The following is a 144,179-nucleotide window of genomic DNA, read 5'->3' as shown; positions in this document are numbered from 1 at the left end:
CTCCAAAATCCGAACCTAATGTTCCTTCACAGTTCAATTTGGGACAGCAGACTTCAATGAGCATGATTTTCTTATGAAGTCCTTGAAAAGCCTTTTTTTTTTAAAAAAAAATTCCACTTTACACTTAGTTCATCCATTACATGAGTTCTAGTTCAAGAATAATAGTTAAGCTTAACCTTATCTACATTAAGTAAATCATTTACATCAAGTCGGACATTTTCATTTTGCATAGAATTGTCACTTGGATCTAGTTTAGTTTAAAATTAGTGTTTCCAAATATCATTTCATTGGCATCGTATTTCACACATACATCATCATGAAAATCAAAACCAAGCATCATGTACCTACTTTGAAAGAACATTTTATTTTCATGAAATACAACACGTTCATGACATCAAATTTAGTCTAGGAATATCACATCACTTCATCAAGGCTTAGAAAGAAACAAACAGATAATTTTCATCACCAATTGATAAAAGTATTTTCACAACTTTCACACATAATTGTATACAATGACACTACATCGAATTACAGTAAAAAATAGGGCAGAATCTCCTCTTAAAATTGAGTATTCCCATCCACGCTGGCACCAGTTCAAAGAAAACAATTTTCATTAGCAATCAATTACAGTATTTTCACAACTCTCATACATAACTGTACATATTCACACTACATTGAATTACCGCAAAAATTTCAGCAGAGTATCCTCTAAAAATCGAGTATACCCATCCATGCTTGCACCTATTCAAAGAAAAAAATTTTCATCCGCAATCGATAACAATATTTTAACAACTTTCATATACAACTGTCCACATTCACACTACATCGAATTACAACAAAAATTTTGGCTGAGTCTCCCGTTAAAATTGAGTATACCCATCCATGCTTGTACCTGTTCAAAGAAAAAAATTTTCATCGACAATCGATAACGGTATTTTCAAACCTTTCATACACAACTGTCTACATTCACAGTACATTGAATTACTCTAAAAATTTGGACAGTACCCTCTAAAAATCGAGTATACCCCTCTATGCTTGCACCTGTTCAAAGAAAAATATTTTCATCAGCAATCAATAACAATATTTCAAAAACAATATTTTCGCAACTTTCATGCGCAACAGTATACATTGAGACTATGCAAGGAGTATTTTACAATTACATATACAAATTAGAGAAAAACAACTAAACATTCCCAATTATACAAAAATAATGCAATGATATCATACACATGAAAACATAATCAAACAAATGCAAGGAGCTCATACTAGGCCACCTCCTTTGTTGTTTGATCCATGAAACTCATACTACTTACAATTTTCGTTCAATCCTCAAACGTTAGCATATACATGCGTTGCATCAAGTAGGCATTCATTTTGCAAATTAGAGCCCCAAATGTCAAGAAAATAAAAGAAATCATTCAATTCCAAAATCAGAGGCTAATGTGCCTTCACAGTTCAATTTGGGAAAGCATACTTCAATGAGCATCATTTTCTCATGAAGTCCTTGAAAAACCTTTTTTTTTTTTAAATAAAATTGAAATTGCACTTCCACTTTACACTTAGTTCATCCATTACATAAGGTCTAGTTCAACAATAACAGTTAAGCCTAACCTTATTTGCATTAAGCAAATCATTTACATCAAGTCTGACATTTTCATTTGCATACAATTGTCACTTGCATCTAGTTTAGTTTAAGATTTGTGTTTCCATATATCATTTCATTGGCATCGTATTTCACACATACATCATCATGAAAATCAAAACCAAGCATCATGTACCTACTTTGAAAGAACATTTTATTTCCATGAAATACAACACATTCTAGACATCAGATTTAGTCTAGGAATATCACATCACTTCATCAACGCTGAGAAGGAAACAAAAAGATAATTTTCATCTGAAATCGATAAAAGTATTTTCATAGCTTTCAAACATAATTGTATACATTCACATTAAACCATATTACTATACAAATTTAGGCATAATCTCCTCTTAAAATCGAGTATACCCATGCATGCTGGCACCTGTTCAAAGAAAACAATATTCATTGGCAATCGATTGCAGTATTTTCATAACTCTCATACATAACTGTACACATTCACACTACATTGAATTACTGTAAAAATTTCGACAAAGTATCCTCTAAAAATCAAGTATACCCATCCATGCTTGCACCTATTGAAAGAAAACAATTTTCATCCGCATTCGGTAACAATATTTTGACAACTTTCATACACATCTATCCACATTCACACTACATCAAATTACAGCAAAAATGTTGCCTAAGTCTCCTCTTAAAAACAAGTATGCCCATCAATGTTTGAACCTATTCAAAGAAAAAAATTCTCATCGGCAATCAATAACAGTATTTTAAAAACTTTCAAACACAACTGTCTACACTAACACTACATCGAATTACTGTAAAAATTTTTATGTATCCTCTTAAAATCGAGTATACCCATCTATGCTTTCACCTATTCAAGGAAAACAATTTTTATTAGCAATCAATAACAATATTTTCGCGAGACTATGCAAGTAGTATTTTATACTAACATCTACATATTAGGAAAAAACAACTAAACATTCCCAATTATACAGAAATAATGCAACGATATCATACACTTGAAAACATAATCGAACTAATGCAATGAGCTCATACTAGGCTACCTCCTTTGTCATTTGATCCATGAAACTCGTACTACTTGCAATTTTCGTTCAATCCTCAAACGTTAGCGTATACATGCATTGCATCAAGTAGGCATTAATTTTGCAAATCAGAGCCCCAAATGTCAAGAAAATAAAAGAAATCATCCAACTCCAAAATCTGAGGCTAATGTTCCTTCATAGTTCAATTTGGGACAGCAGACTTCAATGAGCATGATTTTCTTATGAAATCCTTCAAAAGCCTCTTGTTTTGAAAAAAATAAAATTAGATTGAAATTGTATTTCCACTTTACACTTAGTTCATCCATTACATGAGGTCTAGTTCAAGAATAACAGTTAAGCTTAACCTTATCTACATTACGTAAATCATTTACATCAACTCCGACATTTTCATTTGCATAGGATTGTCACTTGCATCTAGTTTAGTTTAAAATTATTGTTTCCATATATCATTTCATTGGGATCATATTTCAAACATACATCATCATGAAAATCAAAACCAAGCATCATGCACCTACTTCGAAAAAACATTTTATTTTCATGAAATACAACACCTTCATGACCTCAATTTTAGTCTAGGAATATCACATCACTTCATCAAGGCTTAGAAAGAAAATAAAAGATAATTTTTATCAACAATCGATAAAAGTATTTTCACAACTTTCATACAAAATTGTATACATTCACACTACATCGAATTACAATAAAAACTTAGGCATAATCTCCTCTTAAAATCGAGTATACCCTTCCATGCTCGCACCTGTTAGAATAAAACAATTTTCATTGACAATTGATAACAGTATTTTCACAACTCTCACACATAATCATACACATTCACACTACATTGAATTATGGTAAAAATTTCGGCATAGTATCCTCTAAAAATCGAGTATACCCATCCATGCTTGCACCTATTCAAAGAAAATAATTTTCATCCGCAAACAATAATAATATTTTAACAACTTTCATACACAACTATGCACATTTATACTACATCGAATTACAACAAAAATTTTGCCCGAGTCTCCTCTTAAAATCGAGTATACCCATCCACGCTTGCACCTGTTCAAAGAAAAAAATTTTCATCGGCAATCGATAACAGTATTTTCACAACTTTCATACACAGTTGTCTACATTCACACTACATCGAATTACAGTAAAAATTTCGGCAGTATCCTGTTAAAATCGAGTATACCCATCTATTCTTGCACCTGTTTAAAGAAAACAATTTTCATGTGCAATCAATAACAATATTTTCAAAACATTCAAGCGCAACAGTATACATTGAGATTATGCAAGTGGTATTTTACAATTACACATACATATTAGGCAAAAATAACTAAACATTCCCAATTATATAGAAATAATGCCATGATTACACTTGAAAACATAATCAACATAATGCAATGAGCTCATACTAGGCCATCTCCATTGTCGTTTGATCCAGGAAACTCATACTACTTACAATTTGGGATAGCAGATTTCAGCAGATTCCAGCGAGCATGATTTTCTTATGAAGTCCTTCAAAGGCCCTTTTTTTAAAAAATAAAATAAAATAAAATTGAAACTGCATTTCCACTTTACACTTAGTTCATCCATTACATGAGGTCTAGTTCAAGAATAACAGTTAAGCTTAACCTTGTCTGCATTAAGTAAATCATTTACATCAAGTCTGACATTTTCATTTGCATAGAATTGTCACTTGTATCAAGTTTAGTTTAAGATTAGTGTTTCCATATATCATTTCATTGGCATCGTATTTCACACATACATCATCATGAAAATCAAATCCAAACATCATCTACCTAGTTTGCAAAAACATTTTATTTTCATGAAACACAACTCATGACATCAAATTTAGTCTAGGAATATCACATCACTTCATCAAGGCCTAGAAGGAAACAAAAAGATAATTTTCATTAGCAATCGAAAAAAGCATTTTCACAACTTTCATACAGAATTGTATGCATTCACACTACATTGAATTACAGTAAAAATTTAGGCAGAATCCCCCACTTAAAATTGAGTATACCAATCCATGCTGGAACTTGTTCAAAGAAAACCATTTTTCATTGGGAATCGATAATAGTATTTTCACAACTCTCATGCATAACTGTATACATTCACACTATATTGAATTACTGTAAAAATTTCGGCAGAGTATCCTCTAAAAATCGAGTATACCAATCCATGCTTGCACCTATTCAAAGAAAACAAATTTCTTCGGCAATCGATAAAAATATTTTAACAACTTTCATACACATCTATCAACATTCACACTACATCAGAAATTTTGCCCAAGTCTCTTCTTAAAATTGAGTATACTCATCCATGCTTGCACCTGTTCAAAGAAAAAAAATTCATCAACAATCGATAGCAGTATTTTCACAACTTTCATGCACAACTGTCCACATTCACACTACATCGAATTACTGTAAAAATTTTGGCAGTATCATCTTAAAATCGAGTATACCCATCTATGCTTTCACCTGTTCAAGGTAAACATTTTTTATTAGCAATCAATAACAATATTTTCACAAATTTCATGCGCAACAGTATACGTTGAGACTATGCAAGCAGTATTTTACAATTACAAATACGTATTAGGGAAAAACAACTAAACATTCCCAATTATACAGAAATAATGCAATGATATCATACACATGAAAACGTAATCAAACTACTACAATGCGCTCATACTAGGCCACCTCCTCTGTCGTTTGATCAAGGGAACTCATACTACTTACAATTTTCATTCAATCCTCAAATGTTAGCATATACATGCTTTGCATCAAGTAGGCATACATTTTGCAAATCAGAGCCCCAAATGTCAAGAGAATAAAAGAAATCATCCAATTCCAAAATCCAAGGCTAATGTGCCTTCACAGTTCAATTTGGGACAGCAGACTTCAATGAGCATGACTTTCTTATGAAGTCCTTGAAAAGCCTCTTTATAAAAGTAAAATAAAATTGAAATTGCATTTCCACTTTACATTTAGTTCATTCATTACATGAGATCTAGTTCAACAATAACAGTTAAGCTTAACCTTATCTTCATTAAGTAAATCATTTACATCAAGTCTAACATTTTCATTTGCATAGAATTGTCACTTGCATCTAGTTTAGTTTAAAATTAGTGTTTCCATATATCATTTCATTGGCATCGTATTTCACACATACATCATCATGAAAACCAAAACAAAGCATCATGTACCTACTTTTAAAGAACATTTTATTTTCATGAAATACAACACGTTCATGACATCAAATTTAGTCTAGGAATATCATATCACTTCATCAAGGCTAAGAAGGAAACAAAAACATTATTTTCATCAGCAATCGATAAAAGTATTTTCACAACTTTCGTACAGAATTGTATACATTCACACTACACCGAATTACGGTAAAAATTTAGGTAGAATCTCGTTTTAAAATAAAGTATACCCATCCATGCTGGCACCTGTTCAAAGAAAAAATTTTGACAGGCAATCGATTACAGTATTTTCACAACTCTCATACATAACTGTATACATTCACACTACATTGAATTACTGTAAAAATTTCAGCGAAGTATCGTCCTAAAATCGAGTATACCCATCCATGCTTGCACCTATTCAAAGAATACAATTTTCATCGGCAATCAATAACAATATTTTAATAACTTTCATACACATCTATCCACATTCACACTACATCAAATTACAACAAAAATTTTGCCCGAGTCTCCTCCTAAAATCAAGTATACCCATCCATGCTTGCATCTGTTCAAACAAAAAAAAAATATCATCAGCAATCAATAAAAGTATTTTCACAACTTTCAAACACAACTGTCTACAATCATACAACATCGAATTACTATAAAAATTTTGGCAGTATCCTCTTAAAATCAAGTATACCCATCTACACTTTCACCAATTCAAGGAAAACAATTTTTATTAGCAGTCAATAACAATATTTTCATAAAGTTCATGCGCAAAAGTATACGTTAAGACTATACAAGCAGTATTTTACAATTACATATACATATTAGGGAAAAACAACTAAACATTCCCAAATATACAGAAATAATGCAATGATATCATACACGTGAAAACATAATCGAACTAATGCAATGAGCTCATACTAGGCTACCTCCTTTGTCGTTTCATCCAGGAAAATCACACTACTTACAATTTTCGTTCAATCCTCAAACGTTAGCATATACATGCATTGCATCAAGTAGGCATTCATTTTGAAAATCAGAGCCTCAAATGTCAAGAAAATAAAAGAAATCATCCAATTCAAAAATCTGAGGCTAACGTGCCTTCACAGTTCAATTTGGGACAGCAGACTTCAATGAGCATGATTTTCTTATGAGGTACTTTAAAAGCCTCTTTATAAAAAAAAAAAATAAAAAAAAAAATTGAAATTGCATTTCCACTTTACACTTAGTTCATCCATTACATGAAGTCTAGTTCAAGAATAACAGTTAAGCTTAACCTTATCTTCATTAAGTAAATCATTTACATCAAGTCTGACATTTTCATTTGCATAGAATTGTCACTTGAATGTAGTTTAATTTAAGATTAGTGTTTCCATATATCATTTCATTGGCATCGTTTTTCACACATACATCATCATGAAAATCAAAACCAAGCATCATGCACCTACTTTGAAAGAAAATTTTATTTTCATGAAATACAACACGTTCATGACATCAAATTTAGTCTAAGAATATCACATCACTTAATCAAGGCTTAGAAGGAAACAAAAAGATAATTTTCATCAGCAATTGATAAAAGTATTTTCACAACTTTCATACAGAATTGTATACATTCACATTACATCGAACTACGGAAAAAATTTAGGCAGAATCTCCTCCTAAAATCGAGTATACCCCTGCATGCCGGCACATGTTCAAAGAAAACAATTTTCATTGGCAATCGATAACAATATTTTCACAACTCCCATACATAACCATACAAATTCACACTATATTGAATTACTGTAAAAATTTCGACAGAGTATCTTCTAAAAATCGAGTATACCCATTCATGTTTGCACCTCTTCAAAGAAAATAATTTTCATTTGCAATCGATAACTATATTTTAAATACTTTCACACACAACTGTCCACATTCACACTACATCGAATTACAACAAAAATTTTGCCCAAGTCACCTCTTAAAATCGAGTATACTCATCCACGCTTGCACTTGTTCACAGAAAAAAAAAATTTCATCAGCAATCGATAACAGTTTTTTCACAACTTTGATACACAATTGTCTACAATCACACTACATCGAATTACTATAAAAATTTTGGCAATATCCTCTTAAAATCGAGTATACCCATCTATGCATTCACCTAATCAAGGAAAAAAATTTTATTAGCAATCAATAACAATATTTTTGCAAATTTCAGGTGCCACAGTATACGTTTAGACTTTGCAAGCAATATTTTATAATTACATATACATATTAGGGAAAAACAACTAAACATTCCCAATTATACAGAAATAATGCAATGATATCATACACATGTAAACATAAACAAACTAATGCAATGAGCTCATACTAGGTCACCTCGTTTGTCGTTAAATCCAAGAAACTCATACTACTTACTATTTTCATTCAATCCTCAAATGTTAGCATATACATGCATTGTGTTAGGGTGTGACAATGTAATGGGGAAAAGGGGGAGTGAGATACTGCTATAATTGTATTTTTCAGGGATTTAGAATGAATATATGAATATCTGTGTTATCGCTTGTATGGTGATTCTCTTGTAGATGAATAATACAAGTAGTTCTTTTCATTGTGGTGTTCTGTTGCCTTAGATTATGATGTCTCTGATTGTTATAGTCTTATTCGGTGTATAAGAATATATTGCTCATGTGAAATCCTATTGTTCCTTGTTTTCCTTGAGTATTGAGACTCACCTGGTGCTCGTGATTGCAGGCTTGAACGTGTGAGAGTTGGCTGACTTGTCGAGTGAGAGCTCTCAACGAGTGCCACACGGCCCTTACTTGAGTCCTATTTTGGGGGTCCGTGACACATTGCATCTAGTAGGCATACATTTTGCAAATCAGAGCTCCAAATGTCAAGAGAATAAAAGAAATCATCCAATTAATAAATCAGAGGCTAATGTGCCTTCATAGTTCAATTTGGGACAGCAGACTTCAATGAGCACAAAATAAAATTGAAATTGCATTTCCACTTTACACTTAGTTCATCCATTACATGAGGTCTAGGTCAAGAATAACAGTTAAGCTTAACCTTATCTGCATTAAATAAATCATTTACATCAAGTCTGACATTTTCATTTGCATAGAATTGTCACTTGCATCTAGTTTAGTTTAAGATTACTGTTTCCATATATCATTTCTTTGGCATCGTATTTCACACATACATCATCTTGAAAATCAAAACCAAGCATCACGTACATACTTTAAAAAACATTTTATTTTCATGAAATACAACACGTTCATGACATCAAATTTAGTCTAAGATTATCATATCATTTCATCAAGGCTTAGAAGGAAACAAAAACATAATTTTCATTAGCAATTGATAAAAGTATTTTCACAACTTTCGTAAAAAATTGTATAAATTCACACTACACCGAATTAAAGTCAAAATTTAGGCTGAATCTCCATTTAAAATAAAGTATACCCATCCATGTGGGCACCTGTTCAAAGAAAACAATTTTGACTGGCAATCGATAACAATATTTTCATAACTCTCATACATAATTGTACACATTCACTCAATACGGAATTACTGTAAAAATTTCGATAGAGTATCCTCTAAAAATCGAGTATACCCATCTATGCTTACACCTATTCAAAGAAAAAAAATTTTATTGGCAATCGATAACAATATTTTAACAACTTTCATACACATCTATCCACATTCACACTACATCAAAGTACAGCAAAAATTTTGCCCGAGTGTCCTCTTAAAATCAAGTATACCCATCCATGCTTGCACCTGTTCAAAGCAAAAAATTTTCATCGGCAATCGATAACAGTTTTTTCATAACTTTCAAACAAAACCGTCTACATTCACACTACATCGAATTACTATAAAACTTTTGGCAGTATCCTTATAAAATCGAGTATACCCATCTATGCTTTCACCTATTCAAGGAAAAATATTTTTATTAGCAATCAATAACAATATTTTCGCAAATTTCATGCGCAACAGTAGACGTTGAGACTATGCAAGCAGTATTTTACAATTACATACACTTATTAGGGAAAAACAACTAAACATTCCCAATTATACAGAAATAATGCAATGATATCATACACATGAAAACATAATCGAACTAATGCAATGAGCTCATACTTGGCTACCTCCTTCGTCGTTTCATCTAGGAAATTCATACTACTTACAATTTTCGTTCAATCCTCAAACATTAGCATATACATGCATTGCATCAAGTAGGCATTCATTTTGAAAATCAAGGCCCCAAATGTCAAGAAAATAAAAGAAATCATCCAATTCCAAAATTCGAGGCTAATGTGCCTTCACGGTTCAATTTGGGACAGCAGACTTCAATGAGCATGATTTTCTTATTAAGTCCATCAAAAGCACCTTTTTTTTTAAAAAAATAAAATAAAATTCAAATTGCATTTCCACTTTACACTTAGTTCATCCATTACATGAGGTCTAGTTCAACAATAACAGTTAAGCTTAACCTTATCTGCATTAAGTAAATCATTTACATCAAGTCTAACACTTCCATTTGCATAAAATTGTCACTTGTATCTAGTTTAGTTTAAGATTAGTGTTTCCATATATTATTTCATTGGCACCGTATTTCACACATACATCATCATGAAAATCAAAACCAAGCATCATGCACCTGCTCTGAAAGAACATTTTATTTTCATGAAACACAACACGTTCATGACATCAAATTTAGTCTAAAAATATCACATCACTTAATCAAGGCTTAGAAGGAAACAACAAGATAATTTTCATCAGCAATCAATAAAAGTATTTTCACAACTTTCATAAAGAATTGTATACATTCACATTACATCGAACTACGGTAAAAATTTAGGCAGAATCTCCTCTTAAAATCGAGTATATCCCTGCATGCTGGCACCGGTTAAAAGAAAAATTTTTTTCATTGGCAATCGATAACAATATTTTCACAACTCCCATACATAACTATACACTTTCACACTACAATGAATTACTGTAAAAATTTCTGTAGAGTATCCCTTAAAAATCGAGTATACCCATCCATGCTTGCACCTATTCAAAGAAAATAATTTTCATTCGCAATCGATAACTATATTTTAAATACTTTCACACACAACTGTCCACATTCACACTACATCGAATTACAAAAAAAATTTTGCCCGAGTCTCCTCTTAAAATCGAGTATACTCATCCATGCTTGCACCTATTCATAGAAAAAAAAAATTCATCAGTAATCGATAACAGTATTTTCACAACTTTCATACACAACTGTCTACATTCACACTACATCCAATTATTGTAAAAATTTTGGCAATATCCACTTCACATCAAGCATACCCATCTATGCATTCACCTATTCAAGGAAAGCAATTTTTATTAGCAATCAATAACAATAATTTCGCAAATTTCATGTGCAACAGTATACGTTCAGAATATGCAAGCAGTAATTTACAATTACATATACATATTAGGGAAAAAATACTAAACATTCCCAATTATAAAGAAATAATGCAATGATATCATACACATGTAAACATAAACAAACTAATGCAATGAGCTCATACTATGTGACCTCGTTCGTCGTTTGATCTAGGAAACTCATACTACTTACAATTTTCATTCAATACTCAAACGTTAGCATATACATGCATTGCATCAAGTAGGCATACATTTTGAAAATCAGAGCCCCAAATGTCAAGAAAATAAAAGAAATCATCCAATTCAAAAATCCAAGGCTAATGTACCTTCACAGTTCAATTTGGGACAGCAGACTTCAACAAGCATGATTTTCTTATTAAGTCCTTCAAAAGCACCTTTTTTTTAAAAAATAAAATAAAATTGAAATTGCATTTCCACTTTACACTTCATTCATCCATTACATGAGGTCTAGTTCAAGAATAACAGTTAAGCTTAACCTTATCTGCATTAACTAAATCATTTACATCAAGTCTGACACTTTCATTTGCATAGAATTGTCATTTGTATCTAGTTTAGTTTAAGATTAGTGTTTCCATATATCATTTCATTGGCAACGTGTTTCACACATACATCATCATGAAAATCAAATACAAACATCATGTACCTAGTTCGAAAGAACATTTTATTTTCATGAAACACAACACGTTCATGACATCAAATTTAGTCTAGGAATATCACATCACTTCATCAAGGCTTAGAAGGAAACAAAAAGATAATTTTCATCAGCAATCAATAAAAGTATATTCACAACATTCATACAGAATTGTACACATTCACACTACATCGAATTACAGTTAAAATTTAGGCAGAATCTCCTCTTAAAATTGAGTATACCCATCCATGTCGGCACCTGTTCAAAGAAAACAGTATTTTCACAACTCCCATGCATAACTGTACACATTCACACTATATTGAATTACTGTAAAAATTTCAGCAGTGTCCACTAAAAATCCAGTATACCTATCCATGCTTAAACCTATTCAAAGAAAAAAAATTTCATCGGCAATCGATAAAAATATTTTAATAACTTTCATACACATCTATCCACATTCACACTACATCGAACTACAACAAAAATTTTGCCCTAGTCTCCTCTTAAAATCGAGTATACCCATCCTTGCTTGCACCTATTCAAAGAAAAAAAATTTCATCAGCAATCGATAACAGTATTTTCACAACTTTCATACACAATTGCCTACATTCACACTACATCGAATTACTGTAAAAATTTTGGCAGTACTTATTTAAAAATCGAACATACCCATCTATGATTGCACCTATTCAAAGAAAATAAATTTCATAAGCAATCAATAAAAATATTTTCACAACTTTCGTGCGCAACAGTACACATTGAGACTATCCAAGCAGTATTTTACAATTACATATACATATTAGGGAAAATCAACTAAACATTCCCAATTATACAAAATTAATGCAATGATATCATACACATGAAAACATAATCAAACTAATGCAACGAGCTCATACTACACAACCTCCTTTGTCATTTCATCCAGGAAAATCATACTACCCATAATTTTTGTTCAATCATCAAACGTTAGCATAAACATGCATTGCATCATGTAGTCATTAATTTTGCAAATTAGAGCCCCAAATGTCAAGAAAATAAAAGAAATCACCCAATTCCAAAATCCGAGGCTAATGTGCATACACAGTTCAATTTGGGATAGCAAACTTCAATGAGCATGATTTTCTTATGAAGTCCTTTAAAAGCGTATTTTTTTAAAAATAAAAAATAAAATAAAATAGAAATTGCCTTTCCACTTTACACTTAGTTCATCTATTACATGAGGTTTAGTTCAAGAATAATAGTTTAACCTTGTCTGCATTAAGTAAATCATTTACATCAAGTCGGGCATTTTCATTTGCATAGAATTGTCACTTGCATCTAGTTTAGTTTAAAATTATTGCTTCCATATATCATTTCATTGGCTTCGTATTCCACACATACATCATCATGAAAATAAAAACAAAGCATCATGTACCCACTTTGAAAGAACATTTTATTTTCATGAAATACAAAACTTTCACGACATCAAATTTAGTCTAGGAATATCACATCACTTCATCAAGGCTTAGAAGGAAACAAAAAGATAATTTTCATCAGCAATCGATAAAAGTATTTTCACAACTTTCATCAGAACTGTATACATTAACACTACAATGAATTAAAGTAAAAATTAGGACAGAATCTCCTCTTAAAATCCAGTATACCCATCCATGCTGGCAGCAATTCAAAGAAAACAATTTTCATTGGCAATCGATAATAGTATTTTCACAATTCTCATACATAACTCTACACATTCACACTACATTGAATTACTGTAAAAATTTCGGCAAAGTATCCTCTTAAAATTGAGTACACCCATCCATGCTTGCACCTATTCAAAGAAAACAATTTTCGTCCACAATCGATAACAATATTTTAACAACATTCACACACAATTGTCCACATTCACACTACATCGAATTACAACAAAAATTTTGCCCGAGTCTCTTATTAAAATCGAGTATACCCATCCATGCTTGCACCTGTTCAATGAAAAAAAATTTCATCAGCAATCGATAACAATATTTTCACCACTTTCATACACAACTGTCCACATTCACACTACATCAAATTACTATAAAAATTTCGGCAGTATCCTCTTAAAATCGAGTTACCCATCTATGCTTGCACCTGTTCAAAAAGAATAATTTTCATCAGCAATCAATAACAATATTTTCACAACTTTCAGGCGCAACAGTATACATTAAGACTATGCAAGCAGTATTTTACAATTACATATACATATTAGGGAAAGACAACTAAACATTCCCAATTATACACAAATAATGCAATGATATCATACACATGAAAACATAATCATCATAAAGCAATAAGCTCATACTAGGCCACCTCCTTTGTCGTTTGATCTAGGAAAATCATAATACTTACAATTTTAATTCAATCCTCAAATGTTAGCATATGCATGCATTGCATCAAGTAGGTATACATTTTGCAAATCAGAGCCCCAAATGTCAAGAAAATAAAAGAAATCATCCAATTCCAAAATTCGAGGCAAATGTACCTTCAGAGTTCAATTTGGGGTAGCAGACTTCACAGTTTAACCTTATCTGCATTAAGTAAATCATTTACATCAAGTCTAACATTTTCCTTTGCATAGAATTGTCACTTGCATCTAGTTTAGTTTAAAATTAGTGTTTCCATATATCATTTCATTGGCATCGTATTTCACACATACATCATCATGAAAACCAAAACAAAGCATCATGTACCTACTATTAAAGAACATTTTATTTTCATGATATACAACACGTTCATGACATCAAATTTAGTCTAGGAATATCACATAACTTCATCAAGGCTTAGAAGGAAACAAAAACATAATTTTCATCAGCAATCGATAAAAGCATTTTCACAACTTTCGTACAAAATTGTACATAGTCACACAACACCGAATTAAATTAAAAATTTAAGAAGAATCTCATTTTAAAATCAAGAATACCCATCCATACTCGTACCTATTCAAAGAAAACAATTTTCACTGGCAATCGATAACAGTATTTTCACCACTCCCATACATAACTGTACGCATTCACACTACATTGAATTACTGAAAAAATTTCAGTAGAGTATCCTCTAAAAATTGAGTATACCCATCCTAGCTGGCACCTATTCAAAGAAAATAATTCGCATCCGCAATAGATAACAATAATTTAACAACTTTCATATACATTTATCCACATTCACACTACATCAAATTACAACAAAAATTTTGCCCGAGTCTCCTCTTAAAATTGAGTATACCCGTCCATGCTTGCACCTGTTCATAGAAAAAAATTTTCATCGGTAATTGATAACAGTATTTTCAAAACTTTCAAACAAAACTGTCTACATTCACACTATATCAAATTACTGTAAAAATTTTGACAGTATCCTCTTAAAATCGAGTATACCCATCTATGCTTTCACTTGTTCAAGGAAAACAATTTTTATTAGCTATCAATAACAATATTTTCGAAAATTTCATGCGCAACAGTATACGTTGAGACTATACAAGAAGTATTTTACAATTACATATACATATTAGGGGAAACAAACTAAACATTCCCAATTATACAGAAATAATTGAATGACATCATACACATGAAAACATTATCAAACAAATGCAATGAGCTCATACTAGGCCACCTCCTTTGTCGTTTCATCCAGGAAACTCATACTACTTACAATTTTATTTCAATTCGCAAACGTTAGCATATACATGCATTGCATCAAATAGCCATTCATTTTGCATATCAGAGCCCAAAATGTCAAGAAAATAAAAGAAATCATCCAATTCCAAAATCCAAGGCTAATGTGCCTTCACAGTTTAATTTGGGAAAACATACTTCAATGAGCATGATTTTCTTGTGAGGTCCTCCAAAAGCCCCTTTATAAATAAAAAATAAAAATACAATTGAAATTACATTTCCACTTTACACTTAGTTCATCCATTACATGAGATCTAGTTCAAGAATAACAGTTAAGCTTAACCTTATCTGCATTAAGTAAATCATTTACATCAAGTCTGACATTTTCATTTGCATAGAATTGTCACTTGCATCTAGTTTAGTTTAAGATTAGTGTTTCGATATATCATTTCATTGGCATCCTATTTCACACATGCATCATCATGAAAATCAAAACCAAACATCATGCACCTACTTTGAAAGAACATTTTATTTTCATGAAATACAACACGTCCATGACATCAAATTTAGTCTAAGAATATCACATCACTTAATCAAGGATTACAAGGAAACAAAGAGATAATTTTCATCAACAATCGATAAAAGTATTTTAACAACTTTTACACACAATTGTATACATTCACATTACATCGAACTACAGTAAAAATTAATGAAAAATCGCCTCTTAAAATCGAATATAACCCTGCATGCTGGCACCGGCTCAAAGAAAACAATTTTCATTGGCAATCGATAACAGTATTTTCACAACTCTCATACATAATTGTAGACATTCACATTACATTGAATTACTGTAAAAATTTCGGCAAAGTATCCTCTAAAAATCGAGTATACCCATCCATGCTTGCACCTATTCCAAGAAAATAATTGTCATCTGCAATCAATAGGAACATTTTATGACCTTCCACACACAACTGTCCACATTCACACTACATCGAATTACAATAAAAATTTTGCTCGAGTCTCGTCTCAAAATCGAGTATACCCATCCATGCTTGCACCTGTTTACAAAAATAAAAAATTCTTCAATAATCGATAATAATATTTTCACAACTTTCACACACAACTGTTTACATTCACACTACATTGAATTACTGTAAAAAATTTTGAAATATCCACTTAAAATCGAGTATACCCATCTATGCTTTCACCTGTTTAAGGAAAACAATTTTTATTAGCAATCAATAACAACATTTTCGCAAATTTCATGCGCAACAGTATACGTTGAGACAATGCAAGCAATATTTTACAGTTACATTTACATATTAGGGAAAAACAACTAAACATTCCCAATTATACAGAAATAATGCAATGATATCATACACGGGAAAACATAATCAAAATAATGCAATGAGCTCATACTAGGCCACCTCCTTTGTCGTTTGATCAAGGGACCTCATACTACTTACAATTTTCATTCAATCCTCAAATGTTAGCATATACATGCATTGCATCAAGTAGGCATGCATTTTGCAAATCAGAGCCCCAAATGTCAAAAGAATAAAAGAAATCATCCAATTCAAAAATCCGAGGCTAATGTGCATTCACAGTTCAATTTGGGACAGCCACTTCAATGAGCATGATTTTCTTATCAAATCCTTCAAATGCCCCTTTATAAAAAAAAAATTAAAAAAAAAATTGAAATTGCATTTCAACTTTACACTTAGTTCATCCATAACATGAGGTCTAGTTCAAGAATAACAGTTAAGCTTAACCTTACCTGCATTAAGTAAATCATCTACATCAAGTCTGACATTTTCATTTGCATAGAATTGTCACTTGCATCTAGTTTAGTTTAAGATTAGTGTTTCTATATATCATTTCAGCCATCATATTTCACACATATATCATCATGAAAATCAAAACCAAGCTTCATGTACCTACCTTTAAAGAACATTTAATTTTCATGAAATACAACACGTTCATGACATCAAATTTAGTCTAAAAACATCACATCGCTTCATCAAGGCTAAGAAGGAAACAAAAACATAATTTTCATCAACAATCGATAAAAGTATTTTCACAACTTCCATACAAAATTGTATACATTCACACTACACCGAATTAAAGTAAAAATTTAGGAAGAATCTCTTTTTAAAATCAAGTATACCCATCCATGCTGGCACCTATTCAAAGAAAACAATTTTCACTGGCAATCGATAACAGTATTTTCACCACTCCCATACATAACTGTACGCATTCACACTACATTGAATTACTGTAAAAATTTCGGTAGAGTATCCTCTAAAAATCGAGTATACCCATCCTAGCTGGCACCTATTCAAACATAATAATTTGCATCCGCAATAGATAACAATAATTTAACAACTTTCATACACATTCATCCACATTCACACTACATCAAATTACAACAAAAATTTTGCCCGAGTCTCCTCTTAAAATCTAGTATACCCGTCCATGCTTGCACCTGTTCAAAGAAAAAATTTTTCATCGGCAATTGATAACAGTATTTTCAAAACTTTCAAATACAACTATCTACATTCACACTACATCAAATTACTATAAAAATTTTCGCAATATCCTTTTAAAATCAAGTATACCCATCTATGCTTTCACCTGTTCAAGGAAAACAACTTTTATTAGCAATCAATAAGAATATTTTCGCAAATTTCATGCACAACAGTATACGATGAGACTATGCAAAAAGTATTTTACATTACATATACATATTAGGGAAAAACAACTAAACATTCCCAATTATACAGAAATAATGCAATGATATCATACACATTAAAACATAATCAAACTAATGCAATAAGCTCTTACTAGGCTACCTCCTTTGTCGTTTGATCCAGGAAACTCATACTACTTAAAATTTTCGATCAATCCTCAAACGTTAGCATATATATGCATTGCATCAAGTAGGCATTCATTTTGCAAATCAAAGCCTAAAATGTCAAGAAAATAAACGAAATCATCCAATTCCAAAATCTGAGGCTAATGTGCCTTCAGTGTTCAATTTGGGACAGCAGACTTCAATGGACATGATTTTCTTATGAAATCCTTGAAAAACCTCTTTTTTTAAATAAAATAAAATAAAATTGAAATTAGATTTCCGCTATACACTTAGTTCATCCATTACATGACGTCTAGTTCAAGAATAATAGTTAAGCTTAACTTTATCTACATTAAGTAAATCATTTACATCAAGTTCGACATTTTCATTTGTATAGAATCGTCACTTGCATCTAGTTTAGTTTAAGATTAGTGTTTCCATATATTAGTTCATTGGCATCGTATTTCACACATACATCATCATGAAAATCAAAACCAAGAATCATGTACCTACTTTGTAAGAACATTTTATTTTCATGATATGCAACACATTCATGACATCAAGTTTAGTCTAGGAATATCACATCACTTCATCAAGGCATAGAAGGAAACAAAATCATAATTTTCATCAGCAATCAATAAAAGTATTTTCACAACTTTCATACAGAATTGTATACATTCACACTGTATCGAATTACAGTAAAAATTAGGGTAGAATGTCCTCTTAAAATCGAGCATACCCATCTATGCTGGCACCTGTTCAAAGAAAACAATTATCATTGGCAATCGATAAAAGTATTTTCAAAACTCTCATACATAACTGTACACATTCACACTACATTGAATTACTGTAAAAATTTCGACAAAGTATCCTCTAAAAATCAAGTATACCCATCCATGCTTGCACCTATTCAAAGAAAATAATTTTCATCCGCAATCGATAACAATATTTTAACAACTTTCAACACACAACTGTCCATATTCACACTTCATTGAATTACAAGAAAAATTTTGCCCAAGTCTTGTCCTAAAATCGAGTATACCCATCCATGCTTGCACCTGTTCAAAGAAAAAAAATTTAATCAACAATCGATAACAGTATTTTCACAACTTTCATACACAACTGTCTACATTCACACTACATCGAATTACTGTAAAAATTTTAGCGATATCCTCTAAAAATCGACTATACCCATCTATGCTTTCACCTGTTCAAGGAAAACAATTTTTATTAGCGATCAATAACAATATTTTCGCAAATTTCATGTGCAACAGTATACGTTGAGACTATGCAAACAGTATTTTACAATTACATATACATATTAGGGAAAAACAACTAAACATTTCAGATTATACAGAAATAATGCAATGATATCATACACATGAAAACATAATCAAACTAATGCAATGAGTTCATACTACGCCACCTCCTTTGCTGTTTCATCTAGAAAATTCATACTACTTACAATTTTCATTCAATCCTCAAACGTTAGCATATACATGCATTGCATCAAGTAGACATTCATTTTGCAAATCAGAGCCTCAAATGTAGGAAAATAAAAGATATCATCCAATTCAAAAGTCCGAGGCTAATGTGCCTTCACAGTTCAATTAGGGACAGCAGACTTCAATGAGCATGATTTTCTTATGAAATCCTTGAAAAGCCTCTTTTTTAAAATAAAATAAAATAAAATTGAAATTGGATTTCCACTTTACACTTAGTTCATCCATTACATGAGGTCTAGTTCAAGAATAACAGTTAAGCTTAACCTTATCTGCATTAAGTAAATCATTTACATCAAGTATGACATTTTCATTTGCATAGAATTGTCACTTGCATCTAGTTTAGTTTAAGATTAGTGTTTCCATATATCACTTCATTGGCCTCGTATTTCACACATACATCATCATGAAAATCAAAACCAAGAATCATGTACCTACTTTGTAAGAACATTTTATTTTCATGAAATGCAACACATTCATGACATCAAATTTAGTCTAGGAATATCACATCACTTCATCAAGTCATAGAAGGAAACAAAATGATAATTTTCATCAGCAATCAATAAAAGTATTTTCACAACTTTTATACAGAATTGTATACATTCACACTATATCGAATTACAGTAAAAATTAGGGTAGAATCTCCTCATAAAATTGAGTATATCCATCCATGCTGGCACCTGTTCAAGGAAAACAATTATCATTGGCAATCGATAAAAGTATTTTCAAAACTCTCATACATAACTATACACATTCACACTACATTGAATTACTGTAAAAATTTCAACAAAGTATCCTCTAAAAATCGAGTATACCCATCCATGCTTGCACCAACTCAAAGAAAATAATTTTCATCCGCAATCGATAACAATATTTTAACAACTTTCAACACACAACTGTCCATATTCACACTTCATCGAATTACAAGAAAAATTTTGCCCAAGTCTCGTCCTAAAATCGAGTATACCCATCCATACTTGCACCTTTTCAAAGAAAAAAAATTTTATCAACAATCGATAATAGTATTTTCACAACTTTCATACACAATTGTCTACATTCACACTACATCGAATAATTGTAAAAATTTTAGTGATATCCTCTAAAAATCGAGTATACCCATCTATGCTTTCACCTGTTCAAGGAAAACAATTTTTATTAGCAATCAATAACAATATTTTTGAAAATTTCATGCGCAACAGTATACGTTGAGACTATGCAAGCAGTATTTTACAATTACATATACATATTAGGGAAAAATAACTAAGCATTCCCAATTATACAGAAATAATGCAATGACATCATACACATGAAAACATAATCAAACTAATGCAATGAGCTCATACTAGGCTACCTCCTTTGTTGTTTGATCCAGGAAACTCATACTACTTACAATTTTCGTTCAATCGTCAGACGTTAGCATATACATGCATTGCATCAAGTAGGCATTCATTTCGCAAATCAGAGCCCCAGACGTAGAAAAAATAAAATAAATCATCCAATTCCAAAATCCGAGTTTAATGTGCCTTCACAGTTCAATTTGGGACAGCAAACTTCAATGAGCATGATTTTCTTATGAAGTCCCCGAAAAGCCTCTTTTTAAAAAAAAAATAAAATAAAATTGAAATTGTATTTCCACTTTACACTTAGTTCATCCATTACATGAGGTCTAGTTTAACAATAAAAGTTAAGCTTAATGTTAGGGAGTGACAATGTAATGGGGAAAAGAGAGAGAGAGAGAGAGAGAGAGATACTGCTATAATTGTATTCTGTAGGGATTTAGAATGAATATATGATTATCTATGTTATCGTTTGCATGGTGATTCTCTTGTAGTTGAATCATACAAGTAGTTCTTTTCATTGTTGTGTTTTGTTGCCTTGAATTGTGATGTCTCTAATTGTTATAGTCTTATTCGGTGTGTAAGAATATATTGCTCGTGTGAAATCCTATTGTTCCTTATTTTCCCTGAGTATTGAGACTCACTTGGTGCTCGAGCTTGCAGGCTTGAACGTGTGAGATTTGGCTGACTTGTCGAGGGAGAGCTCTCAACGAGTGCCACACGGCCCTTACTTGAGTCCCATTTTGGGAGTCCGTGATAGTTGGTATCATAGCACAATGTGTGCAAGCACCATGAGTGGTAATATGAGAAACAAATCAGGAAAAGTGGAGCGCATTAAGGCGCTTGAGACAAAACTTGTAACCCTAGAGACAACGTGCGGTGAACTCCAAGGGTTGGTGGCAACATTGATAAAGGAGAAAGACGTGCCAATAGAGCTTGAGGCCGCTGAAGAAAACCCTAGAGAAAATCTCTATGGGGTATCAAAATTTGGAGAGAGACTTGAGGAACTTGAAAAATTCATTCCACGTGTGAAATCCCTGGAGAAAAGGCCAAGAGAGCTTGAGGCCTTCCAGAAGAGTATTGAGCAGTTGGAAGCCTTTGAGAGTAGGCTGGAATGTATTGAGGGCATATTGCCATCTCTTTCGTCCCAACGGGGAGAGCCAATAGAGCTTGAGGCCTCCTTACGGGAGCTAACGGATAATTTTAATTTCCTTGCAAAAGATGTTAAGGAATCTATTACTGCTTTGAAGGAAGATTTGAAGGAGATGGGCAATGTCCAAAGGGCTGTGGATCAAGTGCAGAGGGATTTACAAGAGTTGACGGTGAAAGTGAATGCAGTGGCACAGATAGCTCGAAGGCCGGTTGCAAATCCAAGTGAGGGTTTTCGATTGAAGGTACCGGAACCTAAAAGCTTTAGGGGTACGCGAGATGCAAAGGAGCTGGACAATTTCTTCTTTGATATGGAGCACTACTTCACGTGCTCACGAGTGGATCTAGAAGTGGACCGGGTAAATATGGCAACGATTTACCTGGTTGGGGATGCAAAATTGTGGTGGAAAACTAAATGGAATGATATTCAGCACAATGGATGTGTTATTAACACTTGGGAGGGGTTGAAATAGGCGTTAAAGACCCAATTCTATCCAGAAAATGTGGAATACATACAAAGTGCAAAGTAATGGAACTGCAACAGACCGACTCAATAAGGAGTTATGTACGAGAATACCAAGCCTTGATGTTGGACATCATAGACATGACCGAATCGGATAGACTGTTTCATTTTCTTCGGGGTTTGAAGACATGGCCAAGTGTCACGAGCTAAGCTTGTTCAGGGCATTATGCTTGCCTGTGACTGCTTATCTCGTGTGCTTGGGATGGGTTTACATCATGTAAATACTAGTGTAGGGTTATTTTCTACTAGTAGTGTCTTCGTATGCCAAATAAGGCAGTATGACTCCTCGGTCACTTTGATGTTTCCTAGTGTCAGGATGATAATTGCATAAAAACCTCTTTAGGGGAGGGTGAGTGTTCATCAATCATTGTAAAACTCACTAGCAATTGTCAACGTGCTTAGCCTACTTGCCTCCCTCGCTAAGTACAAAATGTCAACGGAGGATTTGTTAATGAATTACATTTGCTTCAATGTTTACTGCTTGCTTGCCACGACTTTCATGAATTGATTACTGTTTTCGCTGCTATTTGAATGAATGCTACTGAACGTGCTTCATGGATGAATGTTGGGAAACGATAGGCTGGCTAGTTAAAACAAGAGTGCTTTAGCTAGCGCCGCACGGCCCTTCACAACGGTGTGAAAATAGTCGGACCGTGACATTTGGCATCAGAGCCAAGTCGGTGACACTTGATGAGAGCCTAAGGTTGAGTTGCTACGTGAATTCGATTGCCTTCTTTGTTGGATTTGGAAAAGCTTTGGTAAGTGACCATGGCACCAAACACTGCTAAGAGGATCAGTGTGCTGGAAGCACAAGTTGAGACAACAACCAACACTATGGCCGCGGAGGTGGCCCAGATGAGAGAACTTGTTGATGAGGTGATGGGATCACAAAAACATCAAGCAGATTCGATAGGCGACATGTCAGAGGACTTTCGCCACAGAGTTGAAACTTTGCAGTTGCGGATGGCTGATCTGGATGCAAAGGTGAATCTGATGGTTCTTGCTATGGGGAACTCCAACACTCCGGGAGTTAGCATGACCAAGGTACCAAAACCCAGGACGTATGGGGGTGCCCGAGATGCCAAGGAGTTAAAGAACTTCTTGTTTAATATGATGGCCTCAGAACAGGCAAAAGTTGATACTGCGACCATGTACTTGGTTGGTGATGCCAAACTATGGTGGCGTACCAAGTACCAAAAGATTGAAACTGGACGTTGCATAATCGATAATTGGGCAGACTTGAAGAGAGAGCTCAAGGCCCAATTCTTTCCTGAAAATGTTGAGTATAATGCAAGGAGAAAACTGAGAGATCTCAAGCATACGGGGTTGATCAGCGAATATATGAAACAATTTTCTGCTTTAATGTTGGATATTCGGGATATGTCAGAGAAGGACAAGTTGTTCTATTTTCTTGAGGGGATGAAACCGTGGGCAAGAACTGAACTTCATAGGAAAAGGGTTCAAGTGTCAACTACACAAGCGGCTGTAGAACGCTTGATTGACCATGCTGGTGATGATACCGCTTCGTCCAAATGGTTTGGCGGAGAGGGAAACAGTGGAACGTCTTTCAAGAATGGCAAACCCAAGAGTGGGGGAGCCGACTCTGAATCATCAACCTCAAAGGAAGCTTCGTCGTCTCAAGGGTTCAACACACCCAATGGAAAGGGAAAGAGTTTCATGCTACTTGTGTGGTGGATATCACAAAATGAGCGAGTGTCAACACAAGAGATTACTCAATGCCTAAGAAGCTTCTACTTCGGGAAAAGGGGTGGAAAGCGAGGAGGAAGAGGATGATGCCCTGAGGGTGGGTTCAGTGCGGCTGGTGAGCGCATTGGAAAAGCAGGAAAAAACATCAAAAGTTACACGAGCAAATGGGTTAATGTTTGTGGACTTGAGGATAAATGGAAAGAGTACTCACGCTATGGTGGATACGGAGGCTACTCATAATTTTGTTTCGCAGTTGGAAGCAAGGAGACTCAACTTATCCTTAGAGAAGGATACAGGACGCGTGAAAGCAGTTAACTATGTAACCCAGCCTACTTTGGGAGTAGCCAAGTAAGTGACTGTAAAGCTTGGGCAGTGGGAAGGTCATGCGAATTTCACAGCGGTGCCATTGGATAACTTTCCAGCCATTCTAGGAATGGAGTTCCTAAGGGGGACGAGGGCAGTGCTGATGCCTTCGGCTAGTTCCCTGTGTCTGATGGGAGATCACTCATGCATGGTGCAAGTCGTTGCAACGAAAGGAGACGACGGGAAGTCCCTTTCAGTCATACAACTCAATGAGGGATTGGGTCAGGGTGAACAGACACGTCTAGCCATGGTGGTGGTAGACAAAGAAGTAGGCCAACAACTGGAGCCGACGACCATCCAAGCGGTGTTGGATGAGTATAAGGAGGTGTTGCCGGATAAGCCGCCTCACAATTTGCCTTCACGACGGACTGTGGAAGATGAGATCGAGTTGTTATCAGAAGTGAAACCACCTGCTAAACGGCCACGTCGGATTGCGCCTCGAGAGATAGTAGAGTTGGGGAAGCAACTTGATGAATTGGAAGTGGATGTGTTCACCCTTCCAAAACACAGTTGGGAGCATCGGTGTTGTTTCAGAGGAAACATGAAGAGCATCTACGGAAGGTGTTCGACAGGCTGAGGGGAAACAGTCTGGATGTGAAGAAGGAGAATTTCTCTTTTGCTCGGCGAAGCAATAAATTCCTTGGTCAAGTGGTTGAACAAGGTCGTATCCGGAGGGGTATGGAGAAGGTAATGATGATTCAAAAACGGAAGATCCCCACGACAGTGAATGAGTTGCGTTCCTTTCTTGGCCTTACTAAATACTGCAGGAAGTTCGTTGAGGGGTATTCGTGGAGAATGACTCCAATGACAAAACTACTGGGGAGGTATTATTGGCCGCACACGGGAGATGATGTGGTTGATTATACCAAAGCTTGTCTCACTTGCCAACAAGACAAGGGGGAGCGGAAGAAGTATGGTACTTTCATGGCCGCACCAAAGTACTGTTCGGCAAAGGAGACAACACAATTGTTCCTTGTGACTATTGTGAAACATTGGGGTGTTCCCCAAGTTATTATTTGTGACTGAGACTTAATGTTCACTGACAACTTCTTGACAGAATTTTTCAGGATATTCAGGTCACACATTGACATCTCTTCGAGTTCTTACCGACAGACAGATAGATAGATGAAGAGATTCAGAGAGCTGCTAGATTAGTACTTGTGCCATTTCGTCAATGACAACCAGAAGAATGGCGTGCAACTACTTGATGTGGCTCCGTTCTGTGGTAACGCCCAAAGGCGCTCAACAACCAACAAGAGCCCTTTTGAGCTTGTTACAGGCCAGCTGCCGCTATTACCTCACACAGTGGGCAAGCCATACGGACGAAAGAGTCTCAGGGCATACATCTTCACCAGTGAAGGAAGACAAAATGCAAAGTTTGGCCAAGCCTATCTGGAGAAAGCTTCTGAGTAGATGAAGAAGAGGGCAGATAAGGGGAGAAGCCCGCAGTTTCATGTCAGCTGCCTCAAGCCATTCAACGCCAACACAAATGACCCGAGCAGAAGTCAGTCCAATAGAGCAGAGTTGAAGATAGTGCAACCTGACAGACATGACGTTGAAGAGATCCTTGCAGACAGAAAGCTTACATCCTCAAGGAAGAAGCGACAGAAGTTCCTAGTGAAGTGGAAATGCCTTGATGACAAAGATATCAGCTGGATTTCTGCGGAAGATATTCAATCGTTCGTGGACAAATTTGAAGTGTACCTACCGCCAAAAGTCTACGAGGACGTCGACCGCATAAGTGGGGGAGAATGTCACGAGCTAAGCTTGTTCAGGGCATTATGCTTACTTGTGACCGCTTATCTCGTGTGCTTGGGATGGGTTTCCATCATGTAAATACTAATGTTGAGTTATTTTCTGCTAGTAGTGTCTTTGTATGCCAAATAAGGCAATATGACTCCTCGATCACTTTGATGTTTCCTAGTGCCAGGATGATAATTACATGAAAACCTCTTTAAGGGAGGGTGAGTGTTCATCAATCATTGTAAAACTCACTAGCAATTGTCAATGTGCTTAGCCTACTTGCCTCCCTCGCTAAGTACACAATGTCAACGGAGGATTTGTTAATGAATTACGTTTGCTTCAATGTTTACTGCTTGCTTGCCACGACTTTCATAAATTGATTACTGTTTCCGCTTCTATTTGAATGAATGCTACTGAAAGTGCTTCATGGATGAATGTTGGGAAACGATAGGCTGGCTAGTTAAAACAAGAGTGCTTTAGCTACCGTTGCACAGCCCTTCACAACGGTGTGAAAATAGTCGGACCGTGACACCAAGGAATGAACTGTGTCGGCAAGTTGCCAATGATCTCTCTTCTGCCCTTGCGGCTGCTAAACGGTTGGATGATTTTTCAGACAATTCTGAGAAGCGAAATTTCCCTACGTAGGCCAATAATGATTTCAGGCCCAGTAAAGTGTATAAACCCAAAAATGGGGGAAGGGATAGGGAGACAAATAGTTCTTGGAAAGATAAAAGAGCGCCCATGAATAAGGAGTGGAGGGGCGGACGAACAGGGGGTGGAGAGCGTCGACCTGTCTCTTGTTTTCTTTGCATGGGACCGCATCGAGTGGCGGAGTGCCCTGAACGAAAGGCTTTGAATGCTTTAAAGGCCCTTCGAGGGGAAACCGAAACCCCGACAACAACTCGAGAAGAACAACAGAATATGGTGGGAGCATTGAGATTTTTGGGGGCATTAGAGCGCCAAGTAGTTACCAACAAGTCTCAGGAGAAGGGGTTAACGTACGTTGATATACTTGTGAATGGAAGGAAAATCAAGGCCATGATTAATACAGGGGCCACCCACAATTTCATTGCTGATTCAGAAACCCAACGGTTAGAATTACAAGTAGATAAGGATGTGGGCAAGTTAAAAGCAGAGAATTCTCAAGCGTTAACCACGGTGGGGGTGGCACCTAAAGTGGCATGCCAAATGGGGTCATGGTCTGGAACAGTTGATTTCACCGTGGCACCCCTCGATGACTTTGACGTGGTATTGGGGATGGATTTTCTTAAAGTGACACGCTCAATGCCGATCCCAGCTGCAGATTGTCTTGTGATAATGGGAAGTACACCTTGTGCGGTCCCCGTAGCCTACAACAATTTCGATGAGAAGAAGTTGCTTTCAGCCCTCCAATTCAAAAAGGGAGTAAAACGGGGGAAACCTTCTTTCGTGGTTCTATCGATAGTCTCAGGAGATGAAGAGATAAAAAAATATCCAGTTGAGATTAAGGAAGTTTTAGAAGAGTTCAAGGAGGTAAATCTCGAAACAGCTACCTAGGGTTTTACCACCTCGACGACAGATTGACCACGAAATTGAGCTTTTGCCAGGAGTAAAGCCACCAACACGTGCCCCTTATCGAATGGCGCCGCCTGAGTTAGCTGAACTTAGAAGGCAACTGAATGATCTAATTGCAGCAGGGTTCATCCGTCCTTCAAAAGCACCTTTTGGGGCTCCAGTGTTATTCCAAAAGAAACAAGATGGTAGTTTGCGCTTGTGTGTAGATTATCGTGCTCTTAAAAAGGTGACGGTTCGCAACAAGTATCCCATTCCACTGATTGCTGATGTTTTTGACCAGTTAAGTACAGCTATATATTTCACTAAATTGGACTTGAGATCGGGATATCATCAAGTGCGCATTGTAGAGGGAGATGAACCTATGACCACTTGTGTCACCTGGTATGGAGTATTTGAATTCCTTGTCATGCCTTTTGGGCTAACAAATGCACTCGCTACCTTTTGTTCTCTAATGAATTAGGTTTTTTGGGACTACCTTGATTAGTTTGTGGTTGTTTACCTTGATGACATAGTGGTTTTCAGCGCATCCTTAGAAGAACATAAAGATCACATTCGGAAGGTTTTTCAAAAACTCGAAGAAAATCAGTTATATGTAAAAGGGGAGAAGTGTGCTTTCGCTCAAAAGCGTATTAAATTCTTTGGGCATATCATTGAGGAGGGTCAAATACGGATGGATTCAGCTAAAGTACAAACCATCAATGAGTGGCGAGCTCCTACATCCGTTAGAGAACTGCGATCTTTCTTAGGCCTAGCTAACTACTATCGAAAGTTTATAGAGGGGTACTCCAGAAGAGTTGTATCATTAACAAATTTACTGAGAAATGGGGTACCATGGGGGTGGACAGAAGAGTGTCAATCAGCATTTGTTAAATTAAAGGAAAAGATTGTAGGAGATCCTGTGCTAATCATTCCTAATGTGACAAAGCCATTTGAAGTACAAGCAGATGCTAACTTTGCATTAAGGGGAGTTCTTTTGTAGGAAGGGCATCCAGTAGCTTTTGAAAGTAGAAAATTAACGGGTGCCAAACGGAACTATACAGCACAGGAAAATGAGCTTCTCGCGGTGGTACACTGTCTTCGGGTGTGGAGGCACTATCCCTTGGGGTCCAAATTTGTGATAAAAACCGATAATGTGGCAGTTAATCACTTCTTGTCACAACCTAGACTAACTTCAAAACAAGCCCATTGGCAGGAGAAGCTAGCTAAATTTAATTTTGATTTTGAATACAAAGCAGGGAAGACGAATGAAGTGGCCGATGCTTTAAGTAGAAAAACCGAATTGGCAGCATTGAAACTTATCAGTCATCTATCAACTAGTAGGGCGTCATTACCTTTGAAGAATCTTATCAGGGAACATTTAAGTACAGACTAGTAGGCGCAGTCACTGAGCAAACTAATAGAAGGAAAGACACGACAATTCTGGATAGAAGATGGACTAATAATGACTAAAGGCAGGAGAGTCTATGTGCCCAAAGCTGGAAACTTAAGGAAAACCTTACTAAAAGAGTGTCATGATACATTGTGGGCTGGTCATCCGGGATGGCGAAGAACTCATGCATTGATTACACAGGGGTACTATTGGCCGAATATGCAAGATGATGTGATGAACTATACCAAAACTTGCTTGATCTGTCAACAAGATAAGAAAGAAAGAAAGAAGACCTCAGGTTTAATGGAGCCATTAATAGTTCTTGCCAGGCCATGGGAGAGTGTCTCTTTGGACTTCATTTCCTCGTTGCCAAAAGTAGAGGACTATGACACAATTTAGTGGTGATTAACCGATTCTCAAAGTATGCAACTTTCGTACTAGTCTCGAAGCCATATTTAGCAGAGAAGACAACTCAACTATTCTTCAAGCATGTGGTGAAATATTGGGGTGTTCCAGAAAGCCTAATCAGTGATAGGGATGTCAGTATCACGGGGGGATTTTGGGGTGAACTCTTTCGCTTAATGGGTTCAAACCTTAATCTGTCCACCAACTATCACCCACAGACAAATGGTCAAACCGAACGTTTTAATGGAATGCTGGAAGAATACTTGCGACATTTTGTAAACTCCAATAAGAAGAATTGGGTTACTTTACTGGACACGGCATAATTCTATTTTAACTCTATAAAATCTTCTGCGACTAATAAAAGTCCTTTTGAGATTGTGATAGGTCAACAACCGACTCTCCCGCACACTCTGGGATGGTCCATATAAAGGAAATTGCCCAAAAGCATACCAATTCACGAAAAATTGGTTGCAAAACATCGAAGTCACCCGAACTCAATTAGAAAAAGCTTCGAAGCGCATGAAGAAATAGGCTGACAAAGGGAGACGACCACAACAATTTGAAGCTGGAGATCTGGTTCTTGTAAAAGTGCCGCCAGAGACATTTCACTTTCTTCGCGGCAAGGATAAAAGGTTGTTACGCCGTTACGAAGGTCCAATCAGAGTGATCGAGAAGGTGGCACATGCATCTTATCGACTTGAACAACCAGAGTGGATGAAAAGCCACAGACGTCTAGTTCATCCCGTGTTTCAAGTAAGCAATTTAAAGTCATTCCACACAGATGAAGCAGATCCGCACAGACAAAAGCTAAGGAGATCAACAATTTCCAGAAGGCAGCCTGTAAACAAAGATGTCCAGGAAATCATAGCAGATAGAGTCGTCAATGCAAACGGTCGTCAACAACAACAATTTCTGGTTCAGTGGCTGCGGCTGGGGGAAGAAGAGAATAGTTGGGAAAAGACAGAATACTTTCAGCATGTCATACAAAAGATTGAAGATTTCAAAAATTCGAAGACAACGACATCAACTTCAACATCAGAAGAGTGAGAAGGCTTTCTACAACACATCGATGAGGACGTCGATAAAATGAGTAGGGGAGGATGTTGGGGAGTGACAATGTAATGGGGAAAAGGGAGAGAGAGATACAGCTATAATTGTATTCTCCAGGGATTTAGAATGAATATATGATTATCTGTGTTATCGTTTGTATGGTGATTCTCTTGTAGTTGAATAATACAAGTAGTTCTTTTCATTGTGGTGTTTTGTTGCCTTGGATTGTGATGCCTCTAATTGTTATAGTCTTATTTGGTGTATAAGAATATATTGCTCATGTGAAATCCAATTGTTCCTAGTTTTCCCTGAGTATTGAGACTCACCTGGTGCTCGTGCTTGCAGGCTTGAACTTGTGAGATTTGGCTGACTTGTTGAGGGAGAGCTCTCAACGAGTGCCACACGGCCCTTACTTGAGTTCCATTTTGGGAGTCCGTGACACTTAATCTTATCTGCATTAAGTAAATCATTTGCATCAAGTCTGACATTTTCATTTGCATAGAATTGTCACTTGCATCTAGTTTAGTTTGAGATTAGTGTTTCCATATATCATTTCAATGGCATCGTATTTCGCACATACATCATCATGAAAATCAAAACCAAGCATCATGTACCAACATTGAAACAATATTTTATTTTCATGAAATACAACACGTTCATGACATCAAATTTAGTCTAGGAATATCACATCACTTCATCAAGGCTTAGAAGGAAACAAAAAGACAATTTTCATCAACAATCGATAAAAGTATTTTCACAACTTTCATACAGAATCGTATACATTCACACTACATCGAATTACAATAAAAATTAGGGCAGAATCTTATCTTAAAATCGAGTATACCCGTCCATGTTGGCACCAGATCAAAGAAAACAATTTTCATTGGCAATCGATAACAGTATTTTCACAACTCTCATACGTAACTGTACACATTCCCACTACATTGAATAACTGTAAAAATTTAGGCACAGTATCCTCCTAAAATTGAGCATACTCATCCATGCTTGCACCTATTCAAAGAAAATAATTTTCGTCCACAATCGATAACAATATTTTAAAAAATTTCAATCACAATAGTCCACATTCACACTACATTGAATTAAAACAAAAATTAGGGCAGAATCTCCCCCTTAAAATTGAGTATACCCATCCATGCTTGCACCTGTTCAAGGAAAAAAAATTTCATCGGCAAACGATAACAGTATTTTCACAACTTTCATACACAACTGTCTACATTCACACTACATCGAATTACTGTAAAAGTTGCGGTAGTATCCTCTTAAAATCGAGTATACCCATCTATGCTTGCACCTATTCAAAGAAAATAATTTTAATCAGCAATCAATAACAATATTTTCACAACTTTCTTGCGCAACAGTATACATTGAGACTATGCAAGAAGTATTTTACAATTACATATACATATAAGAGAAAAACAACTAAACATTCCCAATTATACAGAAATAATGCAATTATATCATACACATGAAAACAAAATCAAACTAATGCAATAAGCAAATACAAGGCCACCTCCTTTGTCATTTCATCCAAGAAACTCATACTACTTACAATTTTCGTTCAAACCGCAAACGTTAGCATATACATGCATTGAATCAAGTAGGCATTCATTTTGCAAATCAGAGCCCCAAATGTCGAGAAAATAAAAGAATTCATCCAATTCTAAAATCCGAGGCTAATGTGCTTTCACAATTCAATTTGGGATAGCAGACTTCAATGAGGATGATTTTCTTCTGAAGTCCTTGAAAAGCCCCTTTTTAAAAAAAAAATAGAATTGAAATTACATTTCATCTTTACACTTAGTTCATCCATTACATGAGGTCTAGTTCAAGAATAACAGTTAAGCTTAACCATATCTACATTAAGTAAATCATTTACATCAAGCCTGACATTTTCATTTGCATAGAATTGTCACTTGCATCTAATTTAGTTTAAGATTAGTGTTTCCATATATCATTTCATTGGCATCGTATTTCACACATACATCATCATGAAAATCAAAACCAAGCATCATATACCTACTTTCAAAGAACATTTTATTTTCATGAAATACAACACGTTCCTGACATGAAATTTAGTCTAGGAATATCACATCTCTTCATCAAGCCTTACAAGCAAACAAAAAGATAATTTTCATCAGCAATCGATAAAAGTATTTTCACAACTTTCATACAGAATTGTAGACATTCACACTACATCGAATTACAATAAAAATTAGGGCAAAATCACCTCTTAAAATCGAGTATATACATCCATGCTGGCACCTGTAAAAGAAAACAATTTTCATTGGTAATTGATAACAGTATTTTCAATACTCGCATACATAACTGTACACACATTCACACTACATTGAATTACTGTAAAAATTTTGGCAAAGTATCCTCTAAAAATCAAGTATACCCATCCATGCTTGCACCAACTCAAAGAAAATAATTTTCATCCACAATTGATAACAATATTTTAACAACGTTCAAACACAACTGTCCACATTCACACTACATTGAATTACAACAAAAATTTTGTTCGAGTCTCCTCTTAGAATCGAGTATAACCATCCATGCTTGCACCTGATCAAAGAAAAAAAAATTATCAACAATTTATAATAGTATTTTCACAACTTCCATACACAACTGTCTACATTCACACTAGATCAAATTACAATAACAGCTTCGGCAGTATCCTCTTTAAATCGAACATAAACATCTAGGCTTGCACCTGTTCAAACAAAACAAATTTCATCAGCAATCAATAATAATATTTTCACATCCTTCATGCACAACAGCATACATTGAGACTAAGCAAGCAGTATTTTACAATTACATATATATATTAGGGAAAAACAACTAAACATTCCGAATTATACAAAAATAATGCAAAGATATTGTACACATGAAAACATAATAAAACTAATGCAATGGGCTCAGACTAGGCCACCTCCTTTCTTGTTTGATCTAGGAAACTCATACTACTTACAATTTTCGTTCAATGCTCAAACGTTAGCATACACATGCATTGCATCAAGTAGGCGTTGATTTTGCAAATTAGAGCCCCAAATGTCAAGAAAATAAAAAAAATCATCCAATTCCAAAATCTGAGGCTAATGTGCCTTCACAGCTCAATTTGGGACAACAGACTTCAATAAGCATGATTTTCTTGGGAAGTCCTTGAAAAGCCTCTTTTTTTTAAAATAAAATAAAATAAAATTGAAATTGCATTTCCACTTTACACTTAGCTCATCCATTACATGAGGTCTAGTTCAAGAATAACAGTTAAGCTTAACCTTATCCGCATTAAGTAAATCATTTACCTCAAGTCCGACATTTTCATTTGCATAGAATTGTCACTTGCATCTAGTTTAGTTTAAGATTAGTGTTTCCATATATCATTTCATTGGCATCGTATTTCACAAATACATCATCACGAAAATCAAAACCAAGCATCATGTACCTACTTCGAAAGAACATTTTATTTTCATGAAATACAACACATTCATGACATCAAATTTAGTCTAGGAATATAACATCACTTCATCAAGGCTTAGAAGGAAACAAAAAGATAATTTTCATCAGCAATCGATAAAAATATTTTAACAACTTTCATACGGAATTGTATACATTCACACTACATCAAATTACAGTAAAAATTTAGGCAGAATCATCACATAAAATTGAGTACACCCATCCAAGCTGGCGCCTGTTCAAAGAAAACAATTTTCATTGGCAATCGATAACAGTATTTTCACAACTCTCATACAAAATTGTACACATTCACACTAAATTGAATTACTGTAAAAATTTCGCAGAGTATTCCCTAAAATCAAATATACCCATCCATGCTTGCACCTATTCAAAGAAAAAAAATTTCAACGGCAATCGATAAATATATTTTAACAACTTTCAAACACAACTGTCCACATTCACACTACATCGAATTACAACAAAAATTTTGCCCGACTCTCCTCTTAGAATCGAGTACATCCATCCATGCTTGCACCTTTTCAAAGAAAAAAAATTTTCATCGGCAATCAATAACAGTATTTTCACAACTTTCATACACAAATGTCTACATTCACACTACATCAAATTACCGTAAAAATTTCAGCAATATCCTCTTAAAATCGAGTATACCCATCTATGCTTGCACCTGTTCAAAGAAAACAATTTTCATCAATAACAATATTTTCACAACTTTCATGCGCAACAGTATAAATTGAGACTGTGCAAGAAGTATTTTACAATTACATATACATATTAGCGAAAAACAACTAAACATTCCCAATTATAAAGAAATAATGCAATCATAACATACAAATGAAACATAATAAAACTAATGCAATGAGCTCATACTAGGCCATCTCCTTTGTTGTTTGATCCAGGAAACTCATACTACTTACAATTTACGTTAAATCCTCAAACGTTGGCATATACATGCATTGCATCAAGTAGGCATTCATTTTGCAAATCAAAGCCCCAAATGTCAAGAAAATAAAGGAAATCATCTTATCCAAAAATCCAAGGCTAATGTGCTGCCACAATTCAATTTGGGACAGTAGACATCAATGAGAATGATTCTCCTATGAAGTCCTTGAAAAGCCTCTTTCCTTTAAAAAAATAAAATAAAATTGAAACTGCATGTCCACTTTACACTTAGTTCATCCATTACATGAGGTCTAGTTCAGGAATAACAATTAAACTTAACCTTATCTGCATTAAGTAAATCATTTAGATCAAGTCTGACATTTTCATTTGCATAGAAGTGTCACTTACATATAGTTTACTTTAAGATTAGGGTTTCCATATATCCTTTCATTGGCATCATATTTCACATATACATCATCATGAAAATCAAAACCAAGCATCATGTACCTACTTTGAAAGAACATTTTATTTTCATGAAATACAACACATTCATGACATCAAATTTATTCTAGGAATATCACATCACTTCACCAAGACTTAGAAGGAAAGAAAAAAATAATTTTAATGAACAATCGATAAAAGTGTTTTTACAACCTTCATAAAGAATTGTATACATTCACAATACGTCGAATTACAGTAAAAATTTTGGCAGAATCTCCTCTTAAAATCGAGTATACCTATCTATGCTGGCACCAATTCAAAAAAACAATTTTCATTGGCAATCGATAACAGTACTTTCACAACTCTCATACATAACTGCACACATTCACACTACATTGAATTATTGTAAAATTTTTGACAAAGCATCATCTAAAAATCGAGTATACCAATCCATGCTTGCACCTATTCAAACAAAACAATTTTCATCGGCAATCGATAACAATATTTTAATGACTATCACACACAACTGTCCACATTCACACTACATCAAATTACAACAAAAAATTTACCCGAGTGTTCTCTTAAAATCGAGTATATATCCATCCATGCTTGCACCTATTCAAAGAAAAAAAATTTCTTCGACAATCGATAACAGTATTTTCAAAACTTTCATGCACAACTGTCTACACTCACACTACATCGAATTACTGTAAATATTTCGGCATTATCCTCTTAAAATCGAGTATACCCATCTATGCTTGCACCTGTTCAAAGAAAACAATTTTTATTAGCAATCAATAATAATACTTTCACAACTTTCATGCGCAACAGTAAACTTTGAAACTATGCAAGCAGTATTTTAGAATTACATATACACATAAGAAAAAAACTAAACATTCCCAATTATACAGAAATAATGCAATGATATCATACACATGAAAACATAATCAAACTAATGCAATGAGCTCATACTAGGCCACCTCCTTTGTCTTTTTATCTAGGAAACACATACTACTCAAAATTTTCGTTCAAACCTCAAACGTTGGCATAAACATGCATTGCATCAAGTAGTCAGTAAATTTGAAAATCAAAGCCCCAAATGTCAAGAAAATAAAAGAAATCATCCAATTCAAAAATCTAAGGCTAATTTGCCTTATCATTTCGGACAGCAGATTTCCATGAGCATGATTTTCTTATGAAGTCCTTGAAAAGCCTCTTTTTTAAAAATTAAAGTAAAATAAAATTGAAATTGCATTTCCACTTTACACTTAGTTCATCCATTACATGAGGTCTAGTTCAAGAATAACAGTTAAGCTTAACTTTATCTGCATTAAGTAAATCATTTACATCAAGTCTAACATTTTCATTTGCATAGATTTGTCACTTGCATCTAGTTTAGTTTAAGAATAGTGTTTCCATATATCATTTCATTGGCATCGTATTTTACACATACGTCATCATGAAAATCAAAACCAAGCATCATGTACCTACTTTAAAAGAACATTTTATTTTCATACAACACGTTCATGAAATCAAATTTGATCAAGGAATATCACATCACTTCATCAAGGCTTAGAAGGAAACAAAAAGAAAATTTTCATCAGCAATCGATAAAAGTATTTTCAAAACTTTTATAAAGAAAGGCATAGATTCACACTACATTGAATTACAGTAAAAATTTAGGCAGAATCTCCTCTTAAAATGGAGTATACCCATCCATGCTGGCACCTATTCAAAGAAACAATTTTCATTGGCAATCGACAACAGTATTTTCACAACTCTCTTACATAACTATACACATTCACACTACATTGATTTACTCTAAAAATTTTAATCGAGTATACCCAACCATGCTTGCACCTATTCAAACAAAACAACTTTCAATGGCAATTCATAACAATATTTTAATAACTTTCATACACAACTATCCACATTCACACCACATCGAATTGCAACAAAAATTTTGGTTGGCTCTCCTCTTAAAATCGAGTATACTTATCCATGCTTGCACCTGTTCAAGGAAAAAAAATTTCAACGGCAATCGATAACAGTATTTTCACAACTTTCATACACAACTGTCTACATTCACATTACATTGAATTACTGTAAAAATTTCAGCAGTATCCTTTTAAAATCAAGTATACCCATCGATGCTTGCACCTGTTCAAAGAAAACAATTTTCATCAACAATCAATAACAATATTTTCACAACTTTCATGCGCAACAGTATACATTGAGACTATGCAAGCAGTATTTTACAATTACATCTACAATATTAGGGAAAAACAACTAAACATTCCCAATTATACTGAAATAATGCAATGAAATTATACACATGAAAACATAATCAACATAATGCAATGAGCTCATACTATGCCACATCCTTTGTCGTTTGATCCAGGAAACTCATACTACTTACAATTTTCGTTTGATCCAGGAAACTCATTGCATCAAGCAAGCATTCATTTTGCAAATCAGAGCCCCAAATGTCAAGAAAATAAAAGAAATCATCCAATTCCAAAATTCAAGGCTAATGTGCCTTCACGGTTCAATTTGGGACAGCAAACTTCAATGAGTATGATTTTCTTATGAAGTCCTTGAAATGCCCTTTTTAAAAAATAAAATAAAATTGAAATTGCATTTCCAGTTTACACTTAGTTCATCCATTACACGAGGTCTAGTTCCAGAAAAACAGTTAAGCTTAACCTTATCTGTATTAAGTAAATCATTTACATCAAGTACGACACTTTCATTTGCATAGAATTGTCACTTGCATCTAGTTTAGCTTAATATTAGTGTTTCCATATATCATTTCATTGGCATCGTATTTCACACATACATCATCATAAAAATCAAAACCAAGCATCATGTACCTACTTGGAAATGACATTTTATTTTCATGATATACAACACGTTCATGACATCAAATTTAGTCTAGGAATATCACATCACTTCATCAAGGCTTACAAGGAAACAAAAAGATAATTTTCATCAGCAATAGATAAAAGTATTTTCACAACTTTCATACAGAATTGTATACATTCAAATTACATCGAATTACAGTAAAAATTTCAGCAGAGTCTACTCTTAAAATCGAGTATACCCATCCATGCTTGCACCTATTCAAAGAAAATAATTTTCATTTGCAATCGATAACAATATTTTCACAACTTTCATACACAACTGTCGACATTTACACTATATCGAGTTACTACAAAAATTTTGGCTGAGTCTCCTCCTAAAAACGAGTATACCCATCCATGCTTGCATCTGTTCAAAGAAAAAAAAAATCATCGGCAATTGATAACAAGTATTTTCACAACTTTCATACACAACTGTCTACATTCACACTACATTGAATTACTGTAAAAATGTCTGCAGCATCCTCGTAAAATCAAGTATACCCATCCATGTTTGCACCTGTTCAAAGAAAATGATTCTCATTAGCAATAAATAACAGTATTTTCACAACTTTCATGCGCAACAATATACATTAAGACTATGCAAGCAGTATTTTACAATTACATATACATATTAGGGAACAACAAATAAACATTCCCAATTATACAGAAATAATGCAATGACATCATACACATGAAAACATAATCATACTAATGTACAACACAATATAGGCCATAAAGTAAATATACAACAATGACTACTCAAGTGCCACACGTAGGTGGCCTCCGCATTCGGGGTGTCTGCTATCTACGTTTGCCCTCTCCTTGTGGGTCATCTGCATCCGATCTTTTGCCCCATCATCGTTTTGTAGGTCTACCATCACTACCCTAAGGTACTGCATCATCATCTATATGAAGCAGATGGAGAGATGACACATATAATGATGTTGGACGAGAAGGAGGTGGCATGACCGGTGCTTCCACGTCCTCGACATCTAGACTGTCGTCCAAAAGGAATGACATGGATGGAGTGGGAGGAAAGTTGTACAAGGTACTCAAACCTGAAGGTCGAGAGGATGAAGGAACATCACCAGCATACGGTCTGCTAGTGGATGACTCAGCAATATTAGCTCCCGTTGAACATGAATATGGTGCTGACGTGCCAAACACGTCCTCACTCTGTACAACTGGCGACTCTAATAACGATTCACTGGAGCGGCTCCATGAATCACTATCTACACTTAGAGCATGTCCTCACACTGGGGCAACCTGACCTCCTCGTGTAGGTAGGAGAGATCGAGGTACATGTGTCCGTCGTCCATCCTTGTGGTTGCATATGTCGCATAGTATTCAACAATGCTGTAACAAGAGTCAACAAACCTGACAGCGTTCAGCCGTGTCTCAGCACATGCAGCTAACAGGTGGGTGCAAGGAAAGTGTAAATCTTACCACTTCCCAGATGAGCATTGGCATCCATTGATACTCAAAGTTTGAACATTGTTTCCTTTATATGGCCCTTGTTGTGCCGTTGTTATGTTAAATGTACCAGTGGACCTGTTGAACGTCGTGACTCGATGTCCAATCACCTTAAGCTTCTCTCTACAGTATATGTGGAGCAAATGCATTTCCTCTAGCAATTGCCTTACGAGCAACCTCCCATCAGCTATTGAAATAATGTGCAACGCGATAAAATGTCAGTTGCACATATTAGGAGGGATTTGGTAAAAAAATGACTTTACTAGCTCTCTACCTTCGGCAATCATCCTCTTCATCCATTGGTCAAATTTTCTTACCTAATGCTCCCTCCCCGCTCGCTTTATCATACGGTTTAGATTGACATTTCCGACTTTAGCATTGAAGTTGCTTACCACATGCCAAAGGCAAAATCGATGGTGGGCACATGGTAGTTGCCAATCACGATTTCGTTGCATGGAATTCAGGCAACCTATCTAATATCAGGCATATGTCGTCCCTATCGATAACGAAACAAAGACAACATAGAAACCAATTACATGTGTCGAAACTTTCCTATTGGACAAGGGCGAATGCACGAGGAAAGATTTGTCTGTTTGCAACCAGAGACGTAGTAATAAGGAGTTTACCTTTATACTTTCCATATAGGTGTGTCCCGTCTATACATATAACAAGTGGGCAATGACGAAAACTCTCAATGGATGCTACAAACGACCAAAATACAAATACTGATGTTGGAGAATTTTCGTATTTTGGAATAGCAATCCACCTCCACTTTACTACAATACCAGAATTGTATGCGCACATTACTTCCATTAACTTCGGCAAGGTTTGATATGAGATCTCCCAATCGCTGAAGACTTGAGCAATGGCCTTCTGTTTGCCCAACCACACCTTTTTATACAAGATAGAATAGCCGAAGCGGCGATCTATGAATTCTTTCAACGTAGCAATTGATGTAGACGTATCTCTCCTAATCATATCCACTATCTCCCCATAATTTAGAGACGATGTAATTTGGTTATGGTCCTACGATAGCAGTTGATTCAAACACGTGTGCGAATCACCATATTGAGTAATTTCGAATAAATTGTGTTTCTTCTGAAACATTGCACGTAATCTCCATATGCACACAAACTCCTCCTTACACTTAACAACCCATAACTGTGTATTAGGCTGCACCACGCAGAAGTCATGGTGGGTTCAAGCGTGATAAATCCGCACCACAGCTATCAACTAATCCTTGGACCCAAAGATCATCCCCTTACACAGCTTGAACAACTCATCCCAACGAGCTACTTGTATAAATAGCTTCTCTTGGCGTGACACATCTGCAGCCTCTAAATTAATTTCAGCATACATTAGAGGTTCGTCCATAAACCGTGCGTTGTAGATGTCATCATTCGTTTCACGAGGGTACGAATTCACATCATCCTGGATAACAACGTTTTCGTAATTTGTGAACTCATTTAACCCTTCAGCAGTTTCCTGCTCGTAGTTTTCCTCGTCTTCTAAATGAACATCGTTTGTAATGTCCATCCCCTCGTCTAACGCAATGTTCGCAATGACGTACAAATCAGCGGGAACTTTAGCGCGACGGAACTATTCATCCGTGTGATAAAAAGGCATTTCTTACGTCGGTGGCTAGAACGATCTCCCAAACCTTCATTCAAATCCACAGCAATCAAATCATCCCCATCAAACTCCGCACTCCTGTACTGCTCATTCATACCACACGCAGCCATTTCATAATAATGTGTTGGTTGGGTGTCTTCTTCCACTTCAGCCACTTGGTCACCCGACGTCAACGTCTACCTATCCTCGACGACACCAACTTCCACATTGGACATTTAAGGAATGGTTTCCGCATATAACTCCACAGTGAAAATATTCGTGCAGGAGCTGTGTGCGTCCAATGCAATGCGCAAACCATAGTCATCTATTATAGGAACAGCCTCAAATAGGATTGAATCATTTAACCCCCACATAGACCCCCACATAGGGTATCTTGCTGTCGCTCGCAATGCATCCTGGTTTGGATAAATATGCAAATATTTGTATATTTTAGCATACAATTTGTTCAATTTTGCCCTCTTGCCAATTCAATTGCTCGAACAGGCCTAGTCCTATAATCAACACCATCTACTCCTGTGATGATTCCCCCCCCCCCCCCCCCTCCCATGTACAACAACATAGTCACCGGAACACTACTTGAGTTTTCTCAAGAAATTGTAAAGACCTACGAGAAACAGAAAATCGTAGAAGCCTATTATGAACATATGCCTAATGTAAGCATCAGCCCAATATAGGGTGGCCTCAAAATTTGAAAAATATTAAGGAAAAACATTCTTGAGATCTAAAAACCACTTAGATCCAAGGATGAGAGGTATAAGGAGAAAATAGCTACTTGGTAATTGGTCAAGTACCTCAGCTCGTCATGAGCATTAAACAACCTTTGAAATAAGCTTATAAAAGGGAGGCTAAAGGGTGAGGGAAGGTAAGCATTCTCTTGTTCAAACTAAGTTCAAATTCTAAAAGATAAAGGTCGGGAAGACGTCTCTTACAGAAAAGAATGGGGTAAGAGCAGCAGGTTAATTGGGTCTGACACTAACTCTATTAGGTTTGTGTGAGAGATTTCTATGCAAGAGGCTAAGGGTGGAAGAACCCAGGTAGAGCAGCAGCTTCTTGTTGGAATGGATTGTGTACGAATGTGGTTTATTCATTTGTGGGTAGCAAGAATGTTAAGGGATGTAGTAAGATTGAGGATGTAAAGGTCTAAAAGTCTCAGCTAGAGGGGCAGAAGGGGTTAGGTATTGTCAATGACTTAACATTTGATTTTGATGGACATTTTGATGGTCTCAATTTATGGAAATTTTGATGAAAATTTTGATTTTGCTTTAAAGGGATGATGGAAATTTAAAGTAAATGATGGAATTTTACAATGAAACTTTAGGAAACATTAAAATGCATGCTTATGAAAATTTTGGAAACAAAATAAATTTAGCAAATGCATACATGACAAACTTTTAGTGTTCTAACATAAATAAAAGATAAAAAAAATACAAATCATACAATATAATTCCATGCTATCAGACACACAATACATTCAAACAAAATTAATATGAGCAATTTCATCTTTGAATATATTTGATCCAAGTTTAAACATGGTAGCAAATTTTTTAATAAAGACTGAGAAGATGCTACACTGCCATGGGTTGTCATAGTATGATGCAAAATGCTATCAAACACACAATATCACATGCATTCATCATTTATTCAAATAAAATTAATATGAACAATTTTAGACATGAAAAAAACCCTAACCTCAAATTGGGGGTTCCCAAAAGATACTTCAGATTACCAAATTTGTATCAATACAACAAAATTCAACGTATAAAAAATTTATCTCTACTACGAACTAACACAAATTTGTACTCAAAATTCTGAATCTTAGTAAAGCAAGATTCCATATGCCCATACTTATTAGGCAATAATTCAATTAGCATAAACTCTATTGATCAAAGACAAATCCCACACTTCCAACTCTTAAACTATTATATGCACCTCTGAGTCTACCCTATGCCTATATTCAAACTCAAGCCAAAATCCTCAATTTTCTCGTGATCAAAATAAAAGCCCCTAAATTCATAATCTAAAAAATAAAAAATTATAATATTGTGATTATTTATTAAATATTTAACAATTATCAAATTATAATTATAAAAATAACTTCAATTATTTCATCATAAAATAAATTGTATATCAAATCGTTAAAAAAAGTTATATTAGGGATGAAAATGACGGATTATCCACATGTATAATTCGATCTAAACCGCCATAAATACGCAATTTAATTGAGTCAAATATGGATTGCATACCTGATAATCTGCCTAAACCGCCACGAATTATTTGACCCGATCCACTTTGTTTTGGATCTTTTTGCCTTGATGAATAACTAGAATAAAAAATTTAAAGGCTCACAAAATTCAAATAATATTTCCCACACAAATTTCTACATTGTAATGTTCAGGAAGCTAATCTCAAACGTTGTGCAAGTTGGTTGGCTTCCACATTGTGCTTCCATGATGCATATGAACTATCCATGAACCTCATGGAAATCATTGCAACACCAACTTAATACTAACCGACGGAGAGCAATTTGCTGTTGGTACATGAACGAAATGATATACATATAGAAACATTAACTATTAATTCAGAAACTATAACAGAAAAAAACGAAGCTTAAGTATCACACTACATAAGAGGTTATTACCCACCATGCTCTATCCTTGGAATTACAATAGGATGATTTGGGTCATCGCCAGCATTCGCTTGTATGAAGTCTCAATGGGTACAGAAGCAAGTACCAGCTTTGTAACTCAAATATAGAATGAGGCCCCAAAAGAATACAAGGTAGAACCAGCTCCTTGACATTGTTGACATGATCTTGCTTGGTAAGAAGTTTGACATTGGCTCCAAAATGGCAGAGTTGACTTCACTTGGAAGGCCAAAGTAGACAGTAAGATTGATGTTCCCATTCTTAGGAAATGACCAATCCATCCTGTCGCCACTCATGGTCATATTCTGAATTTGGATCATCCTAGCAGTAACATTAATTGAACTGGAAGATTGTGCATCAGAATTCAGCTGAAGGATTGCGTCTTTTGTGGGTAACTCAGAAGCATAAGCAGGAGGAGCAGGGATGCTGCCCAACACACGTCTGGCTTTTGTGATGAATGGGTATTGAACATCTGCAAAACAAAAAAGATACAGCATATTTCTGGTCCCATTTCATGCAACATAAGTCAGGAAGAAAACATTCAGGAAGCTAATGGTGCCATGCCCAATCATATGGAAGCTAATGAAGCAAATGGTGCCAGGTCCAAACAAAGATAAAAAGCAGCCTCGCGCACAAAGCTCCCTCATATGCGGGGGCCGGGGAAGGGGCGGACCACAATAGGTCTATAGTACGCAGCCTTACCTTGGATTTTCGCAAGAGGCTGTTTCCACGGCTTGAACCTGTGACCTGGTCACACGACGACAAACTTACCATTGTGCCTAAGCTCCCCTTAGGTCCAAACAAAGATAAAGTTCTCAAACTGATCTTGTACTCGAGGGCTAAAAATTTTAATCAAAATTTTAAGTGTCTCATTTTATGGAAATTTCAATTCTGATAGAAATTCTTTTAAAGAAACATTAGAAATTTATAATAATAAATTATGGAAATTATGAATGAAATTTTACAAAATATTAAAACAGGAGATTGTGAATAATTTAGAAGAAAAACAAAAGAAACCTCAAATTTTTTCTGGTTTTCTTTGGGCTTTAGTTTAAATTCTAGAAATTTAGACTGAAATATAAGAAATTTTGGCAGAGATTTTGCAAAGAAGAAATAGAATCTTCATTTCCCTTGGAACCCTCCTGAAAAATCCAAGATCTTTTTCTGACCAAAATTTTCTTGAATCGAGAAAATTTAAGACCATGCTTTAACTTTGGTAGTAATACTAATTCTTACCTGGGTCAAATTCTTCAGCTTCTCCAGTTTGCTTCGAGGAGGATGCCCCATTATTATTGTGTCCTCTAGGCTGTTTGCTTTCTGTAGATACTTGCCCAGTTTGTCCCTGCACATGCTGTTAAAAGAAAATGATACATGAACAAACTCTCTCATTCCTCTTGCAATTTTCTGCTGTGTTTGGAAAGAGAGGAATAGAAGAGTTTTCAAAAATTCAATCTAGATGCTACAGTTCAGCAAAGAGCAGTGGTTTACTGCAGTTAGTAGTTGGCATAGTGGATTTGTAGCGAATGAGTTTTTAATGTAATTTTTTATTTTTGCGACACTTTTCGAGGTGGTTGATTTCTTATACTTCAGATTGGCATCCCCTTGATGCCCTTTCAATATACTTTAAAAAATTCTTTAAATGTGTATTAACTACCTTCTGGGTGAGGGATGCTTGGCCATTCACCGAGTTCTCAATTCTCGTCATATTAGCAGAATCAGAAGACAATAACTGTCTATTGCCATCCTCCTCATCAAAGTATGCCAGATACTCATACAGCATGTCAGTAGCTGAACTAACTTCTGTAACAGGTTCTGAAAGATCATTGGTCTCGAGAAAAAATCCATCATTAAGTGGATTGTCAGTAGCATCAAAGTGTGGTTCATCAAGCAAGTGATTAGCATTCACGGGATTCATGTTACTGCTTTGCTCAAAATACTCATCTGTGACTGATGTTGGATCCATCTGTCCTGGATTGCCAGTAGCATCAAAGTATGGCTCATCAAGCAAGTAATTGACATCCTCGAGATTAATGTCATTGCTGTGTTCAACAAAATATTCATTGTCGACTGACTTTGCATCCATCTCTTGCAGATTGCCATTAACATCCAGATATAGTTCATCAAATAAGTAATTGGCATCCTCAGCATTAACACCATTGGTTTGTTCAACAAAGTATTCATCTTTGAGTGACTTGGCATCCATATCATCCCGCGCAGGCAGATCAAAAAGCTTCTGGTCATGAGGCAGATCTGACCCACCTTCACCCATGCCTATGAAAGGCTTCTCATCATTCTGGGATAAGTCCCTACCATCCTCAGCACGAGTGCTAGTATCACCCCAACAGAAGTTCAACAGCAGGGGGGCACTTTCAGGTAGAATGCCTCCATTAAGGTTCTGCAAAAGAACATATGTTTTCAGAGTGTTAACAAATCATGTACGACGGAATTAAAGAAGAATAATATAAAAAAGAAGGCAAAGGTGAAGGAATGTTAGCTTATCTAGAATGAACCAAACACCCGTAAACAGATTGGAATACACATCATTAATAATCAGAGCAGCAAGATCAAAAGCTGAAGTGATAGCCAATTATGCACCAAGGAAAGACCGCCTTAACCAGGTTGTAGTACACAGCAGAAGGTCCAAAAACTCCAAACTAATCATCAAAATCACAATAATTAACTACATGTAACAGCCCTACACTGGCCCAAACACCAAACTAATCATCAAAATCACAAGAAATAATTACATGTAACAGCACTACACTTACCCAAACTTAGATTGCATGGCACTCCGTAGGTGCTAACATCCTCATGTTTAAGATGCCACAAATCAAACTTACGGTCGTTACCGAAGTATCCAAGAACTCCGCCCCAAATGTCAAGATACCCATCCATGCAAAGGCATTCAAGAAAAGCATGTCTGTGTGAGAGAGTGAAGGAAAAGAGGGGCTGTTGTATTTTTACAATTCCCATTAGGATACCCCTGCATATAGAGGCAGTCTTACAATGATCACACTGCATAAAAACCTGGAAAGAGGTAGGGAAATATCAAATATGTCACTAAATGGTCCTTTGCATTTGCCTTAACATTGAGGAAATATACTTGGGATGGATATATATATGCGCCCCCATCATCAATATAAGGAGATATTCTCCATGAAAGCCTGAGGAAAGATGTGCTACTACATCAAAAGCAAACGAACAAGAAGGAAATGACAACAATGAATTTAGACGAGCAACAGTGTAGTTGAGTAGTCCATTGCTGAAATATCTTTCAACAATATAATAAATTACTGAATTTTGTAGTCATATTTGCAGTATTAATCTGCATTTGAGATTGATAGTTCCTATTTTCTGTATCATTCAGTATCAGAGCTGTGGGTTCCCACCTACAATGAAGAAATTTCATGAATTTTCTACACCAAAGTCAGTTTTAATTGCTACTCAATTCCCAAAAGATAGTCATTGTCAGGTAGTAGGAGAGGGAGAGGTAAACCTAGAATAACAACTGAGTAAGGGTTTGACAGCACTCTAATTTTCAGAGGATATAATCCTAGATCTTGCGAAATGGCAAAGGAAGGTGCAAGTAGCTGACACAAATTGGTGGAACTTATGGCTTGGTTGTTGATGTTTATGATTGCTAGGATCCTGTCCACAAGATGATTTCAACAAATGAGCACTCCTTTGCAAAGCTACAGATTTTCACGCATTTAACTAAGCCGCCAACTCATTTAACAGTTCAGCAGTCTGTTTAAGCTTTCCCAGCTAATGAGATAGCCCATGCATTGACCAGCTCCCATGAGAAACTAGGAATGATAGGATATCACATGAGCAAAGGCATTCATATACATGGAATCATACTAAAGCAATAAGATATATCACAATCCAAGGCAACATAACACCATAATGAAAAGGACTACTTGTATTCTTCATATGCAAGAGAATAACCATACAAACGTTAACGCAAGCAATCAAAGATTCATTATAAATCCCTTGGAAAATACAATTAGAGTAGTATCTCTCTCCCCCCTTTTCCCTATTACATTGTCACTTCCCTAAGCTGGAAAGCGAAATTACCCAATGTTTGCCAACAATGATTCAAGGCCCAATAAGGTGTACAAACCCACAAATGGGGGAAGGAACAGGGAAATGAATAATTCTTGGAAATATAGAAGAACTCCCATGACTAGGGAGTGGAGAGGCGGACGTACAGGGGGTGGGGAGCGCCGTCTGCCGGTCTCGTGTTTCCTTTGCATGGGACCACACCAAGTAGCAGAGTGCCCCGAACGAAAGGCTTTGAATGCTCTAAAAGCCCTTCGAGGAGAAACAGAAACCACGGCAGTAACCCCAGGAGAAAAACAAGATATGGTGGGAGCATTGAGATTTTTGGGGGCATTGGAGTGCCAAGTAGTTACCAAGTCTCAGGAAAAGAGCTTAATGTATGTGGACCTTCTTTTGAATGGAAAGAAGATCAAGGCCATGATTGATACAGGGGTCACTCATAATTTCATTACTAATACAGAAGCTCGGCGGTTAGAACTACAAGTAGACAAAGATGTAGTAAAATTGAAAGCAGTGAATTCTGAAGCGTAAACCACGGTGGGCGTGGCGCCTAAAGTAGCCTGCCAAATAGGGTCATGGTCAGGAACAATTGATTTCACCGTGGCAACCCTCGATGACCTTGATGTGGTATTGGGGATGGACTTTCTTAAGGTGATGCGCTCAACGCCGATCCCAGCCGCGGACTATCTAGTGATAATGAGAGATACCCCTTGTGTTGTTCCCACAACCTACAACACTTTCGACGAGAGGAAGTTGCTTTCAGTCCTCCATTTCAAGAAGGGAGTAAAAAGAGGAGAACCTTCTTTCATGGTGCTACCGGTAGTTTCATAAAATGAAGAAATAGGCGAATATCCGATTGAAATTAAGGAAGTGTTAGAAGAATTCAAGGAGGTAATCTCAGAACCATGGTTCGAAATTGCGGTCGCGGGTAACGTCGCGAAACAGTCGCGGGTGTCGCGGGAGACACGGGTGTTACGTAACGGGAAGCAGGCGTAACGGTCGTGAATTTTTTTCACGCATGCACAACCATGCCAAAATTAAAAAATAAGCATGAAATCCATTAATACATGATTTTTAATGAATTTTGAAGGCTTTCATTCAACCTACAAATGCTTTTTAATAGACATTATTATTTTTATATTAATTTTAGTGCGCTGTTTACAACAAAAAGCATATTTTTTTATAGTTTACATTACTTTAATAAGTAAAAAGATGTAGAAATGTAAAAATCAATTAATTAAAGTCATAAAGTTACTAAAAATGAATCAATACTCAATAGACTTAATACTCAATATACACATTACACATACATGAATTTAAAAAGTGATTAATATCAAATATCAATAAATAGTTGAAAATACATGAATACAATATTACAAATTTATAACATAACACATGTCACCACCAAAAAGAATGACGTGGAGGGTCTTCATAATTTGCATCTGTAACTTGAGATTGGGATGGGAAATTATCTCTCCATCCTTGTGGAAATACATAGTTGAATGAACCCAAGTTTGCGTCATTTTGTTGTTGCTCTTGAAAATGTACTGGTGATAAAAATTCTCCTGAATAATGTCTATAAGTTGGGGCAGGCGCTGGCTCTGGGTAGTGTGTAGAAGAAGACTCACTAGATCCTGAGATTCCTGATCCACTGGGATAAAAATGTGAGTCACGAGATGCATAATGTGGATATGCTGGATGAGATCCATATGATTGTGATGATGAACCATCTAAACCAAAGTCGCCAAAACTACGAACCACACCATAGGAATCTTCAGTAGAATCGCTAGGGTCACCATGAGCACTCCTTCTCCTGAGTTGTGAAGATTGGTTCCCTGGAGGAATACCCAAGTCATAATTTTCAGGTATGTCATGTAGTCCATAAGGATCAGAAGGATATATATCCCTTCCAAATGATGTTCCTATATCATATCCATAATTATATTCTACACCGCCGCCTCCACCACCACCACTGCCACCCGCCCCCCAACCCTAGCTCCAGCACCACTATTACCATCATCATCACTTGGTGGGCTCAAACCAAGATTGTCATCACTTTGTGTACGTTCAGGACTTGAACTTGAATCATCATGCGCGTTTATTGGTGGTTGATCACCTCCTTCTGTAGTACCACCAACCTCTTCATTTAACCAATTTGAATTGTCCTGACCATCGAGTAGTGGTGTCTCTCTCTCCTCTAACCATTGACTTAAAGGATCATCTTCTTCGAAAATGTAGTCCAAATTGATAGGATTGAAACCCTCTTCAATTTCTCGTTGGCTTCTTCTCATTGTACGTCTTAACTTTAACCTCATGTTGTAATGTACGAAAACAAGTTTTTGTAGTCTCATGTACTTTAATCTATTTCTTGTTTTCGTATGAATGAGGCTAAAGGTGCTCCAATTACGCTCACAGTTCGAAACTGATGTGGTCTGACTAAGAACTCTAATTGCTATTCTTTGGAACTCAAGAGCACACAAGCCATAATGAATCCACCATTCAGCTGCATGAATAATTAAAAAGAGTTTTATGTTAGTATAGCGTATTTCAAAAGTCAAGTTTGAACACAAAGAGAGAAAATAGAGTCATTTTCCATTATTTAGCTATATAGCCATATTTACCAGGATTTGTTTGTTTCACTGTCCTTTGAGCCAACGGGGTTCCAAAAGTCTTCTGTCTATCTCGATATAGCAACAACTAAAAAAGGATGATTGTGAAATATAATTAATTAATTAGATGTATTAATAATTATTTTTGAAAGTATTACAGAATACTAGAACAATTCATTATTCAATTTAATGGAACCAATACTTACTTGATTAATAGCCCGAATTTGAGTATCTATATCGGGTACCAACTTGATTATCACTTTTTTAACTCCATCCATGACTTCTCTAACAACTTCAGGAGAGGGTGGGGCACCATAAAGAAATTGTGGGTTCAAAAAATACCCTACAATTAAATTTAGAAACATATTAATCAATATTTTTCTAATGCAACTATGCATAATTTAGAAGTTAAAATAATAAGAAATTGTATTTGATTTACACTTACCAGCAGCGTGCAAATCTTGGTGCAACTGAAAAACTCCACCAGTTGTCAATAATTTTTCAATAGTCTTTGTAAAACCGGCAATCTTTTTGAATGGCCAACTTCGCCCTATCAATTGCCTCGTATATGAAGCCCATGGTTGGTTTTTCATCACCATCAACCAATTTAAGAACTTTCACCAAGGATTTTTGCACTTTAATTATATCAGAGGCCTTTTGCCAAAAATCTTTGCCTAAGATAATATTCTGGGCCTGATTTTGCCATTCCAAACCTTGAGTTTTTCCAAGCATCAGATGTAAACATTTCCCTTAGTGCTTGTTTATACCTGACAATAGTCTCCAAAACAATGAAATTTGTGGCAAATCGAGTGATGGCAGGGCGAAGTAACTCTCTATTCTTTGTGAATTTCTTCATGAAATTCACTGCCCATGTGTGGTTGTAAATAAATGAGGTTATTGTTCTTGCATCTTCTAAGACCTTCTTCACGTTACTTTTCTTACCAATATCTTCAAGAATAAGGTCTATGCAATGAGCTGCACATGCTGTCCAATAGAGATTGGGCCTCTTCTGCATTAATAATTTTCCTCCTACCTTCATTGCAGCTTCATTATCAGTCACTACTTGGACAACATTCTCCTCTCCAATTTCTTCAACCACCTCGTCCATTAATCTGAAATGAAATTATAGATTCAATAATTACTACTATTTAATTAAAAACATGCAAGTCCATAATACTATTTGCATATACAATTAAAATTAAAAAATTACCTGAAATAATATTCAGCTGTTCTGCTTGGCACATCAGAGGCATCAATTGATTTATGAAACACGGTGCCTGTATCACAATAAACTAAAAAGTTTATAATGTGTTTTCTAGTTGGTCCTGACCAACCATCACACATAAGTGTTACACCTCTCTCCTTCCAAATTCCAGCAAAAGAAGTTATATAATTTTTCATTTCTTGATACTCTTACTCCAAATAAATTTCAGATATCTCATAGGGTGATGGACCCTTCACCCCCTTTCCAACCTCTGCAACAATATCAAGCATAGGTTGCATAAATGGAGAGTCAGCTGCATTTGCTGGAATCCGATTATAAATTAGGAATTTTCCAACCGCTTTTCCAAATTTACTTCTTAAACCTTTCAGTAACTTTGTGTTGATTTTTGGTTGTTTCGCACTCTTGCTTCTTTCTAAAATAGGATCCATTGCCTTTAGTCTAGCTTCAGGGGCATCAGGATTGATCCATTGTCATCCACTACCTCCAGCTTCTCGACCACTATAAGATCAAGCTCCTGCTCTATTGAAACCACTGGTAGCACCACCAATGCCAGAGCCACCTCCCTCTTCATAAATATTACCCCTTCCAGTTGTTCTTGCTCGAAATCTTTGTCTCTCTTCTTATTGTTGTTGTGATCGTATGTCTCCTTCCAGTTGTTCTTGCTCGAAATCTTTGTCTCTCTTCCCATTGTTGTTGTGATCGTATGCTTTCTTGTCGAGCAAATCTCATACTTTCTTCTTCCAAGTCTTCTTCATCACTCAAATTCTCAAAATCTCCTCTAATTTGGGCTTTTGCTTCTTCTTACCTTTTTTGTTTATCTCTTTTCTTCTCAGCATACTGTTGTAGATGTTTCATCATTTGTTCTCTTACTTGTGTGGTCACATTTGAGCATCCAGCTACTTGACCCTTTTTATGTGCCACGTGTTGTTTCAAGCGTGTAATGCCCCCTTTGATTATCTTCCTACATAACTTACACATAATAACATGTCTATTACCGTCCACCGCAGTACCAAAATGCCATCCAATATCCTCACTAGGTAAGTTTTCATTTCCTCTATCACGTGACATATTGATAGACTTAATTTGATGATCTCTACACAAAACATAAAGAAAATACAAAGTTACAACCTTCCTACGATGACAGGAATAATATAATCAGTAATTTAGTAAATATTAAATAATAAGTACTAAATAGTCCTAATTTTAAATACTTATTACGTAAAAATAAAGTATAATATTTGATTAAAAATAATAAGTAATGTTTATTATTTTTATATTTAAATAAACAAAATTATAAAATATTAGATATTTTATTACAAAAAAAATATATTCCTTAGTCTTTAAAAAGATATTTTCATTATTTTTTATAGCTTGATTTTATTTTCATTTATAACTATAAGAAATTAACATTGTAATTTTAAAGGTGAAAAATATTTTTGTTCTACTTTCATATACATCACAGCATCACAAATAGAGAAATCCATACATTACAAATTGACTATTTAATTTTTTAAGTATTTTCTCAATATATGGATTAAAATTAAATTTTTCTACAAATTCTAGTAGTAATTAGTAAAAATTAGATTTATTAATGTATTGACTATTAGGTTAATTTTTTTTTTATTAAGTTATCAATTTTTACTTTATTTGATAACTAAAAACAAAAAATAGATGTAAACATTTATTTTACCTAATTTTAAATTTAAGGTCAAAATGATGTTTTAAAACTTAAAATATATTAATAAACAGGGTCACCCTACTCAAGAAATGGCAAGTAGATACACATGTAACATAAAATGGGTGACAAATGTTATTTAATTTTTTTTTCTTTTATAATATGAATATTATTTAATATTTTTTCAATAGATTGGAGTGAATATGATATCTTCTTTATCAAAATGACCACTTTGTCCTTCTGACATAAATAGTATGTTAGCCAATTGGTGCCATGAATTAATTTTATTTCTATAAGTTTGGCAAATCCTAAGACTAAATATTATAATAATTGTGCAGAGTATTCCTTGGAATTCTTTAAGAATGGTGAAAAATAGAGCTCAATTAAGCCTAGATAATATAAAATGCCATCACATGGATGTCTTGTGTACATACATTATTTTAATGCTTTGTTTAGATGGTGAATGCAGTAGTGGATATTCAAATATTATTATAAAAAAGGCTTCAATTATTATTGGTAAATATTAATTATTTACTAACCTTAAAAAATATTAATTATATACAATTAATAATTGCTTGCTATGTCATGGAATTAATTTTCATAATTATTTTTCAAAAAATATAATACAATTAAAATATTTATAAATTAAGAAAATTTTATTTTACATAATTATCAATGATTTCTAATTTTTTACTCTATTAAATTATTATTATTTTTAATTCAATTAACAAACCTATTTTACAACAAAATATAATTTAAAAAAATAACATAATGATAAGTTTTGGGGTGTTTTGAGTGTTGAGTTTTAGAGTGTCTCATACGCTGGGGCTGGTATTCGAGTCAGACCGAGAGAGGCAGGGATCGAGGGAACTCGGAGTGAGCCTCAAAGGAGTGAAAGGCTGCGAAGCACAAGCAGCGATGACTCCAAGCTCCTGAGGTTGAAATCGGAGAGACTGGCTGGTGGCGACGCGACGACTGGCGGGGAAGGCGCCGACGGCGATCCAGCGACTCGCAGGGGCGGCAAAGCTTGTTGCAGACCTGTTTCCGGACTAGCCCAAGTTGGCTGCAACTGCAAGTCTGGCACTTCTGAGTCCTGGAGGGCTGCGAAGTGCGAAGATTGGTAGATCTGCTTCGGTGTGCTCCACTCTCAGGCTTTCGAAGCCTTCTTTATTGCTTCGCCCAACAAAATTTCAAGTCATTTGTGAACCTTGTCCATTTTAACCCTTTGATGGCAGATGAGTGTGGGGACCGGGGAGAGGGGAAAGCAGCGCTGCAACCTTCTTCCTGCAGCCAAAGCCTTCAGCGTCTGGCAACCTCCTGTCGGCCATGTAACGGTCCGTAACGGACCGTTACGACGCGTAACCGTTGGGGTATCGGCCGTTACGCGCGGGATTTTTTCTGAACCGCATTATCGTCTCGTATCGATTTCTGGGCCTCCAAGTTCCCTTTCCGTTACGTTCGTCTGTTACTCTACCGTAACGACCGTTATTTAAAACCAACCATTCTCAGAACAAGCTCCCTGGGTTTTACCCTCGACGAAAGATAGACTCACGAATTGATTGTTTCCTTCCGGGGTCAAATCGCGAGCACTGCCCCTTATCGGAATGGCCCCGCCTGAATTAGCTGAACTTAGAAGGCAACTAAATATCTAATAGCACAAGATTCATCCGTCCGGCCAAATCAAAAGCATCTTTTAGGCCCAGTGGTTATTTTAGAGAACAATGGAAGTCTGCGATTGTGCGTAGATTATTGATCTCTTAATATGGTTACATTCGTGCACAAGAGCCATTTTCGTGATTGATGATATTTTTGACGCAAGTTAAGTAACAACAGCCAATTTCCTAAACGTCCTTTGAGATCGGGATACCACCAAGTGCATTGCATAGGGATATGAACCTGAGACCACTTGTGGTCATCCGGTATGGAGCATTTATTCATTGTCTGCTTTTTGGTACAGAATGCACCTGCACCCCTACTTTAAATATCATGTTTTTCTAGGACTACCTTTGATCGGTTTGTAGTCGTCTACCCTTGATGACATAGGGTAATTCAGGCATCCTTACAAACATTAAGATCATCTTCAGTAGGTATTTCAAAAACTTCTCCGAGAAAACATTTTTTAATATGTATAAAGGGAGAAGTGTTCTTTCACTCAAAGCGTATTAAATCTTGGGTGACATATCATTGAAGAAGGCTAGATACGGATGGTCCGCAAAAGTACAAACCATCAATGATGACGAGCGCCTACACCGTTAAGAGAACGATCCTTCTTGGACTCAAGCCCACTACTATCAGAACTTATAGAGGGATACTCTAGACGAATTGTGTCCTTAACAGATTTATTGGAGAAAAAGGGTAAAACATGGGGGTGGTCAAGATTGTCAATCAGCATTTGTTGAATTTAAAGAAGATTGTAGGAGATCCTGTGCTAACCCGTCCTGATGTGACAGAGCCTTTGAGTGCAAAAATATCTCACTTTGCATTGGGAGAGTTCCCTTCAGGAAGGTCATTCCAGTTGCTTTTGAAAGTAGAAAATTACATGAGTGCCCGAAACGAACTATACATAACGCAAGAGAAGAAATCTTCTAGCTGTTAAATGGTCTTCAAGTGTGAGGCACTAATCTCTTGAGGTCCAAATTGTGAAAGAGAAATAATGTCGGCAGTTACTCACTTCTTGTCACAACCGGACTAACCACCTCAACATCCCGTGTGGCAGGAGAAGCTTCTAGCGGAATTCAAGTTTGATTTTGAATACAAGGAGTGAAGACGAATGAAGTGGCTGAACTTTAATTAGAAAACTGAATTGGCCACACTACAACTAATAAGTCCATCTATTTATCAAACTGTAGGGTGGCGTTACGCACCTTGAAAGAACTAATTAGGAACCTTTAAAGTGCATACAAAGACGCAGACAAATTGAACAAACTGGATAGAATAGGAAGACCACGACAATTCTGGTAGAAGATGGGTTGATAATGACTAAAGGCAGGACAATCTACGTGCCTAGAGTTTTTTGGAACTTGAAAAAAAATTTACTAAGATGTCATGATACTTGTGGCTGACATCCCGGATGGCGAAGAACTCATGCATTGACTTACACAGAAGGACTATTGGGGCGAATATGTAGAGATGCGATGAGTTGTTAAGCAAACTTTGCTTGATCTGTCAACAAGACATGTCTAAGGAAAGACGCCTCAAGATTGTGGAGCCCTTTGCTAGTACCTGGCAGGCCCAGGGGAGAGTGTCTCTTTAAGACTTCATTTCCTATTGCAAAAGTAGAGGAGTATGATCACGATTCTTGTGTTATTTGATATCGGTTTTCAAAAGATGCAAATTTTTGTAACCAGTTTCGAAGTCCATGCTCAGTGAGAAGAATGGCTCAGCTATTCTGTAAACATGTAGTGAAATATTGTTTGTTCGAGAGAGTCTAATCAGTTATAAGGATGTAGATTCACTAGGGGATTTGAAAAGGCGTGCTCTTTTTCGTTTGATGGTCAAACTTAATCTTTTCCACCAACTAACACCCTCAAACAGATGGTCAAGCAAGCGTTTTTAATGGGAGTGGAGATTACCTTACCGACATTTTGTAAACTCAAATCAGAAAATTGAGTTTTCTCCTTATTGGACACTGCACAATTTGTTTTAATCTATGAATCCTCTACGACTCACAGAACCTTCTGAATTTGGACAAGTCACAGCCGAGCTCGTGTACACTCTTGATGGTCATACAAGGGAATTGCCTGAAAGCATACGCAATTCAAAAGAACTGGTGCAAAACGTCAAGTCACTCGAGCTCAGTTGGAGAAAAGCCTCAAAGCGCCATAAAGAAGGGGAGACAAGGGCGAACAACCACAACAATTGAACTGGAGATCCTGGTTTTTGTAAAAGTGCCACCAGAGACATTTCGATTTCTTCTCGTGAAAGATAAAAGACTTTTACGCCACTACTTTACGAGGGGCCAATCAAGGTGATTCCGAAAGGTCGGACATGGCATCTTTCAACTGAACAAACTAGAGTGGATGAAAATCCATAGACGACCATCCTCAGTGTTGTTCACGTCAGCAACTAAAGCCATTCCACCTAATGAAAAGATCCCGGGCACCGACAACAGTAAGGAGATCACGATTTCCAAAAGGCAAACTATAACAGGATGTCCAAGAGATCCTTGCCAGACGATCCGTCACAAAGAACTTGTCAACAGCAACAATATTTGGGTTCATGGATGGGTCTAGGAGAGAGAGCATAGTTGTAAAAGGCAGAAAAATCTCCAGCAAAATCATGCAGAAGTTGAGATTTCATAAATCCGTAGATATGACCCCCAGCATCAACATCAGAAGTTGAAGAGACCTTCTACAAACAACCACGACATGCGTCGATAACATGAGTGGGGGAGGATGTTAGGGAGTGACAATGAATTGGGGAAAAATGGAAGAGGATACTACTACTCCCTCTAATTGCATTCTCCAGGGATTTATAATGAATTTTGATGCTTGTGTTAACGTTTATTAATCGTTTTCTCTTGATATGATAAATACTAGTCCCTTTTCATTATTGTGTTATGGTTGCCCTTGGATTGTGATATATCTTATTGCTTTAGTATGATTCGTGTATATAAATCCTTTTGCCTCGTGTGATTCCTATCTTTCCTAGTTTCTTCTCTCATTGGTATTGAGACTTATCTGGGGCTCGTGCTTGCCGGCTTGAACGTGTGACTATGCTGGACCGTCTACAAGAGCCCTCACAAGTGCACATGACCCTTACCACCTGAGTTCCTATTTTGGGGGTCCGTGACCGTTGCTTAATGTGGACTGTTTTCAAGACAATTGCCAAACAAGGCAAATAAAAATGCATCAAACGTGTAAATCGATTCGTTGCAGCATTCCAAATGTGGCATATGACTCACCATAGTTTTTAGCCTAGTCTGCTTCCGCACCCATTACCCCTTCCTCCGACCACCACAATCAGTCAAATCTTAGTATAGAATTTTTAAACACCATCACTCCTATCGCTCAATTCAGGCAGCAAAAATCGATCTGACTTGAATGATTCTCCATGATTCCTGAACCTAGGAGATTGAGTGGAATCCGAATGGTTTAAAAATCTCAAAGAAGAAGAAGAGACCTTTCTTTTTAAAAAACACATGTTCCTTCCATATTGTCCCCACCCTAGGGGATTGAAGCGTGTAAGGGGTTTGTTTGTATGTTTGTTCTATCTCGAAAAGAAGGATGAATAGAACATCAAGCCTGGCCATTGCTCTCACAAAATCGATGATCTTCACTCTTGTCAAAGTGTATTTTTCTTCTAACCATTGAGCAGAAAGGGCAGAACCACTGGTAGGCTAAAAGTGGTATTGACATTTTTATGCCGTCAAGATCGAGATTGGTTTTTCATTAGTCTTTTGAAGTTTCTATTGTTCTTTTTAATTTTTTTCTATTTGCCTTTCCTCCCTCTTTTTTTAGTTAGAGAAAGATAAATGACTTGATTTTTTTTTTCTTGTTAAAATCTCAAAATGTATTCCATTTTTTTTTTGTGTATAGAATGCATGTGGGTTTGGAATTGATTTTGGAAATTTGTGCCAAATCCTTCTGATTTTCAATTCTCAATTCATTAAATAAGGGATTTTCAATTCACAATTGATCTCGATTGAAAACTATGTGCCTCACTCTATGAAGCATATACCATGTAAATAATGGACCAGTTTTTAATTTGCATCTTTAGCACAAGCCTAACAAACAATCCGAATCCAAGCCTTGGTAGAGGGGTACACTAATCATTAAGCTTTTACATAAAATGCTCCAAGACACTACATCTTCAAACACACCTGTCTTACAAGAAGAAACTTTCATTCTGGTGTCCGGGATCTTTGCATTGGTGTCCAAGGTGCCACATTTCCTCAACCTATACCTTACTAATAAAAGGGTCTAACAATTTTTTCGTCGGCTGTCATCTCACTACCACACCAAACCCGCATAAACAATGCCCGCTGGCGGATGAGAACCTTTCTCGAAAGAAAATTTGAAAATCCATTTGCTTGGACGTAACTTAGTTAGCATCATCCCCGCCAAAACTACGAACCACACCATAGGAATCTTCATTAGAATCGCTAAAGAAAAGGGTCACCATGACACCTCCTTCTCCGTGAGTTGTGAAGATTTGGTTCCCCCCTGGAGGAATACCCAAGTCCTAATTTTCAGGTCTGTCTGTGTCATAAGATCAAAGGATATATATCCCTTCAATATGTGCCTATATCATCCATAATTATATTCTACATCACAAATACAAGTCTACAAACTACAAGTCTAATCTACAAATGCTACACCGGCCTGCCATCGCCCACCACCACTCGGCCACCCCGCCCCCCCAACCCTAGCTCCAGCACCACTATTACCCATCAGCATCATCACTTGGTGGGCTCAAACCAAGATTGTCATCACTTTGTGTACGTTTCAGGACTTGCCTTGACATCAATGCGCGTTTATTGGTGGTTGATCACCGATCCGTTCTTCTTGGAGTACCACCAACCTCTTCATTTACCAATTGAATTGTCTGACCATCGGTAGTGGTGTCTCTCTCTCCTCTAACACCATTGACTTATAGGATCACTTTTCTTCTTCGAAAATTAGTCCAAGATTGATGGAGTGAACCCTCTTCATTTCTCGTTGCTTCTTCTCATTGTACGTCTGTAACTTTAACCTCATGTTGTAATGTACGAAAACAAGTTTTTGTAGTCTCATGTACTTTAAATCTATTCTTGTTTTCGTATGAAGAGGCGAAAGGTGCTCCAATTACGCTCACAGTTCGAAACTGATGTGGTCTGACTAAGAACTCTATTACTCTAATTGCTATTCTTTGGAACTCAAAGCACAAAAAGCAGCCATACTGCATCCACCATTCAGCTGCATGAATAATTAAAAAGAGTTTGATGTTCGTATCGCGTATTTTCAAAAGTCAAGTTTGAACCCAAGAGGAAAATAGAGTCATTTTCCATTATTTATGAGCTATATACGCCATATTTACCAGGATTTGTTTGTTTCAACATCAATCACTGTCCTTTGAGCCAACGGGGTTCCAACAGTCTTCTGTCTATCTCGATATAGCAACAACTAAAAAAGGATGATTGTGAACTATAATTACATTATTAGATGTTTAATATTATTTTTGAAAGTACTACAGAATACTACGAACAATCCATTATTCAATTTAATTGTACCAATACTTACTTGATTAATACCCGAATTTGAGTATCGATATCGGGTACCAAATTGATTATCACTTTTTTAATAGACCTCCATCCATGACTTCCTAAACACTTCAGGAGAGGGTGGGCCACCATAAAGAACTTGTGGGTTCAAAAAATACCCTACAATTAATTTTAGAAACATATTAATCAATCTTTTCCTATGCGACTTGGCATAATGTAGAAGTTAAAATAATAAGAAATTGTATTTGATTTACCTTACCAGCACGTGCAAATCTTGGTGCAACTGAAAAACTAAACTCCACCATTGTCATAATTTTTCGATGTCTTTGTAAAACCGCATCTTTTTGAATGGCCAATCTTCGCCCTCTCAATTGCCTCGTATATGAGCCGCATGGTTGGTTTTTCATCACCATCAAACCATTTAGAACTTTTTCACCAAGGATTTTTTGCACTTTAATTATCTCAGAGGCCTTTTGCCAAAAATTCTTTGCCTAAGATAATATTCTGGGCCTGATTTTGCCATTCCAAACCTTGATTTGTCCAAGCATCAATGTAAAACATTTCCCTTAGTGCCTTGTTTATATCCTGACACTAGTCTCCACAACAATGAAATTTGGGTGGCAATCCGGTGATGGCAGGGGAAAGTAACTCTCTATTCCTTTTGAATTTCTTCTGAAATTCACGTGCCCATGTGGTGGTTGTCAATAAATGAGTTATTGTTCTTCTTGCATCTTCTAAGACCTTCTCACGTTCTTTTCTACCAATTCTCTTCAAGAATAAGGTCTATGCAATGAGCTTGCACATCTGTCCAATGAGATTGGGCCTCTTCTGCATTATAAGTTTCCTCCTACCTTATTGGGCAGCTTCATTATCAGTCCTACTTGGACCAACATTCTCCTCTCCCAATTTCTTCAAAAGAAACCACCCTCGTCCTTAATCTTAAATCTGAAATGAAATTATAGATTCAATAATTATACTATTTATTAAAACATGCAAGTCCATAATACTATTTGCTTACAATTAAAATTAAAAAATTACCTAAATAATCTTCAGCTGTTCTGCTTGGCACATCAGAGGCCTCAATTGATTTATGAAACAACGTGTCCTGTATCACAATCAACTAAAAAGTTTATAATGTGGTTTTCTAGTTGTTTGGTCCTGACCAACCACACACACTAAGTTTTTTGCAAACAAGCATACCCCTCTCTCCTTCCCAATTCCAGCAAAGAAGTTATATAATTTTTCATTTCTTGATACGCTTACTCCAAATAATTTCAGATTATCTCATAGGTGATGGCCCTTCACCCCCTTTCCAACCTCTGCACAATATCAAGCTAGGTTGCATAAATGGAAGTCAAGCTGGCTTTGCTGGAATCCGATTTAAAAATAAATTTTTCCAACCCCAACCGCTCGCTTTTCCAAATTTACTTCTTACCTTTCATAACTTTGTGTTGATTTTTGGTTTTTCGCACTCTTACTTGCTTTCTTTCTAAAATAGGACCTTTCTTTAGTCTAGCTTCAGGGGCATCAATTGATCCTTGTCATCCACTGACCCTCCAGCTTCTCGCCACTTAAGATCACTCCTGCTCTATTGAAACCACTGGTAAGCACCACCAAGCAGAGCCACCTCCCTCTTCATAAATATTACCCCTTCCAGTTGTTCTTGCTCGAACTTTGCTCTCTTCTTATTGTTGTTGTGATCGTATTCTCCTTCCTTCTCCTGTTCTGCGTCAAATCTTGTCCTCTCTTCCCATTGTTGTTGTATCGTAAGCTTCTTGTCGAGCAAATTCATACTTTCTTCTTCCAAGTCTTCTTTCATCACTCCAATTCTCAAAAAATCTCCTCTAATTTGGGCTGTTGCTTGCTTCGTACCATTTTTGTTTAGCTCTTTTCTTCCAGCATACGTTTAGATGTTTCATCATTTGTTTCTCTTCTTACTTGGTGGTCACATTTGAGCATCATCTACTTGACCCTTTTTATTGCCACGTGTTGTTTCAGTTCAAAGCGTGTTAATGCCCCCTTTGAAGATTTATTCTTCCTACATAACTTACACATCATAACTGTCTATTATGTCCGTCCACCGCAGTACCATAATGCCATCCAATATCCTCACAGGTTCAATTTTCATTTCTCTATCACGTGACAATTGATAGACTTAATTTGAATGATCTCTCTACACAAAACATAAAGAAAAATAAAGTTACAACAACCTTTCCTACGGATGACAGTGAATAATATAATCAGTATTAGTAAATATTACATAATAAGTACTAAATAGTCCTAATTTTAAATACTTATTCCGTACAAATAACGTATAATCTTTGCATTCAAAATACTAAGTAATGTTTATTATTTTTATATTTAAATAAACAAATTCTAAAATATTAATTTTTATACAAACCAAAATATATTCCTTAGTCTTTAAAAAGATTTTGTTCCTTTTTTTTATAGCTTGATTTTACTTTCATTTATAACTATAAGAAAATTAACATGTAATTTTTAAGGTGAAAAATTTTTGGTTCTACTTTTCAATATACATCCACAAATGCATCACAAATAGAGAAATCCATACATTACAATTGACTATTTAATTTTTTTAAGTAATTTTCTCAATATATGGATTACAAATTAAATTTTTCTACAAATTCTAGTAGTAATTGTTAAAAAGTCGATTTATTCTGTATTGACTATTAGGTTAATTTTTTTTTTAGTAAGTTCTTTCAATTTTTTACTTTATTTGATAACTAAAAACAAAAAATAGATGTAAACATTTATTTTACCTAATTTTAAAATTTAAGGTCAAAATGATGTTTTAAAAATTAAAATATAATAATAACCATTGTAACCATACTCAAGAAATGGCAAGTAGATACACATGTAAAATAATATTGGTGACATATGTTTATTTATATTTTTTTTCTTTTATATATGAATATTATTTAATATTTTTTTCAATAGATTGGAGTGGAATATGATATCTTCTTTATCAAAATGACCACTTTGTCCTTCTGACATAAATAGGTATGTTAGCCAATTGGTGCCATGAATTAATTTTATTTCTATAAGTTTGGCAAATCCTAAGACTAAATATTATAATAATTGTGCAGAGTATTCCTTGGAATTCTTTAAGAATGGTGAAAAATAGAGCTCAATTAAGCCTAGATAATATAAAATGCCATCACATGGATGTCTTGTGTACATACATTATTTTAATGCTTTGGTTAGATGGTGAATGCAGTAGTGGATATTCAAATATTATAATAAAAAAGGCTTCAATGATTATTGGTAAATATTAATTATTTAATAACCTTAAAAAATATTAATTATATACAATTAATAATTGCTTGCTATGTCATGGAATTAATTTTCATAATTATTTTTCAAAAAATATAATACAATTAAAATATTTATAAATTAAGAAAATTTTATTTTACATAATTATCAATGATTTCTAATTTTTTACTCTATTAAATTATTATTATTTTTAATTCAATTAACAAACCTATTTTACAACAAAATATAATTTAAAAAAAAATAACATAATGATAAGTGTTGTGGGTGTTGAGTGTTGAGTGTTAGAGTGTCTCATACGCTGGGGCTGGGAGTCGAGTCAGACCGAGAGAGGGCAGGGATTCGAGGGAACTCGGAGGAGCCTCAAAGGAGTGAAGGCTGCGAAGCACAAAGCAGCGATGACTCCAAGCTCCGAAGTTGAAATCGAGAGACTGGCTGGTGGCGACTGCGACGACTGGCGGGGGAAGGCGCCGACGGGCTATCAGCGACTCGCAGGGGCGGCAAAGCTGTTGCAGACCTGTTGCCGGTGACTAGCCAAGTTGCTGCAACTGCAAGTCTGCAATTCTTGAGTCCTGGAAGGCTGCGAAGTGCGAAGATGAGTAGATCTGCTCGGTGTGCTCACTCTCAGGCTTCGAAGCCTTCTTATTGCTTCGGCCAACAAATTTTCAAGGTCAGTTTGTAACTTTCCATTTTACCCTTTGAATGGCAGATGAGTGTGGGGACCGGGGAGAGGGGGAAAGCAGCGCTGCAACCTGCTGCCTGCAGCCAAAAGCCTTCAGCGAATCTGCAACCTGTCGGCCATGTAACGGTCCGTAACGGACCGTTACGACGCGTAACGTTGGGGTATCGGCCGTTACGGCCGTGAATTTTTTCTGAACCGCATTATCGGCTCGTATCGATTTCGGGGCCTCCAATTTCCGTTACGTATCGGCTGTTACGCTACGTAACGACCGTTATTTAAAACCATGCTCAGAACAGCTCTCCGGGGTTTTACCACCTCGACGAAAGATAGACCACGAAATTGAGCTTTTTCCGGGGGTCAAATCGCGAGCACGTGCCCCTTATCGAATGGCACCGCCTGAATTAGCTGAACTTAGAAGGCAACTAAATGATCTAATAGCAACAAGATTCATCCGGCCATCAAAAGCATCTTTTAGGGCCCCAGTGTTATTTTAGAAGAAACAAGATGGAAGTCTGCGATTGTGCGTAGATTATTGAGCTCTTAATAAGGTGACAGTTCGCAACAAGTATCCCATTTCGTTGATTGCTGATATTTTTGACCAGTTAAGTACAGCCAAATATTTCACTAAACTGGACTTGAGATCGGGATACCACCAAGTGCGCATTGCATAGGGAGATGAACCTGAGACCACTTGTGTCATCCGGTATGGAGCATTTGAATTCATTGTCATGCCTTTTGAGTTAACAAATGCACCTGCTACCTTACTTTAAATATCAGGTTTTCTAGGACTACCTTGATCGGTTTGTAGTCGTCTACCTTGATGACATAGTGGTATTCAGCTCATCCTTAACAGAACATGAAGATCATCTTCAGTAGGTATTTCAAAAACTCCGAGAAAATCAGTTATATGTATAAAGGGAGAAGTGTTCTTTCACTCAAAAGCGTATTAAATTCTTGGGACATATCATTGAAGAAGGCTAGATACGGATGGATCCGGCAAAAGTACAAACCATCAATGAATGACGAGCGCCTACATCCGTTAGAGAACTGTGATCCTTCTTGGGACTAGCCAACTACTATCAGAAGCTTATAGAGGGATACTCTAGAAGAATGGTGTCATTAACAGATTTATTGAGAAAAGGGGTAACATGGGGGTGGTCAGAAGATTGTCAATCAGCATTTGTTGAATTAAAGAAAAAGATTGTAGGAGATCCTGTGCTAACCCTTCCTGATGTGACAGAGCCTTTTGAAGTGCAAACAGATATCTCAGACTTTGCATTAGGGAGAGTTCCCTTGCAGGAAGGTCATCCAGTTGCTTTTGAAAGTAGAAAATTAATGAGTGCCGAACGGAACTATACAACGCAAGAGAAGGAACTTCTAGCTGTGGTACAATGTCTTCAAGTGTGGAGGCACTATCTCTTGAGGTCCAAAATTGTGGTAAAGAGAAATAATGTCGCAGTTACTCACTTCTTGTCACAACCAGGACTAACCTCAAAACAAGCCCGTTGGCAGGAGAAGCTAGCGGAATTCAAATTTGATTTTGAATACAAGGCAGGGAAGACGAATGAAGTGGCTGATACTTTAAGTAGAAAAACTGAATTGGCAGCACTAAAACTAATAAGTCATTTATCAACTAGTAGGGTGGCGTTACCCTTGAAAGAACTAATTAGGGAACCTTTAAGTGCAGACCAAAAGACGCAGACATTGAACAAACTGATAGAAGAAGGGAAGACACGACAATTCTGGGTAGAAGATGGGTTGATAATGACTAAAGGCAGGACAATCTACGTGCCTAGAGTTGGGAACTTGAAAAAAAATTTACTAAAAGAGTGTCATGATACATTGTGGGCTGGACATCCCGGATGGCGAAGAACTCATGCATTGATTACACAGGAGTACTATTGGGCGAATATGTAAGATGATGCGATGAGTTATACCAAAACTTGCTTGATCTGTCAACAAGACAAGGTAGAAGGAAAGAAGACCTCAAGATTGTTGGAGCCATTGCTAGTACCTGCAAGGCCATGGGAGAGTGTCTCTTTAGACTTCATTTCCTCATTGCCAAAAGTAGAGGAGTATGACACGATTCTTGTGGTAATTGATCGGTTTTCAAAAGATGCAAATTTTGTACCAGTTTCGAAGTCATGCTCAGTAGAGAAGATGGCTCAGCTATTCTTTAAACATGTAGTGAAATATTGGGGTGTTCTAGAGAGTCTAATCAGTTATAGGGATGTAAGATTCACTAGGGGATTTTGAGGCGTGCTCTTTCGTTTGATGGGTTCAAACCTTAATCTTTCCACCAACTAACACCCTCAAACAGATGGTCAAGCAGAGCGTTTTAATGGGATGTTGGAAGAATACTTACGACATTTTGTAAACTCAAATCAGAAAAATTGAGTTTCCTTATTGGACACTGCACAATTTTGTTTTAATTCTATGAAATCCTCTACGACTCACAAGAACCCTTCTGAGATTGTGACAAGTCAACAGCCGACTCTCTTGCACACTCTTGATGGTTCATACAAGGGAAATTGCCTGAAAGCATACCAATTCACAAAGAACTGGATGCAAAACGTATAAGTCACTCGAGCTCAGTTGGAAAAAGCATCAAAGCGCATAAAGAAATGGGAGACAAAGGGCGACAACCACAACAATTTGAAACTGGAGATCTGGTTTTTGTAAAAGTGCCACCAGAGACATTTCGATTTCTTCGTGGCAAAGATAAAAGACTTTTACGCCACTACGAAGGTCCAATCAAGGTGATCGAAAAGGTCGGACATGCATCTTATCAACTTGAACAACTAGAGTGGATGAAAATCCATAGACGACCAATCCATCCAGTGTTTCACGTCAGCAACTAAAGCCATTCCACCTAATGAAATAGATCCGCACCGACAACAGTTAAGGAGATCAACGATTTCCAAAAGGCAAACTATAAACAGAGATGTCCAAGAGATCCTTGCAGACAGAGTCGTCAACAAAGAAGATTGTCAACAGCAACAATATTTGGTTCAATGGATGGGGCTAGGAGAAGAAGAGAATAGTTGGGAAAAGGCAGAAAAATCTCCAGCATGCCATGCAGAAGATTGAAGATTTCATAAATCCGTAGATAGTGACACCAGCATCAACATCAGAAGATTGAAGAGACCTTCTACAACACATCGACGAGGACGTCGATAAAATGAGTGGGGGAGGATGTTAGGGAGTGACAATGTAATGGGGAAAAAGGGGAAGAGGGATACTACTCTAATTGCATTCTCCAGGGATTTATAATGAATTTTGATTGCTTGTGTTAACGTTTATATCGTTTTTCTCTTGGATATGAATAATACTAGTCCTTTTCATTATGGTGTTATGTTGCCTTGGATTGTGATATATCTTATTGCTTTAGTATGATTCCATGTATATAAATGCCTTTGCTCGTGTGATATCCTATCGTTCCTAGTTTCTCATTGGTATTGAGACTTATCTGGGGCTCGTGCTTGCAGGCTTGAACGTGTGACTATTGGCTGACTCGTCTGACAAGAGCCCTCAACAAGTGCCACATGACCCTTACCTGAGTTCTATTTTGGGGGTCCGTGACACTTTGCTTAATGTGGGACGTTGTGTTTCAAAGACATTGCCAAGACAAGGCAAATAAAATGCATCAAACTGTGTAAATCGATTCGTTGCATCCAAATGGCATATGACTCACCATAGTTGTTAGAATAGTATGATTCAGAAAAATTAACATTAATACTACACCAAATCAATTCAAATCTTAGTATAGAATTGTTAAACAAATCAATCAATATCGATCAATTCAGCAGCAAATCGATCTGACTTGAATGATTCTCATGATTCTGAACCTATGAGATTGAGTGGAATCCGAATGGTTTAAAACTCAAAAGAAGAAGAAGAGAGCCTTTCTTTTTAAACACATGTTCCTTCCATATGTCCCACCTAGGGGGATTTGAAGCTTGTAAGGGGTTGTTGTATGTTTGTTCTATCTCGAAAAGAAGGAGTGAATAGAACATCAAGCCTTCCATTGCTCTCACAAAATCGTTCTTCACTCTTGGCAAAGTGTATTTTTCTACCATTGAGCAGAAAGGGCAGAACACTGGTAGGCTAAGGTGGTATTGACATTTTTATGCTCTCAAGATTCGAAGATTGGTTTTTCATTAGTCTTTTGAATTTTATTAGTTCTTTTTAAGTTTTTTCTTTAATTTTCCTGCTTTTTTAGTTAGAGAAAGATAAATGACATTGATTTTTTTTTTCTTGTTAAAATCTCAAATGTATTCCATTATTTTGTTTGTTGTAGATAAATGCATGTGGTTTGGAATTGATTTTGGAAATTTGTGCCAAATCTTCTGATTTTCAATTCTCAATTCATGAAATAGGGATTTCAATTCACAATTTGAATCTCGATTGGAAAACTATGTGCCTCACTCTATGAAGCATATACCATGTAAATAATGGACCATTTTTTATGCATCTTAGCAACAAGCTCTAAAAAACATCGAATCCAAGCCCTTGGTAAGAGGGTAAACTATCATTAGCTTTACATAAAATGCTCCAAAGACACTACATCTTTCAAACACCTTTCTTACAAGAAGAAACTTTCATTCTGTGTCAGGGATCATTTGCATTGTGTCAAGGTGCCACATTTTCCTCAACCTATACCTTACTAATAAAAAGGGTCTAACATTTTTCTGCTGCATCGCACTACCGCATAAACAATGGATCCGCTGGGCTGGATGAGCAACCTTCTCTGAAAGAAATATTGAAAAGCCATTTCACTTGGAACGGAACTTAGTTAGCATCATCCCAATCATGAACAGCTTTAGTTGGAGCTAACAATAACACTAGAGTAGTTTCAGAGAAACCTATGGGGCCTATCCATTCCATACCAAAACACAACTCAAAATGGCTATGATTAGTATACTTAATTGCCGATGCTACTTCCTTAGTGTGAAGCATCCCCTTCCGAATTCTGTATGGTTTGTTTACCGATCACAGTTTCAACATTACACCTCACTAGGACGGCTTTCTTTCTTCCCTTAGGAGTCGACAATGCATCATTCCACCAAAATTTTTATAAGAAGAGAGACTAAAAATGGTATACTTTTGGAAGCATTGGAGCTCTTGTTATTTCCAAACAAGAATACTATAGCCAAATTATCAGCCATAAATTCTCAACATCTTGATATACATCACATATTCTAACATCTAGAGCAGAAATTTCACAACCAAATAGCCTAACAAGTATCCTCACAAGAAATCCTACAAATATAACCAACAAGTGAACTTACAATCATCAACATAAACAACAAAGTCGGAATCCCAATACCCAAAAACACAAGGGAATTGGACTCTTTAACAATACGAAAGCACCTACAAACAGACAAACTTACCTTATGCAAATCCTGATTGTTTCTTGACTACCTTCTACAGATCCATTCCGGAACAACTTGATTGCATACGACATTTCTGGGTAACTACAACCTTTAGCATGTGCAAGGCAACCTATTAGGGTTAGGGCTTTTTGACATGTTTCTCAAGATCAAATAGAAAAACTTATGAATAAAGAACTAGCGCTTAGACATGTATGCATACCCAAAATATTATCCTCAACAGACACACCTTCATACACTTCGTGAGAATCAACTCACACAACATGGCACTCAGCAAAAGACCCTCAAGATAAAAAGATCTATTCTACTAAATTTGAATACTGAATGCTATGACGCTCTAAAAATTGTAATTTATATCTTGATTTGTGTTGTAAGAGCAATACAAAATGCTCAAGTCATAGCTTAGCAGACACTCAAAACATTTGTTCAGAGGTCACATTAACTCACTAGAAAACTATGTCTTAGAACCCCTAATTGCTCTAATATTTCAAATGATCAAAGGTGCCCTTCAGTTTGCGGGATCTTTTAAGATTTATGGGACTGTGAAGCCCATGGTGTCACGACCAGAATATTTCACACCTTTGTGAATGGGTTGTGCAACGCTAGCTAAAGCCCTCTTGTTTAACTAGTCAGCTCATCGTTTACCACAATTCACTCGCAAAACACTTTCATTGTCATTCAAGCAAATATAAGTGAAAGCAGTAAGCAATTTATGAAAGCAATGGCACTAAAGCAATAAACATTGAAGCAACATAATTCATTAACACCACCTCCGTTAACATTGTGTGGCTAGTGAGGGAGTCAAGTAAGCTAAACACGTTGACAATAGCTAGTGAGTTTTACGAGTTGATGAACACTCACCCTCCTCAAAGAACTTTCTATGCTATTCTTACTCTGGCTCTAGGAAACACTTTCATTGTCATTCAAGCAAATATAAGTGAAAGCAGTAAGCAATTATGAAAGCAATGGCACTAAAGCAATAAACATTGAAGCAACATAATTCATTAACAACACCTCCGTTAACATTGTGTGGCTAGCGAGGGAGTCAAGTAAGCTAAACATGTTGACAATAGCTAGTGAGTTTTACGAGTTGATGAACACTCACCCTCCTCAAAGAGCTTTCTATGCTATTCTTACTCTAGCTCTAGGAAACACTTTCATTGTCATTCAAGCAAATATAAGTGAAAGCAGTAAGCAATTTATGAAAGCAATGGCACTAAAGCAGTAAACATTAAAGCAACATAATTCATTAACAACACCTCCGTTAACATTGTGTGGCTAGCGAGGAAGTCAAGTAAGCTAAACACGTTGACAATAGCTAGTGAGTTTTACGAGTTGATGAACACTCACCCTCCTCAAAGAGCTTTCTATGCTATTCTTACTCTGGCTCTAAATAACATCAACTTGACCGAGGAGTCATACTGCCTTTTCTAGCCTAAGGAAAAATTACTACATAAAAATAACCCTACACTAGTATTTACATGATGGGAACTCATCCCAAACGCATGAGACAAGCGGTCAAAGGCAAGCCTAATGCCCTGAACAAGCTCGGCTCGTGACACTCCCCCACTTATGTGGTCGATGTCCTAATAGATTTAGACGCTAGGTACACTTCAACTTTGTCCACGAACGGTTGCATATCTTCCGCCGAAACCCAGCTGATTTCTTTGTTGCCAAGGCCTTTCCACCTCACAAAGAACTCCCGCCGCTTCTTCCTTAAGGATGTGAACTTTCTATCTGTAAGGATGTCTTCAACTTCACGACTGTTAGGTTGCATTGTCTTCAATTCTGCTTTGGTAGACTGAATTCTGCTTGGATCTTCGGTGTCGGCGTTGAACGACTTAAGGCAGCTGATGTGAAACACATAATGCACTTTCATCCAAGTCGGACGGTCAATTATGTAAGAGTTCTTCCCAACTTTGGCCAAGATGGAGATTGGTCCTTCATATTTACGAAGTAGTCTCCTATCTTGTCCCCGTAGTGACCTGATCTGTTCAGGATTGAGCTTAACAAGCACCAAGTCACCTACGTTGAAGTGTTGCGGTCTTCTCCCCTTATCTTCCCTCCATTCTTTGGTGAAGATGTACGCTCTAAGACTCTTTCCTTTGTATGGCTCATCCACTGTTTGAGGTAACAGCGGCTGCTAGCCTGTAACAAGCTCAAAAGGACTCTTGTTGGCTGTTGAGCTCCTTTGGGCATTGAAAGAGAACTAAGCCACATCAAGTAGTTGTACTCAATTCTTCTGATCGGTGTTAACAAAATGACGCAAGTACTCTTCTAGTAGCCCATTGAATCTCTACATCTGTTTGTCTGTCTGTGGATGGTTGCTCGAAGAGATGGCAAGATGTGAAACGCAGATTCTTAAAAGTTCTGCCCAGAAGTTGTCAATGAATCTTGAGTCTTAGTCACTAACAATATCTTGGGAAACACCCCAACACTTCACAATATTCTTGAAGAAAAGATGTGTTTTTTCCTCTGTCGAACAATACTTTGGTGCGGGCATAAACATATACCTCGTAAACCTATCAATCCCCACAAGTATAGACCTTGCGCCTCCCACTCTAGGTAGGTTGGTGATGAAGTCTAGTGAGACACTGTAACGACCCGAATTTAAAAATGAAATTTAAATAATAAGGAAAGGGAAATGGAAACCGGAAACAGAAGGAAGTCGTAGACTTCGTCGACGAATGCGGAGCGTTCGTCAACGACATTGCATTTCGGAAGAGAAAAACAAAAAGGGGGAGTTTCAGGGCTTCGTCGATGAATCCCCTGTATTCATCGACGAAGGCTTAAGAAAATTCGTCGACGAACACAGGATTCGTTGACGAGAAAATACCGAGAGGTGTTCTGAGGCAGCTTGAATTTCATCGACGAATACAGGGCCTCGTCGACAAAATTTGTGACGAACTCATCGACGAATACAGGGTCTCGTCGACGAAATCCCCTATTCTATAAATAGTTGAAATCCGGGATTTTTTATCATTTACCTCCGAGCTCAATCTCTCTCCTCTCTCTCTCTCTCTACGGTTCTCTCTCCCTTCTCTCTACGTTTCCAGCCCCACCAGTCGTCAGATCAACGATCCGAAGTCACCATGACGCTCCTGGCGGAGTTCTCTCCAAATCTGCTGGAGCGGATCATGGGAGAAAGCTAGTTGGAAATCATTCCAAAGTTGAGGTAAGGCTTTTTAAGCCATATTTGGTCTTGCGCTAGTTAGAAGAAATGTTGTGTGCATGAAAATACTGAAGTTTAATACTGAGGGTTTTCAGTTTCGGAGTATTGGTCAGGAAACCCCTCAGGTGTTAAACTTGAATGCTTTTGGGTGAAAACTTTCTACCCAATATTTGAGTTTTTAGCAGTTGAGGAAAATATTGTATGCTTCGAAATACTAAACTTTAATTCTGGGATTTTTCATTTTCAGGGTGTTGAGTTAGGAACCCTGCGGGTGCGGGGCAATTTTATTAGGGACTTTCCAAGAATCAGGTAAGGGGATAAACTAAACTAGTACTGTTTTGGAAAATGCTTATAAATATATATAGTTATCATTTGATTTATGGAAAATGTATATGTTTATAATTACGTATGTTTTATATTTGCAAAATACTGTGAAAATGATCGTATGTTGAGTATGTGGAAAATCTACTGTGTGGCATGAGTAAAAATATTGTGTAATGCTATTTTCTGTGAATGTGGATGATATGGATTTTTATGAGGGAAAACCGGCGTACGGGCCGAGATGTTTTGTACATATATATATATATATATATATATATATGTGGGTGGATATGTTTGCTGGCGTACGAGCCGTGCTATGTGATTTGCCGGCGTACGGGCCGTGCTATGTGGTTTGCCAGCGTACGGGCTGTGCTATGTGATTTGCCGGCGTACGGGCTGTGCTTGCTATGTGATTTGCTGGCGTACGGGCTATGCTATGTTAAAATGAGAAATACCGGCGTACGGGCCGATGATTTTTATGATACATGTATATATGTGAAATGATACGATTGATGTGAAAATAAATGAAATGAGATATTTATGTATCACGGTTTCAGAATATGTATATGATATCAGAACTTGGTTGGCTTGGTTTGAGCTAGCACTTGCACGATACCGTTGCTATGTGTCCATGATCCCCGTGATCATGATATCTGTGTTAACGTCGCTGTACGGAGTGGTGTGAGATTGGATGGTCGATGTGATTATTTTCGAGAAGTGTGCTGTTATCGCCCCTGGTGTATGAACCAGTCTGGGTAGACCCATTGGACTTACAGACTAGACTATCGACTTGGCAATGGTCGGCCAACCATTATCAGATCCCGCCTTCGGGCCACACAACCCAGTCATGTGGGGTTAATACATGACAACAGCCAGCTAACCCACCAGGATGATTTTTATGTTATTATTATTATGACATGAGTTAAGATATGTTATGAAAATGCAGTATGTTCTGTTTTGTTGAGATATATATATATATATATATATATATGTTTTCCCAGATTTGATGAAACAGTACTAAATGTGTTATATATGACATATGTTGAACACGAATTACTCATGTTGTCACACACTAGTATTAGTTTATTTCCCTTACTGAGAGGTGTCTCACCCCTAAATTTTATTAACTTTTCAGGAGCCCTGGATAGGAAAGCGGGAAAAGCCCCGCAGAAGTAGTGTCGTTTATCTGCCCTCTGCGAAGGGTAAGTTTTTTTTTTTTTTGTAGGGACAGTTAGGTTTTGTGGGAATTGTCCCTAAACTTATTTTTGGGATGTATATATATTGAGAGTTAGTGCTTATAGTACTCTGGTATGTGTTATGCACATTATGATGAGACGTATATGATTTTATACTTTCTGCTGCATAGGCTTCTGCTGTATGTTTTGTTATATCCCTGGTACCCACGGGTCCAGGTGGATGGTGACCTGCTGAGTATGTTTGATGTTGATATTATTATTATAAAAAAATATATATATGAAAAATGAGCGGGTCGTGACAGACACTTCCTCACAATTTGGATGGTACTAGTAGGGGCTCCAGCAGCCCTGCAATCTTCTTCCGTTCCACATTGTCTTGTTGGCAGGTGAGACAAGTGCGAGTATAATCAACCATATCATCACGCATGTGCGGCCAATAATACCTCTGCTTCAGTAAGGCCAAAGTGCGCTGCCATCCTGGATGTCCAACCCATATGGCATCATGACACTCTCAACAGTGTCTTCCTCAGATCTCCAGCTCGTGGCACAAAGAGCCGGCTACCATGGGTCATCAGCAATCCGTCTTCCATCCAAAACTGACATGCTTTCCCCCTCTTCGGTTAGCTTCAGGAGATTCTGCGTAATTGGATCTTGGGCTAAATTCTCTTTGATGCACTCTCACATAGTCGTGGTAACAGTACTCACAGTCAAATGGGTTACCATCTGCAAGGCCGCCAACTTGCCCTCCCTACTCAGTGCATCAGCAACTTGGTTTAGGCGCCCTGCCTTTTGCTCAAATTAGAAATCAAATTTTGCTAAGAATTCCTACCATTGGCCTTGCTTGGGTGTTAACTTCGGCCATGTGAAGAAGTGGCTAACACCTAAGTTATCTGTTTTCACCACAAACCTTTACCCGAGTAAGTCATGCCGCCACACGCGTAGACAATGTATCACCTCTAGCATCTCCTTCTCTTGAGCTGTGTACTTCCATTCCGCTTCACTAAGCTTACGGCTCTCATACCCAACAGGATGTCCCTCCTGTAATAAGACTCCTCCAAGGGCGAAGTCCTATTCCATCATAGGAGCAATTCTCCGCGAGTACCACTCTACGGACTTCTTGTAATAGTTGGCAAGGCCAACAAAGGAATGCAGCTCCTTCAATCTCATTGGGATCTTCCATTTTTGAATTGCTCTTACCTTCTCCATATACATCCTAATATGACCTTGCTTAATCATATAACCAAGGAATTTGATGCTCTGCTAAGTAAAAGAGCATTTCTCTTTCTTCACATAGACTGTTCCCCCTCAGCCAGTCGAACACCTTCTGTAGATGCTCTTTATATTCCACTAGAGTGGAACTATAGACAACAATATCATCCAGGTACACCACAGAAAACTTGCCAAGGTACTCACTAAATATCTGGTTCATCAAGGTAGAAAATGTCGCAGAAGCATTTGTCAACCCGAATAGCATAACCAATAATTCATATGCCCCATACCGCGTCACACAAGTTGTCTTCGATTCATCCCCATCAACAATTCTCACCTGATAGTAGCCCGACCTCAAGTCAAGTTTAGTGAAGCACTTGGCATGCATGACTTAACTGATACAAAAAATCGACAATCAACGGAATAGGATACTTATTGCACACTGTCACCTTGTTGAGCGCACTGTAGCCTACACACTCCGCATGCTCCCATCATATTTCCTCTAAAACAACACTGATTCTCCAAACGGTGCTTTCGAAGAGCGAATATATCCCACATCCAACAAATCATCTGCTAGCTCTAGAAGTGCTATCCGATATTGTGACGCCCTGATTTTTCATACAATTTTTTTAAAAAAACAATAATCAATAATTCATCAATCATCTGCCACATCACAAACTCTGATACCATATCAACATAACCCAACCCGAAATAGGGTATCGAGTAATCAATCTATCTCATACAAACAAACCTAATAGCAGAAGTCAATATTTACAAACCTTCTAGAATACAAATAACCAAAGTTCTATACATTCATAGACATCCCAAAAAATCCATAACATACTCTAGGGGATTACACAAACACATCCCCAACACAAAACACTTACCCAGTATATCAGGGTACTAGCTAACCTCTATCTCGGAGCTCTATCTCCAAGTCGGTTATGGTTCCCTAAAATATTTAACTATTTGAGTGAGACAACTCACAGTAACACGTAATAAATTATTTACAGTGTGTGGCATATGAGTTTAGTTATATCATTTAATGATTATATCTTCTTAGAAAATATACAGGTATGAACTCATAATCATATAGATATATAACATAATCTTTTATAAGCTTTAATTCCATTTCTCAAACTCATTCACATGCAACCAATATTTATCAGCGTAAGTTCCCAAGGATAGAGGATACATGTAGCGCCCCTTTGCTCTGATTTCGTTTGTAACCTTGCCCAATTAACTCGGGTGCGGCTACAACTGATACTTATCAGGGCACTCACCTTACTCAGTAAGCCCTCAGGCGGAAAGTTTTACTCCGCCCTAATTATTTATGTAATTAAACTCACTCTCTTTCATTTCACATTCTAGCTCAGGAGTGTCCACGGTATCCCATCCATGGGCTGTCTGTACCTCATGGCTGCCCTGAGGATATTCTCCACGTCATGCTTCCCCCCATGATCAGGGTTGTGCGGCCCGAAGGTTGGATCTAAACCGCGGTTGGCCTACCTGGTTAGATCAAAACAATGAAACTACCCGTCTGTAGCACAATCGGCCTGCCCACTCCTGGTCTGGACACTAGGTGGCAAAACTACCCTTGTCACTGGCACAATCGGCTGTCACACTACACTCTCCACGAGACCGTGTGGTTGCACTTATCATCCCACTAGCAACGATACCGTGCTTTCAGAAATACTCCAGTCCATCAGGATTCTCATTTCCACATTTCCATATACACATTTGAATATTCACAATTCAGTATTCATATTACAGTATTCACATTTCAGTATGTTGGTATATTTCATTACATCAGTAATATTCTCATCATTTTCTAATTCATTCTCATCATATCATTACTCATTTCATCTCATATAAGTATATAACTTAATTCAATATTTCAGTATGAAATATCTCAATACCAGCGTATTTTATATCACGTATATCTTCGTTTCAAGAAAACACATCTATATCTCACATTTTATCATACCATTATAAAACATATTTGTTTATCATATTTCATCATTTCCTAGTAAAACCATTTCTGCATATCATGGCTCGTAATTTCTATAAAACATATCTTTCCTTCTTTTCATTTCTTTTCATTTCCGTATCAACATATCAATATATTCCATATTCTCATTTCTTCCCAATACAAGACATACATAATTATTCCATTTTATCACAATCCCAGTGTAAAATATTTTTCACGTTCCTCATGCCACACAATTTCATCTGAAATTCTCAATACAATAATCACAGGGAAAATATCTTAATTTCATTTTCACATATTTACTCAACTTGTAGTTCTCAAAAATAACTGTTATAATTTATTCCTCTTAACTGGCTTACTAAGAGGCCTTCTAACAACCCTACATCCACGTCCCACGGCGTTTGAAGCTCAAAACCCTGAAATTACATTTTCCCCAAATTAATCAACTCAATCCCAAAATTATTTGTCATTTAGCACATCCTAGGCCCCATATGCTCCAATTTAACAATTAAACCTTAAAATACCTTACTTACTCTGGTTTTGGGATAGTGCCCCAGAACCCCAAATCAACGATTCGCTCCAATTACTTTGCAAAGAATCACCTCACAAACCTCGTGGTGGTTCATAATCGTCAAAACGGGCTTAAATGGAGCGAGAATTGAAGAGAGAGAAAGAGAGAGAGGATCGAAGCCCTAAAGAGAGAGAGAGGGAGAGAATTTTTGGCTGGAAAATGATGGAGTGCCTATTTATAGGATAGCGTTCGTCGACGAGTTTAGGTGATTCGTCGGCGAGACAATGAAGAACACTCGTCGACGAGAGAAGCTGGTTCGTCGACGAATCTTAAATTCTTTGAAATTCTCTGACTCTCGGTACTTTCTCGTCGACGAATACAAATGATTCGTTGACGAACTAATGAAGGACGCTCGTCGAGGAGAGATACAGGTTCGTCGACAATTACATGTTGTTCCCCTCTTAACTTTTCTCTTCCTTCTTCTTTTCTTTACCTTTCTCTTTTCCTTTATTATTTTCATAAATTAAATTTTGCGATCTCTACATTCTCCCCTCCTTATAAAATTTCATCCTCGAAATTCGCCATCTATCACGTTTTCCATCCTTAAGGAGAAACACTGCAATTTTATTAATTACCTTAACTTATGGCGGAGGAATACCATGGTTACATTTACAGTCCAGGGAGATTACAACCATTCAAACAAAATTCTCCCAAAACCATTTATATTCTAGAACTAAAAACACTATCTATCCTATCCTACACTATACAAATCTATTCCCAATTCAACCCTAGGTTCCACTGAATAAGTGTGGGTATCTCTGTCGCATCTGTTCCTCTAATTCCCACGAAGCTTCCTCAACTGCATGATTGCGTTATAACACTTTTACCAGTGGAATCTTCCTTGTACGTAGCTCTTGCTCCTTTCGGTCTAGAACCCACACTGGCACTTCTTCGTAAGATAAGGCATCGCCGAGCTCCAGTGCCTCATAACTAATCACGTGGGAGGGATCTAGAACGTATTTCCTTAACATGGAAACGTGAAATACATCGTGGATTCTAGACAAGACCGGTGGTAAGGCTAACATGTAGGCAACTTGACCCACTCTCTCAAGAATCTTGAACGGTCTAATATACCTAGAGCGCAGCTTACCCTTCCTTCCAAATCTCATAACCCCTTTCATTGGTGCCACTTTCAGAAATACATGATCTTCAGCGTCAAACTCTAACTCTCGTCGGCAAGTGTCTACATAACTTTTTTGCCGACTTTGTGTTGTTATGATCCTATCTCCAATGAGTCTGACTTTATCATGAGTCTGTTGTACCAGCTCTGGCCCCAAAATCTGTCTTTCCCCAATCTCATCCCAACATAATGGGGATCAACACCTCCTACAGTACAACGCTTCATACGGTGTCATTCCAATGCTAGCCTTATAGCTGTTATTTTAAGCAAACTTGACCAATAGCAAAAATTATATTCAACTACCCCCAAAGTCTAGCACACATGCTCGTAGCATATCTTCCAGTATCTATATCGTCCTCTCCGCCTGCCCATCTGTTTGAGGATGAAATGTTGTGCTAAACGACAACTGAGAACCTATGGCTCCTTGCAAACTCCTCCAAAAACGAGATGCAAACCGTGGGTCTCGGTCTGAAACTATAGACACTAGCACACCATACAGTCTAACTATCTCTTAAATGTACAACTCTGTCAGTCTGCTCATGGAGTAGTTAACCTTACTAGGAAGGAAATGGGCAGTCTTTGTTAGTCGATCTACGACTACCCAAATGGCGTCCTGTCTATGAAGTGTCGGCGGTAATCCTGTGACAAAATTTATTGTTATATACTCTCACTTCCACTCAGGAATGTGAAGTGGTTGCAATGATCCCATCGGTCTCTAATGCTCAACTTTCACCTACTGCCATGTCAAACACTGATTCACAAATTCCGCAATTTCTTTCTTCATATTGCTCCATCAAAAAGACTCCCGAAGATCCCTGTACATTTTAGTGCTACCAGGGCGTACAGTATACACGGATCGGTGCGCTTCTTCCAAAATAATTTTCTTAATCTCGGCATCAGCAGGCACACACAACCGGGTACAGAACCTCAAAGCCCCATCATCTGAGATACTGAGTTCTGCCTCTTGACCATTCTATACTTGATCTATAAGCTTTACTAACTCTGCATCACTCCTCTGAGCAGCTTTAATTCTTCCAAATAGGGTCGGCTGTAATACCAGATTGGCAATAAACGTCTGATGATCGCCCTCTACGAGTTCCACCACAAGACTTTCCAAATCCATCTGGACCAGATGCTGAGTCACCACTGCAGATACTGATGAACCCACTGATTTCCAACTCAGAGCATTAGCTACCACATTAGCTTTTCCCGTGTGGTAACTGATGGTGCAATCATAATCTTTTATCAGCTCCAATCATCTCCTCTGCCTCATGCTTAATTCTTTCTGTGTGAAAAAGTATTTTAAACTCTTATGATCAGTGAAAATCTCACACCTACCCCCGTATAGATAGTGTCTCCAAATCTTTAGTGCATAGACTACCGCTGATAACTCCAAATCATGGGAAGGGTAATTCTTCTCATATTCTTTCAGTTGTCATAAGGCATATGCTACAACTCTCCTCTGCTAGCATCAGAACACATCTTATCCCTTTATATGACGCATCACTATAAATTACGAAGCCCTCATCTCCTGAAGGAATCGTCAACACCGGCGCAGTGATGAGTCGCTACTTTAATTCTAGGAAGCTCTGTTCACATTTATTAGTCCACTCAAATTTCACACCTTTCCTGATCAATCTCGTCAGTGGGCCTGACAGTTTAGAAAAACCCTCAACAAACCTGCGATAGTACCCAACCAATCCCAAGAAACTTTTGATTTCTTGCAAATCCTTAGATCGCGCCCAATCTACTACCACCTCAATCTTACTCGGATCCACCGAAATACCACCCCTAGATACCACGTGTCCAAGGAAGGTAAATTGCCCTAGGCAGAACTCGCACTTCTTGAATTTCGCATACAGTTGTCTTTCTCTTAGCACCTGAAGCACTATCCTCAAATGTTCCTTGTGTTCCTCTAGGCTCTTTGAATACACCAGTATGTCGTCAATAAACACTACCACAAACTGGTCCAAATACTGGTGGAAAACCCTGTTCATCAGATCCATAAACACTGTAAGAGAATTTGTTAATCCAAACGGCATAACCAAGAATTCGTAGTGGCCATACCGAGCCTTGAACGCTGTCTTTGGAACATCCTCCGCCCTGACCTTCACATGATGGTACCCAGACCGTAGATCTGTTTTTAAGAAAGTTTGTGTCCCCTGTAGCTGGTCAAACAAATCATCAATGCGGGGAAGCGGGTACTTATTCTTGACAATCACTTTATTTATTTTCCTGTAGTCAATGCACATTCTCATCGACTCATCCTTCTTCCTCACAAATAATACCGACGCTCCCCAGGACGACACAGTGGGCCGAATAAACCCCTTATCTAACAGTTCATGTAACTGTTCTTTCAATTCTTTCAATTCCACCAGTGTCATTCTATACGGCGCTTTAGAAATCGGGGCTATCCCCAAAACTAGTTCAATAGCAAACTCTACCTCACGATCAAGAGGTAGTCCCAGCAAATCCTCGGAAAATACATCAAGAAAATCTCTCACCAGAATATCCTTCAACCTCAACTCCCCTTCTGACATTGCCTTCACACAGGCCAAATATCCCTGACAACCCTCAAGCAACAATCTCCTCGCCTGAATGGCGGATAGTAACTGTGGTGGGGTGCGCACACATGACCCCACAAATTTATACTCCTGTTCTCCTGGAGGTCTAAACACTACCTCTTTCTCATAACAGTCAATACTAGCATAGTGGGCAACTAGCCAGTTCATCCCCAAAATTACCTCAAACCCATGCATATCTAAAACCACCAAGTTAGTTGGTAAAGACCTCCCCTGAATACCGATTGGACAATTCCTGAGTATCTTCTTACCAAACCCTATAGCCCCAGTCAACGTAGTCACTGACAAACTAACATCTAACGGCTGAGTTTCTAACCCACAAAACTTTACCAACTCCCGGGCTATAAAAGAGTGAGTCGCCCGCCCCTGAATCAAATAAAACAATTGCTTTATATGACATAATTGCAACAATACCTGTCACAACATCTCCTGCTACCTTAGCATCTCTTGGTGTCATAGCACAAACCCGCGCTGGGGCGGCGTTACTTTGCTGACCGCCTCGAGGTGCCTGGTAACCTCCTCAATACGATCTGGGAGCAGACGCATTTACTAGCGGTACTCAGCAGTCTCTCGCCATGTGGCCATGCTGATGACATCGACAACAAACCATCTCTCTGACCCAACACTCTCCTAGGTGTCTCCTATAACATGTGGGATAGAGAGGGGGCATCGGTCTGCCCTGTACCAATCGATCTCCCATCTCCTATCTCCGACCTTCTCTGCTATCTTGTCTACTCCAAGGTCCCTGGCTGGAACCTGCATAAAAATCAGGAGGCGTAGGCCTCTTTCTCTAACTCTGCACTAAGCACTTCTCTGTAAGCTGGTCTCAATCACTATAGCTTTATCTACCAGCTCTAAGAAGGTCCGCACCTGAAGGCCCACAACCTGCTCGTACAAACTCTATCTCAAACCCTCTTCGAATTTCCTCACCTTCTTTTCCTCATTTAGCACTAAGTACGGGGCAAACCGGGACAACTCGATAAGTCTAGTTGCATATTGCTGTACCATCAAATGCCCCTGCATCAAGTGTAAAAACTTCACTACCTTCGCACTTCTATTAGTAAAGGGGAAGTATCGCTCGAAAAAGATTTCCATAAAGCGGCTCCACGTCATTGCTATAAGGTCATGTCTCTGCTCTTCTAACAGTCTCGCTGATCTCCACTAGCGTTTTGCCTATCCAGTTAACTTGAATGCAGCAAAGGACACTTTCTGCTCCTCAGTACAAGGGAGCACTACCAACATATCCTCAATATCTTGGACTCAATTCTCAGTCACTAACGGGTCGGCCCCTCCAGAGAACGACGGGGGTTTCATGCGCGTGAGCTGCTCAATCGTGCAACTCCGCTCCCCTAAACTCTTAGCCATCTCTGCCATCACCTGCTAGGTGACGCTACGTAACACTGCATCGAGGTCCCCGCCACCCATACAAGAAGGTCCTGCATCATCACCTCCAGCATGTGCACTACTACTTTTAGGCTCCATCCTGAAAATGATACAAAACAGTCTTAAAATTTTATCTTCATAACACCACTAATACATCCAACAAACTAAAACCCATAAAATATTCTTTTGTAACCGTTCATCTTAACATTCTCAATCCCAATTTAAGATTCAATCCTACCACTCAGAAACAAGAACTGGCGATAGTTTACTATGATTTTCCTAAAGTCGTCGCCCCAGAAAAAACACAAAAACAACCACGAAACTCCTGTCTCCAGGCCGCAAGACAGAACCCTAAATTCCAATCTCATCCTTTAACAACAACAGACTCATATCTCAATCTACCCATCTCTATTCTCCTCACAATCATTACTATACTCTGGTATTGTATTCCGTTGTTTACTAAAGTCTGCAGAATCTAGCAACCTAGACTCTGATATCGAACTGTGATGTCCTGATTTTTCATACAATTTTTTTTTAAAACAATAATCAATAAATCATCAATCATCTGTCACGTCACAAACTCTGATACCGTATCAACATAATCCGACCCGAAATAGGGTACCGGGTAATCAGTCTATCTCATACAAACAAACCTAACACCGGAAGTCAATATTTACAAACCATCCAGAATACAAATAACCAGAGTTCTATACATCCATACACATCCCAAAAATCCATAACATACTCTAGGGGATTACACAAACACATCCCCAACACAAAACACTTACCCTGTGTATCAGGATACTAGCTCCCTTCTATCTCGGAGCTCTATCTCCTGGTCGGTTACGATTCCCTGAAATATTTAAATATTTGGGTGAGACAACTCTTAGAAAGACGAAATAAATTATTTACAGTGTGTGGCACATAAGTTTATTTATATCATAATACACTCATTTAATGATTATATCTTCTGAGAAAATATACAAGTATGAACTCATATTCATATAGATATATAACATAATCTTTTATAAGCTTTAATTCAATTTCTCAAACTCATTCACATGCAACCAATATTTATCAGCGTAAGTTCCCGAGGATAGAGGAGATTACACGCTCATACATGTAGCGCCCCTCTGCTCTGATTTCGTTTGCAACCTTACCCAATTAACTCGGGTGCGGCTATAACTGATACTTATCAGGGCACTCACCTTACTCAGTAAGCCCTCAGGCGGAGAGTTTTACTTCACCTTAATTATTTATATAATTAAACTCACTCTCTTTCATTTCTCATATTCATTTCACATTCTAACTCATGAGTATCCGCGGTATCACATCCATGTGTTGTCTGTAACTCATGGCTGCCCTGAGGATATTCTCCACGTCATGCTTCCCCCCATGATCAGGGTTGTGCGGCCCGAAGGTTGGATCTAAATCGCGGTTGGCCTACCCGGTTAGATCAAAACAATGAAACTACCCGTCTATAGTACGATTGGCCTACCCACTCCTGATTCGGACGCCATATGGCAAAACTACCCTTCTCACTGGCACAATCAACTGTCACGCTACACTCTCCACGAAACCGTGTAGTTGCACTTATCATCCCACTAGCAACGGTACCGTGCTTTCAAAAATACTTTAGTCCATCCAGATTCTCATTTTCACATTTCCATATACACATTTCAATATTCACAATTCAGTATTCACATTGCAATATTCACATTACAGTACTCACATTTCAATATGTTGGTATATTTCATCACATCAATAATATTCTCATCATTTTCTAATTCATTCTCATCATATCATTACTCATTTCATCTCATATCAGTATACAACTCAATTCAATATTTCAGTATGAAATATCTCTATACAAACGTATTTTATATCACGTATATCTTCGTTTCAAGTAAACACATCTATATCTCACATTTTATCATAACATTATAAAACATATCTGTTTTTCATATTTTATCATTTCCCAGTAAAACCATTTCTGCATATCATGCCTCGTCATTTCTATAAAGCATATCTTTCTTTCTTTCTTTTCATTTCTTTTCATTTCGATATCAACATATCAATATATTCCATATTCTCATTTCTTCCCATTACAAGACATATACATAATTATTCCATTTTATCACAATCCCAGTATAAAATATTTTTCACATTCCTCATGCCACACAATTTCATCCGATATTCTCAATACAATAATCACAGGGAAAATATCTTAATTTCATTTTCACATATTTACTCAACCTATAGTTCTCAAAAATAACTGTTATAATTTATTCCACTTACCTGGCTTACTGAAAGGCCTGCTAACAACCCTAAATCCACGCCCCACAGCGTTCGAAGCTCAAAACCCTAAATTACATTTTCCCCAAATTAATCAACTCAGTCCCAAAATTATTTGTCATTTAGCACATCCGAGGCCCCATATGCTCCAATTTAACAATTAAACCCTAAAGAATCTTACTTACCCTGGTTTTGGGATAGTGCCCCAGAACCCCAAATCAACAATTCGCTCCAATTACTTTGTAGAGAATCACCCTGCAAACCTCATGATGGTTCCTGATCGTCAAAACGGGCTTAAACGGAGCAAGAATTGAAAAGAGAGAGAGAAAGAGAGAGAGGACCAAAGCCCTAGAGAGAGAGTGAGGGAGAGAAATTTTTGCTGGAAAATGACGGAGTGCCTATTTATAGGCCAGCGTTCGTCGACAAGTTTAGGTGATTCGTCGACGAGACAATGAAGAACACTCGTCAACAAGAGAAGCTGGTTCGTCGACGAATCTTAAATTCTCTTAAATTCCCTGACTCTCGGTACTTTCTCATCGACGAATACAAATGATTCGTCAATGAACCAATGAAGGACGCTCGTCAACAAGAGATACAAGTTCATCGACGATTCCATGCTGTTTCCACCTTAACTTTTCTCTTCCTTCTTCTTTTCTTTTCCTTTCTCTTTTCCTTTATTATTTTCATAAATTAAATTTTGCGGTCTCCACAGATATGGCCCCTTAGCAGGCGGTTTCATTCCTAACAACAACTCGATCTCATGCTTCACACCCCGTTGTGGAGGCAAGTTATAAGGTAGCTTATTCAGCATCACCTCCTTGTACTCATCCAAACAGAGCTTGGATGGTCGTAGGCACTAGAATTTGGCTTACTTCTTCATCTACCACCACCGTGGCTAGATATGTCCGCTCACCGCTTCTCAACCCCTTCTTGAGTTGCATGACTGAAAGGAACTTCTCATCATCTCCTTTCTTTGCAACGACTTGCACCATGCAAGGGTAATCTCCCATTAGACACAAGGAACCAACAAAAGGCATCGGAACTGGCTTAGTCTCCCTTAGGAATTCCAATCCCAAAATGTCTTGGAAGTCAGCCAACGACACCGCTATGAAATTTGCATGACCTGCCCACTGTCCAAGCTTCACAGTCACTTGCTTGGCTACTCCCAGAGTGGGCTGGGCTACAAAATTCACCGCTTTCATGCATCCTAAATCCTTCTCTAAGGATAAGTTGAGTCTCCATGCTTCTGCTTGTGAAACAAAATTATGGGTAACCTCGATATCAACCATAGCACGGGTACTCTTCCCATTGATCCTCAAGTCCACAAACATTAGTCCTTTCGCTTGTGTAACTTTCGGTGCTTTCACATGGTTTTCCAATGCGTTCACAAGCCGCATTGCACCCGTCCTCTGGGTATCCTGTTCTTCCCCATCACTTTCCACTACCCGCCCCGCAGTGGAAGCTTATAAGGCATTGAGTGATGCCTTGTGAGGGCGCTCAACAACTCTGTGAGGGCCTCAACACAAGTAACATGAAATTATACTCAATCTAGTGGGTGTGTTGAACCCTAGAAACAATAAAGCTTCTTTTGAAGTTCATGTCTTATAATCGGCTCCCCTACTTTTGGGTTTGCCCTTCTTGAAAGACTTTCCGTTGTTTCCCCCTATGCTAAACTCTTTGGACGAAGCGGTATTATCACCAACGTAGTCAGTCAAGCGTTCCGCAGCAGCTTGTGCGATAGACAAGTCTTGAATTCTTTGCCTATGAAGTTCTGTTCTAGCCCACGATTTCAACCCCTCAAGAAAGTAGAACAGCTTGTCTTTTTCCGACATGTCCCTGATATCCAACATAAAGGGTAGTTCGGGCTCCCATGTAAGCGGGGTTCGGGGAAGGGCGGACCACAATGGGTCTATAGTACGCAACCTTACCTTACATTTTTGCAAGAGGCTATTTCCACGTCTCGAACACGTGACCTCCAGGTCACACAACGACAACCTTACCGTTGCGCCTAAGCTCCCCTTCCCCATGATATCCAACATCAAAGCAAAAAATTATTTCACGTATTCCCTAATTGACCCAATATGCTTGAGGTCTCTCAGTTTCTTCCTTGTTCTAACATTCTAAGGAAAGAATTGGGTCTCAAGTTCCCTTTTCAAGTCTACCCAACAATACACTACACAGCGTTCATTTTCAATTTCATTGTACTTCGTACACCACCACAATTTGGCATCACCAACCAAGTACATAGTTGCAGTATCCACTTTCACCTGTTATGAGTCCGTCCCCAAAGCGCAAAAGTACTGCTCCATATCAAACAAGAAATTCTTCAACTCCTTGGCAACATGGGCACCCCCATACGTCCTAGGTTATGGTACCTTGGTCTTGCCAAACCCCGGAGTGTTAAGAGTTTCCCATAGCAAGAAGCATCACAATCACCTTTGCACTCAAATCATCTATCTGAGCTTGCAAGGTTTCCACAATGTGGTGAAAGTCCTCAAACATTTCCACCATCGAACTCCGTTGATGCTTTTGTGATCCCTCCAATTCATCAACACATTTTGTTAGTCAAGCGATCTCTATGGCCACATTGTTGGCTACCGTCTCAACATGTGCTTCCAGCACACTAGTTCTCTCAGCATTGATTGGCATGGTCATTTACCAAAGCTTTACCAATTCTAAAACGATGGCAACTGAATTCACGTAGCAACTAACTGAGCTTTAAAACCAAGTGTCATAGGCCAAATATTTCACACCTATGTGAATGTACTATGCGGTGCTAGCTAAAGCCCTCATGTTTAACTAGTCAGCCTACCGTTTGCCACAATTCACCCACAAAACATTTTCATTGTCATACAAGCTAGTGATTTGAAAGGCGTAATTGAGGCGCGCCTTGAGGCGATTTTGGCCTAAAACGCACCAAGGCATAAGTGAAAATGCGTTAGTCCACAAAGGCGTGCGCCTCAGGTGAGAAGGCATACGCCTCAGTAAAAAAAGATCGCCTTTTTACGTCTCAGATGCAAGGCGTATGCCTTTCGGGATTCTTGGCTTAAAACAATATTTAAAAAGCCAGAACCCAGAACGCACCTGAAACCCTTTCCTCCCTCTCTCTCCCGCAAGCTTCTTCTCCTCTGCTCTCTTGACAAAGCCTTGACGAAGCCTCTACTCTCTCTTCGAAGCCTCAACAAAGTCACTACTCTCTCTTCGAAGCCTCCCATCTTCTCCTCTCTCGATGATTTCTCTGACGAAGCTTCACATCGCTCAACAATTCCTCTCTCGACTATTCCTCTCTCGGCGAAGCTTCTTCTCCCTCTCCAACGACTCGATGACTGCCTCCAACGATTCATCCAAGCTCCTCGTCCATCTCCGACGATTCCTTCAAGCTTCTCAGCTCTGCCCCACGAGTTGAGGGTCCCTTCCAAGCTTTGATCTGAGGTGTTTGTTTCAGATTTCAATTTTCATTTTTCAATTTTAAGTTCTTGCTACACCTATTGAAACATGTCTGAAGCTGATTCCAAGAGGCTGAAAAAAGATTTTGTTTGGAAATAGATAAAAGAAGTTGACGGAAAAAAATATTTTAGATGCAAATTTTGTGATCACCGTTGCAGTGGGACTGTCACAAGATTTAAACATCATTTGGCTGGTACAAGGAAGGGAATGAAACCTTGCCCAAAAGCCCCTCAAAATGTGAGTGATGAGTGCAAGATTGCTCTTGAAAAATACCAAGAAGAGAAGGGTGAAAGAAATAAAGTTCTTGAAAAGATTGGGGTGGGTCCAGGAAGAGGGACTCAGAGTGCTATGTCTCCATTGGAGATATTGAGCAGCAGAATAGTGGGAGTGGCCATATTCCTAGGGCTAGAGGTCCAATACATAAGTTTTCATTTTAACAAGCCAAACAATCCATTCTAAACTCAAAATGGAAAAAGGAAGAAAGAAATGAAGTGTGTAGGAAAGTTGGCCGTTGAGTGTTCGACAATGCTTTACCATTTAATTTGATGGATGACGTATATTAGCATGTTATGGTGGATGGGATTGCTAATTATGGGCCACGTTTCAAGCCTCCATCTATGCATGAGATGAGGACATGGATCCTTAAATATGAGTGAAAGACATTGATGGCATGTTGAAAGACCACAAAAAAACTTGGAAGGAATATGGATGTTCTATCATGGTTGATGAATGGACTGATGGGTCTCTTGATTAATTTCCTTGTGAATAGTCCTGCTGGTACATGGCTTTTAAAATCCATTGATGCTTATGATTCTATAAAAAATGGTGATTTGATCTTTAAGTATATGAATGAGGTGGTTGAGGAAGTTGGTGAGGAGAATGTTGTGCAAGCGATAACTGATAATGCGAAGAACATGATAAATGGTGGAAAAAAGCTTACGGAAAAGAGCGAGAAGCTCTATTAGACTCCATGTGCTGCACATTGTTTGGATCTCATGTTGAAGGATATTACAAAATTGAAGATCCATGCAAGCACAATCGTAAAGGCTAAGCAAGTTGTGAAATTTATTTATAATCATTCCTATGTACTTGCAATGATGAGGAAGCATTTCACCAACAACAAAGAACTCATCCACCCTGCAGTGACGCGTTTTGCTACTGCATTTTTGACACTTCAGAGCTTTACAAACAAAAGCGAGGCCTTCAATCTATGTTCTTTTCAGAGATGTGGTGCACTTCTTCATATGCAAAAAAGCATGAAGGTATAAGGAGTCCCTCAATAGTTTTACTTGACCAACATTTTTTGCCTCACGTGGCGTATGTTATCAAGAGTGTTGTCCCTCTTGTGTGTGTTCTAAGGGAAGATGATTCTGAGGAAAGACCAGCCATGGGGTTTCTCTATGAGATGATGGATTCGGTGAAGAAAAAAATTGCAGTAATTTTTTCTAGAAATGAGAATAAGTATGGATCCATTTGGTGAAAAATAGATGATAGATGGACTTCACAACTTCATCACCCTTTACATGCTGCAGGATATTATTTAAATCCCCATTTGCATTATAAGGAGAACTTCTCTAATTGTGAAGAAGGGAAGAAAAGACTATTTGAATGCATGAATAGAATGTTGACATATGAGGAGAGGCTAGCTCTAGACATCCATTTGAATTTGTTCGATAATGCACAAGGGGATTTTGGGACTTGAGTGATTGTTGACTCCAAAATGTTGAGAAGCCCGGGTAAAAATAATATTTCAGTAAAAATTAGTTAATTAGTAGTAATCTATCCTTGTTTCTTCTTATAACTTGGAAGTTAAACATGTTCTTTTTTATTTGTAGCTAATTGGTGGAAGCATTTTGGGACAAAGACCCCAAAATTGATGAACTTTGCTATTCGAATTCTTAGCCTAACATGTAGTGCTAGTGGATGAGAGAGGAATTGGAGCACATTTGAGTAGGTTCTTAGTCCTTACTTCTTACAAATGCCATGTTATTATGGTTTCACTCAAATATGAAAATATCTTCTAATATCTAAAAATTTAAATGGCTTAAACTCAATTGTAGATTCATACGAAAAAGAGGAATAGATTAGACCACAAGAGATTGAATGCTTTAGTTTACGTCAAGCACAACACCAAACTAAGGGAAAGAGCCATAGGACGAAGACAAAATTATGATCCAATATTGGTGCCGGAAGTAGCTTCAGATGATGAATGGATCCCAGAGAAGGAAGAACCTATCCGCCCAAAAGATACTTTCTTGGGTTAATGATGAAAATATCCTAGATGTTGATGCTATCCGGTGTTAATTGGTTGTGCGAAGCTGATGAAATGAACCTCTCGTTCACTCTTCCTCCGCAGCAAGCACAGACCCCCTCCTGCGCATCCATAGGGATTGAACAACCTCCATCATCACTTGAGCTACTTGAAACAATCTAACTCCATGAACAATTATCGTTCTTATTATCTGCTATACTAAATCCAAACCGACAAGAGCACTCCAAAGCAACAAACACATCCCCGAGTCCCAACGATCCATCCCCTTTCAGCCCTTCAGGAACAAAAATGGAATATCTTTTACCCCTCCATCCATGTCCTATTTTCATGAACTTCCCTGTCTTAGTCGCATGAATCCCCATCCAACAATCGACATATCCCATTCAGACTCTTCAAAATCCCTTGCACAACCTACATTCGTGAGACGAGAATACCTGAGAAAGCCACAAGCTGCAGCTAAAAAGAGACGTACCCACCAATTGCACTTACAATCTTCTCAAGGACAAACAAAACTCCTACCTTGCCTATCTTATCCAATCTTAGATCGAAGGACTTCCCATTCGATCTGTATTGAACAAACCCCCACCATCAGTTCGTACTAGCAACATGATTTCAAGCACCAGTGAGATGTGCAAAGAGAGGGTTTTTTGCAAGAGAGCAGCACCATCACATGAGTCTTTGCCCCAAAATAATATTACATCATGTTATAATAACATTACACTAGCTGCGGACACGCGCACACACACACACACGTAGTGTGTGCTCCACATCCCTAATTTTGGGGACTTATGATGTAGCATTATGAATATTAGGAGGCATTTTCCATGGAGCCCAGACATCAGCATTTCTCCAAAAGACATTTCCGAAAGCAACTTGGGTGTCCCTCCATGAAATTTCAGCTCTCGCATTAGCGTGATGATAAGAGCTCCATTAGATTTCAGCATCAGCTTAAAGATTTGAATCCAAAAATCAATTGAAAAGAATTCCTTGTTTCATTTTTGATACTTTACACAATTAAAACTCTCCGATACATCTTTGTTACATGCATGCTGCAACATCATTCTAGGCAAGTTAATAATCCAAGCCATAGTGTTTGTAAATTGTCTCCTCTATTAGATGAACTTAAGCTCAAGCACTACGACAAATCAAATAAATATGTCCAAAATAGCATAAAATTTAGTTGATTATAAAAGTTAATTGCTTGATAGAGATATGTACAAGTCAACCTCCAGTACAGACATAATCATATATCCAAGTAAAATAAAGGGAAAATAGCTCCAAAAAGTTATGCTGCCCCAACTATATGGTTTAATTGCAAGAGCCAGTAAAATCAGTATAATCAATTTTAGCCATTAATACAAAAGACTAGGTGCCCCTTGAAAGACCAACAAAATGAGAAAAAAAGTTTTCCTAAAATTTTCAAGATCATTTGAATGATTCTCTTGTAATTCTTGACTTTGTTGACAGCCTGTGGGAACAGAGGGATCTTTTTGTTTGTTTGCACTTGAACGGCATCCTCTCGATGCCCTTTAATAAACTCTTCTTTCAACAACACAACAAAACTAAGCCTCAATTCCCACTAGGTGAGGTCGGCTACATGAATCCTTTTCCATCAATTTAGCAATTATGGACAATTTCTTTCAACAAATTCAGAGCTATTAAATCCTTATTATCTCATTTCAAGTTATTTTAGGTCTACCACTGCCCCTTCTACTACCCCTCACAATAATTAACTCACTTTTCCTCACTGGTACACTATGTGACGTACGTTCCAAGTGTCCAAACCATCTAAGTCATCCCTCCCCTATCTTATCTTCTACAAGAGTTACGCCTAACTTATAGCAAATATGTTTATTTTTTAATTTATCTTACAATGTTATACCACTCATCCATCTAAGCATTCCTATCTCAGCAACTTTTACTTTTTGGACATATTGTTTCTCAGTTGCCCGATATTCTAATCCATATAGCATATTCAGTTTTATAGCTGTCTTCTAAAACTTCCCTTTTAATTTTAAAAGTATTCTATGATCACAAAGCACACTTGAAACACTTCTCCATTTTACCCTACCTACTTTTACTTTATGCATTACATCTTGTTCACTTTCTCCTTCAACTTGCATAATAGATCCAAGCTATCAAAATCTACAAATGTTATTTATTTCTTCATCATCAAGTTTAAGTTTGTCACCAATATTCCTCCTATTATTACTAAAATTACATTTCATATATTCTATCTTTTTTCTACTTATCCTAAAGCTTCTAAATTCTAAAGTTAATCTCCATACTTCTAACTTAGCCTCTATTCCACCCTTAATTTCATCAATCAATACAATATCATCTATTAACAACATGCACCATGAAATCTCATTTTAGATACTCCTAGTCAGTCGATTTATCACTAAAGCAAAAAGATAAGGGCTCAAAGTAGATCTTTGACATACACCTATTGTGATTGAAAATTCTCTAGTCTCTCCACCTATAATCCTTACACTCGTACATATCCTTAATGAAATTAGTATACCAACTACGTACATCCTTTTTTTTTAAAACCCACCACGGAACTTCCTTAGGTACCCTATCATACGCTTTCTCTAAGTCAATAAATACGATATGCAAATCCCTCTTCTTTTTCCAAAACTTTTCCCTTAATCTTATTAAAATACATATAGCTTCTGTAGTAGATCTTTTAGACATAAAACCAAATTGATTTTCTAAGACCTTTGTTTCTAACCTTAATCTTTGTTCAACTACCCTTTCCCACAAATTCATTATATGACTCATAAGTTTAATTCCACAATAGTTATTACAATTTTGAATATCTCCTTTATTTTAGTGTATAGATATTAAAGTATTTATCTTCCATTCATCCAGTATTTTCTTAATTTTTATAATTGCATTAAATAAATTAGTTAACCATATAATTTCATTATCACCTAAGCATTTCCAAACTTCAATTGAGATGTTATCCGGTCCCCTAGCTTTTCCATTTTTCATCTTTTTTAGTGCAAAACTTAACTTCATTAACTCTAATCTTGCCAATAAATCTCATATTTTTAGTTTTTTCCTCATTGGTCAACTATAAGTTTAAGCATTCTATTTTATTTTCATTTAATCGCTTACTAAAGTAACTTCACCATCTTTCTTTTATGTCTTCTTCCTTAACCATGACAATACAATTCACACTTTTTATACATTTTCCATTACCCAAGTCCTTACTTTTTCTTTCTTTAGCTCCAATAAATCTAAATATATCTCTTTCCCCTTCTTTTGTACCTAATCTATCATACAAATTATTAAATCATCTATCTTTAGCTTCACTAATGGCCTCTTTTTACATCTTTCTCGCCTCTTTATACTTTTCAAATTTATCCATGTTTCTACATTTTAGTCATGTTTTATATCAAATTCTTTTTTGTCTTTACGGATTTTTGGACATCTTAATCCAACCATCAACACTCTTTACTCTTCGAGAATCTCCCTCTTGATTCAACTAAAATCGTTTTTGCTGTCTTTTCAATAGAGCTAGCTATCCTACTCCAAAGAGTGTTTGTTATCTACACCATCCTCTATAGTCCAATCACCATCATTGATCATTTTACCTTTAAATTTTATTATATTTTCTCCCTTTAGGTTCCACCATATAGTTCTCTTACACTGATTTATTTTATCTTTTCTCTTCCATTTTTTAATGCATATATCTAACACTAAAACTATATGTTGTGTGGTTAAGTTTTCACTTCAAATAACTTTACAATCCTTACATGATAAACAATCTACCCTCCTAATTAAGAAAAAATCCATTTGACTTTTATTTTGTCCATTTTTTAAGGTTATTAAGTGTTCTTCTCTCTTCTTAAAGTAAGTATTCATTGTAATAAAATCATATGACGGAGCAAAGTCTAAGATCAACTCTCTAGGCTCATTTTTGTCTCCATATCCATATCCTCTAATAATCTTTATTATCCCTTTCAAAATGTCCATTCAAATCTGCTCCTATAAATATTTTCTCAATCTCTTGTATCCTTGTATAATACTATCCATGTCTTCCCAAAATTGTCTCTTTAAGATCTTTTGCTAAGCCTACTTGAGGAGCATAAGCACTAATGATATTTATTATCTCTCGGACTAAGACCATCTTGATTTTTATAATTCTATCCCCTACAATGCTATCTTTTAAGTTTTGTCTACAATAATTCCTACTCCATTTTTATGTTTTCCTTTTCCAATGTACCAAAGTTTAAATCCTAATTTATCAATTTCTCTAACTTTCTCCCCCACCCACTTAGTTTCCTGAGGCAAATTATATTAACTTTTCTATTCATTGTGTCCACAATTTCCATATTTTTACCCGTAAGTGTCCCTAAAAGTTGTTAATCTAATTCTAACATCTTGAACTAACTTTTTTACCCGTCCACATCCAGAATGATGTGGGCAACCTCACATATTTGACACATACCAGGGTGTCACGAGTTAAGCTTGTTCAGGACATTATGCTTGCATGTGACCGCTTGTCTCGTGTGCTCAGGATAAGTTTTCATCATGTAAATACTAGTGTAGGGTTATTTTTCAGTATTTATTTCATTATATGCCAAATAAGGCAGTATGACTCCTCGGTCACTTTGATGTTTCCTAGTGTCAAAGTGAGAATTGCTTAAAAAGCTCTTTAGGAGAGGATGAGTGTTCATCAGTCATGGTAAAACTCACTAGCTATTGTCAACGTGTTTAGTCTACTTGCCTCCCTCGCTAAACACACAAGGTCAACGGAGGTGTTGTTAATGAATTACATTTGCTTCAATTTTTACTGCTAGCTTGCCACTGCTTTCATGAATTGATTACTATTTCCGCTGCTATTTTGAATGAATGTTAATGAAAGTGTTTCGTGGATCAATGTTGGTAAACGATAGGCTGGCTAGTTAAGCAAAAGTACTTTAACTAGCGCCGCACGGTCCTTTCACAAAGGTGTGAAAATAGTCGGCAAATGACACAGGGTGCCGATATGGCGAGTTGCTTTGAGGCAATGACTTTACCCACACTCACTAAACATGCATGATATAAGTGCAACGCATTGCTCCCAAGGGATGTTCCACTGAATATTCAATAAGGATTCATACCATAGTGATCTGACAAATTTTACGCTAACTGTCAACTACCTAATGCAACCCCCCTCCTTTACGCAAACTTGAAACCGACTATGTATGAAAAGATTATGACATTAAGTACATCACAGGTGGAGTTTTAATAAACTTTTCTTTACTAATAAAAAATTGATGTTAAGAGTAATTGTGCTTCAAACATAACCATGTAGACTGTGGCACAGGCATTTTCGCTCAAAACAGCAAATTTTGAATCGAAGAGGAAGCAGCTGTCTGATTTAAAGTTTATTCCCAAAATTTGGATTGGTCTATGTACAAAACTAATTTATTCTCATGTATTTTACTTGCCTAACAAAAATTACATCTACTGTACAAAATTTTAAATATGATGAGGTGTTTCGCATGTAAAGTCATGCAAAACTAAGCTATTATAGCAGTATATTAACCTAGCAGCAAATTTACTATTCTATTTTGACTAGCTTCCACATGAACACTCATGCAGACTTTCCCATCATATCTAAATTTACAAATAATTGATATTCTTGAATCTTTATTCATGTATCATTCATCTCCAATGAAGGCTTTTCTATGTAACTCATTCATGATTTTTTTATTGTAAAATCATTCCCGAATATCTTCAAGCATTTTGGTTGATTCCTTAAGTACTTCCACTGAATTCTATTACTCAATATAGTTAAAGATTTTTCCCTTTACTTTTCCAGGAAAAAAAGACAACTGAGCAAATCAGTAATTGCAAATGTGGTCGACAAAAAAAATTTATCAAAAAAGATGGACACATCATTTGGCCAACATAACCGAATAAAGAACAAACCTGGTCAAGGTCATTTGCTTCAACATATGCCCCATCAGGAAGCGTCACTTCGTCTAGAGTGTCTTCACCTGGAATAAAAACCTCTTTATCATCGTCCCACTCTTCCTCAACAAATGGTGCCCCGTACTGCTCCCCATTCTTTGGCCCGGAACCACTCTTTCGAAATATCTTACACACCACAAATGCACCCTTCCCGTACAGAACACAACAATATAAACAACTAACCCCATAAACACAAAATTCCAAAATAACTAATTTTATTTGTCTGCCAAAGAAAAATCCTGATTTTTTTAGGAAGATATTCACCTGAGGCACTCCGGTTCTCTGTAGTTCTTCATCAAGAAGTCTGTACTCATGCATGACCCAGTTTGTCCGCTCACCTCGCGGGGCGCGTCCTATATAATAAACAAGAGTCTTCTTCATTCCGACGGTGTCGGCACCGTGGCTGACTGGCCGGTCCTTGCCGGTGGTCTTCCAGTACCCCCTCTCCGTAGCTCGGTTAGTCCTCGACCCATTGCCGTACTTCCTGTCCAGCGCACTGAAAAAGTACCACTCCAAGTCCCTGCTCTTCAGCTTTGACTTGTCTGGACGTAAAACAAATACCAAGAACACAAATTTCGGAGACAGATAAGATCGAGAAGGAGAAGGAGATATTTCGAGGAAAAAAAAAGACCGAACGAGAAACCTGGGAGATCCCAAGGTTCGGATTTGTAGATGTCGATCTCGGAGACGGCCTCAAAGCGAAAGGACTTGCCCGAGACCTTGCGCATGAGGTAGTAGCTGAGGAGTTCTTCGTCGGTGGGGTGAAATCGGAAACCCGGGGCGAGCGAGGCTGCCGAGCCGCGGCCCATCGATGGATCGATCGGGAATTCCAGAGGTGACGAGAGTTGAATTCAATCAATGGCAGGGGAGTCGGGGGGAGAGGGGGAGCGAGAGGGGCAGTAATCTGACAACTTCGGAGGAGGATATTTACAGCGTGATCGGGCTCTGTGGATTTTGACACGCGTCCCTCCACCAATGAAATTTCGCTACAGTTTTTTGGTACATTATGCTGACTGGATTGTTCAAAATATTAAGCCCTATAAACTAATTACTTTATTTTATTAAATTAATTAATTTTTGAAAAATATATAAATTTTAACTTTTAAATAATATGACAAATTATTTTCACACTTAGCGTGCATTAAATGGATTTGTTAAAGATAAATTTTGTTTATAGTCCCTCATATACCAATTTCTCTTGATGCTCTTAATTTCTATTAAATTAAAATGATTCGACTAATTAAATTGTTATGAAAGGGGGTTATTCTTTATTCTCTTCTCTGGACCTCCACAAAGTTGTAAAAGGTAATCTTCCAATCTCACTGTTATGCTAGTGCCTATGTGGTGCCTCTACGCCTCTCCATCAAGTTCTATCTGGTGAGATAGGACTTCAACCCACGCAACCAATGTTTTATTTAGAAAAGAAAATATTTAGAGATAGAGATGTTTCTGAACAAACTGATAATTTTTATTAACTCTCTATTTTTCCTCCCCAAACAGTGGGCTAGAGATCCCATTATATAGACTACTTCAAAGGATAAGCATAACATCGTTTTCTCCTTGAATGGACACAAAGCAAAAGTAAAGAACAAAGATTCATTCTTTAATAAAGTAAAAGCTACTTTAAAAAAGAAAAATAAAAGCAAAAGGACAGCATATCAAAACTTGTTGACTCATTTTGCAAAAAAACAAAATAAGTGGAATCTACTTTAATAAAAGCTTATATGACTTGTCAAATCATCCTTTCGATAAAGTCTGGGATATAACATAGTTCTAGATGAGTGTCTGATATGACCCTATCGATTAGTCTGATCAGTCTGGCCTGCAATATGATGAAATTTTGGATTATCATCAGGACTGTACATCTAGCAAAGATCCTGACTATCTTCAAAGATCTTTTAAGGCTTCGATGATATCATCATCTTTTCTAGCAAGCTCTGCTATCACTAACTAGAGATCACTTTTCATGGCTTGTGTTGATAGAAGATGACACTCCCAATTTCTGATCTGGCCGACTACTTTGTTTGCCTCAATAACAAATTCTTATAAATTAGCCTCTTCAAAATGTTGGAGGTACTTTCCTTCATCTACAATAAGGGTTTCATAATCTGCAAACATAACACAATCTAATGCAGATCTCGCTTCAAGAAAATAAATTTCCCACAAATTTTGAACTAATTCATAAAACTTTGTGTGTTTTTAGAAATCTTCTCAATTTGGTTCTTCTTCTTTGAAGTTTGAAACCTGTCCATCCTTCCAGTCCTCTGGAAAAAGGTTCCAAAATAGTACCTTCCTTGTCTTTAATTCTATTAGTTCTATGTGCCCCATCCACTATAACCTTACTGGATTAGTGAAATTAAGTATATGCTTTACCGATGCTGGAAGAAAATTAAAGGTTTGTCATGTTTTACTAAACCCAAATAATTGGACTTCTCTGGTCTTAAGAGCTTTCTGTACTGCCATTAGCTTCTCAGGGTTGATGTTTATAAGAATGTGCAATTTTGGAATACACAGTCCACTTTTCATCCAATACTGTTTTAATTTCGGGTACTCCGAAATTCCTATTCTTGCTCTGGTAGTAAATTTATATTTTTTGAGTGTTATATCAATTTTTACCTTTACCTTAATATGTTGGTGAATAAGAGCATCAATATTTTCCTTGTTAATTTTGTAGTTATCTGAAACAATTGCCTCAAATTCTTCAATTATTTCAACTACCTCCTTAAATCTGATAGAGAATTCATCATTTGCTGGACTTACTAGTTCCTTTAGTAATCCTTTTAATGATCTTTTCTTATAATTTGAAATTTCTGAAGTCCTTCCCAGAAAGTCTTCAATACACAGATCTACTTCTTTAACCTTGCTAGTTTTTAAGTAGTCTTCATCTTCATTGTTTAAATTATATTCCTGTTTTTCTCTAATTGCCACGACTTCCTTCCTTTTAGTCTTTCTAACTTCAAGGTTCTTGGAACATTGCGTACTGTAATGTCCATACTAGATGCAGATAAAACATTGAATATAACTTTTATCTTTCTTCACCTCCTTGCTGCTTTTTGCAACTTTGTGAATTGATTTACTGTTTCCTGTAGTTCTGCTTTCTGCTTCACGAACTGGGATTGGCCTACTGCCTCTTCCCTTTCTCCTTTCTTCCCTCTTGAAAGATGAAGGAAGATACTTCTTTTCTTCAACAAACTTTACAACCAGACAGTCTGCTGGTTTATGGATTTGTTGACAAAGAATGCATCTAATCGGGCTACTACTGCTGGCCATTGAGTCTGCAAGCATTGAGATATCTCGTTAGACAATCTGCATTAATATTTTTTTTACCCTTTATGTATTATACTAAAAAAAGAGTAATATTGTAATTCATTCCTCCATCTAACTAATATAGCTTGCATGAATCGTCTAAGTTTAATTCCCATGAAATTCTTAGCATAGGAACTATCTATCCTGTAAATAAAATGTTTTCCTAGAAACAATTCATTACTATGAATGCTTTTGACTATAGCAAGAAGTTCTTTCTCGTATATTGGAAAATTTAGTTGTGCACTACTAAAACATCAACTCCAATATCTACTAAGATGTTCTGTTTTATCAATCTTTCTGATTTTTAAAACACATCCCCATGCTATATTGGATGCATCCGTTTCTAGGATAATTTATGATTTAGTCCCATCCGGGTATTCCAATCTTGGAAGATCTTGAATCTCCTTTTTGAGGATTCTGATTACTTTAGTGTCCTCCTTCTCCCATTTCCATGGCTTCTTACTAGAAACCTTTTCTTGTATAGGTTACGATTTTTCTGCAAGATTCTAGATAAACCTTCTTGCATAATTTAGAACTCCTAAAAAGCACTAGCACTGCTTTTTATCTGTGAGTTCATCAGGAAATTGCAATAACTTTTCTGCTATATGTAGCTGAAGCTCCTTTCCACTTCCTTGGATTTTTAATCCTAAGAAGTCAATCTGGGATTTAGCCCATATGGTCTTTCTTTATGAAAGAACCATTCCTTCTCTTATGAACACCTTAGCCACCTGCTTAAGATGTTTATAATGCTCCTTTAAGTTTCTATTGAAGATAAGAACATCATCGATATAGATTGCCACAAACTGTGACATCCCTTTGAATGCTCTATCCATACTTCTTTGGAAAATTCATGGAGCGTTCTTTAATCTGAATGACATAACTATTCATTCATACAATCCTACTGGGGTTGTAAAGGCTGTGAGACCAATGGCTTCTTCTTTGACCTTAATCTGCCAGTTTCCCAACTTAAGATCAAACTTAGAATATACCGTTGGTTGCTCTCTTCGAATCATGTTCCTTAAGGATTCTTGATTTAGGAGATTATAACCATCATCCTTTCTGGCTTTGTTAAGCTCCCTATAATTAATTACCATTCTGACTTTGCCTCTAACCTTTTCAGCATGATTCATAACCATACATGCTGCACTCTTGTGCTGACTTTGTTTATGTCGAATAAGTCCTAATTTTAATAATTCTGGAATTTGCTTCTTAAATTCCTTTATCATTAACTTAGGATAAGCGATCCCTCTACTACGAATAATCATGTCTGGATTCTTAAGAGTAAAATTAGCCTCAGGCATGGCCTTCTCCCATAATGCTTAAGGATTATATGACCAATTTTCTAAAAGTATAGCCTTGACTTCTTCAATCTGATTATTACCTTCTATTGATCTACTCACACTCAAAATTTCTCCTTCAACCAAATTTCTTTATTCATCAAGCTTCTCTTGATAAATTTGAATTTCCTCTTTCTCTTCCCTTTCTATCATGACTTGACTTCTGCCACTTCTGATAGAAGACAAAGTAGGAATAAAATGTTTGTCTAATATAATCCCTTTTGAAAATACCATAAACGGTTGGTATCTCTTAAGGATTAAATTTCCTAGGAGAAAATCATCTGTAACTCTGGAATTAAGCAAAGTATTTGCTCCTTAAATACTCTACCATTTAGAGTTATCTGGACATTTCTTACTATTTCTCTAATCTGGAGTAAAGCACCGTTACCTACTGTAACTTGAAGATTTGCTGATTCCCAATTCAATTCTGGAAATCTGATTCGTGTACATGACCAAGTACATCCAGTATCTATAAGGGCTATACATTCTATCCTAGTGATAGAAATGTTCACAAATGTTACCCATTCTTCGATTTTGGCACTTAAAATGGATGTTCTCATATATGCTACATGGGATTGGTCTTCTTCCTCATCTGCGTAGATAGGAATTCTTATGGTTCTCTGACAAACTATTCTTCTACTTCTTGATGGTCTTAATTCAGATGGTCTAGATCCTTCTGACCTTACTTTTGAATTAAATTCCTCATTTCTAGATACGCTCACTCTACTAGGAGTATAATCACTTAGAGGTTCTGTTATTATCAATTTATTTGCCTCCTGTCGTACTGACTTTGGCAATAGATTTTTTAATCTCTCTTCTATTCTTGGGGTTACCCATATCTGTGGTAAACTTAGTGCTATTGGATTTACAACTTCTGGTTGCAATCCTCTGACTGAGTCGGTTTGATTTGTCTCAAAGAGTTGAGTTGAGTGAATCTATTAACTCCCCTTTTAAGAGTTGGCTTTCCCGTGTTGTGGAACTTTAAATATAGTCTGGCAATAAGTCTAATGTATGACGACCTTAAAATTCATACCATTTTTTTTTCTAATAAAATATAGATATACATAGACTGATAATCATTTACTCTGATACCCCTAGTACAACTACGGGGAAACACCTATGCAGTGGAAAACATAAAACTGTACAACCATTATTACGATACCATAATTTAGTATTTTCCCCGAAATATTTATACATCAATACACATCCCCCCAGCATCATCTACAAAAACTCTTGAAACCTCCCAGAAACGCATCTTTCTGAAAACACTTACCCTACAGATATGGCAATGTAAATAACCTCTCTACCTTCGAGCCTGATCTGCTCATCTAACTGGATCACCTGAAAAATGTTAATTTACTGGGATGAGACAACTCTCGGTAAGAAGAAATATGCTATTACCAGTGTGTGACAACCGAGTTTACATAAATAATTTACTCATAAATAACTGAAACTAAGATAGTCTATAATTTAATACACAGTATAACTCACACTTATGTGATTTGAAAATATATCTATAATATGTGAGCTTTCTATTTAATCATACTTCTAGTATTATAATATATCTGTTGTTATCCTATAAATTTGTATGTATGAATATATATATATATATATATATATATATATTTGTGAAAATATCCTTGGAAAACTGTATGTCATGATTTAACCCCTCATGACAGGGTTGTGCGGCCCGTAGGCGGGATTTAACTCTGGTTGGCCCACCAGGATAAGTCACTGAAAACTCTATCATCATGCCAACCTCCTCAACCTAGAATACTGGGGAGCCTGCAATCCCTCTAGGTATGGTAACTGATCTCTCCCTCGTAAAATTGCCACCTCAACCCAGATTTTTAGGGAGCCTGCAATCCCTCTAATGGCACGGTTAATGGAAATCCACACACTATCTAAGATATGTGGTTGCACTCTGATCTGAAATAGCAATGGAACCGTGCTCTACTGACTGAATCTGACTGAAATAATTCATCGGGGATTTGATACTGTATAATAATATTCTATATATAAAATAACCATAACACTGTAAAACTTATCTGAAAATACTATAATATCTAACTGAAATAACTGTAATATATGATATGTAATATCTAAACTGAATAAACTGAAATATCTAATTTGTAATGTCTGATTGAATAACTGTAATATCTGAGTGTTATGATTTTGATATTTTTGAAATTATGGTATTCTGTAAATATTGTAAAATATCTGTCTGTAAAATATCTTTCTTGAAATATCTGTCTGTAAAATATCTGTTTGCATATACGATGTAATTCATAATTCTGTAAAATCTGGTAAAACATATTTCTATGCAAAAATACTATAAAACATAATATCCAGAAATAGTGTATAAATTCTAAATTGTTTTGATATTAACTTATGCCACACAACTAAAAAAAAAACCCTGTACTGAAATCTATATTTTCTGATATGAAGATAATTTATACTCGGTAGAATTTACCCCGAAACACATATATATTACTGATAAAATTTCTTAAATTTCTAGCATATCATATTTCCCTTACCCGACAAACTAGGCTCGTTTACTGATTTCTAACTTACACCCACGACATTCATAATTTCATAATCCTAAAATTATACACATACATATTTTCCTGTTAATCAACAGAATTTTCAGAATAATTTCCATACTTACATTTCCTAGAATTTATAAATTATTCATCATTTACCTGGATTCTTGAGAACACCCACTAGGTTCGCTAACCTACCTATAGTATAAGCCCCAAAACCCTAAATTCACAATACCCAAATTTAATCATCACAAACACCAGTATAACAACATCTAAAACCAAATATGGGTTCATAAAAATCTACAAGCCAAATAACCCTTAAATAATCTACTTACCTTGATTTTGGGATGGTTACCAAACTTCTCAAATCAAACTTCTGCTTCGACTAAGTTGTAGAGAATCTCTCCAAGATCATCGTGGTAGCTTTTGATCATCGAACTAGGGAGAAATGGAGCCATATTATTAGAGAGAAGGCAGAGGGACTGAATTTCTAGAGAGAGAAAGTGAAAGAGGAAAAGAATTTCACACTGAAACGTGATTTTAGCATATATATATATATATATATATATATATATATAAACTGTTGCCACGTGGCTTCGTCGACGAGGTGAAGAAGGCAGTTCATCGACGAAGGTAAAGAACTCGTCGACGAACCAATGGGTCTGAAATACACCCTTTCAGTATCTCTTCGTCGATGAAATACTAAACTTTGTTGACGAATCCTACAGGTAGTTCGTTGATGAGACCAGGGCATTCGTCGACGAACCCTGCTTTGACCCTTTTAAAATTTTCCTTTTTCCTCTTTATTTAATTACTATTATTTTTTGGGTCTTTACATAATGCACCTCCTATCTAGGCTACATTTTAACATATTCTGCTAGTCCCTCGTGTTAACTCTGATCTGCAGAGTTTTCTTCACACTTCTATCTTGAAGATCAATATGTAAATCTGATATTACTTTTATCCAGGCTGCTCCTGAATGTAAGTTAGCCATTGCTCCTCCTAGTAAGGACCTACCAAAATTACCGATGCTTCCGTCCATTATTGCAACATGGATAGGAAGATCTTGCCCTTTTCTTACTAATGGATCTATCCGAACCTGGATGATTCCATAGTGGACATATCTTGCCTTCTTATCCATTGCTCTCTAAACTTCTTGTGTGGTGAGTAACGGAACTATGAATGTTCCTGCATCTATACTGGATACTTCTGCAGTTACCTCTTTCTGTCTCTTTGTAAGGTATCTATGACGGTTAATATGCTTTAACCCAACTGGATCGAGGCATTCTCCACTCTTGACAATCCTTACTTTTTGAAGGGATTTTAGTTTCTGCAATTTGTATTATATCCTCTTCTTCTCCTGCTAGAGAAACTAGTTTCAGTGCTTTATCTACTACTCTCATCATAACTAGTCTTGGCTAACTTAGCTTGAGATGAAATGGAGATTGATCTAAGACTTCTTCTTTTGATTCATCTCCCTCAGATTTTGAGTACTCTAAAAAGATAAAGTAAACATTGTCGTCATCTGAGTCAATTTCTTCTCCCCAAATTGGTTCGTAGAGAAGTCTGAAGAATTTTCCATCAAGATACTCTTAAGGCTACCCTTCATTTTCTCTAGTTCGGGGCAGTCATTAGCCTTGTGACCCTTCTTGCCACAAAACCAACAACAGTTACATTCTGAAAGAGATTTTCCTTGCAGGCATTTAGGATATCTTCCATATTTCTTCTTGAAAGATTCCTTAACATCCTTTCTGACCTTGCTGGGTTTTAGGTATCTCTTTCCCAGAGCTTTAGGCTATTTCCTAGAACTACTCCTTTTTCCATATCTTCTCCAAGATTTCCTTCTTGGTTTTCTTTTATGGCATTGACATCCTGCACAGCCAGATTCTACCCTTTATGGGTTTCTAACTGTTCTCTGGTCACATCCATATCTGCCTGCAACTCCACTTATTTTAGGGCAGCATGCTGGATTCATGAATGACATACTTCTTATGTCCTGTAAGACGTGCCTCTACATATAGTAAAGCCTTTTCATTTGCCTTACTATTTTTGCTTGTACTCCAAGAGTATTTGATATTTCTGTATCTTTCTCTAATCTTTGTTTTACCACTTGAGCTACCAATCCTGGCCAATGATTACGCGTCAAAACTGCGTAATTGGGTAACTTAACCCAAACTTTATGGTTTATATTTTTAATTAAATTTCTAAAATTGTCCAATATTTTAATAAAGTGCCAAAATTATCATTCTATAACTTTATTGCACTATTTATGAAGTTTTGGTAATTTTTTGTAGCAGGAAAATTCCCGGGAATCAAAACCGACACCTATTCGTATTTCATGCATAACTTTTCTGTCTGAACTCCGATCAAGACGATTCAAATTTCTGGAGAAAGAGGAAAGGATTATGTACAACTTTTATGTTTTGAGTTTTATGAGATACGAGTTCCAGAAGAGTCAGATTTGCGATGAACAGAGAATGAAAAAAATGAAAAAATATAACAATATTGGTCAACTCTTTCCGAACGGGTCGGGTCGTGGCTTCACGGATCCTAGGGCACCCAATTTCCCCTTTTTATTCCTCTGTTTCTTCCCCACACACAGCAGCCCACGAGGGCTCCCCCTCTCCCTTCTCTTCTTCCTTTCCCTTCTTTCTTTTATTTCTTTCATGTTTTTGTTCTTCTTCTTTTTCAATCTTTCCTTCTCTCTGCATCTCAGTTATTTCTTTCCTTCACCTTATCTTCCTCTACTTTTCTTCTTTCTCTAACCTCTTTGTTTTTCAGCCTCTCTCTCATTCAGCTTCCTCTTCCCTCTGCAACTCCCCTCAACAAATACCATTACAGCCGCAGCAGCTTCACGGCACAGCAGCAATACCAGCCGAGCACTTTGCTGCTGCCATAGCAGCAGCCCCATACCAGCACCCACAGCAGCAGCCCGTGCACCAGCTTCCCCTGCTCTAGCTCTCCTCCAGCAGAGTAGCAACACAGCAGCTCCAAACTCACACACAACAGTTGCTCTGCTGCCATGGCCGCCCCTCTCTCTCTCTCTCTTTCTTCTTTATTCTTTTCTTTTCTTTCTTTTGTTTTCAATTGCAACAATATATTTCTTCTCTCCTTTAGTTGTTTGTTAGAATTTTGAAAGATTGTTTGAATGGGTGTTAAGTTATTTTAATTTGTTTAGTGGAGTTTAATATTTATTTATTTATGTTTCTTTTAATTAATGTTATTATTAGATTGGATGGATTTAATTTAACTCCTTTTATTTATTTATCATTCCTTTAGTTCCTTTTATTTATGTTTTTATTGTGTTTTATTTTCATTTAAGTCAATTGATAGTTAAACTTTGTTTCGAGTTCTTGGTTCGTAATAAAAGTTCAGTTTTTAGTCTGTATTTAAATTGTGCTTTTGGTTCGTAATTTTTAGTTCATGTTAAAGATTTGATTTTTATTCCGCGCGTGTGTGTGTTTAATTGAGTTTCCATTCCTGTGTGTTATAATTCCTTATTCAAAGTTGTCATCTTTAATTAAGTGTGTTTCAGTGTTTCCTTAAGTAGACTAGGATTTCCATTATTGTTATTTAATTCCGTGCGTGCTAATTTTAGGACTTTAATTTGCGTGTGTATGTAATTAGAGTCTCCACAATTTTGAAAATCCCGAATTTGAACTGAGTTCAGTACCTTTTTAATTTCGATTGGAAGAACGTAAATTTTGAGATTAAAACGCATTCCCTGAGGAGACGATCTAGCCCTTGGACTTAATATTACACGACGTAACTCCTATACTTGGGATAGCTTCCGAGCTGCTCATTTTTTGAGTGAGTCAAGTTTTTGGCGCTGTTGCCGGGGAATGTCGGTCTTAGTCTCAAATTTGAGTTTTTCCCATCATTTTTATTAGTTTTATAAAAATAGAAAAAAAAAACAGAAAACAAGAAAAACAGAAAAAAAAAAATTTTGAGTTTTGAAAAATGGCTGCACCTGCACCGTGCACGATAATGGATTTTTTGCAGCTTGAATATGCCACTACATCCTCTTCCACTATTTTGCCTTATAACGAACTTAATTTCATGATGCAGCGCGGGAGGACCTCATTGCCACTCGAGTTCTATGGGTCGGAATCTGAGTGCCCTTATCAGCACCTAGTAGAGTTTGAGTTAACTTGCAATATGTTTTTCTCTCATGCTAGAACTAACGAATCTATTAGACTGAATTTATTTCTTGCTACTTTGCAGGATAGGGCACTAATTTGGTTTCATTCTATGAGACCTCATTCTATCATTAATTGGGTTGATATGGAGCGTGAATTCCTACATGCATTTTTTCCCTCACAGAGAACTCAATTTTTGCAGGAACAGATTCTTAATTTTGTGCAGCAAGATGACGAGACATTTCGGGCTTGCTGGGAGCGATTCAAGGATCTACTAAGCACTAGTCCACATCACGGGTTCGACTCAGGGAGGTTAGCTGATTGTTTTTATACTGCTCTTACTCCTGATTGCAAGTGTTTTGTCCAGACTATGTCTAATGGAGAGCTCATTAGCGAGGATCCAGATAAGGTATTATCATTCTTTGATTACTTAGCTGACAATGTCCCACAGTGGAACACACGATGCACTCAGGCACCTATGACTGCACACCGTATCAGCACAATTAGTGGTGGTGATGCATATGAACCACCAAAATGCCCAAACAACCCTCCGCCTCAATATCAGCCACAACAGATCTCTCCGAGCTGTACGTCATCAGACCTTTTCAAGGATAGCATAACACAGATGGCAAACATGCTCCAACAATTCATGCAAACTCAAGTCGATCATAATAATGAATTGCGGGATACCATTAATGCAATAAGCACGCAGTTGGACATCTTAGAACAAAAGGAATCACTCGTGGAACCTCAGCCTAGTTCTCAAGAGTACCAGCAACCGCAACAACAAATACATGATGTTTTTGGAATTTAGGGTCCGGGTGAGCGCCGCGGGTGTAATTTTGAGACCCACAGGTAAAATTTGAAAAATTAGTGGGGATGTTAAATAATAATTTAAATATTAATTTGAGGTATATGGAGCCTAGAGAAGGCTAGATGAGTATTATTTTGGAGAAATAGGTTAATTAATCTAGGAAAAATGTAAATTGCGAGGGTTAAATTTCAGGCACCAAGGGCGTAGGATTTGGGTCCTAATGAATTTCTCAGTAGCCAGGTAAGGGAATAAACTAAAGCAGTTATTTTCCATGCAAATTATTATTAATTATGAGTAAATTTATTTTCAGTAAAGCATATGCTATATTGTTTATTATAAATGAAAGGTCCAATTGGGAAAATACTGCTATGATGATTAAAATATATATGTATGTATGAGATGCCGGAAAATCACGATTTTAGAATATGAAGTATGACTTTTAACAGCATATGTGCGGCATGAATATTATTTTATGTGAAATGTATTATGATGTGAAAGATTTTACGAACAAAGCATGATTTCAGGTATTATGAAAAGATGAGTTATGTTGTGATAAATTTGATGAATATATGATAAATGATTTATTTTCAGAATATATATATACCTGAAACGATTTTGGCGTGAGGCCATGTATTTATATTATCGGCACGAGACCGTATTTATGTTATCGGCACGAGGCCGTATTTATGATATCGGCGCGAGGCTATATTTATGCATGATTTCGGCACGAGGCAGTAATTACAATATTTTCGGCACGAGGCCATAATGATGTTCTATATATGATCATGTATTATATGTTATCACAACCAGGATGTTAGTTTAGTTTAGTTCAGTTCAGGGGCTCGGTATCGTAGCTATATGTAGATCAGATATCTACGCTCAGATTAGTGCTAACCATTCCACGAGGGGATGGGAGATAGATAGTCGATGTGGCTTTCAGTAGAGTGTGGACGTTCACCTGGCAGTCCGGACCAGGGTGTGGCAGGCCCATCGTACTTATAGACATATTTGATTTGGCAGTGGTCGGCTAGCCATTGTCGGGTCCCGCCTTCGGGCTGCACAACCCGTCATGGGGGGTAATACATGACACCAGCTAGCTATTTATCCTGGGTTTATTTTCAATACTACAGTTATAACAGATGATTTATGTATGTTATGATTTATTAACAGATGTGAAAATATATGTTTACCCAGTACAAAATGATGATGTTTATAGAATTATGAAATGTACTGTATACGTATAAATGCATTAAATATTCATGTTGCCACACAACTGTATTTAGTTAATTTTCCCTTATTGAGAAGTGTCTCACCCCCGAACATTAACTGATTTCTAGGAAATCCAGTGAGACCGGTGGGTTAGAGCCACTATTGAGTGATTGGAGCTTCCCTACCAGAAGGGTAAGCATTGAACTAGGATCGGGAGTTTTTGTTATTTGATCCTAGTGTTATTTTGACTTTTGGAGGTTGTATATAATAACAATATTTTGATGTTATAGAAAGTTCTGGTATTATGTTTTATGATTGGATGTTTGAGATTTTATGTTTACTGCTGCTAGGTTTCCGCTGTGTTTGACAGGTGTCCCCGCTACCCACGCGTTCGGGTTGACCATTTGATCTATTATGTGACATTTTATATTAAGAAATTGAGGGACGTTACAATACTTCGGGAAAACTTACTGGTACTGTTTCCCTTTGATCTGATGGTCCTGCTCCTGCAGATCCACTTCTTGTAGATTGTCTACTAGTTCTTGCAAGAATTGCCTCTACATTAGCCAATTTTCTAGCTCTGAGGTTTTCTACCTCATTAAGCCTTTTGTTTACCTTCTCTTGGATCTTTGATACTTCATCTTGTGTCCATTTTTCTTTGAGTAATACTTATTTAACTCATCCTAAGCTTTCTGAATATCTTCTGTTATGTCTAACAAAACTTTCGTCTCATCAATGTCTCAGAGGGCACTTTGACCCTCCTGTTCTTGTGCATCCTCATAGTCCTTAGCAACATGTCTTTCTGATATACTGCTTTTGACCTAAGATGATTGAGACTCTTCTCTCTTACTGAGAGCTTGTATTTTGTCTTCATAACTTCTCAATACCTATATTATTCTATCAGAGATGGATTTTCCATTACTTTTTTTTCTACACAGATAAGATCCTAACCGTCGGATTCGTTTCCTAAGGTCTCGTGGAGTGCTTTTAACTGCCACTCACACTGTCTGATCCTTGACTGATAGAGCCTGATCTGCTCTTCAATCCCTGCAAGGAGTCTTTCTTGAGTGCTTCTAACTGCCACTCACACTATAACGTCCCTCATTTTCTTAACATAAAATGCCACATAATAAATAAAATAGGCAACCCGATCCCGTGGGTAGCGGGGACACCTGTCAAACACAGTAAAAAACCTAGCAGCAGTAAACGTAAAATCTCAAACATCCAATCATAAAACATAATACCAGAGCTTTCTATAACATCAAAATACTGTTATGATATACAACCTCCAAAAGTCAAAATAAATAACACTAGGATTAAATAACAAAAACTCCCGATCTTAGTTCAATGCTTACCCTTCTAGTAGGGAAGCTCCAATCACTCAATAGCGGCTCTAACCCGCCGGTCTCACTGGATTTCCTAAAAATCAGTTAATGTTCGGGGGTGAGACACTTCTCAGTAAGGGAAAATTAACTAAATACAGCTGTGTGGCAACATGAATATTTAATTCATTTATACGTATATAGTACATTTCATAATTCTATAAACATCATCATATTGTACTGGGTAAACATATATTTTCACATTTGTTAATAAATCATAACATACATAAAATCATCTGTTATAACTGTAGTACTGAAAACAAACTCAGGATGAATAGCTAGCTGGTATCATGTATTACCCCCCATGACGGGTTGTGCAGCCCGAAGGCGGGACCCGACAATGGCTTGTTGACCACTGCCGAATCAAATATGTCTGTAAGTACGATGAGCCCGCCACACCCTGGTCCGGATTGCCAGGTGGACGTCCACACTCTACTGAAAGTCACATCGACTATCCATCTCTCATCCCCTCGTGGGACGGTAGCACTAATAAGGCCTCGTGCCAAAATTAACGCATAGCTACGGTACCGAGCTCCTGGTTTGAACTAAACTAACATCTTAGTTGTGAAAACATATAATACATGATCATACGTAACATCATTACGGCCTCGTGCTGAAAACATAGATATGGCCTCGTGCCGAAAACATAAATACATGGCCTCGCGCCAATAACATAAATACGGCCTCGTGCCGATAACATAAATACGGCCTTGTGCCGATAACATAAATACATGGCCTCGCGCCAATAATATAAATATGGCCTCGTGCCGATAACATAAATATATGGCCTCGCGCCAAAATTGTTTCAGGTATATATATTCTGAAAATACATCATTTATCATATAATCGTCAAAACCATCACAACATAATTCATCTTTTCATAATACCTGAAAACATGTTTTGTTCGTAAAATCTTTTACATCATAATACATTCCACATAAAATAATATTCATGCGACACATATGCTGTTAAAAGTCATACTTCATATTCTAAAATCGTGATTTCCTTATATCTCATACATACATATATATTTTAATCATCATAGTAGTATTTTCCCAATCGTTCATTTCATTCGTAATACACAATATAACATATGCTTTTCTGAAAATAAATTTACTCATAATCAATAATAATTTGCATGAAAAATTACTGCTTTAGTTTATTCCCTTACCTGCCTACTGAGAAATTCGTTAGGATCCAAAATTTCACGCCCTTGGCGCCCTAAATTTAACTCCTGCAATTTACATTTTTCCCCAGATTAATTAATCTATTTCTCCAAAATAATACTCATCTAGCCTTCCTTAGGCTCCATATACCTCAAATTAACATTTAAACTATTATTTAACATCCCACTTAATTTTCTAAATTTTGCCTGCGGGTCCCAAAATTACACCCGCAGCGCTCACCCGGGGCCTAAATTCCAAAAATCCTACTTCAGTCCCAAATGCTTAATATTTTAGCATTTCTAAATTAATGCTAATTAATTAAAAATAAGCCCTTTAATAATCGCCGCACTCCAAATTTGGAGTTTTGGCTCGACACCCCCACGAGAATTTCGTCCCACTAGACTTGTAGAGAATCGTCCCTAGATTCTCGTGGTGGTGTCCGTTCGTCAATTGGGCTTATATTTGCAAGAAATTAAAGAAAAAAGAGAAAATGACTTACCCAAGAGAATATGCTTACATTGCTCCTACCACCGATCCGCTCCGGTAGAAATGACGGCAGCGGCGAATGGAGTCCAGTGGTATCTTCGGATTTTCGATCGGGCGAAAATCATCACGAAATCGAGGAGAGAGGGAAAGAGAATGTGAGGAGAGAGAATGAGAGAGTTGCGTTGCAGTAAAAAGAAAAGAAAAGAAAAGTAAAGAAGAAGAAGAAGAAGAAGAAGGAGAAGAAGAAGAAGAATAATAATAATAATAATAATAATAATAATAATAATAATAAATATACTTTGAATCTTTGAATCTCCTGAAGCTTGTTGAAGCTTCAGGAGGATAAATAATAATAATAATAATAATAATAATAATAATATTTAATTAATATTAATAATAGTATTTTTTTAATAAAAAAAATTAATTTTAATTAATTAATTTTTTTTCTTTTTCTTTTTAAATTCGTTTAATTAATTAATATATATATTTTTAATTAATTTTATTATTTATTTAGTTTTTAAAATTTTTATTTTTATTTTTTATTTTTTATTTTTTGGAATCATTCTATTAATCTTTTATATTTCTTTTTGGGGTTTTTACACACACTGTCTCATCCTTGACTGATAGAGCCTAATTTGCTCTTCAATCTCTACAAGGAGTCCTTTCTACCCATGCTTTAGTTCTTCTTACTTCAACTATCTGAGGATCTGAATCAAAATTAGCTTTCAAAGAAGGCAATTGATGATACTTCTCGAGCCAAACCTCGCTAATTGCTCTCTCGTACCACTGTACTCGAGAATACAATTTAGTTCTTTGATAATATAACCCTTTCATGTCTAACAAATAATCTATTTTGTTGTGAATGTGAATAAAAGCACACAAAAAAATATTTTAGTGCTAACAATTTTGCTAATTATAATTATATGGGTACATCCTTTTTGTTCTCTTTTATTATATTCAAAGAAAATGTAAAAAAAAAAAAAAAAGGTAAAATGAACTACCCCCTTATTAAAAAAAATGAACTTAATATTTATATTTATGTCACATATATTGAATGGAATTATTTTAAATTTGTTGCAAAATAAAAATAATAAAGTTACATAGAAAAATAATGTATGTAGTCGAATCATTGTAAAATTTACCTTTACATTTTTTTACTTTCGTTGCAAGATTGAGTCTACCTAAATTAATATTGTCATTTAAAATATTTCATTTTAAAAGTTATGCATAGTTATATTATACGTAACAAATTATTCATTTTCGTCTCTCAACTATGCTGTAATAATCCGGGAAAAAAATTAATTAAAAAATAATACAAATTAATTAATTAATTAAAATTATTAATCAATTAATTAGTTAAATATTATTAAATTAATGTATTAATAAACAAATAAAAAGAAATAGTATGAAAAAAATTAATTAAGAGTAATTATTAATTAATTAATTAATTATTATTAAATTGAATTAACTAAGTTAAGTAAAATGGTGGTTATATATATAAGTATATAATATAATATGATATTGTTATAATATATATAAAGTAAGTAAAGGGAATATATATATATATATAAAGAAAATTTACCTGAGAAGAACCTATGTCTCTCTCAGCCTCTCTATACTCTCTCCTTCTCCCTCCATCACTCCTCCGTCATCCTCCTCTCTCTCCTCAATTTCGTCGGTCTAATGAGCGCCGATCGAAAAATGGAAGGTACTATTTGGTTCCTAACTCCGCCACCGACATTTCTACTGGAGCAGATTTATCGTGAGAGTAGGCACCACTCTTGGGGAAAGGTATATTTCCTCTAAATCCTTAATTTCTCATTAAATTTGCCGTCAAATCGACGATCAGACACCACCACGAGGTCCTACTCGCGATCATCGTCATTTTGGCCGGAGTAAATTTTCAATTGGGGTTTTCTAGGCCTCACTTCAAAGCGAGAGTGAGATTTGAAAAATTTGGTAAATTGATTATATTTGAGGGTATAACCATTTATTTAGAATTTAAAGGCCTAGGAAATATTAAAATAATATTTTATTTATGGTTAATTTAATAAAATTAGAATTTTTTATTTAAGGTTCGGATGAGCTCCGCAGGTATTTTTCGGGGTCCCTGTTGGCGTAGTTCAAGAAACCAGGTAAGGAAAAAAATATATATTAAACCAGAATTTTTATGAATTTAATGAAAAATAAATTGTGTTATATATACGTGTATATGTTTCGGTATAGGTTTAAAAAGCCAACCATTTAAATTATATTTTTTTCCCGAGTTTAGTGCTGTTTATTAGATATGTATATGCGAAAATAAACTGATGAATGTAGAAAATGTTTTGAGGATAATTATGTAAGAAATGAAAGGTATTTTCAGTATATAAACATTAAATGTTGGTTGGCTTATTTTATAGGCAGTGTATGAATTTTATTGCTAAATTGTGTGGCATGAGTAAATGTAAGTTCTGTGCAAATATATGTTAAATGTATGAGATGCAGGTTAAGTAATGCATTGAGAATGAAATATGATATAAACTATGCTACTTGTATGTGTTAATGCAACCATGTAAACAGTTGAAAGATGTTGGGTAAAACTGCTGAAAGATGTTAGGTAAAACAGTTGAAAGATGTTGTGTAAAACAGCTGAAAGATGTTGTGTAAAACAGCTGAAAGATGTTGGGTAAAATAACTGAAAGATGTTAGGTAAAACAGCTGAAAGATGCTGGGTATGTAATGAAATGAAATAAAAATGGAAATGAACGAAGCGAAAATGAAGTGCGAAATGTGAACATTGTAAAATGGGAAAGCGTCATTTAAAGTGAAATAAAATGAAATGTTGAAGTTATGAACATGAACATATGAGAATGGTTGAATAATGACAAAAAGAATGTATTATGATACTAGAAGTGTAGTAACCCGAAAAATAATAAAATTTAAATAAAGAGAGAGAGAAAATAGAAACAGAAACAGAAGGAGGCCATAGACTTCGTCGACGACATTGCATTTTGGAGAATAAAAATAATTTCAAGAAATTGCCCAGCTGTGTCGACGAACACAGGGTTTCGTCGACGAGAAAATACCGAGAGACGGTTTGGGCTGCTTTGAATTTCGTCGACGAACACAGGGTCTCGTCGATGAATTTTATGAAGGGCTCGTCGACGAGGTGACGTGTCTCGTCGACGAACCTGGCCTTATAAATAGTGGAAACTCGGGATTTTTATCATTTTTCACCAAGCTCTCTCTCTCCTCTCTCTCTCTCTATGTCTCCCTCTCCCTTCTCTCTTCGATTCTGGCTCCACCAGTCGCCGGATTGACGATCCAACGCTACCGCGACACTCCTGACGGAGTTCTCTGCAAATCTGCTAGAGCAGATCGTCGGGAAAACAGAGTTGGATTTCATCCCAAATTCAGGGTAAGACCTTTTAGCTAGTTTTTGACTTTATGACAATTATAGGAAATGATATAGACGGAAAAATACTAATATTATGTTCTGGCATATGTTGGTTTCAGGGTGTTTTGTAGGAGGCCCTACGGGTGTTAGGCTTGTATTCCCTAGAGGCTTTCCAGTAGTCAGGTAAGGGAAATATGCTATGCTAGGCATTTCTTAAAATATGATACAGTTTATTTAATTACGAAAATTATGTATTTAGTATGGTGTGGCTTGTGAATATGTATATGGTACAGGAATATGTTTTATGAATTTAGTTTCATAATTTTATGAATTTCAGTATCATGATTATACGGATCTCAGTACTATGATCATACGAATTTCAGTATTATGATTATGCAGCTTCAGTATTATGATTATTCTGTTCTCAGTATTATGTATGAATTACAGTTACAGTTTATGCAGCGTCATGATTATTTTAGTACTTCAGAATCATGACAAATCAGATATATATATATATATATATAGAAATATATTATATGATATCAGACCCTGTTGGACTTGTAGCTACAGAGCACGGTACCGTTGCTACAAATACTATGTTACTTATTTAGTGGAACCACCTATTCAGATAATACGTGGTAAGGTCGACCACCTAGGCCCTTGAAGAGGTTAGGCTCCCCATCCAGATATGGGTTGAGGTGGGCAGGTCTACTGACGGAGTTCAGTGATTTATTCCTGGTTGGCTAGCTAAGGTAAATCCAGCCTACGGGCCACACAACCCTGTCATGAGGGGGGCAAGTCATGGCACACAGATAGCCATAGGGAACAGTTTCAGTTACTATTACATATGTACAGATTTACAGAAATAGGGACCATACTTATGTACACTAGAAGTACTTTGAATTATAACCATAATACTGTTATGTTAAGCAATAGGGAAAAGGGGTGGTGTATTTTATTATTTGTACGGTACTTTCGTATTCCATTAATCATGTTTATATGATAATAGATTTCATGATATATATAGTAACTCATTTGCCACACACTAGTAATAGCATATTTCTCCTTACTGAGCATTGGCTCATCCCAGTGTTGATATATTTTTTTCAGGTGATCCAGGTAGGCGAGCAGTCCAGGCTCGCAAATAGAGGGGCTTCAGTAGTGCCCTGCCAGAGAGTGGGTATGTTTTTGGGAGTGATTTTGTACATCCCAGTATAGTTGAGGGAATTTTTGGGAAAACAAATATTTGTGTATATTTTGGGAAAAACATGGTAGCACTCTGGTATTGATATTGTATGATATGGACATGTCTATTCAGTTTATGCTTTTCGCTGCTTAGGTTTATGATTGGGTTTTCTTCAGTATGGTATAAGTGCATGTAGAATATTATAGTATATATATATAAACCCATTTAATTAACCAGGTCGTTACAAGAAGTATCTATGCTTGTAAAACATGTTACGATTGGGCGAGGTGTACTCTTCGCTTGAGGGCTTGTTGAGAAAGGCGAGTGCGCTAGTAACTTCAGATGTGGCACTAGTTGCATAACACACTAGGGCAAAGGGAACCTACTTGTATGGGCAAGTAGATTTCCTTATCCTTTGGGCCTTCACTGATAAACCTCTGTTTGAATTGTGTGAGTACGAGATCAATTTAATACTTGAGGGCTTACTGAGTAAAGTGAGTGCCCTGGTATGCTTCAATTGTGACCTTCGGGTTGCCTAAGTATCAAAGCAGAGAGGTGCTACTTGTATGGGTGGGTAATCACCCTTATCCTTGGGTAATCTCGTGGGTTAAATCTTTTGCATATGTTTGGTTAGGCTCAGAAAATGATTTCAAAAATTATGTTAATGATTTGCAAATGATGAATTGTAATGTCCTCAAAATTTTCACCATTTTATATATATATATATATATATATATTTATAATAATAAATTACTCCAATACTTGCATGTAATGGGCATCCCTATGCAGCGAAAAAACATAAATCACAGAACCACATGTACATGTATATACAATATCAGAATTCAATATTTTCAACCATAGCTACATAATATATCCCTCTCTCCAGTGTCAACTACCCAAAAATACAAAACCCTATACAAAACTTACCCTCTGAACTAGGGTAATCAATATATTCTCTACCCGTGAGCCCGATCTACTCGCCCAGCTGTCTCACCTGAAAAATGGTAATGTAATGGGGTGAATCGACGCTTAATAAGTGGAAATATGCTATTACTAGTGTGTGGCGACCAAGTCATAAAATTATAATAATAATATTTAAAAACTGTATAATCTGGAAATTATGTACAACACATGTATAATAACTTAAAACATTTGTATCATCTAAACTTTCTTATCATTCATAGTGCTACATCATACTATATTTAATAAAAGTTGTAAAGTTGTATACATATACATAACTGTGTTCTTTCCCTGGGACTCTGTATGTCATGATTTGACGCCTCATGACAGGGTTGTGCGGCCCATAGGCGGGATTTAATCTGCTCGGCCCTCCAGATAAGTCAATATATGTAAGAACCCGAACTATGATATATGAGTTTATTATGTAAAAGAAAGGGGAAAATGGAATTGTATAGGTTTCGTCGACGAGGCCATAATTCGTCAACGAAGCTAGTGAAGAATTCGTCGACGAAATTCAGAGGTTTGTCGACGAAGAAAAGCCGAGAGGTCCAGGAAAATTTAAATATCAGGGTTCGTTGACGAAATCGCTACCTTGTCGACGAAATCCCTGAAGACTTCGTCAACGAGGATACCAATTCGTCGACAAAATCCTTCGGGTAAAAGGTCTTTATAAGGATATTTTCAGTTGCTTCTTGGCTAAGTTTTGGTTTTCCTCTCTCTCTCTCTCTCTCTCTCTCTCTCTAGGATTGAAGCTCTCTCTTTCTCTCTCTCCTCGATTGCTTCACTGTTTGTTGCCCGAATCGTAAATCCAAAGTTACTGCAAGGATCAGGGAAGAATTTTCTTTGTTTCTAGCAGATCGGAATCTCGGTTCGAGCATTTTCGGTTTCGGGCCAAAATCGAGGTAAGACTCGATTTTCATTTCTGATTTAGTACATGTGTAGAGGTACGGATTGTAAGTATGTACTGTACTATGGTTTGTAGGTTTTGGAGTCTCGGTTCATAGTTTTGAGGACCGTAGAGTTCGTAGTTGGATTTCGGGTTAAGGTAAGGGGATTCTGTTTATATCTGTCCATTTTTGAAATCAGGATCAGTAAACCTGTAGGCTGCGATCATATGTATGTTTTGGCTATTTATTTGGGGAATCTATCGGGTAAAAATGCAGGATTTTCGGGTTATAGTTTTTTGAGAAAATTGGGGATTTCGGGTATCATCTCTATTTTGTTTGGAAATCTATTGGTTGTGTTTAAACTGTATTATTGAGGTGACCGTAATCCATATTTGCATAAAATGTATACTTGAATTTGTAAATGATATGATTTGCCATAAACCAAATAAGTGTGGTATGTATGGATGTATGTAATTGGTCTATGTATTTGTAAAACAACTATGTGGCTGCTAATTATCGTATGCTGAAATGTATAGGGACGTGAGTTCCAAAATGATTCCAGGTTTTGTGAAATCGGCTAGTGGCGGCTACTTTCTGTACGCTGAAACAGCTACGTGGCGGCTAATTACCATACGCTGAAATGTATAGGGATGTGAGTTCCAAAATGAGTCCAGGTTTTGTGAAATCGGCTAGTGGCTACTAATTACCGTACGCCGAAATAGCTACGTGGCGGCTAATTACTGTACGATATGCCATGGATCGGTTAACTACCATAGGCAAGAGTGTCCGGCTCTATATCCGAGGGTGTGAAATATCACCAGTCTAATTTCGGTTGGTCACCGAAGTGGTGTGAGCTATATGCTACATCGTATGAAGCAATGGATTCACAGTGGGTCTAGGTCGTCGCAGCGTAGTTTTGCATGTGGCAATGTATCGGGGTGAGACTAGGCGACCTTGTGTAGTTGCGTATGTAGCAATGGATTCACTATTGGGCCTAATTCGTAGATCTTCGTAGTTGCATATGTAGTAATGTAATCGCTGTGAGACTAGGTGACCTTGTGTAGTTGCGTATGAAGCATTGGATTCACCATTGGGCCTTGATCGTTGCAGCGTAGTTGCGTATGTAACAATGTAATCACTGTAAGACGAGGTGACCTGGTGTAGTTGCGAACTAGTGTGACGACATTGACCGTATGTATGTATGTATGTTGGGTATCGTATGAACTGGAATGGTTTTTGTGAAAATACTGGAACTGTATGAAACTGTACGAATTGTTTCAAACTATATCGTATGTATAGTGTTATGAAGTATGTAAAATGACACTGGTATGCCACATACTAATATAAATTGTTTTCTTCCTTATTGAGAGGTGTCTCACCCCGAATGTACGTACAATATTTTCAGGGCCTTCAGGTAGCGGTAAGTAGCATCCTAGCGTCCAAAAGCAAGAGGTGTCGTAGCTACTGGTAGTACCTTTTAGGTACGAGTTTTGGTATCTAGGTTGTTAGTATAGTTTTGTGGACACCTGGAGTATGTGTTGTAATTATGGGAATGTATATCCTAGTTGTATAGACTCTGGTATGATATTGTTATTGTATAAAAGACCGTATTTTGTTGTGTATTAAGGATGAGTATGGATGATTGTGTATATGTATGCGGGCATCCGTTTACCCTATGGGGTCAGACCCCTTTATGTATTGTATCATGTATATTTAAATTGATACAAAGATAGGTTAAGTTACTTAAATTCACCCCCGGGTTCCATTTTTGGGTTCGGGGCGTGAAAATATACTCTACACTACTCCAGCCCAGCCAAATTGCATACACTCCTAAGCTCGAGACTGGCTGCTACCTCGTCAAACCGGCCCCCTCAACCTAGTGAACTAGGGAGTTGCATACTCTTTGAGCACGGTTGACGGTACCCACACACTATTTGAGATAGGTGGTTGCACTCTATCTATATCTAGCAACGGTACCGTACTCTATATTCTGTGTCTGTACTGTATCTGTCTGTAATCTTTCGACAAGGATCTGATACTATATATATACGTACTATACTCTTTATACTGTTTTCATTATATTTCCAAAATAACCATAACACTATATTACTGTACTGTAAATACTGTAATATCCATAGCATCTTGATGCTACAACTGTGTAATCTGTCTATACTTTCTTTCTATATAATTTGTCTGTACTTTTTTTCTGTATAATCTAAGTGTTATGGCATTTTGGGAAAAACAGAACTTTTTATATTCACTGTATACATTGTTCTGAATAAATATCTGTATACTGATATATATACAAACTATGTCTGTATAAAATCTACAATTTTCTCACTATATCTGTATAATTTGAAATACTGAAAAACTACCTAAAACTCTATGTCAATATCATATACTCAGGCCACACATGCTTTAAAATTCATATCCTGTATAATATCTGGTATACATGCATACATATATAATATTTCTGATAACATAAGTAAATTTCCTAGCATAGCATATTTCCCTTACCTTATCTCTAAAAAGCCTCTACTGTACTCTAGCCCGATACTCGCAGGGCTCTCCACTCAATACCCTGAAAACCACATCTCCCAAAAAAAAACATTAGTATTTCTTCGTGTATTGCATTTCCTATAATTGAGGGGAAGACAAATACTGACTAAAATGTCTTACCCTGAGATTGGGACGAAATCCAAATAAACTTTTCCAACGATCAGCTCCAGCAGACTTGCATAGAACTTCGCCAGGAGTGTCGCGGTGGCCTCAAATCTTCAATCCGGCGAGAAACAGGCTCAGAATCGAAGAGAGAAGGGGAGGGAGTCGTAGGAGAGAAAGAGAGAAGAATTTTGCGCTGAAAATTTGTCTAAAATATGGGTTTTCCACTATTTATAGGGTCAGATTCATCGACGAGACACATCACCTCGTCGACGAGTCCTTCAATAATTTCGTCGACGAACTTCCTCCCTCGTCGACGAATTTCAGACCGTCCCAAAAATCCTTCTCGGTTTTTTCTGGTCGACGAGGCGTAGCTTCGTCGACGAGTTCCTTTATGCACTCGTCGACGAACTCCCTGTGTTCGTCGACGAGGACCTGTGGAAAATCTTTCAGGTTATTCTTTCCAAATGCAATTAAGCGTTCATCGACGAAGACTGCTGCCTCTTTCTATTTCTGTTTCCATTTCCCTCTCTCTTAATATTTAAATATCATTATTTTTTGGGTTGTTACATGAATAATATGTTATATACAAACTCTTGAGGGTTTATAGCATTTTTTAGGAGTACAAAGAGAAAGGGTATATTTTTTATAATATTATTGGGTTGTATAAAGTTTAAGTTTATGTTTTATGATTTAAGTTTGTTGAGAAAGGAATAATTGTGAATACTGAAATGTTTTGGAGATATGTGTATATTGTAGTGACCCGAAGAATAATAGCATTTTAATAATAATGAAGGAGAGAAATAGTAACAAAAACAGAAGGAGGTCGTAGACTTCGTCGACGAACGCGAGCATTGCATTTTGGAGAATAAAATAATTTTAAGGAAACTGCCAAGCTTCGTCTACAAACATAGGGTTTCGTTGTCGAAGGTGTGAGGAATTTCGTTGACGAATACAGGGCTTCGTTGATGAGAAAATATTGAGAGACGGTTTAGGGTGCTCTGAATTTCGTCGACGAATACAGGGCTTCGTCGACGAATTTACTGAAAGACTCGTTGACGAGGCGACGTGTCTCATCGACGAATCTGACCCTATAAGTAGGAAAAGCTCATATTTTTATCATAATTTCCGGCTTCTCTCTCTCTCTCCTCTCTCTCCTCTCTCTCCCTACGTCACTCTCTCCCTTCTCTCTTCGTTTTTGGCCTTGTTAGTCACCGAATCGAAGATCTGAAGCTACCACGACGCTCCTAGCGAAGTTCTCTGCAAGTCTGCCGGAGCAGATCGTTGGGGAATTGAAGTTGGATTTCATCCCAAATTCAGGGTAAGACCTTTTAGTCTATTTTTAGACTCATGGTAGTTATAAGAAGTGATGTAGGTGATGAAATACTGATATTTAGTTTTGGCAAATATTATTTTCAGGGTATTTTGTAGGAGGCCCTGCGGGTGTTAGGCTAGTATTCCATAGGGGCTTTCCAGTAGTCAGGTAAGGGAAATATGCTATGCTAGGTATATTTTAAAATATTATACAGTTTAATTAATGATGAAAATTATGTATTACAGTATCGTGTGGCTTTTGAAAATGAATATAGTGTGAATATAAGTTTTACGATATTTCGGTATCCTGAATTTTACGATATTTTAGTACCATGATTTTATGAATCTCAGTACCATGATTACACGAATATCAGTATTATGATTATGCAGTTTCAACATTATGATTATACAGTTCTCAGTATTATGACATATGAATTACAGTACAGTTATGCAGTATCATGGTTATTTCAGTACTTTAGAATCATGGTAAATCAGATAGATGTATATATATAGAAATACATTATATGATATCAGACCCTGTTGGACTTGCAGTTACAGAGCACGGTACCGTTACTACAGATACTATGTTACTTTATGAGTGCAACCACCTATTTAAATAATACGTGGTAACGTCAATCACCTAGGCCCTTGAAGAGGTTAGACTCCCTATCCAGATATGGGTTAAGGTGGACAAATTGACCGATGGAGTATAGTGATTTATTCCTGGTTGGTCAGCCAGGGTAAATCCCGCCTACGGGCCGTGCAACCCTGTCATGAGGGGGTAAGTCATGACACACAGATAGCCACAGGGAACAGTTTCAGTTATTATTACGTATGTACAGATTTATAGAAACAGGGAATATACCTATGTATAATAGAAGTATTTTGATTAGTAACCTACGATACTGTTTTGTTAAGCAACGTGGAAATTGGGGTATACTTTATTTATATTGTAATAACCCGAAAAAAAAAATAATTAAAATTATTAATTAATTAAGTGGTTAAACGCTATTAAATTAATGTATTAAGTAAACAAATAAAAATAAATAGTATAAAAAAAACAATGAAAAGAAAAAAAATTAATTAAGACTAATTATTAATTAATTAATTAATGATTATTGAATTTATTAATTAAATAAACAAATAAGAAGAATAGTGTGGAAAAAAAAATTGAAATAAAGATATATAAATATATATAAAGTTATTGTATAATATAAGTTAAACTATATATATATATATATATATATATATAAAATATTAATATAATATATATTAAATGTAATAAGATGGATTGGATTTCAATTTGAAATCCAATTCCATCTCATCTTCTTCAGCCGTCTGCAACTCTCACTGTTCTCTCTCCGTCTTCGTTTCACTCTTCCGTCCTCCTCCTCTCTCTCCTCAATTTCGTTGACCTAACGATCGTCGATCGGGAAACGGAAGGTGCCGTTAGGTTCATAACTCCGCCACCGACATTTCTATTAGAGCAGATTTGTGGTGGGAATGGCTTAAGTACTGCTCCTAAGGAAATGTAATTTTTTCCCAATTTCTCAATTTCTGGTTAAATCTGTTATTAAATCGACGATCAGGCTCCACCACCGGGTCCTAATCGTCGTTGTCGTCATTTTGGCGTACGTAATTTTTTAATTGAAATTTTCTATGCCTTACTCCAAAGCGAGAGTGAGATTTGAGAAATTTGGCAATTTGGCTAAATTTAAAGATATTATTATTTATTTAGGAATTATGGCCCTATGAAGTATTAAATTAATATTTTATTCATGAATAATTTATTGGAACTAGAAATTTAATTTCAGGGTTCGGGTGAGCGCCGCAGGTATTTTTCGGAGTCCCCGTTGGCGTAGTTCAAGAAACCAGGTAAGGGGAAAAATATATATTAAATCAGAATTTTTATGAATTTAATGAAAAAATAAATTGTGTTATATGTACGTGTATATGTTTCGGTATGGGTAAAATGCCAACTGTTTAAATTATATTTATTTTGAATTTAGGATTGTTTATTAGATATGTATATGCGAAAATGAACTGATGAAAGTGGAAAAATATTTTCAGGATAATCAAGTAAGAAATGAAAGGTATTTTCAGTATATAAACACTAAATGTTGGTTGGCTTATTTTACAGGCAGTGTATGAATTTTATTGCTAAATTGTGTGGCATGAGAATCTATGCAAATTATATGTTAAATGTATGAGATGCAGGCTAAGTAAGTAAAACAATGAGAATAAAATATGATATGGACAATGTTGCCTGTGCATGTTAAATGCAACCATATAAATGTAAAACAGCTGAAAGAGAGCCATGTTAGTAGATCTAGCAGACTTCTGTGTAGACTAACTGATGCAGCTAAAAGGAGCTGTGTTAGCAGATTTAGCACGTTTCTACGTAGACTAACTGATGATGGCTAAAGACTAGCTGTAATACGAAGTAATGAAATGAAATGTTATGCAATGAAATGACGATGAAATGAAATGACAAATGTAGATGATGTAAATGGGAAAGAGCCACTTAAAGTGAAATGAAATGCAAAGTTAAGTTATGAACAAGAATGAATGTGCATGAATGTATAATGATAGAAAAGAATGATGTATTATGATAATAGAAGTATATATGTACGTAGAACATGTTACGATTGGGCGAGGCGTACCTTTCGCCTGAGGGCTTGCTGAGTAAGGCGAGTGCACTAGTAGCTTCAGATGTGGCAGTAGCTACATAACGCACTAGGGCAGAGGGAACCTACTTGTATGGGCGGGTAGAATTCCCAATCCTTAGGGCCTTTGCCGGTAAACTATTGTTGAATGCGTGAGTACGAGATCAATCTAACACTTGATGGCTTATTAAGTAAGGTGAGTGCCTTGGTATGCTAAAATTGTGACCTTCGGGTTGCTAAATGTATCAGAGCAGAATGGTGCTACTTATATGGGCGGGTAATCACCCCTATCCTCGGGTAATCTCGTGGGTTAAACATTTGCATGTGTTTAATTAGGTTCAGGGAATGATTTCAGAAATTATGTTAACGATTTTGAAATGTTAAATAATATGCCATATATAAACTCATGTTGGCCACATACTGTTTTAATATATTGTTTCTTCCCTTACTAAGATGTGTCTCACCCGAATATGAATTCATTTTTTTCAGGATTTCTCAGGATCGAGCTTGAGAGCTCGAGATTTTATAACATTTTTGGAAGATATAAGAAAAATGGTATATCTTTATGTTAATTTTGATATGTATATTTTATGTTTTAAGTTAGTTATGAAAGGATAGTTGTGAAACATGCTGGTATTAGTGAATAATGGTTTGGAGACATGCATATATTTGAATACTGGTGGATGATTAATTTATTATGGTTGGTAGTTAGAATTAGTAAACTCTGGTATTATGTTATATGGAGATTATGGTTATATTTCCGCTGCGTATATTATGGATTATGGATTATCAGGGATTTTATCAGGTATAACGCGCCGGACCCGGGTTTAAGGGGTCGGGGCGTTACATATATACTCAGTTATACATGTTTATTTGTAAACATATTTTCATGATATAGTAGCTCATTTACCACACACTAGTAATAGCATATTTCTTCTTACTGAGCGTTGGCTCATCCCAATATTGAATTATTTTTCAGGTGATCCAGGTAGGCGAGTAGATCAGGCTCGCAGGTAGAGGGTCTTCAGTGGTGCCTGTCAGAGAGTGGGTACATTTTTGGGAATGATTTTGTATACCCTAGCTAGTTGAGGGTGCTTTGGGGAACAGAGATATGTGTATATTTTTGGGAAACATGTAGCACTCTGGTATTGTGTGGTATGGTGTTGTATTTATTTACATATGGATATATTTATTCAGTTTATGCTTCTTGTTGCTTAGGTTAATGAATGGGTTTACCCCCCAATTTGGTATCAGAGCACGTAGAGTATATATATATATATATAATCAGTTTATTAAGCAGGTCGTTACATATATATGGAAATGTAGGTGATGAACGGATAATATGGATTGTAGATAGGAAATAGTAGACTTTGGTATTATATGTATGGAGATTATGTTTATGTTTTTCACTGCGTATGTATTGATTTATGGATTATTAGGGTTTTATTAGGTATAACGCACCGAACCAGATTTAAGGGTTCGGGGCGTTACATTTTGGTATCAGAGCAATGATTTTGGGGATTATATTTTGACAACTTAGGAAATGATTTATACCAGAGTATAGGAATGAGTTAAGATGAAAATAGGAGATGGTTAGGTTAGGTGTTAAGAAGTAGGTATGGTGTAGGGAAGTATAGGATTTTGTCTTATTGCTTGGAGGCACAAATCCCTTGGTGGACTTCTGTGATTTTATGATTCAATCGACAGTCTCATAAAACCATGGCAAATCTATCGACGGTGATGTTTCTTAGCCATAAGATTAGTCCTTATATGGAGATTTTGGATTTTTATTGGATTTAATTTAATGATTATGTTGTTTGGAGTTATGATATGGAATTCTTATCTCTTATCTATCCTATTTTCAGGATGGATTCTGGAGGTGAGAATGTAAAGGCTGAAGGAAGAGAGGATTCAGTGACTTCTAGTGAAGAAGAAATAGATACCTCTAAGGTGCTGCAGGGTATCGCCTGCTAGGTTAAAGCAAAGATGAAGAAGGATCCAAAAGAACAGAATTGTCCACCTGCTGGATAGGGCTGCAGCATTAAGGAGTTTATGAGGATGAACCCTCCAGCCTTTGTCGGAGGACCTGATCCAGTGGCTGTAGAGAATTGGGTACAAGAAATAGAGGAGATCATGATTATACTCGACTGCACAAACGAACAGAAGGTCTGTTATGTTGCATTTAAGATGACTGGAGAAGCGAAGTGTTGGTGGCTTTCTGTGAAGTTGCTAGAGGATCAGAGGGTGGTAAAGATAGCCCTTACTTGGAAGAGATTCAAGGAGCTATTCTTTGACATGTATTTTCCTTCATCTGCTAGAGAGGAAAATATTGAGGAGTTTACTTGTAATAACCCAAAAAATTCTTCTAGGCCTCGTCGACGAACACAGGGGTTTCGTCGATGGGGGTTCTTCAGGATCTCGTCGACGAAGACCCATCTCGTCGATGAGAAGATACCGAGAGAGAATTTTTGGAAGTTTGAAATTCGTCAACGAGGGTGCAGGTTTGTCAACGAACTTTCTACAAGACTCGTTGACGAGGTGATGTGTCTCGTCGACGAATCCGGCTCTATAAATAGCCGAAACTCAGATTTTTAACAAAATTTTCAGCGCAGAAACCTTTTCTTTCTTCGATCCTGGCTCCATTTCTCGCCGTATTGAAGATTTGAGGCCACCACAACGCTCCTGGTAAAGTTCTCTGCAAGTCTACCGAAACTGATCGTTGGAGAAGTTGGTTTGGAATTCATCACAATTTTAGGATAAGGTATTTTATCCAATTTTTATCTTTTCCACAGTTATAGGAAATGTTGTATGTTGGAAAATATTGATGTTTTGTTTTGGGGAATGTCGTTTTCAGGGTGTTGAGTGGAGAACCCTGCGGATATAAGGCCAGAGTGCAATAGGGACTTTTCAGAGATAAGGTAAGGGAAATATGCTATGCTTAGCAAACCTGTTATGATTTAATATAAATTATATGTTTTTCAGTAAATTATTATTTAGATTATTTATGTGGTTTCAGAGCCTGATAATATCAATATTTAATTGTGTGGCATGAGTTTATTATTAGCTCAGTACAAGATTTCCATAATTTTCAAAATACCATGATTTTCAGTATGCGCACAGAAACTTGTATTTTACAATATTTTTCAGAATATTATGTTATACCCATTTCAAAACCATAACGTTCAGTTTATACAGTTAATCAGATAATTCAGTTATGCAAACATTTCAGATATCTAGTTATTACAGTTTATTTAGCTTAGTATATGTAATGTTATGGTTATTTCAGCTGTTACAAAATCATGGCAAAAACAGTATTTTAGAAATATCTGTTACGTATATAGTATCAGACTCTGATGGATCATATTCAACAGCAGAGCACGGTACCATAGCTATATACAGTTCAGAGTGCAACCACATATTCAGATAATACGTGGTAGATAAGTCGATTGTGCCTATGTTGTGGATAGGCTCCCCATCAGATATGCGTTGAGGAGGGCCGATCTGACTGACGGAGTATAGTGGTTTATCCCGGTAGGCCAGCCAGTGATAGATCTCACCTACGGGCCCGCACAACGCTCTCATGAGGGGTTAAATCATGACATACTGTTATCCACAGGGAAGTTTTTCAATATTTATATGTATATACAGTTTACAAAACAGAGGATGTACTTATGTATATTAGAAGTATTATGAATAGAAAACTTATAAAGACAGTTACGTTAAGCAACGTGAACAAGGTAGTATTATATATTATTTGTACCTATATTTACAGATTCAGTTATTCAAGATTTTATAGATTTAGATTTTTATAGAAATGTAACTCATTTGCCATACACTAGTAATAACATATTTCGTCTACTGAGCGTTGTCTCATCCCATTACTTTAACATTTTTCAAGTGATTTAGGTAGGCGAGCAAATCAGGCTCGCAGGTAGAGGGGCTTCAGTGCTGCCCCGTGAGTAGAGTGAGTATTTTTGGGTAGATTAATTTTTGTGTAGCTCTAACACATATTAGGGTTTCTTTTTTAGGAATAGTTGTATAGGCATATTTTTGGAACATCTTAGCACTCTGGTATTGTGTATATATGTGTTTATGGTTATATGGATACAACTTCCTGCTGCATAGGTTGATAGTTATATATATATATATATATATATATGTGTGTGTGTGTGTGTGTGTATATCAGAAGGTATCAGAGATATGGAATTTCATAGGATTTAATATTGGAAAATTATAAAATATTGATAGAATTTAGCAGGTCGTTACAGTTTGGTATCATAGCCTAGGTTGCTAGATTCTGTAGACATTAGAGTGCAGCGGAAGCAATACCAGAGTATGGGAAATGATTTGAGGTTGTTCTGTAGCCTGGATACAGGACTTTCAGTGGTGGTTTCTATGTTGGGGTGACGATTTCAGGAAAACCATAATAAACTATCTTTCGGGTCGTGTGTCTAGGTTGCAGAACTGAATTCTGAATTAAGATAAGGGAAGGTAGTTAGTTATGAATATGGGATTTAAGTGGAATAAAATAAATTAGGTCTGTGCAGGATATAAGATTCATAAAGTGTGTTCTTTGTCTTCAGGATGGACCCAGGAAGCAGTGGCACGAATGTTGAAGGAGACAGACTAGGACCTTCCAGTATGGGTGGTGATACTGATGCAGTACTGCGCAGTGTCACCTAATAGGTGATGGCTGAGATGGCCAGGAGCTCAGGGGGGTGTAGCTGCATAATTGAGCAATTTACACGGATGAAGCCCCCATCCTTTGCTGAAGGAGATGACACGGTTGTAGCTGAGAATTGGGTCTAGGACATCGAAGAGACGTTGGTTGTGCTTCCATGTACGGATGAGCAGAAGGTGGTATTTACAGCATTTAAACTGTCAGGAGAGGCGAAGCGCTGGCAGAGGTCAGTGTGACTGATAGAGGAGCAGAGGCCGGTTCCAGTGCCAGTGACTTGGGACCGATTCAAGGAGATGTTTTTCAAGTGATATTTCCCCTCGGTCATTCGGAGCGCAAAGGCTGCAGAGTTTATGCACTTGGTACAGGGGCAGATGACCGTATATTAGTACGCAACTCGATTTATCGAATTGTCATATTTTGCCCCGCATCTAGCACTCGATGAAGAGAAAAAGGCAAGAAATTTTGAAGAGGTCTGTGACAGAACTTGTTTAATTAGGTGATTGGTTTCAGGGCTTAGAAATTTGCAGAAGTTATAGACAAGGCTACTATTATTGAGAGTGGTATACAGAGGAGTTTAGCAGTTCAGAGTCAGAGGAAGAGGCCGACGCCTCAACGTTACCAGGTTGGCTCCTGTAGGGGTCCATGGAGAGGAGGTCAAGATAGGGGAGATCAGTGGCATACGACAGGACCTTGTGAGAACCAAGGTATACCGACTTTCCTGGTATGTCAAACATGCGGAAGACGTCATTTGGGGCAGTGCCAGGTAGGGAGAGATGTGTGTTATCACTGTGGGAGAGCCGGTCATATGGCACGTGCGTGCCCAGGTCTGCCAGACCAGGTCCTAGCTCCCAGGCCCTATCGGGGAGGTTATGAGGCGCCTCATGGAGGCCAACAGAGGAATGTAGCCCCGACGAGGGTTTACACATTGACATCAGGTGATGCTGAGGCTGCTACGGATGTGGTGACAGGTACATTTGCTGTTTTATCACATCCCATTATTGTTTTGTTTGATTCAGGTGCTACACATTCCTTTATCTTTGTATCATATCTTAAATTATCTGGAAGTGAGACCCAATTATTAGATATGGAACTGTCAGTAGCTACACTGTTTAGGTCAGTGATGAGGTGTAAAAGGGTACTCAGAGGCTATCCTATAGAAATTCAGGGGAGATGCTACCAGCTAACCTGATCGTGTTAGAGATGTGCGGGTTTGATGTAATACTGGGGATGAATTGGCTGGCAGTTAATTATGTCAGTATTGATTGCCATCAGAAAGAAGTAGTTTTCAGACTCCCTAGTGAGAAAGAATTTAGGTTTATTGGTTCAGGTGTACGTGCGCCGTCGTAGTTGGTATCCGCTGTGCAGGCGTGTAGATTGCTCCTAGATGGAAGTGAAGGATTTGTAGCTTTTGTAAAAGAAGTGACAGGAAATGAATTGAAGTTTGGTAGTACACTAGTCGTGTGAGAATTTCCCAATGTATTTCCAGAGGAGCTACCAGGGTTGCCTCCCAAACGCGAGGTGGATTTTTCTATAGATTTGCCTCCAGGGACAGCTCCGATCTCTAAGGTTCCCTACCATATGGCCCCAGCTGAATTGGGAGAATTAAGGGATCAGTTGCAGGATTTTTTGGATAAGAGATTTATACGACCCAGTGTATCGCCGTGGGGAGCTCCATTGTTGTTCGTAAAGAAGAAGGACAGGACTACGAGGATTTGTATTGATTACAGGGAGATAAAAAAGGTGACTATTAAGAAGAAATATCCTCTACCACGTATAGACGATTTGTTTGATTAGCTTCAGGGTACACGGGTGTATTCCAAGATCGACCTCAGATCAGGTTATCATCAAGTGAGGGTAAAAGCATAGGATGTTGCAAATACAGTTTCCAGGGCTAGGTATGGGCACTACGAATTCCTCGTTATGCCTTTTGGTCTGACGAATGCCCCAGTTGTGTTCATGGACTTGATGAATAAAGTCTTTCACCAGTATCTAAATCAGTTTGTAGTAGTTTTTATTGATGATATACTGGTTTACTTGAGGAGTTTTGAGGATCATGAGGTACATTTGAGGCAAGTACTGTAGACACTCAGGGAGAAAAAGCTTTACGCCAAGTTTAGCAAGTGTGAGTTTTGGCTTGAGCAAGTTGCGTTTTTGGGTCATGTGATTTCAGGAGATGGTATTTCAATGAATCCTAGCAAGGTTGATGCTGGTGAAGTGGGCCAGGCCAAAAAATGTGCAAAAAGTTAGAAGTTTCTTGGGACTGGTAGGTTATTACCATCGGTTTGTTGAGGGGTTTTCAACTTTGTCAGGACCTCTTACACGTTTGACCAGAAAAAATGTCAGATTTGTGTGGGATGAAGAATGTGAGCAAAGTTTTCAGGAATTAAAGCAGCGGCTCGTCACTGCACCAGTACTGACGATTCCATCAGGAGGTGATGGGTACGTGATTTACAGTGACGCGTCTTTGAAAGGGCTCGGTTGTGTACTGATGCAGCATGGTAGGGTAGTAGCGTATGCTTCCAGGCAGTTGAAAGAGTATGAAAAGAACTACCCTACTCACGATATGGAATTGGCTGTAGTGGTGCACGCGCTAAAGATCTAGAGTCATTACTTATATGGTGGGAAATGTGAAATATTTTCGAATCACAAGAGTCTAAAGTATTTCTTTATACATAAAAAATTGAATATGCGGCAAAGGAGGTGGTTAGAAATCATCAAGGATTATGATTGTACCATAAGTTACCACCTAGGTAAAGCAAATGTAGTAGCTAATGCTTTAAGCCATAAATCAAAGATGCAACACAACTAGCAGCAATAGTTCAACACCCAATTCTGAAGGACTTAGAAAGGCTCAGTGTGGAATTAGTGGAGGATGATCCTCACGCGCTTATTGCCAGTCTGGTTGTACAACCTACATTATATGAAAGAATTAAAGCTACTCAGGGGAATAATCTAGAATTAGCAGAAGTAATAGCCAGAATACAAGATGGTCAGGGAGAGGAATTCAGCATTGGGGCTTTGAGATTTCGCACTAGACTGTGTGTGCCTGTGGATGACAACATCAAAAGGATGATTCTAGAAGAAGCACACGGATCCTTGTACACTGTTCATCCTAGCAGTACGAAAATGTATAGGGATCTGCGGGAGTATTTATGGTGGAGTGGCATGAAGAGGGAAATAACAGAATTTGTGTAGCAGTGCTTGACATGCCAGTAGGTTAAGGCTGAGCATCAAAGGCCGGTTGGTCAGTTGCAGCCACTTTTCATTCCTAAGTGGAAGTGGGACCACATATCCATGGATTTTGTTACTGGGCTACTGCTGGCGCCGCATGGACAGAATTGTCATCTAGGTAATTGTTGACAAGCTGACAAAAGCAGCTTATTTTCTACCCATTAAAGTTAGCTACTTTGTGAACAGGTTAGTAGAGATTTACATCCATAGTCTCGGACCGTGATCCATGTTTTACATTGCGATTTTGGAGGAACTTTCCCAACATTATCTCACTGATATTCTATTCTATCCTAATTCCTATCCTTCCTCAAAATCCATTCCTATATTCTGGTATTGTTTTTCACTGCACTCTAGAGTCTACAAAACCTAACAAACTTAGGTTCTAATACCAAACTGTAATTCAATTAAACATTACTATATACTGAAACTTAATTTACTTCGATACCCTTGGATTATCTACTATAAAATCTTAGTCCCCAAATGAGCACTGAGGAAACCTGCTCATTTTGCAAACCTACGCAGCGGAAAACATAAAACTGTACATCCTTATTTACAATAGCACAATTCAATAATTCCCCAAAATATACATACAGAAAAACATCTCCCAGTACCATCCACCAAAACCCTGGAAAACTACCCAAAAACACATCTTCTTAAAAACACTTACTCCACAACCACGGCAGTGCAAAAACCCTTTATCGGTGAGCCTGATCTGCTCGTCTAGTTGGATCATCCAAAAAATGTTAAATCACTAGGATGAGACAACGCTCAGTAAAAGGAAATATGCTATTATTGGTGTGTGGCAACTGAGTTCCATAAATACTTTACTGATAAATATCTGAAACTGTAAAAGCTGGTAAAACAATATACAGTACAACTTGCATCTATTATAGTTTAAAATATAACTGTAATATTTGAGTTTTCTACTTTTTCATACTTCTAGTTTCATAATATATCTGTTGATATTTTGTAAATCTGTATATATATATATATATATACATAACTGTGATATTTACCCTAGAAAACTATATGTCATGATTTAACCTCTCATGACAGGGTTGTGCGGCCATTAGCCGGGACTTAACTCTGGTTGGCCTATCCGGATAAGTCAACTGTAACTCTACTAATCCTCAACCCGGTCATCTGTAATCCCTCCAAGGCACAGTACTAGCATCTACCTCGTCAAATTGGCCACCTCGACTTAGTCTGCTGGGGAGCTTGCAATCTCTCCAGGCATGGTTGACGAAATCCTCCACACATTATCTGAGTTGTGAAAATTGTACTCTGATATGTAATAGCAATGGTACCGTGCTCTACTGATATTTGAACTGATTCTTCAGGGTCTGATACTGTATAATACTATTTTCTATATATACATCTTATTGTTTCATCATGATTGCAAAATAACCATAACACCGTAAACTGTTATGAAAATACTCTAATATCTGAACTGTAATAACTGTAATAACTTATATGTAATATCTGAACTGTATACACTGTAATATCATAGTGTTATTTCTTTAAAGTTGTGGGAATCATGGTAATCTATAAATGCTATAAAATATATGTTTGTATATACATTGTAATTCATAATTTTTGTAAAATCTGATAAAATATATCTCTGCATAGATACTATAAATCATAATAATATGAAAACTGTAGGATTTCTGTACTGATCTGATAACGTCTCATGCCACACAACTAAATAAATAATATTTCATATTTTGAAAATTGTATCTTCTATACACAAATAATTTGCGTACTGGATAAAAATATGGACAAATATATAATTTACTGATAAACGTTTCAAGATTCCTAGCATAACATATTTCCCTTGCCTATCAGAATGGGAGGCTTGCCTCCAATTTAACCCTCACGCCCTCGGCGTACCAACCTCAAAATCTTGTAATTACATATATACAAATTCCCCAGTAAAACACTGAATTCCTAGAAAATAATCATACTCACATTTCCTGAATCTGCCCATTCACAATTTCCTAAACAATAATTTACTTGGGTTCCTGGAAAAATAACCGCTGAGGTCCTCAACCCATGTCTGCAGGGTCCCAAAAACACTTTAACCCTGAAATCATAACACCCTAATTTTACTCTATAAAACATCAGTATATTCTTATACAACACAAAATGTGGGCTCGAATAAACTTGGTAATACTGGAAATACCAAAATAATCTACTTACCCTGAAATTGGGATGGTGCCCAAATTTCTCAAATCAACATTCTGCTCCGGTTAGGTTGTAGAGAATCTCCCCAAGATCACCATGGTAGCTTATGATCGTCGAACCGGGGAGAAACGAAGTCGGATTTGTAGAGAGAAATCAGAGCAGCAAAATTTTAGAGAGAGAAATTAAGGGAGAGAAATATTTTTCATGTTGAATTCCCAATTCTGCGTATTTATAGGTGTCTTGACACATGGCTTCGTCGACGAGACATGTGGCTTTGTCGACAAAGTGAAGAAGGTGGTTCGTCGACAAAGTTGAAGAATTCGTTGATGAACCTATGGGTCTGAAGAACCTCCTCTGGTATCCTTCTGTCGATGAACCTTGAACTTCGTCTACGAATCTTAGAGGGAGTTCGTCGATGAAGCTAGGACATTTGTTGACGAGCCATGCTTTGCCTCATTTAAATTTATCCTTCTTCTCTATTATTTAATTATTAAAATTTCTGGGTCTTTACAACTTTACCTTAAATACTTATGTAATTAAAGATACACGCATCCAATGCTAATCATTTCACAGAGATCCACGTATACTCGCATATCACAATCCATCCACACAGGATACACACATCATTCACACCCACACAAGGTCCATATCCACACAAGTAATACAGTCCTCACAGGACTCACATCCACACAAGGATTATCGTCCACATAGGACTCACAACCACACAACTTACTACACAAGCTTCCCAACCACACAGGCTACAAATCCACACACACAACCTCGTTCATAGTAAATTGGTAAAGCAAACTCCTCATTCCATTGCCAATGTTTTACCGCCTTAATATAAATGCCCATATAACGACCTCCTCAAACCATTGCTAACGTTATATGACGATTTATATTAGGTACGATATAACGACCTCCTCATACCACTGCCAACTCTATATTGCAATTTACGTGAACCATAAAATAACACACATCCATGACATAACCAAACATCCAGGCACATCAACGCATTCACCACAGTTTACACAATCAGACAGTATTCAAAATCGAACAGTATTCACAATCAAGCAGAATTTACAACCTAAACTGTAACCACAAGTGAACAATAATCGTAATCATGCAGTACTCATAACCATTTAATTACGAAAGTTATTTTCATACCACACGGTTTTTCCTAAATATGAAATATAATCAAAATCATAATCTTCCAAATGCCTAACTGATCAGATAAATCATATATATATATATATATATATATTTTTTTTTTAATTTTAATTTTTATTTTTTTTGTATACTCGAATTTAACAAGTTTAAAATTAATAAAAAGTTGCTATAAGGCTTTCCCCTTACCTGCTCTTCGAGACTCTGCCTAAACTGAACGGAAAATGAAACCTTGTATTCCAAAAATCCTAACTTAATTAGTTTAACCCTAAGATAGTTATCATTTATCATCTTCTAGGCCCATATACACCCAATACTTAATTTAATATTAAAAATACCCTACTTACCTTGGTTTTTAGAGTGGTGCCCAAGTACTCCAAATTGTCTGCCTCGCCTATGTAGTAATCAAAAAATAAAAATAAATAAATAAAATTTAAAATTAAAATTAAATTAATTAATTAAATAAAAATAAAAATTATTAATTAAATAATAATAATTAATTAAATTATATAATATAATATATTAATATAATATAATATATTATTATAATATATATATATATATATATATATATATGTATATATATGTTAAGGATCCTGAAGCTTCCATTGAATTTCTTCAGAGAAGGTTCACGCCAACCCCCCCGAGATTTCTTCTGCGCGCCCCGTGTCTCTTTGTCTCCGTCTCCCTCTCTCTCAATTTTTCGACGAATTTGCGGCGGATCGAGAAACAGAAGGTGCTATTGGATTCCTAGTTTCGCTGCCGACATTTCTACTGGAACAGATTTGTCGTGAAAGTGGTTTAGGCACCATTCCTGGGATAAGACAATTTTTCTTTAAATATGCTGTTAAATCGACGATCGGGTACCACCAGGCGGTCCTAGTCGCGATTGTCGTCATTTTGACGTAGGTAAACTTCCAATTGGGGTTTTCTAGGCCCTACTCTAAAGCGAGAGTGAGATTTGGGAAAATTGGCAAATTGATTATATTTGCGGGTATAACTGTTAATTTGAAAATTAAGGTCCTAAAAAATATTTAAATAGTATTTTATTTCGGGTTAATTTAATGGAACTAGGAATTTAATTTCAGGGTCCGGGTGAGCGCCGCAGGCATCTTTTCGGGGTCCTTGTTGGCGTAGTGCAAGAAATCAGGTAAGGGGGAAAATATATATTAAATCAGAATTTTTATGAATTAAATGAAAAATAAATTGTGTTATATGTACGTGTAAATTTTTCGGTATGGGTTTAAAATGCCAACCATTTAAATTATATTTTTCTGAATTTAGGACTACTTATTAGATACGTATATGTGAAATTGAACTGATGAAAGTGAAATATTTTTCAGGATAATTATGTAAAAAATTAAAAATATTTTTCTAGTATATGAATGTTAAATGTGGGTTGGCTTATTTTCAGGCAATGTATGAATTTTACTGCTAAATTGTGTGGCATGAGTAAATAGGAATGTTGTGTGAAAATATGTTATATGTATGAGATGCATAATATACAGGGAATGAACTGAGTACGAAAATGTTAAATGAAATATGCTGCTTGTGTGTGTTAATGCGACCATATAAACAATTGAAATATGTTAGGTAAAACAGCTGAAATATGCTGGGTAAATGTACGACAGTTGAAAAATGCTAGGTAAAACAGCTGAAAGATGCTGGGTAAATGTATGACAGCTGAAAAATGTTGGGTAAAACAGCTGAAAGATGCTGGGTATGAAATGAAAAAGGAAAAGAATGGAATGACAATGAAATGTGAAATGTGAACAATGTAAAATGGGAAAGAGTCACGTAAAATGAAATAAAATGAAAAGTAAAAGATGAGAACATGAACAGTTGAGAGATAAGGAATAATGGCAAACAAAATAATGTACTATGGTATTAGTAGTATTTATGCTAGTAGAACATGTTACATTTGGGCGAGACCAACTATTCACCCGAGGGCTTGCTGAGAAAGGCGAGTGCCCTAGTTGTATCAGGTGTAGTAGTAAGCTGCATAACGTGCTAGGGCAAAGGGAAACTACTTGTATGGGCGGGTAGATTTCCCTATTCTTGGGAGCCTTCGCCGGTAAGCTATTGTTGAACGGTGTGAGTACAAGATCAATTTAGTACTTGAGGGCTTTCTGAGTAAGGTGAGTGCCCTGGTATGCTTTAGTAGTCACCTTAGAGTTACCTAAATATCAGAGCAAAGAAGTGCAACTTGTATGGGCGGGTAATCACCCCTATCCTCAGGTAATCTCGTGGGTTAAATCTTTTGCATATGTTTGAAAAGGATCAGAAAATGATTTCAGAAATTATGATAAAGATTTGCAAATGTTAAATATTATGTTGATTATAAATTCATGTTGGCCACACACTGTTTTAATATATTGTTTCTTCCCTTACTGAGATGTGTTTCATGCGAATATAAATGTATTTTTTTTCAGGACCTCCTTGAGATCAAGCTTAGAGAGCTCGATATTTTATAGTACTTTTGGAGGAAAAAGGGTATAATTTTGATAATATTTTAGGATGTAGATATCTTATGTTTTATGTTTTATCTTTTAAGTCTTCTGAACAAATGGATGGTTGTGAAACATACTGGTATTTGTGAGTACTGGAGGTGTAAGTTATGTTTTGGAGATATGTATTTATGTGAATACAAATGGATGTATGATGTATGTTAGAATGTAGATGGATGTAGAAAACTCTGGTGTTGTATTTGTTGAAAGATTTTAGTTATGTTTTCTGCTGCATAAATGATATTAGAATGTGAATTATTAGGTAAATGAATTGATTAGTAGCACTCCGGGCCCACTTAGGGGGTCGGGGCGTTACAACCTATGTTGCAAAGAATCTTCCCAGGGACCTCATGGTGGTTCCTGATCGTTAATCCGAGCTAAATTGGGTCTGAAATCGAAGTGAGAAGGTGAAGGAGTCGTAGGTAGAGAGAGAGTGGCATGAGGGGAGAGAAATTCTCGCTTAAAATGAAAGCTTTTCTATTTATAGGCAGGGCTTCATCGATGAGACACATATACTCGTCGACGAAACCCCGAAGATCATTCGTTGACAAGAAGATCACATTTGTAACGACCTACTTAATTTACCATATATTTTTTTTCCACATAATAACATATATAAAATCCAGCTATATTGTCATAGTCATAGTCAACCTGGCCCCGTGGGTACCAGGGATATATCTGTCATAAAACTCTAATACCTAAGTAGTGGGAAACATAAAAATATATACATGTCATAAATACCAAAAATCATACCAGAGTTCTATTAAATCCGTCATATACATATACATACAGTCATCCACAAAAGACCAAAAAGTGCTCCTTGGGTTTCAACCCCAAAGTCCATCTAACCCTAACTCAATCCACTTACCCTACAGATAGGGTAGTCCAATCCTCTTTTGCTGCTGCGGGGTTCTATCCGCCCTCCTACCTAGATTTCCTAAAATGTTTGTAATGTTTGGGGTGAGACACCTCTAAGTAAGGGAGACAAATTAATATCAATGTGTGACAACATGAGTATTTTTTATGGTATATATATATAAACAATACATAATATATAACTGGTATAATAGTTGTATCATATTGCGTAAAAACATGGTCTATCTTAACATAACGTGTCATACTAAATTTATTTACTAAGAAATCATCTTATATAACCATATCATACGTAACTTATTACCTAGGATAGATAGTTAGTTAGCTGTCATCATGTCTTACCCCCACATGACAGGGTTGTGCGGCCCGAAGGTGGGACCTAACAATGTCTGGCCAACCATGCTAAATCAAACATAAGTCTGTAAGTACGATGGGCATGTTCCACCTGTGCCGGTGTACTGGGGGAACTACGACACTCCCATAAAGTCATATCGACTGCCATCTCCCACACTCTACATAAGATATGTGGTAGCACTAACATATTTATAATCATAAACATATAGCTACGGTACCGTGCTTTATAAAACTAAACTAAACTATCCGGGTTCTAATAACATATAATACATTTCATGTTTAAACATAACTATTTCATAATTCAGAGTAATATTTGATGTAACATATTTCATGATTTCTTATATATCATATAATCACGACATAAGCGCCGACATAATTCACAACATAAAATCACGACATTCTAGCTGGCATATTTCATAACGTAAAATCACAGCATTCTGGCCTGCGTATTTCATAACATAAAATCATGGCATTTATGCCGGCATAATTCATATCGTAATAAACATAATTCTTGCATTATTTAACATATTCTTAAAATATAGTTCTCGTACTGTTTTAGGATTTTCCTAAAAACTGCCATAACATACTTATCTGGGAAAGCTCATAATATTTCAACATAGCATAATTTCATAAAAATATTGTACTCATGCCACACAAATGTACATAACCTTATAAACTCATAATTAATTCTGAAATCATATTTTCATAATAAACATATTAAAATAATCTCCTTGTTTAACAACAGTATTCCCAAACATAATTCTATATCATACATATTTTCCTGAAAATAAATACTGTTTATGTAACGTCCCTCAATTTCTTAACATAAAATATCACATAATAAATAAAATGGTCAACCCGAACTCATGGGTAGCGGGGACACCTGTCAAACACAGCGGAAAACCTAGCAGCAGTAAACATAAAATCTCAAACATCCAATCATAAAACATAATACCAGAGCATTCTATACATCCTCACATACATCAAAATATCTCTAGGGTCAAACACAAAATAATTCTGACCCTATTACAAAATCTTACCCTTCTCACAGGGTAACCTCACTAGCTCAACGGCGGCCCTGACCCGCCGGTCTCTCAGGGGCTCCTGAAAAATTAATTAAGTTTGGGGGTGAAACACTTCTCAGTAAGGGAAAATAAACTAAATAAAGCTGTGTGGCAACATGAATATTTAATGCATTTATACGTATATAGTACATTTCATAATTCAATAAACATCATCATATCGTACTGGGTAAACATATATTTTCACATCTGTTAATAATTCATATCATATATAAAATCATTTGTTATAACTGTATTACTGAAAACAAACACAGGATGAATAGTTAGCTGGTGTCATGTATTACCCCCCATGACAGGTTGTGCAGCTCGAAGGCGGGACCTGACAATGGCTGGCCAACCACTGCCGAATCAAATATGTCTGTAAGTATGATGAGCCCGCCACACCCTAGTCCGGACTGCCAAGTGGACGTCTACATT

General features: G+C 36.7%; 2 protein-coding genes across 11 annotated transcripts; both read right to left on the bottom strand.

Annotated features, from left to right (window-relative positions):
- Positions 1-33,558: 33,558 nt before the first annotated feature.
- On the bottom strand, positions 33,559-99,174 carry LOC131165449 (NAC domain-containing protein 78-like). Of its 10 annotated transcripts, none has more exons than XR_009139569.1 (13): positions 98,892-99,168; positions 98,513-98,790; positions 98,207-98,395; positions 46,237-46,977; positions 45,819-45,933; positions 45,285-45,329; positions 44,581-45,054; positions 39,285-39,350; positions 38,025-38,090; positions 36,624-36,694; positions 36,500-36,545; positions 35,219-35,274; positions 33,559-33,846 (listed from the first exon to the last, which is right to left on the bottom strand). XR_009139569.1 is itself a non-coding variant. In XM_058123286.1 (7 exons), exons 1-7 carry the CDS (start codon positions 99,055-99,057, stop codon positions 44,648-44,650), a joined length of 1,941 nt encoding a protein of 646 aa, XP_057979269.1. In that variant the 5' UTR covers positions 99,058-99,168; the 3' UTR covers positions 44,278-44,647. The 10 variants fall into 10 exon arrangements, 2 of the variants coding, with proteins under 2 accessions (XP_057979269.1, XP_057979271.1); XR_009139567.1 differs by lacking the exon at positions 33,559-33,846 and adding an exon at positions 34,828-35,124; XR_009139568.1 differs by lacking the exons at positions 33,559-33,846; positions 35,219-35,274; positions 36,500-36,545; positions 36,624-36,694; positions 38,025-38,090 and adding an exon at positions 39,053-39,200.
- Positions 49,964-53,531, bottom strand: LOC131165450 (uncharacterized). The gene is made up of 4 exons (XM_058123289.1): positions 51,699-53,531; positions 51,460-51,596; positions 51,266-51,341; positions 49,964-51,147 (listed from the first exon to the last, which is right to left on the bottom strand). Exons 1-4 carry the CDS (start codon positions 51,850-51,852, stop codon positions 50,591-50,593), a joined length of 924 nt encoding a protein of 307 aa, XP_057979272.1. The 5' UTR covers positions 51,853-53,531; the 3' UTR covers positions 49,964-50,590.
- Positions 99,175-144,179: the final 45,005 nt, after the last annotated feature.

This window comes from Malania oleifera, chromosome 10 (assembly GCF_029873635.1).
Source record: "Malania oleifera isolate guangnan ecotype guangnan chromosome 10, ASM2987363v1, whole genome shotgun sequence".
Lineage (NCBI taxonomy): Eukaryota > Viridiplantae > Streptophyta > Magnoliopsida > Santalales > Ximeniaceae > Malania > Malania oleifera.
Note: the sequence above shows the minus strand (reverse complement) of the source record. Positions and strands in the feature narration are given on the sequence as shown.

Bases quoted from the DNA above. Each gene is read 5' to 3' on its own strand.
- LOC131165450 (XM_058123289.1), bottom strand. From the start codon at position 51,852: ATGGTGATGAAAAACCAACCATGGGCTTCATATACGAGGCAATTGATA. The intron at 51,597-51,698 runs GTAAGTGTAAAT...ATTTAATTGTAG, and splicing joins CCAAGATTTGCACGCTGCTG to GGTATTTTTTGAACCCACAA. The intron at 51,342-51,459 runs GTAAGTATTGGT...ATCCTTTTTTAG, and splicing joins AAATTCGGGCTATTAATCAA to TTGTTGCTATATCGAGATAG.
- LOC131165449 (XM_058123286.1), bottom strand. From the start codon at position 99,057: ATGGGCCGCGGCTCGGCAGCCTCGCTCGCCCCGGGTTTCCGATTTCAC. The intron at 98,791-98,891 runs GTTTCTCGTTCG...TTTTACGTCCAG, and splicing joins CGAACCTTGGGATCTCCCAG to ACAAGTCAAAGCTGAAGAGC. The intron at 98,396-98,512 runs GTGAATATCTTC...CTGTACGGGAAG, and splicing joins AGAGAACCGGAGTGCCTCAG to GGTGCATTTGTGGTGTGTAA.